We start from the raw sequence: 118,544 nt of genomic DNA on the forward strand, positions 1-118,544 counted from the left end.
GGTATCGCATTCAATTCATTTGTCATATGCAAATAATGTTATTGTATGCTCTGCTGATCTTATGGATTGAGTATTCTTCAGTTTAATCTCTGATGTTCTCTTTCTCATTACTGTATTACTCTCCCTGTTCCATGTCAGATCATGGGGTTCATGCATAAATTCCAAACACTGGAAATATTATACTCACAACAGCAAGTCTATATGTATGAATGTTAAGGATCTATACTATGTCTGAAGTTGTGGTATCTTGGGAGTATTCCCCTATTCCAAGATAGCGTGATCTAAGCATTAGTATATATAGTATGTGTTTGTGTATATATATATAAATGTATATATATATATATATATATATATATATATATATATATATATATATATATATATATATATATATACATCAGAACATCAGAGATTGGTGGGGTCATAGCCCACAATAGTGGGAGTAGTGGAGAGGCAAGATCTTTGCAAAATGCTTTAACTGTGTTATGGTGATTTGTAACTTTTGCCCCTTGCAAAACAAAAAAAAAAACTTATATTACTGTGAGTTTAACTGTTGATGTTATTTCTTTTACACTTGGAGTTTATTTTACAGAGTTGTGGGACTCACAAATGTGGGCCATGAACCTCTAAAGCGCAAAGCATGTAACATTAATTGCACATGGCTACTGTTTACCTATGTAAGTATATATCTAGAAACAGATCAAGTAACAATGTAACTCTACATTCTTACTGTTTGCCTGTGTAGGTATGTATATAGAGACCAAATCACGTAACTGTGTAACTGTGAATTCCTATATCTATGCAAGTACAAATCTAGAGATCAAATCATGCAACTGTGTAACTGTGTTGCTGCTAACATTTGTATGTATGTACCAAGACTCCAAATTGCATAACTATATAACTGCACACAGTTATTGCTTACCTAAATAAGTATGCATTTAGATCCCAAATTATGTAACTATGTAAGTAAACGTTGTTCCTGTTTACCTTTGCAGGTTATATATCTAGAGCCCAAAGCACACAGCTGTATAATTGTACATTGTTACAGTTTCCCTTTGTATGTATCTAGAGCCCAAATCATGCAAATATATAATTGCAGATTGTTACTGTTTATCTATGCAAGTGTGTATCTACATCCCAAATTACATAACTATGCAGCTGTAAATTTTATTGCTTACCTATGTAAGTATGTCTCTAGATGCCAAACCATGTACAGCTGTGCATTGTTACTGTGTACCTATACAAGTATGTATCTAGAGATCAAATCATATAAGTAACTTCAGACTGTTATTGTACTTCTGATGGGGAGCCCAAATCACATACCTATGCAATTGAATGTTATTACTGTTCATCTATGTAAGTATGTATCTAGAGCACAAATCTTGTAAATATATAACTTTAAATTGTTACTGTTTACCCATGTATTATGCAGCCACATAAATATGCATTGTTACTGTTTACCTGTGTAAGGTCCATAACGTCGTAGGCAGTTACTAGGCATGCAATCCAGGATTGCATTGTGCAGCCTAGCTCAATTTCCCAGTTGCCCCAAATGTATGGTTAAATGATTTGCTCAAGGTCACACAAGGTCACAAACAACAAATGAAAGCTGAGGGAATCAAACCCTGTATCACAAGTAGTAGCTTGTTAACAGTTTGTAGCCTTAATCCACTGAGCAAACTGTCAGTATGCATCTGGAACTCAAATTCCTGTAATTCCATTGAAAATGGATTCTCCCCATACAGAAAACCTGGTTAACAATATTAACTAAGTAACAAACAAACAAAATAGTTTGCATGACCTCTTATGTTATCCTGTCAATGATACACTATATTTCGGAAGGCAATAATCCATTGGGGTGTTCAGGTCACATAATATAAATAATTCTAAGTGCATATAGAATGTATTCTGGACCATGACTGCTCTGGTAGGGTGGGGAGAGAAGTGGTCCTAGGACAAATTGAGGAAGGAAAAGATCTCTTTGTTATAAGCACCCCAAGCCAATTCCTCTTGTGTGGTATGGTAAGAGCATGACAAAATAATAACAGAATAATGGGGTGCATTGCCAGAGGGCACACCTTAGAGACACAGATGCCACCCCCATTACATAAGAATGGTAGGAGGATCTCATCAACAATGCTGCTTTCACTTCTGAAATGCATACTGGGAAAGGACAATCAACCCATCTGAATGCATACAGTTGATGATTACCAGAATGATAAAGGAAATGGGGGACATGAAGCATGAGGAAAGGTCGCTACACTGGAAGCATATACACAGGATGGAATGCAAGTGGGAGATATGATACAATGTAAGCAGCCATGTCAGTGGTGCAGGTTAGTGGTGTACAACCAAATGAAAAATGAGGGGTAGGCAGAAGCATGCATGGCAACTGGAGAGCGAAGTTTAAAATGAATATCAAAAGTTATTACTTCACACAACGGCGGTGCAGCCATAGAATTCATCACTAGTGGGGGACATATAGAAGATCTATGGAGAGGTTTAAAAGTAATGAGGTTAGGGGTTTAAAATCAGTGAGGCTATGTGAAAAATTATAACAGGTAGTTGCAAAGGATAACTTGCAATAAATGGGTAACGTGTTCAAAAACAGAGAGAATAAGTAGAGGTTATGACAATCCAGTCTAGTTGTACAGGGCATAACCCATTTTCAGTATGTTACCCTAATCAGTTTACTATTTTATTGGCCTATTGCCTCAGAAGGGCATTTAAGTCATCTCTTGATATTCAGTAAAACATAAATGCTCTGAGCTACTCACAGCTTATCTTTCAATATGGTTAAATTATCCAAGTAGTATTCTCTGTGAAAATCTTGTAAGTCCAAACAGAAGACAAGGGTCAGTGGTCTAGTATTTACGTAGTGTCCCGTGAACAAAATCTAAACCATGAGATAATGCATTTTTGTCTCCTCGCTGTTTCCTTTCCAGACTCAGTTTTCAGTAGTAGCAAGTGCTCAGAGGCAGCTTTCATGTATGCACTCCTGGAAATGTGCATAAGTTTCAAAAATTAAAAGGTGAATAAATGATTTGTTCTCATTTTTACATCTGATTCATCTAGTCAGCTAATGTGAAACTTGAAGTGAGAATTTCTAGTGATGAATAGCAGTTAAAAGCAAGGAACAAACAAATATTATTTTCAAGATTATATAGAAAGTGACACTAGTCATAGCAAAATCCATTATATTCAGATTCCCAGGAAAGATCATAATACAAAAAATATTCTGTTTTCTAAAACTGCTATTTACAATTATTTTTTTCAGGTTCATGAAGTAAGCTAACCAACAGGATCTGAATGTATAGTTTCCACATTCATAGGTTCATAGGTAGGTACTAGGCTATCTGCCCGAGGGCATTTATAAGCCTAGCCAGAGTGTGTTGGCTTTCACCATCCCATTGATTAATTAACTGATCATCTGTCAAGCAGAGCCAATGAAGTGATCCCAGGGGTGTATTTTCTATTACCCATCCACTCATCAAGGTTTCAGTTACAGGTCTATATTAGACCACCAAACATTCAAAATATCGAGTGTTCTAATATCGAACCCTAGCAATCGAAAAAAAAACATCGAACATTCGGAACAGCAAATTTTTTCCTAGGGAAAATATTTGCTGTTCCAAAACACATACACACAACACAAGCACACCAAATAAACAGCAATCCACACACATACACCTAAACTCTTATACCTAACCCTACATTAAACTATATATACACCACAAACTATCCACTTACCTTAACCCAAACCCTAACCCTAAGGTCTGTCACTATTGCACAGTCACCTCACCCACGCCCTAACCCTAACTCACCTAACCCACCCTAACCCACACATCCACACAATCGCACACTTACCTGAACCCGACCCGTAACTTTCCACCACAGCGTTGAAAATACTGAAGCAACAGAAATGGGCAACCGAATTCTTTCCCTGGGAAAGAATTTGGTTTCCTGTTTCTTTGATATTTTCAGCATTCGCTGAAAACAGGTCAATATTAGAACACTCGACATTTCAAATGTTCGATGGTCTAATATAGACCCTTCAGTTACATTCTCCTATTCAGTTACATTTTCCTATCATCAAGGCTTACCTACAACTTGAAATTAAGTACACTATTCATAGCAAAATATAATATACAATTTTTATATATTTTGTTAAAACAGTGATTTCACTACATTATGTTACCACAAACATGAATGATGTGATGGACTAGTAAATAAGTGTTTCCTCTCTCTCGTTCTGTGTGTGTGTGTGTGTGTGTGTGTGTGTGTGTGTGTGTGTGTGTGTGTGTGTGTGTGTGTGTGTGAAAAAATATATGTTACAAATATATTATCAGTTTTCTGTAAACACTGTCACATTTTTTTTGGCACAGAACCAACCGTTTGCAATGCTAACACATATTTCTGAATGTTTGTAATACAGACATTTCTTTGGACACTGTTTACATCCAAACACTCCAAATGACAGAACCAGCTGCCTGCTCCATTAATGCTGTTTTTTCAGTTACATCAAAGGGAGCTTCATGTCTGGGCCACAGTTATTTCTTTTTCCTTGTAATAAAAGGAAACATATGATTTTATTTAGATTTCTGCAGTGACAAACTGCCACAATAGCCTTCTTCCGTCAGATGCTCGCAGTCAGCTAACATGGAGGTCTCTAATCCTAGGCCCAAGATGGCAGGAAAAACACTTAAACTACCTCTCCTGTGTTGCTGGTTCTGCTGCTGTGGGATCTCTGGCTTCCAATTTCTGCAATTTTCAAGAGCATCAGGGATGTGTGGATATAAACCATTACGATTTCATAGAGTCATAGATAAGTACTAGACAATCAATTTTCAGACTATTACTAGCACAGCTAATAACCCATAGCGTATCCAAATGTTCACTCCAGCATCTAGGGGAAGTACAAGGTAAACAGGAGGAGAATGACATGCATAGGTAAAGTTAATAGAAACAGGCACAGGAGTATAGTTTGAGTCTAAGCAATCCCTTTAGAATGACCATTATTTTCCTGTGAGTAAGAAATGTTCAGAGGATATAGCCTACTCTGTGTGCCTCTCTTCTTGCTACAGCATATAACTAGTTGTAAGGGAGGATTTAAAATAAATAAGTGGTTTGATGAACTGTATAATGCAGAGCCTACTTTAGCCCAAGATATGCATCATTTTTTTCAAGGACCATTGTTCCCTACTTATATTACTTCATAGTTTTTTATACTGAATTTCCAGCAACATCCAGTATTTCAAAAATGCCTCTGGAACTTTTGAAGTTATCTGTATTTCTGTTAGCCTTCTTTATTGTCTGTTCCTTCAGAAATCTGTGTTTCATTCACAGCTAGTCGCATCATTTTTCTACAAAAACATTTTTCTATAAAACACACACGCAAACAGACATGTGCGCGCGCGCGCGCGCACACACACACACACACACACACACACACACACACACACACACACACACACACACACTGTTGAATTTCTGTCTCTTAAACTACATGTTGTCTTGAGGCTGCATTAAAAAGTCATGTTCAACCTCAGAAGACAAAAGCTATGAGCTGTTTCTTTCTCTGCTACCAAGAAGTTATACAGACATAGTTCTTTTGGCACAATCTTATAGGAGAAGGAATTGTTCCGGTTAGGTCTGCTCTTAACAGGTTCTACTCCAGAATCTACTTGACTCCCTGTCCACACATAAGCCATCAGTTTCCTTGTTAGCAGTAAATTTATTTACATGCAAACACCAGTGTAGGAACTATATTAGTATATGCTGAATTCTGAAAGGCACAAATACAAATGCAGGTTTCCACCTTTGCGATTCATCCTTTCAAAGTGAATTTGCTATTAGGAAATCTTTCTTAGTTACAGAAAACACCAAGGGGATTACCTCAAGAAAAATATTCATATGATCTATGATCACAAGGCTTCTCCAGAAACAGATGAAGGAAAGTGCTGGAGAATTTTAAGAAGCGTAGAGACAACAGCACAGACATTTGCTGCCATTTTATGGTATGTGGAGCTTCCTTATAATGACTGTAATTACTGAGAATGCTTGCCTTAACTGTATGCTACTTAAGTGATACAAGGAATTATATTTACTGTATCAAATGAATAGTCCAGGCATTTATATTAAATTTAGTAGGAGCAATCTAGCAGCTAATACATGTGGATACATCATGAGTTTGGTATGTAAATGCAATTACTGTCTTATCTGCCATGGATATGTGGTCCATATCTTAATTTTCCTTTGACTATGCCAATACGTCACTCTTCTGCTCATATGACACATGTTTTTAACTCATTGTGGCTTTGGCATGTGTTGTATCATGCATAACAATACCTTCTTTTCTGTATATTTATTACATTTGCATTATTTTTACTGTATTTACTGTGGCTTGTGTCCCTAGGGTCCTCACTGAAAATGGATTATACCCAGTAGGGCTAACCAGGTCAATAAATCATACATAAATAAAAAAATGAATTAGGAAGTACAGTGTAGGGTAAAACATGTTTATTAATTTATTTATCTATCTATTTATTCTATGTTGACCTGGTTAGTTCCATTACTCTAATAGTCTTTTTTCAGGGAAGACCTGAAGTGGCATTTATACTACTTGGGGAAATCTGACCAGGGGATTTAGAAACTTCTACTCCTTTCAATAAGTGCCATACAATTTTTTACATCCACCTGAGCTACCGCCATCTAAACCAGATGGTATCTTAATTTAACATCTCATCTGAAGGACAAGACATTCAGGAGTGCAGGACGCCCTTGTGCTGCACTCAGCTATTGATTGACCTGGTGTGAGACTTGAACTCCACTTTCTGCACCAAAGGCAAGTGTGTCACCTGTTGCACCACTACCATGCAAACTTCATGCAAACTCTAGTAAGTCAGAACTCTTGTTATAATTTACATATTGTGTGCCCATGGTCATTTTCACTCCCTACTGTTACTAGGATATATTTATAACTAATTTTCACCATAATCTGCCTTTTATGACATAAAAATAAAATTCAAAATAAAAAAGAAATGTACTAGACATAAAATATTACAAGAAGACTTATTATAGCCAGAATAATAAACAGTATGACCAATGGTTACTTTTTATTCTCCTTTGCATTAACTGATGATTTCATATGAGTATGCCCCCGGCTTGTTTTCTGTAATATTTGTGCCACATTTTGTCTAGCCCTGTTGCACAATGCATGGTTAGAATGCTGAAGATGATACTTGTCTCTGTCTCATAGCCTATAGCCTGGCACACAGCTGACAGTACCATGCAAGTTAGCGGAGGGTGTCACTGTTCTCTACAACTGAGCTATATTGTTCTAGTTTCTTCCAACTCCTTGGACATCAATTCATGCAGGTTTAATAAATACTGAAGTATTCAGTAAGAATCTTAGTGCTTGATTGTCTACCCATTTTGCTTTCTTTTTTGTCCACCTAGTTACACAGGTAGCAATAACACACACAAAGCAGTGACCTATGTATTCTAGAAAATGGCATTCTCTGGTATGGCCATTTTCCATTAACCGAGTTGTTTCTTAGTCCAATTTGCTACAGTTTAAGCTATGAAAACTAAGTTTAAAAATGGCTTCTGTATCTTCCACTGCTGATCATCATCCTCATCAACTCCCTTTTTCCCATTTTTCATATGGGGTCAGGGTGTTATGTCAACTGTCACCATCTCTCTCGTTATTCAATGCCACTCTCCCAATCTTCCTCGACACTCATTCCTGACTGTCGCAGGTCTTCTCTCACACAGCCCATCCAACCTCTTTCCATATTTTCTCTTGCGTTCTTCCTGTCTGTCTCAAAGTTTCCTCAACAGATTAGCTTCTGCTTTTCTGCACATGTGCCTGAACCATTACAATCTGTTCTCTTTGACATTTTCTACAACTGGAGCTTCTTTAACATAAGTATCATCATTTCTTCATCTGTCCCACAGTGTGCATATTACCACCCATCTCAGGCACTTCATCTCCATCACCTCAAGCTTCTTCAATTGTTCTGCCTTTACTGACCAGCTTTCTGTACCATACAGTAGTACTGGTTGCACCACTGTTTTGTATACCTTACCTTTCAGCTTCTTTAACATTCTTGTGTCATGCAGTACCCCTGACACTCTGTGCCACTTGGCTGTGGCCCCTCTGATTCTAGCTTTGAGCTCTTTAACCACCCCTCTCATATACTTGAAGTTGTTAACCTGTTGCACTATTTTCTCTTCTATCTCAATTCTTAACTTCTTCTGATTTCCCCCATTTGGTACCATTACAACTGTCTTATCTGTATCGTTTCATCCCAAGTGGCTTCTGTTTAGCATTCCATCCCCCTTTGTTGACATTCTTGTTCAAAGTCTGCCTGTAATGCCACATCATCTGCATACAGCAACTTTGTTGATCTGTTCCTTTCAACCTGCTTGCTAATGTAGTCCATCATCAAAATGAACAGCAGTCGGCTCAGAGCTGAACCCTGACACATACCCACTACCACTGGGAAACTCTGTCGGAAACCAAGCACTGTTCGTACTTGAGTCAGTGGGTCCTTGTACATAGCCTGCACTAATTCTAGCACTGTTTCTGGGACTTCAAACTATTTATTTTATTTATTTATTTACATTTGTTTACCGGGAAATTCCAGCTGGATGCAGGTCCTTTTTCTGCGCATGCCCGAGGAGAAAAGCTTCACCTCATCTACATGATAGAGATACAAAGTTGCAGCAATAATAAACAACATTACAGGTTGTTGGCTTTAATACAATAACAAGATACTGATTATCAACAGTATATACAGTAAATGTTGCAAGTTAAGATAGTTTCTTGCCGTTTATATTAGTAACAAAGTTGTCAGACAAGATGTTAAAGTATGTAAAGACAACTAGCTATTTATGATTGTGGATAGTAGTGGCGGTAGTATAGTTGGGTTGAGTCTAGATGGGGGGGTAAGGTGAGTGTTAGTCTGGATTAGAACAAGGACAAAGGCAGTGCAAATTTAAGTGGAATTTGAGGGCAGTCTTGAAAAGGCTGCTGGAAGGTAGAGCAGTTATAGAGGGTGGAAGATTGTTCCAAAGTTTAGATATGGTACATGAAAATATGGCTTCTCCTGCTGCATTTTTGGGTTTGATAACAGTGAGTTGATTTTTGTTGCTTGATCTTATGGGCCTAGTGGTGTGATAGGGTTGGAGAAGGGTTTGAAGGGATGTTAAGGGGGTGGTTAATAGGTTTATGAGCGAGGGTGAGTTGATTAAAGTGAAGGCGTTGTGGGAGTTCTAGCCAGTTTAGTTCTTTAAGGGAGATAGAATGATGGCTGTGGTAGGAGGTTCCAGTGGCAAATTTAGCAATTTTGTTGTAACAAGCATCCAGCTTGTGTAGATCTGTCTGTCTAAGGTTGGTAAGTATGGGGAATGCATAGAGTAGGGTGGAGATTAGCTGCGAATTGGCTATGGAGATTCTAGCCGCCTTGGTTAGGAATTGGCAGCTTCGATATAATGCACCAAGTTTCTTGTGAACTTTTTTTTATTGTGAGAGATATGTGGGTGTCAAATCTAAGTTTGTTGTCTATTTCCACACTGAGTAAGTTTGTGTGTTCTGATAGAGAGATGATGGTATTGTCTTTGCTGAGAATGTTGAAGTGGGGGGTGTTTTGGGTGGCTTTGGAAGGTTAGAACAGGAGAAGTTGTGTCTTACTTGGGTTGAGTAGGAGCTGAGCATTGGATAGCCAGCTTTCTACAGAAGAGAATGATTCCTGTGTGATTTGTTGTAGTTCTGGTAGAGTGGGGGCAGAGCAGATGAGAGTAGAGTCATCTGCTTACTGTATAAGAGATGCTTGTGTGGTGGCAGTATGTAGGTTGTTAGTGAAAAGTGAGAATAGCAGAGGGCCAAGGATAGACCCTTGGGGAACTCCGAGAGTAACTGGGAGGTGAGGTAATAGGTTATTATTCCAGGTTACTGATTGCTGGCATCCATGTAGATAGCTGTGGAACCAGCTGCAGTCTGATTGTGAGAAGGAGAGGTTGGGGAGAGTAGAGAGTTGTAGCTCCTGAGATACCATGTCAAAGGCCTTTGAGAAATCTAGAAATACGGCAGTAGAGAAAAGACCATTCTTTTTGTGATGAAGTATAGCGTTGGTGAAGGAGAGCAGAGCGGAGGTAGTGCTGTGATATGGCCTGAAACCATTGCTGAAACTACTGCAGGACTGCCCAAATCAGGTTTCTCAGGACCTTGTCATGTGCTTTCTCCAAGTCTAGGAATGCCCATTTGGACTCTTTCCTCATCTCTAGCTTCTTTTCAAGTATCTGTCTGACTGCAAATGCTGGGTCATTTGTGCTGTGTCCTGATCTGAATCTGAACTGCTCGTCTCCCATCTTACTTCCTACTACTCTGCTTATTCATTTATCAAGCACCCTCTTCAAATATTTCATGCAGTGTGTGACATTTCTGTACTGCCCACAGTTGTGAATGACCCCTTTGTTCTTGAACACTGACACTAGTATGCTTATTCTCCAGTTATATGGGATATGACTTTCTCTCCATACTACTATGAGTACCCTCAGGAGCCATTTCTCCCATAGCTTACTCAACATCTTTATCTTGTCTGCTGTCACCTCATCTGAGCCTGCTGCTTTCCCTGACTTCATTTTCATTAGTGCTGTTCTTACTTCTTCTATGTTGGGTTCCTCCTCTTCTTTCATCATAGATTGTGGGGGTTTCTTCAGTCAGAAGCTGCCAGTAGTCTTTCCATCTGTCTTTGATGTCCTGTGAGCTGGTGAGCAGCTTGTGGCTGGCATCCCCTATGAAGGATGCCTGTCAACAATCTTCTTTATCTTTCTGTCTTTGCCTTGCAACCTGATAGATCTTCTTTGTCCCATCTACTGACTTACTTTGTAGAAGCTGGTAGAGTGCCTCTGATCCCCTGTTCTTTGATACTGCAACTCCTCTCTCCGCCTTTTGTTAGCCAACCAGTAGTCCTTCTTAGCCTGGCCTATCTTTTCTGTTTCCCACTTTTTCCTGCATTCCTTCTTTCTTTTGATGACTTCCTGGACTTCTGCATTTCACCACCAGCTTTCCTTAACAACCTTATTTCCATACCTGGCTCAGCTGCATACCTGTTCTGTAGTTCTCACACATGCTGCTTTGAGGCACTGCAATTATTCTTCAGTTCCACCTATTTCTTCTTCTTCTTCTTCTTGAGGTTCTAGAGCACTAAGTAATTCCTTGAACTCTTGCACTTTCTCTCCAGTCAATGTCTAGGTCTTCAGCCTGGTCTCTGTTGACCTTAGAGCCTTCTCTGACCACTGCTTGCAGCTGATTGTGGCAAGCAGTGGTTTATGCTGAGGGTTGCCTGTTTCAGGGATGACATTGCAATCGCTGATTCTACCTTACTGCCCATTCCTTACTAAGAAGAAGTCTATATCAGTTGCATACTGGCTACTCTTGTGTGTGATCTTGTGACTGTCTGCCTTGCTGACCCGTGTGATGGTGACCATCAAGCCATTTGCCACACAGAAAACTAGAATGGCCTCTCCTTCTTTATTCATGTTGCCCCACCAGTATGGACCCAGGCAGTCCTCATATTCTGTTCTGTCTGTGTGTCCCAATATGCACATTCAGGTCACCCATTATCAATACCAATTCATGTTGTCCTGCTTTTTATCTGTGAGGTCCTGCACCTGCTGTCTGAATCCATTCTTTTCATCACTATCACAACCCTGCTGTGGAGCATAGGCTGAGATTATAAATACTGCCCTATCATTACACAGGAGTTTGATTGCTATGAGTCTGTCACTAACTCTGATGATATCTCTCACTTTTTTCTGAAGCTTCTCCCTCACCACCATTCCCACACCATTTCTAGCCTGTCCTCCTTCTTAGATTCCAAACCAAGTGGCTTTGCTGCACTGCTCTTCCATCTTGTCTCCAGAATACAAATATCAAAAAACCACAGGAAAGTAGAATATAGAACACCAAAAAAAAAAAAAGTTAAACCGTGATATTAGAGACTTTAAAATGATTCAGTTTATTCTTGGCAACGTAAAAAAAGAAATGGTAGATCCCAAGGCGAGAATACGGAAGCAAGCTTTCATAGTGGGCGTGACTCTTCAGTTTCGTCATCAGATACCACCGCAAGCAAGAAGAGCGTGTCGTTTGAACGAGTGGATGTAATGGATGACTTAGAGGTGCAGTCGGAGATGGCGCAACATAGTAGATGGAATTTTCGCCAGAATAGTAGGCGCAAGTCGAGAGCAAGGGGTCGAAACAGAAGATATTAACTTTTTTCAATCAACAGTAGGTGCTGATTCAATTGACTTTAACTTTGTTGATCCAGCATTTGAACTTGCGCGTACTAATGTTGTTACCTTAAACACGCATATTGTAAATTTGAGTGATTTAAATATCACTAACGATATGTGTTGAGTTTTACAAAAAGGTAGCAAATTTGTTCCTGTTAAGATTCCTGCTCTTGCTGATATTGTGCTGGATATCAAACGTTTTTGTCGTAAATTACATTTGAAAGTTTTTTTTGAGGCACAAGATTCTATTAATGAATCCCTGCTGAATAACAATAGTAGTGTCAATAGTGAAAGTTCTCTTGTTTTTGATAATTCTTTAATGAATCTTTCTATCTATGAATATGAGTCAGATAATTCTATGGATGTTGATGTTCTTGAATTTTCTTGTGGTTCAGATATTAATGTGAATCGTTTTTTTTACTGGTTATGGTAGACTTGATGTTCCTTGCTTACCCACTTATAGTAATTTTCACCCACCCAAAAAATCAGCTATATTGAATAATTTTGAAAATACTCTTGTTAGGAAAGCTGAAACTGAATATGCTCATTTTAGAAAGCAATATATTGAATTCAACTTAACAAAATCTGAATGGCTAGCTGTTAAAGCTATGCAAAATGTTTAAGACAGATATGTTTTTTGTCAAGCTGATAAAGGGGGTAATTGGGTGATTATGAACAAACAACATTACCTAAAAATGGTTTTTGATTTATTATGTGATGAAAGTGTTTATCTCGAATTGTTTTACAATCCGATTTTGGAATTTAATGAAGCTTTGCTGGAATTGTTAGAACGGGGCGAAAGGTTAGGTTTTCTTACACAAAAAGATGTGAAGAAATTATATATAGAAAATCCTAGGGATGCGACTTTTTATGCTTTGCCTAAAATACATCATAATTACAATGATCCCCCTGGTCGCCCCATAGTTTCCAGCTGTGGTTGCTTTCTTGAAAATGTGGGAATTTTATTGGATAATTTACTGAAAAAGGAACTTAAGAATGTTATCTCTCATATTAAGAATACTAATGAACTTTGTACCTTGGTTAAAAATATGCGTTGGGACAAAGAATTCTATTGGGCTACTGTAGATATCAAGGCTTTGTATACAAGTATTTCTACTACATTTGGCCTTGAGGCTATTAGTCAGATTATGGGGGAAGGTCCTCGTACGTCCTTTATTATTCTATTGCTTGAATTTGCATTGACACATAATTATTTTTTATGTGAAGAAAAAATCTTTTTGCAAAAAGAAGGTACTGCAATGGGGGCTAATTTTGCCCCCACTTATGCAATCCTTTTTATGTCCTTCTTTGAGACTAGTTTTCTTTATACATTAGAGTTCTTTCATAAATCTGTGGTCCTATACCGTAGGTACATTGATGATTTGATATTCATTTGTAAGGGTAGCATTTCTGATTTCAGTGGATTTGTGGATGAACTTCACTCAAACAGGTTTGGTTTGAAATTTACTTATAAAGTGGATCCATGTAATATACAGTTCCTTGACATTTTGTTATATGTGGATACATATAATAATATTCAGTTTAGACCATATAGAAAGGTGACAGCAACAAATAATTTTTTACATGCTTCTAGTGCACATCCAATGCATTTAACTGAAGCCCTTCCTTTTGGAGAATTCAAACGTATATTTGAACATACATCTGAAAAATGTTTTTTGAAAGAAGAATTTCAGGATGTTAGAAATAGACTTTTAAGTAGGGGTTATTCTAAAGATAATGTTACAAATAGTGAATGCAGGGTTTTGGGTAATAAGAGTTTAAAGATTAATTCTGCACAAAGCTCTAATATTTGTAAAAATTCTGATTTAGTGAATAATGATAAATTGTTTTTTGTAACATAATATTCCCCTTTTTCTCACAAACTTAAATTCATTGTAGATTTTTTATGGCCTATTGTTTGTGACAATGATGAGATAGGATATCTGTTCCCTAAAAGGGTTAGTTTTTCTTATGGTAGATTTTCTAACCTTAAAGAGCTTTTGAGTTTGAAATATAATATAAAGAATTTGAATGAAGGTAATGGTATGTTCAAATGTGGCAGATGTAAAATTTGCCCTAGGGTTAAAAATCTTTCAGGCAGTGCTATCAATGGCATTAAATTTAATGCTACTGATAGATTTGACTGTAAATCATGTGGTGTTGTCTATATAGTGGGTTGTGGATGTGTTCCATCTAAGTATTATATTGGTCAGACTAAACGACAGGTAAAAATACATATAATGGAACATATTGGTGATGTTAGGCACTGTAGAACTGATAATCCCATTTCAGAACACTTTAATAATATTCATTCTGGTTGTCTGGACTCTTTATTTTTTTGTGTTCTTGGTAAACCAAGTGCCACAGGTCCTGGTAACTATTCACAAAAATTCTGAATTTAGAAAGTAGATTTATTCTTAACTTTGGTACTTTAATGCCTAAGGGTTTGAATTTAGAAATGAATATTACCTTTTAATATTCTTACAAATTAAAATATGAGTATTTTACTGTCATCCTACTTAATTCTTTTTTGAATTAGTAGTTAAAGTGTTTTTGCACTGATTAATTGATTAATTGTTTAATTATTCAATTTAGCAAAATGTATAAAAAGATGCAGCTGTATGTCTTTTATTATTCCTTTGAAGACTGTGTTCAGCCGAGGTACCAGAAGACATTAAAGTTTTTGCTGTATCCTGGCTCCTGTTTGGTGTTCTATACTCCAGAATACAAAGCAAGTCCAGCCTCCTCCTTAACATCATGTTATTCACTTCCAAGCTCCAGCCTGTCAGTGAATTTTTAGTTTATGGCTGGCAGGTTGATTGGTTTTATACTCAATTTTCACTCAATAAAGCTATGCCAGGTAACCCAAGCTAGGCAACTGGACACCAGTTGGTCAACAGAGGCCCATAACCCCACCACCACCACCATTAGCAAGGGTCCCTGGGACAGGTTAGACTAGGCTAGGTTCTCAACCCACTTATCAAATGTAAATACCCATGCCCATTTAGCAATATTAGTCAAAATGAATGAATCACCTAGAGCCATACTGTACACCGTTGACTGGCTAGCTCTGCCATGGCATGGGGTCCGTGGTTTGTGTTTGCTTATTTTGACAATACAGTACACAACAGTAGTTGCCCAAAGCTGCTGGTCTGTACAGCTCTTCCCCCTGTAAGGGCACCATCTAGAGACTGTGCTGCTGCCCACAACTCCATTCTTGAGTGAGTTTCATTTGGAAATACTTGTCATGTTTTTGGGAAGTAGGAGGAACCCCACAGAGACACAGGGAGAACATACAAGCTCCACACAGGTATTGGTCAGAGGTCAGGTTCGAACTTTGCACCTTGTGCATGCAGGTGAAGACCTAAACTATTCTGCCAACTTCCACTACTAATCAGATGATTAATTGTAATGTGGCATTGGACGAATACTCACATTACTTTTGGATTTCAAAACATTCCAACTCACACACACATTTATGTGTATATATATATATATATATATATATATATATATAGATAGATAGATATAGATATAAATATACATGCATATATAATATATATATATATATATATGTATATATTTATGTACATGTATACATATATACATATATATATATATATATATATATATAAAATATATATATATATATATATATATATATATATATATATATATATAAAATATATAAATATATATATATATATATATATATATCAAATGATATTGAAGTGCACTCGGTCAAATGATCGTATCATCAACTTACTTCTGTGAAAAGTCAATTGCCAAATTCCGATAATGCCGAAATACATACTGAATTCAACCTAGGAACAAGCACTAACATAGATCAAGATAGGATAATATTTGTACATTGGAAATCTCTGAGTTCAACATCAACGTTCGAGTTTCAGACTTCACGCAAAGTTCATAGGTTCATAGGTAGGTACTAGGCTATCGGCCCAAAAGCCTACGTAAGCCTAGCTAACAAGATTCCCTGGCTTACACCACCCAAAAAAGTTATTTTCCTATGCCACTGTCGAGCAGAGACACAGACGTGATCCCCAGGGTGTATTTCCTATTTCCCATCCACTCATCAAGATTTTTCTTGAAGAGTGCTAATGAAGAACTTTGCTTGACATAGATGGGCAGCCTGTTCCAGAGTATGGGAAGTCTCTGGGACAGGAATCTATCCCTCCAGTATGTCCTATTTATTGTGGTGACAAGGTTTAGGTCCCTAGAGCGTGTAGCTCAGAGGGATTGGGATTTCTTTAGGTGTAGCATGTCCAACAGCTCTGGGTTTGACATAGCTTTATATGTTAGGCAGAGATCACCTCGGAGTAGGCGATATGCTATGGAGTAAAGCTGGAGTTTTTTTGAGACGGTCAGTGTACAGCATTTGTTTGAGGCCAGTAATCCTCTTTGTGAGGTACTTCTGTGGCCTTTCCAGCTGCTGCAGATGTCTTGTGAGGTACATTCCAAAAGGGGCGTTGTACTCTATAAAGGGTCTAATGAGTGTCGAGTAGAGGGGAACAATGACCTCTTTTTTCCTGGATGAGAACCCTTTTATGATGCGCTGTGCCACGTATAAGGACGTGGCACACCGCATCATAAAAGGGTTCTCATCCAGGAAAAAAGACTACTGTGGTGATGTGACTATCAAAGGAGAGACTACTGTCCACCTGGGTCCCAAGGTCTCTTATCACACATTTGGTGTTAAGTAGATTGCTGCCTATGTGGTAGTTCATGGGTACAGAGTTTTTACCAAAGCGGATGACACTGCACTTTTTGGCATTGAGCTTGAGGCCATGACTCTGACACCAGGCATCTGTCTCAGCGAGGCCCTTCTGTAGGATGTCCACATCATTTGGGAACTTGACTATGGCTCCTAGTTTGCAGTCATCTGCGAACTTCATTAGCCACAGGCCTTCTGTGTTAGCCTGTACTTCAGAGAAGTAGATACCAAACAGGAGTGGTCCCAAGATGGAACCCTGTGGTACTCCACTTGTCACCTGCTTTGAGGTCAGACTTGGAGTCTGCAACTTTTACAGTGTGGGTTCTGTCAGTGCACCAGTTGGCAACCCATCTTGGGACATAGGGATTTATACCTAGTTTAGTGAGTTTAGCTATAATTCCAGAATGGGGGATGGTGTTGAAAGCCTTGGCGAGGTCAAGATAGGCTGTGTGAACCACCTTACACTCATCTACAGCTTTGGTGACTGCCTCAAAGACGTCAATCAGGTTCAAGAGGCATGATCTGCCTTTCACAAACCCAAACTGGATGGGATCCAGAGTTTGGAGGTTAACAATGTCTTTGTTTATGAGTTCCATGATGATACATTCCATGGCCTTGCAGACCAGGCTCATCAGGCTAATAGGTCGATAGTTCCCAGGATCAGTGGTGACTCTCCCGTTTTGGAGTGGGATAACTGTTGCTGTGCACCATTCAGTGGGCACAAAGCCTGATGCAAGGAAATTATTGAACATGGTGCTTAAGTGGGGAGCCAGTTTGTTCTGAAGTTCGTGTAAAACGCAGCCTAGGATGTTGTCCGGTCCCATGGATGCTGTGTTTTTGGCTTTAGAGAGTGCAGCTTTTACCTGTGTAGTTGTGATTACAGGAACTCTGCATTCTTCCTGTATAGATATGGGCCCTTTAGGGAGTGAGGGGGGTAAAGTTAGCACTAAACCTATCTGCCAGGATGTTGGCAATATCAGTTGGTTCTGTAATTTTCATGCTGTTGTGCTGTAACTCAGAGCAGATCTGGGTGTTGCCATCCAAATTCTTGACATAGCTATAGAATGCTTTGTGGTTGTCCTTAGAATTAGTGATGATTTTGTTTTCATAGCTAGCTTTGGAGGATCTTATAAGGGATCTCAGCTTCTTACTGAGGCTGACCACGGAGCTCCTCCACTCATGGGATTTTACTCTGTTTTGCAACAGTTTCTTTCTTCTGTTGTACAGTTTGTTTATGGCAGGGGACCACCAGATTGGCTTCCTTTTTTTGGAGGATAACGTCTTGGTTCTGTTTGGGATAGCACGATTCACCAACTCGTGTAAGTGCTTATAGAGTGCATTTGTGTAGGACTCAGCAATCGTAACTGTATTGTCCATCTGCATGGATGTCATGAAGTTCACCACTTCTGTCTTAAGAAGCATGAAGTTGGCTTTGGAGAAATTTTTTACCATGGTTTCCTTAATGGGGGATGGGGGCGGGATGTGGATATCAAGGGTGACTAGCTTATGGTTGGATTGGACCAAGGAGGAGTTGACTTCAGGTGTGGAACACCGGCCACTCATGTTGGTAATGACTGGGTCTAGGATATTGTTGCCCCTGGTGGGGGTGTGGATAAGTTCATCGAGGGCATTGGAGTTTATGAATTCCAGAAAGCGTTGAGCTAAAGAGTTGGTACACGAGTAGTTTTCCCAGTTAATGGTGGGGTAGTTGAAGTCGCCCATTATTAGGGTGTTTGGTTGCACCCTAATATTTTCCAGTACATCAAGAAAAGAAGAGTGGGAATCCTGGGGCATGGTGGGGGATTTGTAGCAAGCTACAATTTGGATTGCAGTTTTGCCCAGAGTTAGTTGCACTTGGATAACCTCGGATGCATGATGCTGAGCAACTAGCCTGGAGGTGTGGATATCCTTAATGAATATGGACACACCTCCGCCTTTGGTGTTTCGGTCCAGGTTACATGGCTGAAAAGTGTGGTATGAGTTATAGCCTGGCAGTGCAGGGGTGGTCTCCGCAGCCTTGAACCAGGTCTCAGTCACTGCACAGATATCGATGTTTTCCATTTTAAGGAGTGCCTCGTGTGAGTGCATTTTGAGATTTAGACTTCTAGCATTGAGTAGCATTACCCTCAGCTGTTGCTTGCCTGTTCCTGTTACGGTGGTGAATTTGTCATTTCAACCTTGCCTAAAAAAGACACTATAGGGGCAGCAAGAGCCTTAGCCAGTATCTAGAATCCCAGGGGTGACAGGTGCAGGCCATCTGTGGCAAAGCATCTTGGTCTGTCGACCATATCATCCCAAGCAGATAGATACTGGATCCCCTTAGAATGACACCAGAAGCTTAGCCAATTGTTGAAGTCAATGATTTTGTCTTTGTACTGCAGTATCATTCTGGGCGATGGCAGAATGCTACTCAGGGCTAGGGTCATACCTGCCTGGGCTACAAGATTGGAGAGCTCTTCCATGTCTCTTTTCATGTAGTCCAGGTAGGTGCATCTCAGGTCATTCACACCAACATGGACAATGACAGAGTCATATCTGTACTTGTTGTGGAGTGACCTGAGTGTGTGGGTTATGTGGCAGATCATGTCACCCGACAGGCAGCTGGCAGTAATGTTCTCCTTGTTTAGCCTGGTGAGTGGGACATCAGTGTGCCTGACCATAGAGTCACCTATGACTAGTGTGTTGGGTTACGGGTACGTTGTTTTGCCTTATTGGCTGTGGTTGAGTGACACACTGAGTCTGTGGGTTATGTGTCATTTGGGTTGTGTTGGGGGATGGAGGTTGCTTGTGTTTCTGCTTTGGAGGTCTCTGTTGCTTAGACAGATTATTATTGAGAGCCTCCGCGAATGTTTTTGTGTTACTATGTGTGGATTTTGGTGGTGTAGATTTAGTAAGACTATGTGATGAGTGTGGTGCAAATGTTTACTTTCTCCTCATGCCTGTCAAGTTCAGCCTTGGTTGAAGAGAGCTTTACCTCCAGTTTGGCTAGATAAGTGAATCTCTCACAGGTTATAGTGTTGGGTGGTAGGAGTAGAGGGTTGTCTGTGTACATGAGGCAATTTCTACATTGCCTCAAAATGCCCAGATTCATCAGATAGACAGGAGAGAACACTGGGAGCTGACCCTTGGACATGCCTGAATAAAAAACTATTTTCCTCTAGATAAGTGAGGAAAGTGAGTACAAGAGCTGTTTTTCTCTAAGGAAGTGGGAAAAGTAAGTACAAAAACTGTTTTCCTCTAGGTAATGAGGAAGATTGAGTGCTATAGTAATTAGTAGCTTATTTAGTGCTTACAAGTTCTGGACAAGTGCTGAGCACGAATAAGCAAATTTAAGTGCTAAAACTGAGAATCTGTATATGCACTAGATGAGTTACAGGACAGAAACAAGTGCAAATGCAGGCTTTCAAATCAGAAAGTTGAGAGAGATGGAAGAGATTGCCCAAACGGCCAATAACTACAATTTCTGGGCCAGAACCACTCCTTATGTGGTAGACAGGTTACCTAGTGCTTACCACTCCCACTGATAAGCTAGAAGGCTTCCCTCCAACACAGAAAGGCTTGGGGGGCTCAGAAGCTTACATACAGTCCTGGATACAGCAAATCTGTATCTGAAACACTAGTTACAGGAAAGGTAGGAAAGAGGCTTACAGTTTTTTTTTTACAGAAAAGTAGCTAAAACAGTAGTAAAAACAATTCACATGCAGTGCAAGCTAGCATAATTGAGTATGTAGCAATATTAGACCAAACACAGTTTAAAAAATGCAATTAAATTAAAAAGGACTAAAAGCAAGTGCAGAAAGAGTTTATTAGGTAGAATGTGGTAAAGAGATGGGACTAGAGGAGTGTCCTAGATCAAATCTACAGTGGGGTGGGCAACTGCAAAAGCCACCAAATTTAAACTACAAGCCAGAAATAGGGAGGGTGGGTGGAACAAAACAGTTTCAACAGAGATCTAAGCAACAATTAACAGTACAAACACTAAAACCAAAAAAATATATACTCAGTTCTGTATATTTGCAGTTTGGCTAGGCTTATATAGGCCCTAGGGCCAATAGCTTAGTACCTACCTATGAACCTATGAACCTATGCAGATAGATTAGAAGGCAGTCTCTCAGAACACAGGTTCCAGCAATTAAATGCAGGCTGTTACTAACAGGTCTAATTTTGAGAGAGGCAAACACATACATCCATGCCATCTTTCTTGACCTCTCTAAGGCTTTTGGCAGTCTCTCACCATAACACTCATCATTCTCATCTTAGTCTCTCAAACTGTTCCATCTCATGGTTCAACTCCCGCTACCGCTCCAACAGAATTCAAAGCGTTAAATGGTTACGTTCTAACTCCTCTCCTCATGCTGCTCCTTCATATTCAGTCCTGTCTTATTCAACATTTTTAGCAACAATCATCCTCTTCAGTCCTGCCAGTATTCAATACGCAAGCAACTTCACCATTATCTGCACTGACGAATCCATGCATGACTTCCATTCACTAAACTAACAATCCTTCTCCTCCATAGAATTCTGCCTAATGACTCTAACCTCATTCTTAACCCCAGAAATGTAATACTCATGCTGTTCATTCCCAAAGCCCACCAAAATTATGCAACCAGCTTCACCACCTTCTCTTCAGTGGGACCTCCACTGAACAGGTTAATCACAACAACCTACAAGGACTAACCAACAAATCACCAGAAAAGAAAGTCTTCAAAAACTGGGCTTGCTCTACTGAACCAGAACCTAGTTCATTGAACCCACCAGAAAACATATTGCAACTGTCTTACTTCTCCCTTCCCTCTTCTATGCTCCCTCACCTTCACCAACCATCAAGCCTTCCAGTTCTCTACACTGAAACAAACCAAGTTCACAACTTTCCCTCATACACCATTCACTGCAAACCTCTCAAACAGTTAAATTGGTTCAAACTCTGTAATCTCCTTAAGCTTTGGCAACTAAAACAAGCTCATAAAATAGTTTTCCCAAAAACTGTAAATCACCATCTTCACTCATGTCTTAGTACTGTCCTTCCAGAACCCGTAGATCCTCTGACAAATTTCTCTCTACCAACAGCTTCTCCAATAATTCTAACTAGAGCCACTAAGTAGCCAAACTGTGGAACTCTCTGCCATTGTTACCATGGGAAAATACAAACACTCCCAGTTTAAGTCACAAATACATCACCTTCTCACCAACTGGATTTGACACTATGCATATCCACCTGGTAATTCTCTCAACTCATCTCTAAAACTCATCACCTCACCTTTTCTGTACTTTATACAAAGTCACACACAAATAATCCCACACTTGACATAAATATTCATTTACAAACATCCCCATAGTCCTTTTAGTTCCTCCATTTCGGGTCTATATTATAGTCTCGAAAGCCGACAATGTTGAATCTGACATTGTTGACAAGAGACTATCGAACGCTCAGAATCTTGAGTGTGTAAACGGAAATCTCTGTAAGGGGAGATTTCCATTTACTGCAATGTACTGCAGTCTCGGAGTTGGTATATTTAAGTAGCGTGGGTTGTGGGGGGTGCAGGGGGGGGCTTGCCCCCCTGCTTAAACCCGTTAGGGTACTTTTTTCTTGTCTTTTTATAAGGTCGATGTTTGAAGACATCTACCACATGGTGTCGACCATATGTTGTTCGATGTTTTCAAATGTCAATCTTACAATATAGACCCTCCATTTCATACCTCTTCTCTGCTCAACTCTTTCTACCCTTCAACATGTTTCTGTATTCCTTTTTAAAATCCTCTTGTATATAAATCTATTCAATATTATTGTTAATCTATACTTGTACTCTCAGTTGGAGTTTTTCTCCCTGGGCTTCCTCTGGACCTACATATATATATATATATATATATATATATATATATATATATATATATATATATATATACACACACACACACACACACACACACACACACACATACGTGGATTAAAGTTAATCGAAACTTTAGTCGATCACTATGCAAAACACTGGAAAATAATAAAAAAAAAACTACAAAGGCCATGCACCAAGAAACAACTTTGAACCATGCAAAACAGAAATAGTTTTTGCTGGGTGGCAAGCTCTCTTGCATACCCCACACAACTTGCTACAAGTCAACTCCAAGGTAGTTTTGCTGTCTTTTCATTTTAGTGGTGGTCTTTCGGAATAAACTCATATTTACAAGTGTTCTTGTGCTGTGTGTTTCTTTTTGAACTTTTTACTTTATATACATGCACTAATAGTGTCAACATGCAACATGCACCTATTCTTTCGATGGTGTGTGTATGTATATATATATATATATATATATATATATATATATATATATATACACACACACACACACACATATATATAATATATATATATATATATATATATACATACACACACACACACACACACACACACACACACACACACATATATATATATATTATATATAGTGTGTGTGTGTGCGTGTGTGTACACACACACACACACACACAGACTTACATTTTATTTATTTATATGTATATATATATATATATATATATATATATATATATATATATATGTATATATAGACATATACACGCATGCATATATGGTTGCAGTCTAAACATCAAACGCTCATGCAAGCAAATGTTTTTACATGTTGTAAATAACAGCAAATGCTCATATGAGTGAGCATTGCTTTCAATGGAGTTTTTGCCACCAGCATTTTCTATAGGATTATGGTGCATCAGGTAAAGGAATTTACCCCACCATTGTGTGATCTTGGCATTGGTATGTATAATTAGCAGGGGCTGGCTCTTGAGGTGAGTCTATGATTGAACATGGTGCTTAGGTGGGGTGCCAGTTCATTCTGTAGTTCATGTAGAATGCAGCCTGGGATGTGTTCAGGTCTCATGGATGCTGTGTTCTTGGCTTTGGAGGGTATGGTTTTTACCTGTGTAGCCGTGATTACAGGAACTTTGCATTCTTCTGGTATAGATATGGGCCCTTTAGGCGGTGGGGGGGTAAAGTTAGCACTGAACCTATCTGCCAGGATGCTGGCAATATCATTTGGTTCTGTATATTTAGTGCCATTGTGCTGTAACTCAGAGCAGACCTGAGTGTTGCCATTGAGATTCTTGACATAGCTATAGAATACTTTGTGGATGTCTTTAGAATCAGTGGTGATTTTGTTTTCATAACTAGCTTTGGAGGATTTTACGAGGGATGTCAGCTTCTTACTGAGGCTGACCAGGGAGATCTTCCAGTCATGGGATTTTACTCTTTTTTGCAACAGTTTATTTCTTCTGTTGTAGAGTTGGTTTATGATAGGGGACCACCAGATTAGCTTCCTTTTTTTGGGAGGATAGCATCTTGGTTCTGTTAAGGATAGCACGATCCATGCACTCATGTAAGTGCTTATAAATTGCATTTGTGTGGGATTCAGCAGTCGTACCTCTATTGTCCGTCTGAATGGGTGTTGTGAAGTTTGCCACTTCTGTCTTAAGAAGTGTGAAGTTTGCTTTGAAGAAATTGTTTACGGTGGTTTCCCTAATGGGGTGGGGGCGGAATGTGGATGTCTAGGGTGATTAGCTTGTGGTCGGATCTGACCAATGAAGAATTGACCTCTGGTGTGGAACACTGGCCGTCCATGTTGGTAATGACCAGGTCTAGGATATTGCTGCCCCTGGTGGGGGTGTGGATAAGTTGATCCAAGGCGTTGGAATTTATGAATTCCACAAAATGTTCAGCAAAAGAGTTGGTACATGAGTAGTTTTCCCAGTTGGGTTGTACCTTAATATTTTGCAGTGACTCAAGAAATGAAGAGTGGAAATCCTGGGGCATGGTGGGGAATCTGTAGCAAGTTACAATTTGGATTGTGGTCTTCCCTGAGTTAGTTGCACTTGGATAATCTCGGGTGCATTAAGCTGAGCAACTAGCCTGCAGGTGTGGATATCCTTAATGAATACGGACACGCCTCCACCTTTAGTGTTTAGGTCCAGGTTAGGTAGCCGAAAGTTGTGGCATGAATTATAGCCTGGTAATGCAGGGGTGCTCTCTGGAGCCTTGAATCAGGTCTCTGTCACTGCATAGATGTCTATGTTCTCCATTTTAAGGAGTGCCTCGAGTGAATGCATATTGAGGTTTAGACGTCTAGCATTGAGTAGCATTACCCTCAAATTTTGCTTGCTTGTACCTGTTACAGTGGTGAATTTGTCATTTGAACCTTGCCTAAAAAAGGCACTATAGGGGTGGCAAGAGCCTTAGCCAGTATCCGGAATCCCAAGGGTGACAGGTGCAGGCCATCTCTGGCAAAGCATCGTGGTCTGTCGATCATGTCATCCCAGGCAAACAGATACTGGATCCCTTTAGAATGACACTAGAAGCTTAGCCAATTGTTGAATTCAATCATTTTGTCCTTGTACTGTGATATCATTCTGGGTGACGGCAGGATGCTACTCAGGGCTAGGGTCATACCTGTCTGGGCTACAAGATCGGAGAGCTCCTCCATGTCTCTTTTCATGTAGTCCAGGGAGGTACACCTCAGGTCATTCACACCAACATGGACAATGACAGAGTCATATTTGTACTTATTGTAGAATGACCTGAATGCGTGCGTTATGTGGCAGATCCTGGCACCTGACAGGCAGCTGACAGGAACTTTCTCCTTGTTTAGCCTGGTGAGTGGAACATCAGTGTGCCTGACTATAGAGTTACCTATGACTAGAGTGTTGGGTACGTTGTTATGCCTTATGGGCTGTGGTTGAGTGGCACACTGAGTTTGTGGGCTATGTGTCATTTGGGTTGTGTTTGGGGGTGGATGTTGCATGCGATTCTGCTTTGGAGGTCTCTGTTGCTTGAGCAGATTTTTATTGAGAGCCTCCACGAATGTAGGTGTGTGTTGCTATGTGTGTGTTTTGGTGGTGTAGGTTTTGAGGCACTATGTGATGAGTGTGGTGTGATGCAAGTGTTTACCTTCTCCTCTTGACTGTCTAGTCCAGTCTTGGGTGAAGAGAGCTTTGCTTCCAGTTTGGCTATATAAGTGCATCTCTCACAGGTTGTATTGTTGGGTGGTAGGAGGAGAGGGTTGTCTGTGTACATTAGGCAATTGCTGCATTTCCCCAAGATGCCCAGATTCATCAGGTAGACTGGAGAAAACACTGGGGGCTGACCCTTAGACATGCCTGGATAGGTGCTTATTTATTAAGTACTAAAACCTGTTTTCCTCTAGACAAGTGAGGAAAGTTGAGTGCTGTAGTAATTTGTAGCTTATTTAGTGCTTACGAGGTCTGAACAAGTGCTGAGCTCAAAGAAACAGATTTGAGTGCTAAAACTAAAAAACTGGCTAATTTTAAGGGAAATTTTGAAGAGCAAACATTATGACGCAATGAATAGTTTAACGCTAGCTAAGCAGCAATGCATCAAGTGTATTTTTTTTATATAACAGTAGCAAATGAGCAAACTGATTTGATCAAATTAACCAATAAAAAACTAAAAACTGAGCCCCGTTCCAGCAGTCTTCAATCAGACAAGTTCTAACTGCACATTCCTGCCACAAGGGTGCAGGGGAACCTTCTCCAAAAAAAAGATGGTCTGGATTAGTGCTTAAGTTATACAAACAAAGCTAGATTCAGCAGGTATGAATTTAGTCTAAGCTACAACAAACAAGGCATACCAAGTTCAGAAAGAAACAGTTCAGATAAGCAGGCACAGTAAGCCTTTAACCAGAAACTCCCAGCTCAGAAGGGCAGAATCTACCTTCTCCTCCCACAAGAGTGCAGACCACACCTTCTTACTGTAAAATAACTGGCCCGAACCCCAAGTGCTTAAACCGGAACTAATACACTCTTAGAATAACAGACACTAACACTTCAATCAGCAACTCCCAACTTAGAAGGATGTAAGCTACCTGTCCTGCCACAACAGTGCAGACCACAAACCTTCTTAATGTAAAGCAACTGGTCTGAAGCACAAGTGCTTCAACCAAAGGCTTAGAATAACAATTACAATTTAATCAGGCTACTAACAAGTAGTAATAAATGCAGCAGAATAAATGCAATAAAGTAGGAAGAAACACAAATACAGTAAAAGCAGATGAATAAAGTGCAATTTTTTTATATAACAATAGAAAATGAGCAAACTGATTTAAACAAATTACCCAATTAACCAGTAAAAAAGCTCAAAACTGAGCCCTGTTCCAGCAGTCTTCAATCAGACAAGTTCTAACTGCACACTGCTGCCACTAGGGTGCAGGGGAACCTTCTCCAAAAAAAGATGGCCTGGATTAGTGCTCATGTTATACAAACAAAGCTAGATTCAGCATGCCTGAATCTAGTCTATGCTACAGCAACCAAGGTGCACCAATTTCAGAAAGAAACAGTTCAAATTAATCAGCCACAATAATCCTTTAACCAGAAATTCCCAGTTCAAAAGGGAAGAATCTAACCTCTCCTCCCACAAGAGTGCAGACCATTAAGTCTTAGGCAGAACGTACATCTTCCTTGACATCCTAATGTTTTTTGTTCAAATTACCATTGGATTAAAAGTTTTGGAATATGCTCTAAAATGCATCCCAGAGCATCTAAAACTCTTTGGCTTCCTTAATTCAGTTATTTCCTAAACGGTTATTACTGTGCTGTCTTGGTCAGGAAAGATATGTTAAAAGGATGCAAGGAAAACTAAAGTTGAACAGCAACACTGAATTTCTTTCCTTAATCATAATTTCTGTCCAACCCATCACTGAATGAAAGGGTTGTGTAAGAAAAAAAAACTTTGAAATGGTCTTCGGGGTATATAGAAAGTCATAGCTTCTTGAAAAAACTGAAGAGTATGACAAAAATGAGAAAAGGAAGAAAACTGCAATGTGCATAATGTGGGGAACTTGGGACGGGGGGCAGAGGGGGGCCACTAAAGAATGTGTGTTTACTTGTGGAGGGGATGAAACAGTAGGCAGTGCCTAGGATACCTTTTCACGTAAGTCCATTCCTGTACATAGAGTTATTATGTATCACTGCTGCAACTAAATGCCAGTAACTGTGAATGCCCTCTGTGAGATGGGCCAGTACAGTGTAGTACACCAGCCAGTCTTAATGTAAGAGTATTGTAGCTACAGTTCACTCTGTGGAAATTACTCCTAGCAGCAAGAAATAAAATGTTCCTTAGAAGGGGTGGTGGTGGTAGGGTGATACTTAGATTTGAAATATCCAAGGGGCTCGTAACTTGATATTTGCTGGGGGCTTCCAAAATGCTAACACTGGCCCTGCTATAATAAGATAAGCAAAACAAGGCTCACACACTAAGAGTTCAGGTTCTGTATAAAACAAGCATTTCGAACAAATATATCATAGTGATTAAGAGTTTTTGTTGTTCATTGTTTCCTGTACTATGTGGAAATATCAATCTGCTTGAAGATTCTATCCAGAAGATCAGTAACTCTTTAAATATTTTATTATATTCAGTCTTTGAAATTAACTGAGAAAAATATATAAATAATTTAACTACTAATTACCTGACCACATAAGTGGGAAGTTTAAATTCAGTGTCTCACAGCAGCTTTGGCTGACAGTGGGGACATTTGGGGCTTTGATTCACACCATGGATTTTGACCATACAGTGCAGAGTTATGGTCTACTGGATTTTTAACAGGTTGTTTGAGGGACTTTACTGTGAGTTATTCATTTGACATTTATAATGGCATGCTTGAGGGAAGCAGCCATGGTGAACATAGATGAATATACTGAGACAACTATAAATGCATGGAGGATGTAACGAACATCAAAAATATTAAAGTAAGAGCCAAACAAAAACCATGGCTAAACAGCAAGTTGCACGAGCTGCTGAGGACAAGAAACACTGCTTTCAGGGCAAAAGGTAAGAAGGGTCTAAGTGTGGCAAGGTTTAATCTAAAAAAAGGTATCAAGGAGGCCAAGAGGGAGTACAGAAAGAGGACACAAGGATGCTTCTAGGATGCAAAAGACTCAAGAAGCCTGTGGCCTGGTATTCAACAGCTAACTGACTACAAGACCAAGTCAGCTCAGCGTGATAATAGCACTGAATTTCTGGACAATCTAAAGACATTTTATGGCAGGTTTGAAGAGAAAAACAACCTGGAGGCTGTAAAGCTTCTCAATGACCAAAAGGAGGCAGTATGCAACTTCAGTGCTGTGGATGTAAGGACCCAATTGAGGAAAGTGAAAGTACAGTTTTGTACCTACCATAAATGTAGATGTCCGATAGGAATGCATCTGCAGTCCTTACAAATGGGTTGTCCTGTCGTCAGGCAGCCCTTCGGTCGGCCGGATTCCAAAGTCTGGGTCTGGCCTCGGCTGGTGTCGCACTTCACCCGACGTCATAGCTGCAGTTATTCGGGTATAAAGGCATCAGCCGACGCCATTTTCCCCAGTGTTTCTTGCCCAAGATGCCAGGTGCCCTCTAGGAAGGCTAAAGTTGGATAAATGCAAATGATTCCAAATAGTAGAAAGCAAACAAAAAATAGGCATGTATGTACATATATACAAACAAATACACCATAATAGATTCCCCCAGCTAGCTACAAGATGGGCAAATACCCTAGGAGTACCACAGAGGGGAAGGAGGGTGGGTAATCCTGACTGCAGATGCATTCCTATCGGACATCTACATTTATGGTAGGTACAAAACTGTACTATGTCCTTCAAGGATGCATCTGCAGTCCTTACAAATGGGTAGAATACCATAGCCAAACTGGGGGAGGAGGAGAAATAAAATTATGGTGTAGTTAAGATCCCTTGCAAAACAGCAGTGGCAAAACCTGCTCGGGATCTGGAGTATAAAGGTAAATTATAATGCTTGGCAAATGTATGCACGGAGCTCCAAGTAGCAGCCTCTAAAATGTCTTTGGTAGCCACTCCTCGTAGAAAAGCTGTGGTAGTGGCTGTAGCCCTTGTAGAGTGAGGCCTGATGTTTTCTGGAGTTTTCTTTCCATGGTAGGTGTAACAAAATCTAATGCAATTTCCTATCCACGTAGAGATTGTCTGTTTTGAAATTGCTTTTCCTTCCATTCCTGTTGCATATGCTACCAGTAGCTGGTCAGTTTTCCTATTGCCCTTGGTCCTGTCCAGGTAGTAGCGTAATTGTCTATGCACATCCAAGGTATGCAACAGCCTTTCTCCCCTGTTCTGTGGGTTGGGGAAGAATGTAGGTAGGTGGATAGCCTGATTCAAAGATACTCTGGAGACCACCTTAGGCATAAAAGTAGGATTAGTTCTCATGGATACTCTATCTTGATGGAAGTTCAGGAAGGGCTGTACTGCCATTAGTGCCTGTATCTCAGATACCCTTCTTGCTGAAGTGATTGCCAACAGGAAAGCAGTTTTCCATGATAAGTATTGTAATTCTGCTGTTGCTGCTGGTTCGAAAGGAGGAAGTGTCAATTTTTCTAGCACAAAGTTCAAGTCCCATGCTGGCAATGGTGGCTTCCTAGGCGGTTTTACATTTTTAATTCCTCTCAGAAACTGCCTGAGCAGAGGATGTGAGAAGACTGGAGGATCCAAGTCGTATTCTGCTGAAATAGCTGATGCATGAATCTTGATGGAAGAATAGGACAGGCCTTTGTGGAAGAGCTCTGCCAAGTATTCCAGGATGTTGGCTATGTTTACCAGTGACACATTTTCTCCTTTTGCAGTACTCCAAATGAAATATCTTTTCCATTTTGCTGAATAATTTTTTCTTGTTGAGGGTCTGCGAGCCTCCAAGATAATGTCTTTAACCCTTTGGGATAAATTTGGGTTATTTGTTCTTATGCAATGTTCCAGGCAGTCAGCTGCAGTGTTTTCAGGTTTGGGTGCAGGGTGTTGTAGTTGTTCTGTGTTAACAGCAAGGGAACAAAGGGTAGAGGCCATATTTGTTCCCGAGACATGCTCCTCAGTAATGGGTACCAATGTTGTCTTGGCCAGTCTGGAGCTATCAGAATGATCCTTGGATGGTCCTCTTTGATCTTCAATAGCACCTTGTGCATCAAAGGAAGTGGTGGGAATGCATATGCTGTCAGGTTTTTCCAGCTGAAGGATAGGGAGTCCACCTTCCAAGCAAGTGGGTGGTATGTCCTTGTGCAGAATTTCTTTAGTTGGTGATTGCGTGGGGATGCAAATAAGTCTATTTGTGGGAGCCCCCATTTTCTTGTAATTGTTTTGAAGATGTCCGGATGCAGCATCCATTCGTGGGCATCCGTGGTAGTTCTGCTTAGTATGTCTGCTAGAATGTTTTCTTTTCCTGGTACAAAAATTGCTTGTAACTGAATGTTGTAGCTCAGTGCCACATTCCAGAGGTCCATTGCCATCCGGCATAGAGGGTACGAATGTGTGCCTCCCTGTTTGTTGATATACCACATAACTGTGGTGTTGTCTGTCCTTATCAACAGTTGACCTTGTCGAAGAAATGGTCTGAATGCCTGAATTGCCAGTTTTACTGCCAGCATTTCCTTTTGATTTATGTGTAAGTGCAGCTGGTCTTGAGTCCATAAACCTTGAATGCACTTGTCCAGCATGTGGGCCCCCCAACCGAGGTCTGAGGCATCCGTTGTGATGGTTTGGCTTGGTTGAGTGTTGTGGAAAGGCAATCCTTTGTTTGATTGACAGGCCTGAGCCCACCATTGGAATTCTTGCTTCAGGCATGGAATTATTGGAATTTGGGTTTCTAGGCTGTGCTTGTGCTGAGACCATAAATTCCTTAGGTACCACTGTAACTTTCTCATATGTAGTCTGGCATGTGGAACCAATATTATGCAGGATGCCATGAAACCCAAGGCTTGCAGGACTTTTCTTGCTGTTAGATGATTCTGCTTTGTTAATGCCAAGAAGTAGAGAGGGAGTTGCTCCTATTTTTCTACTGTTAGGAATGCCATTTGTTTCATTGTGTCCAGCTCTGCACCCAAAAAAGTTATCCTTTGGGATGGTATCAGTCTTGACTTTTTTATATTGACTGTGTATCCCAGAGCTTGTAGCAGGTAAATGACCCTTTTCAAGTCTTCTGCTAGCTTGTTTTGGTTGTCCGCTTGTATCAGGCAGTCGTCCAGGTAAGGGTAGATTTGGATTCCCTGAAGCCTGCAATGAGCAATTACTGATGCCAGGCATTTCGTGAACACTCTGGGCGCAGTAGATAAGCCAAAGGGCAATGCTGAGAATTGATAATGCTCTGATCCTGCAAGAAATCTGAGGTATCTTCTGCAATTTGGTCATATGGGGACGTGCAGGTATGCCTCCTTGAGATCTAGAGTTACCAGCCAAGACTCCTTGCCCAGCAGGGGAAGAAGCTGCTGTAGTGTCAGCATTTTGAATTTTGGAACAATGAGGAATGTGTTTAAAGCGGACAGGTTGAGAACAGGTCTCCAATTGCTTTCTTTTCTTGGTACCAGGAAGAGCCTGGAGTAAAATCCCTGTCCTTGCTCCATAGATGGTACCTTTTCCACAGCTCTCATCCTTAATAATTGAGCTATTTGTTTTAGAGCTTCTGCCTTTTGATTTGGAGGTAGGTTTGGCATTCCTCTCTTCCCTGGTAGAGTATGGAAGTGAAACCTGTAACCTTGGTCTATTGTCTGCAAAATCCACTTGTCTCTTGTGATATAATGCCAGTTTACTGAAAATAAAGCTAGCTTTCCGCCCAAGGGTGCTTCTAATTGTTCCCTGGTAGGCGGTGCTAGAGCCAAGTCACTGTGATTGTCCTGTAGCAGTGGTGGTGGCTGTGTCTGTGGCTGCTCCTCGCTGGTTGTTACCCTGCCACTGGCGTCCCCTGTAGGCACCCCTGGATTGGCTTCTGCCTCTTGAACGCCTATTCCTGCCTCTCTGAGCTCTGGTGGAGTCTGGAAAGGACCAATTCTTGGAGGGCCAATTCCTGCTAAACCTTGGAGGTTGGACCTGTAAGAAATCTTTCACTGTTTGGACAGATTTTGCCTTCTCTTCCATCTTCTTCAGCACCTGTTGTGCAGGAGAGCCAAACAAATTGATCTTGTCCATGGGAGCATCTAGTAGTTTTGATTTGACATGGTCTGGTAAGGCCTGCTCTTTTAACCACACATGCCTTCTGATCACTGTGCCAGTCATGGCTGATCTAAAGGAAGCCTCCAGTGCATCATAGCCGCATTTTGAGGAATGGTTACTGACTTGCTGAATGTTATGTACCATTTCCTGAACAGATTTTTTGTCTAATGGTTCATCCGAGGACAGTTTTTTGGTTAACTGGTCTAGCATAAATTCTTGATACTGGATCATGTGGAATTGACAGTTCAAGGCCCTAGCTGAAAGAGTAGCAGAAGTGTAAACTTTTTACCCCATCTCTAAGGACCTGGATTCCCTTTCAGAGGGGAGGGTTTTGGCAGAGGTAGCTGCTACAGCCTTAGGGCCCTGGGAGATAGTCTCGGGATCTGCAAAGGAGCCTTATACAAATGGTAATGTGTCCGGGACCCTGTAGTACCTATCGGGCTTAGCAGGGGCCGGAGGTAGAGAATCAGGAGCAGTACAAGCATCATTAAATGCATCATCTACAACAGAAAGAACTGGAGGTATGGCTAAAGGCCTATGTTGTGGTAAATGCAGAAAGGTTCTAAGCCTTCTTCTGGAGTCTGAAAAATCCTGGCCCTGCCACTGAAATTGTTCCCTCATAGCATGCAAGGTTTCCCCAAAGGAAAATTCCTCAGGCGGAGAGGCAGAAGGAATGGACTCTTCAGCATCAGAGTCTTCATAAGGGGAGAAAGGAGCCTCTGGAGGGTTTGTGTTATCTGAATCATCAGAGGAATCATCTGTTGAAACAGGTTCAGGGGGCTCTGCTCTAGGCCTCTTCTCTGGAGGTGGGTGAGAGGCCCTGTCAGGTTGAGGTTGGGATCCCCGGATTAAAGAAATGAGGTCCTCTGCTAAACTAAGCATTTGTGAACTAGAGCTAGGCCTGTGAGAGGGGATCTTAGCAGGCACAGTTTTAGTAGTTTTAGCTGCTTTGGCCCTGGCAAAGGCCTTAATGGACATGGATGCAGGTGGCCTAGCAGCTCCACGTGCAGGGGTAGAAATATCCAAGGGGATAGTGTCAGATAATTCCTGAGAAACTGTAAGAGCAGGAGTGATTTCAGAAGCCGATTCCACCAGGTTGGAAGAGGCCTCGGTAAGAGGTAAGTTTTCGGCTGAAGGAAGAACCGCTTGCTCGGTTTCAGCCGAAACCGAGACACTCGCGGTTGGCTTAACCGCGAGTGTCGGTCCTTTTCCTTGCACTTTTTAGATATTTGCGTAGTCGGAGGATCCGACGGCATAATGTAAGCAAAATCGGAGCCGAAAAACTCCTCAGCAAATTCCGACCGACGTCTAAGCGTCCGTCGGTTAAAAGAAGCACAGGCTAGACAAGCTGCTACGTCGTGGTCTGGGCCTAAACAAGGTAAGCAGTAAGAGTGGAAATCTTTATGAGGTATTTGTTTCCCACAAGTTAAACAGTTATTCACTTTTTCTGACATCGGCTGAGGCAAGAAAGAGTCCCCAACGGGGTACTTAGCTTTTTAGAAGTCTTCGGTAGTAGTAGACGTATTCGGTAGTAGTAATCTCTGGTTCTGACCGACCGGCACTTGGCGAACAGCTTCTGCTTCGGGCACCACGCGGCAAGAAAGACTGAGGAAAATGGCGTTGGCTGATGCCTTTATACCCAAATAACTGCAGCTATGACGTCGGGTGAAGTGCGACACCAGCCGAGGCCAGACCCAGACTTTGGAATCTGGCCGACCGAAGGGCTGCCTGACGACAGGACAACCCATTTGTAAGGACTGCAGATGCATCCTTGAAGGACATCCCCAGGAAGGCTGCTGGCCCTGAAAACATTCTGGGGAAAGTACTGAAAGTTTGTGCAGACCAACTGAGCATAGTCCTGATGGATATCTTCAATACCTCGCTTGTCCAGAAAAAAGTACCAGCATGCTTCAAAGTTACTAACATAATCCCTCTGGCCAAAAAAGCCAACCTCACCTGCCTAAATGATTACAGGCCAGTGGCCCTTACATCAAATGTAATGAAATGCTTTGAAAGCCTGATTAAAAGGCATTTGACTACAGTACTACCCCAATCCTTTGACCCACTGCAGTTTGCTTACTGGGCAAACAGATCAACTGCTGATGCCATTTCAGTCGCACTTCACCTCACATTGGAGCATCTTGAAGAGAAGAACAACTATGCCAGGCTGTTGTTTATAGATTTCATCTGGGCATTCAATACGGTGATTCCACTGCAACTTATAGAAAAGGTAATCAACCTTGGCATAAATAAAGGGCTGTGCAACTGGAGTCTCGATTTCCTGACTAGAAGACCACAAAGGACCTGTGCTGGTAACAACACTTCAGGGAGTATTACAATCAACACCAGAGTACCCCAGGGCTGTGTGCTGAGTCCTCTACTGTTCACAATCCTTACCCATGACTGCTCTGTGAAAGCTAGCAACAACCACATCATCAAATTTGCAGATGACACCACAGTGGTAGGACTCATAAGTGGTGATGATGAGTGGGTATAGGAATGAGATCAACTCCCTGACTGAATGGTGCAATAATGACAATTTGGGCCTAAACATCAATAAAACAAAAGAAATTATTATTGACTTCAGAAATAGCTCTGCCATGCACCTGCCCCTCAAGATCAATGCTGAAGAAGTGGAGAGAATCCAAACTACAAAGTTCCTTGGGGTACATATATCAGAGGATCTTTCTTGGAGTATAAACACAGGCCAGCTAATTAAAAAAGCCCACCAGCAACTACACTTCCTAAGAAGGCTGAGAAAAGCAAAGCTCTCTATGAATGTTCTAATTACCTTCTCTAGAGGAGCCATTGAGAGCATCATCACCAGCAACTGCACTGTATGGTTCGGTAACGGCACAATGGCCGAAAAGAAGAAGCTGCAAAGAATAATAAGAACAGCAGAAAAGATCGTGGGCACTCGTCTTCCTACCTTACAGGAGCTGTTTGAAATGAGATGTAAAAAGAGGTCCCGCAAAATACTGAGTGACACTTCTCATCCAGCGTATGGTTGGTTCACTAAACTTGCTTCTGGTAGAAGGTTACAGAGCATCTGCAGCAGGACCTCCAGATTCATGAACAGTTTTTATCCAACTGCAATAAGACTCATTAATGCAGACATAAATCTGGATGTTTTGGACAACGAGATGGAAGCAACGCCAATAAGGAGACAGTGCAGCTAAACAAGACAAACCTTCACTAAAAGGCAATACTGCTATAACTTGCTGTAACTTGCTGAAACACCACCACAACGTACCAAACGATAAATCCTTTATTTACCTAGGTTTCGTTTGTTCCTACGAACTTCATCAGAATACAATCAACAGTTTATCCACCACAGTTTTATACTGTTTTACATTTTCTAAATTGATTGATTAATATCAATTCCCTTCATTAATTATATAATGACTTTGTTGCTTAAAGGGATATCACATTAACCATATAAAATGGTGGTTTGCAATAAAATCTGCTCCATACATCCAGTGTATATAACTATTTACATTTAAAAACTATAACAACCTAAAAACATTAGAAAAATGTATGTATATATATAGCAGCCCATAACCTATGTATGATAATTGTGCAACTTGTAAATACAAATTAAAATTATAACATATAATAAGTAACCAATCATAATATAACTATACTGTATATTTAAAAACTATAGTTAACTAAATATAACCAATTACTAAATATATAACTATCAATTACTAATCAATTGTAATCCTAATAACTTTATTGTAAATATTATAAATATTATAAATTTGATATACCATATATGCATAAGTATTTACACATATTATGGTCATATACAATACTAACAATAATAAGTGTTGTTGTAATATCTTATGTACATATAACCATATGACACAAGACATATAATTAACACATGTCAATAATAATTTGCTTCAATAAACCCTCATATATTTACTACATACCATTTATTTTATTAATCCTTAATAATGGCATGATCGTAAAATATTCATTCAATCCTGGACAATTATATGAATTCAATTGAAGTTGCCATCTTAATTCTTCCATGTCTAAATGGTATTTTGTAATCTTCCCTTGCTGATCATATTGTATTTGACTAATAACACAAAATTTGAATTTATGATGAACATTATCCATAACGTGTCTGGCTAAAGCATTCGTAGTTTTATGATGTTGTATATCCAAAAGATGTTCTCTTACTCGATCCCTAAAATACCTATTAGTTTTTCCTACATAAAAAGCTTTGCACTGTTGACATAAGGCCAAATACACAACATTCATTGTATAACAATCATAGTGTCCTTTTATATTGATTCTGCAACCATTTACAATCACCTCATTACCTGTACAGTTTATGTGGCTACATATAGTACATTTCCCACATTTATAATTTCCTTTAATCCTACTCATACCTTTGTCCTTCCTTCCTTTATATTCCAATAAATTCTTAAATGATGGACTTTTTTTATAAACAAATTTTAATGGTCCCTGAAAAAGTTGCTTCCAAGTTCTATCATTTGCCAACATATTCCAATTTTTTCTTACTATTGATTCTATATTTTTATAAGAATCATTATAAGTAGTTATATATAAAGGAACATTATTATATTTGTTTTCAATATTGGGTGTATTAATACTTATCAATTGATTAGAAATACCAGATAATAATATCGATGTATATATACCATTTTTCCTTTTTTCTTTAACTTCATTATATATATTCTCACACAACTGTTTAGGATAACCTCTATTTGTGAACAATGTTATTATATATTGTAATTCAATTTGAAAATCCTGCTCATTACTTACCATCCTGGCAGCCCTGACCATCTGCCCTTTAACAATGGCTTTTTTCTGATGGTCAGGGTGCCAGCTATTGAAATGTAAATACGCATTTGAAAATGTGGATTTCCTATGAATTTTCGTTTTCAAACTTTTTGTTTCTTCATTGTATAATATGTTCACATCTAAATAGGTTATATCATCCTTGCTAATCTGATAGGTAAATTTTAAAAATCTAACCGTTGTGTTAATATATTCTAAAAAGGACTCTAACATTTTTCTGTCATGGATCCAAATAATAAAAATATCATCAATATACCTGGTATACATCCTAATATGCTGATAATATTCTGATTGAAACAAGTAGTTATTTTCCCAATAACTCATGATTAAGTTAGCGTACATGGGGGCACATGGTGCCCCCATTGCTATTCCACTTGTTTGCTGATAATAACACCCTTCAAAATACAGAAAATTATTATTTAGAACAATTTCCATCAAATTAATCAATGTGTTAATTTTTTCTTGTTCATATAAATGTGTCTCGAACAATTGTTCTTCAAGCCATATTAAACCGATGTCATTTGGAATACATGTAAAAAGGTTGCAGACATCAATAGTTACAAAAATGTATTCATCTTCCATTTTAATATTATTAAGTCTATTTAGAAAATCCCATGAATCTTTGGTGATATATTTAAATTTTGTCATACTTTCCTTAAAATAATAGTCTAAATAATGACTTATATAACATGTTTTACTTCTTTTCCCATCCACTATGGGTCGAAACTGGAGATTGTTGAGGCCTTTGGTATCTTTGGTATACCAAAGATACCACTTATTATTGGGTGTTCATTATGTAAATACTCATGTTCTTTTTCTGATATTTCACCTTGATATAACATATCATCCAATAACATATCTATTCTTTTAAAGGCTATATTAACTTGATTTTTACTCACTTCCACATAAGTATCACCCAATAACATGTTGGTCATATATGTACTATAATCATTACTATCAATTATGACCATACCATTACTTTTGGTTATGGTCTTATGGTTGGTTCACTAAACTTGCTTCTGGTAGAAGGTTACAGAGCATCTGCAGCAGGACCTCCAGATTCATGAACAGTTTTTATCCAACTGCAATAAGACTCATTAATGCAGACATAAATCTGGATGTATCAAAACTATAATAGAGTGTTGCGCTCTCATTTTTTTCCATACAGTAATTCTATTTATTTATTGCATACTAAAATGAATATATTCTCATTTAAGTGCAATTCCAGCCATTTCCTTATGTGCAATATCACCCATTCTCACCTCTGTGTATAGTGTATTTTCTTTTCATGTGTTAATTACCTAGTAGTCAGTGTTGTCCAATGCAATAAATAGTGTACAAGCATGTGCGACAGCTACTTAGATATTTAGTTTTGTACTATAGTTGGTAATCTACCAGTGTAGTGCCCCACACTGAGTTCTGTGCATCTTTGGGCGTGCCGTCAGTGATTGGCATGCCAAATGGATGGGGATATCAAGGAAGACTGACAGGCATGCTAATTTGCATGTTACGTCATGTAAATTGCTAAATATTCATGCACACAACGAACTCTATCTTCGTAGAAATTATAACTTTTTCTCCTTTTTCAGGTGGGGCAAGCCCCCCAGAACCACCTTGTGGGGGAGCTGCACCCCCCCACACCCCCCGCTTCTGTACAGATGTGGATGCCTTAAGGCCAGCTGACCAGTTCAGCACTGAAGAAGTGTTGTGCAACAGTGCTGCTACCCTCTTCGGGAAACATTTTCAGCCATTAAAATGTAACGGTATTCTATCTAAATAAACAGTCTTGTTGCAGTTTTACATAGCAAATGGTTGATGAATTTCTTAATTCAGAGTGTTGGAGTTACGCAGGTTCTGTAAGTCTGTAATAATAACTGTCTTTTAATAATTTTATAAGCATAGCTTCTTGTGTTTCTACAGGTACTCAATATTAATGACATCCCCTACTGTCCACAAATGAATATTCATATGGCTGCTGCTTAGTCCGGCCTGGAGGCTTGTTTGGGGTGGGATTTGCTACTGCGCATCCTGGGAGGTACTACACTGGTAGATTACCATATAGTTATTGTTTATTCTCTAATATCTATCATGTCTGTCTGTTTTCTCCTGTAAAAGAGCTGACACTTGAAATTTCTTTTAGGTAGCACTTGTGTTTCCTAAATGACAATAAAGTTTCTTTGAATCTTTTGAATCTTGATCTTTGTAGGCCGTATTCAGCCATGACATGGAAGAATATTACAAAACAGTTAAAGCACAACTAAATATGAAGTCAGTCACCTAATACAAAAAAATAAATATGACATTATAATTTTTATTTTATTTCTTAATCTGTTACGCCTAATACACTCAAGCACTTTGACTTTACAGGAAAGAGCATGGAGCATAATCTGGTTATGACTTAATTTAGAATAAAACAGCTTGCTTGCCTGATTTTCAGCTGCTACTATGAAGATTGCTGCAAGGAAAATGATGCAAAATGTAAAGTGACTAATAAATGAGAAAAGCACACTGTAGAATGGAACTCACAAAGTAAAAAATAAATAATAGAATCCAGGCCACCGATGAAGGCAAAATCTCTTTTATGAAAATACACAGATACAGATTAGCGCTTTCGTCTTGAGGCAAGACTTCTTCAGATAAAAACACAAGTGCTACACATTGCTTTTAAAACCCTCACAATTACAAACAATTAACATTTAAAAGGTCCACACACAAATACATGAATGTGAGAAGTATAAGGTATGAATAATAAAAAATATCACGTATCTTTGTATAACTCTTAATACAGATACAAAAATTGTAATATGTATATAAAAATACATTAAATATAAAATGTAAGAATATATATGTACCCTCACTATACATCAATAAGGATAAAAAACATCAAATTCTGACTGCCTTAGCAACCAAAACTGGCTTAATAGTGACATATTCATTGAGACCAGGTGGGAAATGAGACTTCAGCCTAAGCTGCCACTTCAACTCTCTATTCAACAATACATTTTTAATGTCCACACCCCTAGAATTATTTTTTATTACATCAATAATGCCAAATTTAAAACCAACAAAAGAAGGGCATAATACTGAGTGTTTGAACAAGGCACTAGTTTCTTTAGATAAGTTGGATTCTTTTTCTGAGCAAGATGAACATTTTTTAGTACCAAGAAGGTCAGAATGGCTGGCCAACAAAACCAAATATCCATCAGACCCAGCTCATCCATCCGGTCATTATGGAACGAATTACGGATGGAAGAAGGTGGGGAAGAAGGGGAAATAGTAGTAATTGATGGCACGGAAGGTATTGTGAGTACAAAGGATTTAAGATTTTCAATTATACATCACATACCCTGGGTAAACAACATTTCAGCCTTTTTTCCAAAGGATATAAATCTGTTAAATCGTATTATGGCGACATAGCCAACCTTTTGGTTGATTTTAAATTATATCTCAGGAAGTTAAATTTAAATATGATTTTCAAAAAAAAACAGAAAATGATAATCCTAGCAGTTACAAGGGCTTAGTTAGAAGTAGTATTTTTAACCCACCCCTACACCCTGCTTTAATGATGTTTGAAAAAATGGTCACAGATGAAATATATGAAGCATATATAAATAAATAGATGGACAGTAGGTCATTACAATCTTAGTGAGGAGGAGGAGGAGAAATTACATTATGACTTGCAGTCGCAGAGAGAATATCGTATAATGCAGCCTGACAAGGGAGGGGGGGGTTGTGCTATATGGCATTGAAGAATACAATAATGCAATCACGAACATTTTGCTTGATACTACTACTTATTATCTGGTTTCTATTAATGAAATTCATATAGCATACAGGAGAATTGATTCACTTCTTGAAGAATATTTATTGGAAAATGGGATTGATAGTAAAACACATCACTATTTGAGGCAACACAATCCGATTATTCCCAATTTTTTTGGGGTGCCCAAAGTACATAAATCCATTAAAGAACCACCTTTTAGGCCTATTGTATCAGCTAGAAATTCTAAGACTCATCCCTTAGCAGTATATGTGGATCAGTGCACCAAGGAAATAGTAGTTAAAACTAAACATCTTATAAAGGATTCTTGGGACTTCCTTAGTAAATTAACTAAGAATATGTGGAGTAATAGTTGTAGTTTCCTTACCATTGATGTCAGGATCTTTTTACATGTATTCCACGATGTGAAGGGTATGAGTATTTCAGTGATTGTCTTAACAAATATTCCTCCTTATCTAAAGATCATTTTTCATTAACTTTAGAGCTTTTGGAAGTCATCCTTGACCATAATTACATAAGCTTTCAGGGGGAATACTTTCAACAGGTGAGTGGGGTAGCTATGGGGGTAGCTTGTGCCCCCGTCTATGCCAATTTAATGATGTTAGAATGGGAGAACAGGTATGTTTTCAACAGTCCCTTCCATGAAAACATACGGCTGTATTTGAGAATTCTTGACAATATTTTTGTTTTATGGGAGAGGACAAGGTATACTCTTGATGCGTTTATGCAATATTTAAACACTTGTACCACATGTCTCTCTTTCACACATACATGGAATGATGTAAGTATTAACTCTCTTGACATCACTATTTTTAAGACTACTAATGGATTTAAATCCAGGATTTATCGTAAAAGTACTTGGTGTAATAGTTACCTGCATTATACTAGCCATCATCCACAGTTTCAGAAAAGAAGTCTCATTAAAGGACAAGCAGTAAGAATTGCAAGGATGACTTCTGATCAAAATGATTTAGTTGGTAAATTTATTTTTCTTGGTAAGAAATTTATAGAAAGAGGGTATCCTGTGGATGTGGTGTATGAAGTACTGGATGAAATCTATAGGGGATGGGGTACGAAATATAAGGCCCTATTAGGTGAACCCTTAACTACTGTTGTTAAACAAAATGAAGGTATGGGGCTTGTGTTGTGGAATTTAATGTATTTTCCGATACATTCACCCAAATAGAGCTAATTGGAGTGTGCTTAAAACTAACAAAGATTTATTTGAAGCTGTTGGTTCAAAACCTATTTTTACTTTTAAAACTGGAAAAAATTTAAAAGAATTTTTGAACAGGTGGACAGTAATGTTAGAACAGTAAAAATTGTAGTCAGTGTTCTTTCATTATAAGGGATGACTGGATTTATTTGAACAATGGTCTAAACAGTATTGTAAGATTTTGTAAAGGTAATTGCAATACTAGGATGTTAGTATATTTGGCTATATGTGAGGGGTGCCCTGCATTCTATATAGGAAAGACAGAAAGAGCATTTAAAGATAGAATGTATGAGCACCTATATGACATATGGACTGGTAAAGAAAAGTACAGTTTTGTACTTACCATAAATGTAGATGTTCGAGTGTTCACACTGCTGCAGTCATCACACTTGGGTTATCCTGCCATCAGGCGGTCCCGCAGTCGGCCAGAGTTCCAAAGTCTTGGTCCAGCGTCAGTTGCTGTCACTTCTTCCCTGATGTCAGTGCGCCAGGGGTATATAAGATGCATCCGACGCCATTTTCTTCAGTTTTTTTTGCCCCAGATGTCAGGTGCCCCCAATAGGTAGGCAATACATATTGCTACTAAAAATATATATATATATATATATATAAAAATAAAACAATTCCTTCAGTTACAAGCAAATACACCACAAAGGTTGTATAGGATAGAAAGGTATAGATAACTCCAGCTAGTTCAGAGGGGATGGAGGGAGGGTAACCTGGACTGCAGCAGTGTGAACACTCGAACATCTACATTTATGGTAGGTACAAAACTGTACTATGTTCACCATGTTACACTGCTGCAGTAATCACACTTGGGTTGAATCCCAAAGCTAAGGATGGGTGGTGGAACTAAACAGGGTTTGTTGAGGCTATTAGGCCCTGCAGAACTGCAGTGGCAAAGCCAGCTCTGGTTTTAGAGTATAGGGGTAAGTGATAGTGCTTGGTGAAGGTGTGCATTAAACTCCAAGTTGCAGCCTCCAAAATATCCTTGGTTGATATCCCTCTGAGGAAGGCTGTTGATGTTGCTGTAGCCCTGGTGAAATGGGGCCTGATGTTACCAGGCACAGATTTCCCATGATGTGTGTAGCAGAAACGGATGCAATGTCCTATCCATTTTGAAATGGTCTGTTTTGAGATAGCTTTTCCTTGTGATCCTGCAGCATAGGATACAAAGAGCTGGCCAGATTTTCTGAAAGCCTTAGTTTTATCCAATAGTAACGTAATTGCCTGTGAATGTCCAAAGAGTGGAGGAGCCTTTCCCCTTTGTTCTGGGGGTTTGGGTAAAAGGTGGGCAAATGAATGGTTTGGTTTAGGGCTACACTGGAAACCACCTTTGGCATAAAGGAAGGGTTGGTTCATAAAGAGACTCTGTCTTGATGAAAAATGATGAAAGGCTCCACTGCCATTAGAGACTGTAGTTCTGAGACTCTTCGTACTGAAGTTATTGCTAGCAGCAGGGCAGTTTTCCATGATAGGAAGTGTAGATCAGCTGTGAAAGCTGGTTCAAAGGGCGGTAGTGTAAGTTTTTCCAAAACAAAGTTGAGATCCCAAGTTGGTGTTGGTGCTCTCCGGGGCGGTCTTATGTTCTTAGCCCCTCTGAGCAACTGTCTTAGTAATGGATGTGAAAATATAGGAGGGTCCGTGTTGTATTGAGCTGAAATAGCTGAGGCGTGGATCTTAATAGATGAGAAGGAAAGTCCTTTGTGCAACATCTCAGTTAAATATTGAAGAATCTGAGGAATATTTGGTACCAGGGGATTTTGGCCTTTAGCGTGGTTCCAGGTGCAGAATCTTTTCCATTTGTCTGAATAGACTTTCCTGGTGCTGGGCCTCCTGGCCTCCAGAATGACATCCATCACAGCTTTAGAGAGAAGTGTTGACTGGTTGTTTAGGCAATTTGCCATGCAGCCAGATTTAAAGTCTTGAGCTGGCTGTGTAGAATCTGATTGTTTTGCTGAGTGAGCAGGTGAGGAATTGTAGGTAAAATCCATGGTGGGCCTTGAGCCATGTTCCTTAGTATTGGATACCAGTGTTGGCGTGGCCAGTCTGGAGCAAAGAGTATCATTTGTGGCCTCTCTAATCTGGTTTTCAGCAGCACCTTTGCCAGAAGAGGCAGTGGAGGAAAGGCATACACTGCCAATGTTTTCCAACTGAATGAGAGGGCATCCACTTTCCAAGCTAGTGTGTGGTATGTCTTTGTGCAGAATTTCCGTAGTTGGTAGTTTTGGGGGGAAGCAAATAGATCTATGTCTGGGCTCCCCCATTTTTGAGTTATCATTGCAAATACTTGTGGATCTAGTTTCCACTCGTGAGGATCTATGATGTTTCTGCTTAGATTGTCTGCCAATGTGCTTTTCTTTCCTGGCAGAAATTGTGCTTGTAGTTGAACTTGGTAGGTCAGTGCTGTGTTCCACAAGGTCATTGCTTGTCTGCATAGGGGGTAGGAGTGTGTGCCCCCTTGCTTGTTGATGTACCACATCACTGTGGTGTTGTCCGTCTTTATTAGGAGTTGTCCTGGATGTAGGAGGTCCTTGAAAACTGTTAGGGCATTTTGTAGAGCTAGCATCTCTTTGTGATTGATATGTAGATGCCTTTGGTCTGCAGACCATTTGCCCTGAATACACTGTCCTGCCATGTGCACTCCCCAGGCATAATCTGATGCATCTGTTGTTATAGTTTGCCTGGCTGTGGGTAAGGTAAAAGGCTGACCCTTGTTGAGGTGACATGCCTGAGCCCACCATAGAAACTCCTGTTGAAGGCAGGGTATGAGTGGAATTATTGTTTCCAAGCTGTGGCTGTGTTGAGTCCATATGCTTTTCAGATACCATTGTAATTTCCTCATATGCAGTTTTGCAAATGGTATTAGTAGTATGCAAGATGCCATGAATCCCAAGGCCTGCAGAATTTTTCTTGCAGGGAGTTGGGTCTTTGTTGCCATCATTTTGAAGTATTGAGTCAGTTGTTCTTGCTTGTCTGGTGTAAGATAAGCCATCTGGGCCATTGTATTTAAGCTGGCACCCAGGAATATTATGTCTTGTGAGAGCACTAGTTTTGACTTCTTTTCATTTACTGTGTACCCTAGGCAACTTAGTAGGTTTTTGACAAACGCCAGATGTTTTAATAGAATGTCCTTGCTTTCTGCTTGAATAAGGCAGCCGTCCAGGTATGGATATATTTGAATCCCTCTTTGTCTGCTGTATGCAATTACTCATGCCAGGCATTTTGTGAAGACCCTGCGCACAGTAGATAAGCCAAAGGGCAGTGCAGAGAACTGGTAATGGGTTGAACCTGCTATAAATCGGAGGTATCTTCTGCAATTTTGTCTGATAGGGACATGCAGGTATGCATCCTTGAGGTCCAACGTTACTAGCCAAGCCTTCTTGCCCAGCATGGGAAGAAGTTGCTGTAGTGTTAGCATCTTGAATTTGGGTACTTCCAGGTATGTGTTTAGAATTGAGAGGTCCAGAATGGGTCTCCAGGCTTTGTCCTTTCAGGGAACTAGAAACAGTCTTAAGTAAAATCCTTGTCCTTGCTCCTGTGTAGGAACCTGTTGAATGGCTCTCATGTCCATGAGAGCTGAAATTTGCTTTTGAGCCTCTGCCCATTGATTTGGTGGCAGGTTTGGCATTCCTTTTATCCTTGGTAAAGTGTGAAAGTGGAATCTGTATCATTGAGATACAATATTTAGGATCCATTTGTCTTTTGTGATGATGTGCAAATTGTCTGCAAAAAGTGCTAGTTTTCCCCCCAAGGGAGCTGCCAAGAGGGTTTTGCTTGGAAGTCTGAGGGATAAGTCATTGTGTTTTTCTGGTAGTTTGAGATCTGTCTTGTCCTCCTTTTTGGGTTGTGGCACCCCATTGTCGAGGCTGGTAAGAGCCTTGTGACTGGCCTCTGCCCCTTGGGCGTGTGTATCTGCCCCTCTGTGGTCTGGCAGAAGCTGGAAAGGACTAGTTTTTGGTTGCCCAATTTCTGCTGAAACGAGGGGTTGAACCTGTAAAAAATCCTTGACCGACTGCATAGATTTTGCCTTATCCTCCATTTTCTTTAAAACTTCTTCTGCTTCTACACCAAATAAAGCATCCTGCTGTAAAGGTACATCCAATAACTTTGCTTTAACATGATCAGGTAAAGTTTGTTCTTTTAACCAAGCATGCCTATGTATGACAGACCCTGTCACTGCTGCTCTACAAGAAGCTTGCAATGAATCAAATCCACTTTGTAAAGTATGTTTTCCCACTTGTTCAGCTGCATGCAACAAATCTTGCATTTCCTTGTAATCAGGCTGTTCTGTATGTGTGAGCATTTTTGTTTTAATTGAGACATCAAATATTGTTGATATTTCAGCATGTGAAACTGACAATTTAAGGCCCTCATAGCTAGAGTAGCTGAGGTATATACTTTCTTTCCCCATCTGTCTAGTGCTCTAGAATCCCTTTCAGAGGGCACAGGATTTTTAGCAATAGAGGCCTTAACCCCTTTGGGACCCTGGGAAATGGTTTCTGGGTCAGCAACAGGGCTTTTATACAGGAATTTGTGTGAGTCAGGAACTCTGTAGTATCTGTCTGGTTTGGCTGGTGCAGGAGGTAGTGAATCTGGGTTAAGACTAGATTCTGAGTAAACATAATCCACAATGTCTAACACAGGTGGAATAGTAAGTGGTCTGTGGTGGGGTAGTAAAAGGAACTCTCGGAGCCTTTTCTTAGAATGAGAATAATCCTGGCCTTCCCAGTGGAAATGTTCCCTCATGGTATGTAAGGTTTCCCCAAAAGAGTAGTCTTCTGGGGGAGATGCAGAAGGGATAGACTCTTCAGCATCAGAGTCTTCATAAGGGAGAAAGGAATATTCCTGTTCCTCAGAAGAGTCTGAGGAAATTGAAACCTGGTCAGAGGAAGCGTAGGCCTCCTCCTGTCTTGGCCTTTTATCAGGAGGGGGATGGGAACCTCTTATTAGGGTAATTAAGTCTTCAGTCATCTCAAGCATCTGTTTCTTAGGCATGGGGCCTTGTACTGGAGACTGCTGTACAGTCTTCTTTGTTTTTAAAGGATTTAATAGTGAGTGTAGAAGGTCTGAAGACGCCTTCTGCAACTGAAGGCGTTTCAACTGCACTGGAATCTCCTTCAGGCATGGAGTCGGATGGGCCTAAGGTTAAAGGTTGTGGAGGCCTAGCAATCTCTGCTTGTGAATCGGATGTCGCCTGGGGTTCTAAATCAGCGGTCGTCAGGGGCTGCGTAGGCGCCTCACTGAAAACCGGAGAACAGGCGACTGGCCTAGCAGAGGCCTCGGAGTCTGGTTTGGGTCTCGGCTGCCTGTCCTTATCTTTGCGTTTTTTATGCATTCCAGTCGTCAGTTGCTCCGACGGCATGGTATAATTAAATTTCCTACCAAAATAATGTCGGGTGAAATCAAACCGACATTTAATAGTTTGTTTATTAAACCTAGCACAAAACCGACAACCTGTGACATCGTGGTCTGGGTCTAGGCAAGGACTACAATAAGAATGAAAGTCCTTATGAGGTATTTGCTTCCCACAAGAAATGCAATTGTTAACTTTTTCTGACATCAGACTGAGGCAAGAAAAGGTTCCCCAACGGGGTACTTAGCTTTATTGAAGACTTCGGTCTGAAATTCGATTTGAAAATCTCAGGAGTCGGCCTACCAGCACTTGCGAACTGCTTCTGCTTCGGGCACCACGCGGCAAGAAAGACTGAAGTAAATGGCGTCGGATGCATCTTATATACCCCTGGTGCACTGACATCAGAGAAGAAGTGACAGCAACCGACGCCGGACCAAGACTTTGGAACTCTGGCCGACTGCGGGACCACCTGACAGCAGGATAACCCAAGTGTGATGACTGCAGCAGTGTAACACGATTAACATCTAGTGCCTTGTTCAAACACTCAGTATTATGCCCTTCTTTTGTTGGTTTTAAATTTGGCATTATTGATGTAATAAAAAATAATTCTAGGGGTGGGGACATTAAAAATGTATTGTTGAATAGAGAGTTGAAGTGGCAGCTTAGGCTGAAGTCTCATTTCCCACCTGGTCTCAACGAATATGTCACTATTAAGCCAGTTTTGGTTGCTAAGGCAGTCAGAATTTTATGTTTTTTATCCTTATTGATGTATAGTGAGGGTACATATATATTCTTACATTTTATATTTAATGTATTTTTTATATACATATTACAATTTTTGTATCTGTATTAAGAGTTATACAAAGATACGTGATATTTTTTATTATTCATACCTTATACTTCTCACATTCATGTATTTGTGTGTGGACCTTTTAAATGTTAATTGTTTGTAATTGTGAGGGTTTTAAAAGCAATGTGTAGCACTTGTGTTTTTATCTGAAGAAGTCTTGCCTCAAGACAAAAGCGCTAATCTGTATCTGTGTGTTTTCATAAAATAGATTTTGCCTTCATCGGTGGCCTGGATTCTATTATTTATTTTTTTTTTTTTTATTTAATAAATGAGAAAAATAAAAGTGGTAAGTAATGAGATCAGGGAGGATTGCAAAAACAGCAGCAAGAGCTTGATATGAGAATTATTTTGCAGCAGTAAAGAAAGACACATTTTTTCTGAAGAATACCTAACAAATGTAGACGTAACAACAAACAGAACATTGTGAACACTTATCTGAAATTAGTATTTTATGCAGGGGGAAAGCTCCTGTAACCCACTACTACATATTATTACTAAAGTTGAGGTTATCGTTACTCAGGAAAAATGTAGCCTTCCTTTTTTTCACAAAAACAAGTATTTGCTTTTCTTGTTTTCTTCAGAAATTTTGGAAGAGGACAGCTATAGCTCAAAACATGCTGTACTCAAATTTTTGTGTTTCATGCACTTAAGTTTCATAGAAAAGGAATACCTTACAAACTTACATTTTCTAAATATAACATACAAGAAGAGACTGTTTTACATGAGAAAGCGTCGGTGGTGGTTTTAAGCTTACGTGATGGTTCAACAATGGAATTTGAAAAGATGAAGAATTTCAGAATGCTGCACTGAATATCATGAAGTGATACAGCATATGAAAACAATTAGATAAAATGAAATCACTTGAAAATTAAAACATAGAAGAGTGCTTTACTCTATCAGACAGAGATATCCAACCAGCTTGATTAAAAGGATGTTGTATGTGTGGCAAAAGGAAAATGATCCCCAGATTACACTTAGTCAGTTCTATAGATGTTAGGTATCACTTGCTGTAGCAATAACAGGTAAAGGTAATCTGTATTCTGAGTGAGATAAATGCCTTTTCTTAGCATAAAAAATGCTTAGGTGAGAAGCAAACTGAGATAATACAAACCAGTTTCAATTCTTTATTGCATTTTGTTTGTGATGAATTCAAATAAGCAAAAATGTCAGCAAGGGATCAAGTCTTATCTCAAGTTATTTTCCTAAGGCAATTGAATGAAGAGATTATGTTAGTGGGTTTGTCATTGGATCACAGGAGATTACTAGGCTATCAACCCAGAGGTCATTTTAAGACTAGCCGTTTCAACCCAATGCAGTACCGTAGAGGCAATAGTCAATACCCAAGACTGCATTTAGTAATGACTGCCCATATCCCGGAGGGTTGCGAGCTCTATCCCTGGTAAGAATTTATGGTGCCCCATCCACACATCCAGGTTCCTCTTGAACAGTGATTGCCCCTAGTATGCAGTTGTCTGCAAACTTGGTCACCCACAACCCTTTAGTTTTGACCTGAACGTCTGAGAAATATATACCAAACAGTAGGAGGCCCAGCACTGACCCCTGTAGCACCACTGGTAACACATCTGCTGGTTGATGTGAGTCACCCCCTTTGATAATGTGTGTCTGGTTTGTGAGACAGTTGGCAACCCATCTTACAAAGAAGAGGTTTATGTTCAGTTTGCTAAGTTTATCGGTAATGCCTGAATGTGGGATTGTGTTGAAAATCTTTGCCAAGTCGAGGTATGCTGTGTGCACACATTTGTCCTCATCAATGGCCTTGGTGACACTTTCAAAGAAATCCACCAGCTTTAACAGTCAGGATCTGTACTTCACAAAGCCAAATTGGGTAGGATTCAGGGTTTGGAGGTCATCTATGTCTTTATTTATGAGGTCCATAATGATACGTTCCATGGCCTTACAGATGAGGCTGGTCAGACTCATGGGTCTGTAATTCCCTGGGTCTGTTGCTAGGCCACCTTTGCAGAGGGGAATAACTGTAGCTGTTCTCCATTGTGCAGGAACAAAGCTTGTGGTTAGGCTATGATTGAAAAGGGTACTTAGTGGTGATGCTAGTTCATGTTTTAGCCTGTTTAGAAGACAGCCTGGGATGTCATCTGGTCCTATACAGGCTGGTTCTTTGTCTTGGACAGGGCATTGAGGAACTGCTCTTCAGATATGTAAGGTGGCAGGGGGGAGTTTGGGGAAGGGTTTGTTGTAAGTTAGGAGGGGATAAGGGAGTGAAATTTTCACCAAACCTATCTACTAGCAGGTTTACTATCTCTGTGGGGTCAGTATGTGTGATACCGTTGGCCACCAGTTCTGCACATGCTTGGGTCCTACCTATTAGGTTATGTACATATATGTAAAAGGCCTAATGGTTATCTTTAGCAGTACTTGCTAGGTTTCTCTCAAGGGAGCTCTTGGAGGATTTGACAAGTTGTCTTATTTACCTGTTATGGCTGAGGAGGGTGTGTTTCCATTGTTGGGTCCTTGTCTTTTTTTTTCTACAGCAACTTTTTGCATTTATTGTAGAGTTTGTTGATGCTGGAAGTCCACCATGGCAACTTTGATTCTGTCTGGTACAGCCGAGTTTATACACTTATGCAAGTGATTGTACAGGGCTTTAGTGTAAGCTTCGGCATAGTTACCACTTTCAGCTTGAGGTGGACCTTGGAATGCATTTATACCTTCACCTAGGAGAGTACAGTTTGCCTTGGTGAAGTTTTTTTAGTCTGATTTCACCCCTTGTGAGTTCTGGTGTTAGTGTCAGTTCAAAGGTGGCTGATTTGTAGTGAGTTTAACTAACAAGGGTCCAACAGTTGCAGCAGTGCACCTGTTTGACATGTTGGTGAGGACCAGATCTAGAATGTTTGTTCCTCTTGGGGTATGGACAGTTTGCTCCTGGGCATTCACAAAGTCAAGGAACTTTTATGCTAATGAGTTTGGGCTAAAGTAGGTTTCCCATTTGATCCTTGTATAATTGAAACCCCCAATAACCAGTGTGTTCGGTAAAATTTGGATTGCGTTCAGTTTGGTTAAATAGGCTTCACTGATGTCGTGACCCATGCAGGGAGATCTATAACCAGCTAGGGCTTGAATGGGGGTCTTACACACTGTAACCTAGACTTGGGGTAACTCCATGGAGTTGTCCAGTCTAACTAGACGTGAGGTGAATTTATCTCTAATATAGATTGAAACACTGCCTCCTTTGGTTTTCACATGTTCATTTTGCAGTCTAAAGCTGTGGAAGGCATTGTAGTCTTGCAGGGCAAGGTTACTCTCTGAGGCCTTAAACCAGGTTTCTGTGACTGCACAGACATCTACATCTTCTAGTGATAGATGTGCTACCAGGGAGTGCACTTTTTGGTTTAAGCTCCTAGCATTTAGCAGCATGACCCTTATTTTTTTCTGACCTTTTAATTTCATGTTGACTTTGCCTAAAAAAGGCACTATGGGGGAGGCAAGAGCCTTTGCCAGCAGCCAAAAGCCTAGGGGTGCCAGGTGCAAACCATCTCTGGCAAAGCAGCATGGTTTGTTGACCATGGCTTCCCAGGCAGACAGGAACTGGATCCCCTTGGAATGACACCAAAAACTAAGCCAATTATTGAAATCAATAATTTTTTGTTTATACTGTGGCATCATTCTAGGTTTGGGTAGTTTGCTGCATAAGGCTAAAAACATATCTGCCTGGGATACATACTCAGAGAACTTGACCATGTCTCTCTTCATATAGTTCAGTGAGGTATATCTCAAGTCATTCATACCAGCATGAACTATGACACAGTCATAATGGTATAATGGTACTTGCTGCTGAGAGACCAGAGTGCATGCATGATTTGGTTAATCTTGGCACCAGACAGGCAGCTGAACGTGACTTTCTCCTTGTCCAGCCTGGTGAGTGGGACATCCTGTGTCTCATTATTGAGTCTCCAATGAGAGGAAAACTTATTTTTTGAGTGCTTTTCCTTACGGGCTTTGTGGGTTAGACACTGGTGTTGCTATGTGTCATGGATGCTGTGGAGACTGTGTTAGCTGTAGCAGACTTGTATTTTGGAGATCTCTGGTGTTTCAGTAAGTTTTTTGAGAGAACCTCCATGTATATGGATTTACATGTTTGATGCATACTATGTGTATGAGTAGTGGTACTATGTGAATATGTAGTGGTGGGTGAGTTGACAACCTTCTCCGTGTTACTGTTTTGAGTGAGAGAGAGCATGGATTCTAGATTTTTGGTGTAAATACATCTCACTCTCTGTACTAGACTGTGTTATTAGTAGAGGGTTGTCTGTGTACAAGAGGCAATTGCTACACTGCCTCAAGAGACCCAAGTCAACAAGGCTGGCAGGAGAACCAAGGGTTGTCAAACTATCCATAATGCTAGGTTGGAGACTGTTGTCATTGGGAGTGGCTTTCTAGAAACAATCACAAAGGAGCTCAGTGAATGGATATTTCTGCCTGGTTTTTAATGAAAATTTGTTAAATGTAACTGTCCGGCTTTGAGGGAACAATTGCTCGGCAGTGTGTGGTGCTGTGTGAGGCGCAAGCAAGCAGAAACCTGCTCAGATGCAGGGTTTAAATACCAGGAGCTAAAACTTGAAAACAACTCTAACAAAATTCAAAAGGGCCAATGAGGATGCTTATTCCAAGCCCTAGACTGGTATCTCTTTACCAGTCAGGTGCCAATCAAACACAATTCTCTCACAAAAGTGCAGATAGGCAGACCTCTTCCAATCCAAGATGGCCTGGAAAATGTGCTCAGAAAAAAACAAACCACTACAAACAGTTCCAGAAGCAACAGACCTGGATCTGGACTATGCTACAGCTACTAGCTACCCTAGTTTCAGTGGGAAACACTAGAGAATATTTAGCACAGCAGAAAAATAGCAGTGAGACACTGAAACATGTTTTAAACAGCAAAAAATCATCCAGGAGTCTCTAAAGAATGATGTTAACAGTTAACAGATCAGTTAATTAAGTACTGCTTGGTGGTTAAACCAGAGCAGGCAGAACAGATAGATTTAAAACAGTGAAAAAATACCAGTAAATACTTAACAAACAGTGGAAACAACAAAAAGTTTGCTAAACGGTGAAAACAGCAATAAACTTCAATTTACAGGCACAGTGTAGCAGGCAATTGCAGTATAACAGTGTGATTTAGTACACAGTAAATAAATACAGTATAAAAGTAAGTGGCAGGCAATAAAAAAGTGCTGTAGAAAGTTTACTGTTGTCACTGATAATGCAATACATACCTGCTAGCAGGCTTTTGCACAGCCTTGGGCAAATGCCAAATAACAAGGCCTTTGTTTTAGAACAATATAAGACTATCTGCTTTGATACAAGACACTTCTTTCATGAAAAAGATTAATACATTGAATGTCTTTAAAAAATAAATAAATAATAAGCAAGACAATGGTGTCAATACAGGTGGAGGTTAAGCACCTTAGTGTGGGAGGGGTTTAGGAAAAGGGGCAGAGAGGGCCTTATGATACACCAATCAGAATGTGGAGTGGGGGTGAAAATGACTTGCTGATTTTTAAATTGGAGATAGCGATGGTGCCCTATATTAGAAGTGATATCTATGTGTTAGATTCAGTGTTTTATATTTCCATTTGCAAACAAATTTTTAACTGTGAAACTTAGTAATAAAAGCATTGTAAATTTACTGTTGGATGTGTTGTGCACCTCTGTCATGGTAGCAGCAGGTTAACAAACGCACATATGTAAATGCCAAGAGGGATAACTTGGCTAGTAAGAAGAGAGTAAGAAAAAGTCAAATATCTTGATAAATCAAGGGTAAAGGTACACTTGAGCTTGCTAAGCTCAATGTTGCAATTAATAGTTTAATTGATAAAGGTCTTGTTTGCTATGATCTTCCATAAATCATGTTGTTCTGTGCAGATATGGTCATATTTATTTAAATTTGATAAAAATGACAGATCAAGGCCAAGATATTGAGTAACTACAGCCCTTCAAAAACCATGCATCTTGGACATGCCTTAGTGTGTTTCGATCCTAAAGACGTAAAACAGGAAGGAGGCTACCCAATAGGAGTGGCAGTGAGTGAGTAAGAAGTGGAAAGTGTGTGTGAAGTGATTAACAATCAAAAAAGTGAAACAAAGTAAGTAGCAAAGCTAATGCCAAGGTAAGCAAATCACTGCACAATGTGTTTGCCCAACTGATGGCAAATGTGTTACAAGAGCTGTTTCTTCCATAAATCCTGGTACAGTTTATTTTGTTGATTTATTTTGAGTTTGTTAACTAGGTTCATAGGTTCATAGGAGGTTACTAGGCTAATGGCCTTAAGGTCTTTACAAGCCTAGCTGTGTAAAAAAATCCATAAGTACTTTGACAATGAGACAGATACAAGATTTGGGAGATGGAGATGAACAGGACTAAAACCAGTAACTTAGAAATTGATATATATGGGATTATAAAGCAGTAATTATATTTGTGAAACATAACAGAACAGGAAAATCTGGAAATATTGCACATTTTGGACTTTGTTGGACTTGTGGGTAATTCTAAAGCATATGCCCTACTTCATGTCATTAATGTTCAGAAAAATGCTTAAGGGAGGGGAAACGGAGGGAGAAAGTTAACTGTAAGTTAACTATAAAGTAACGTTTTCTCAGTTATTTTTAAGTATAATGAGTATACTATTATAAACAGGTGCTTCTGTTTTTTCCCTTCTTCTCTCTTTCTCCTTTTTCCATTTTAAGAAATGCAGGCACAGCAGTGTCAAAAAAAGAAGAAGAAAAAAGTCTGGTTAAAAGAGCATGTCAAAAGAAAAAATAGTGTGCTTTTTCTCATTCTTGCAGGGGGGAATAACTGGATTAAGGCCCTTAGCTTAATCTAGTAACAAGTTTTAAGATAAAGCAAGTAAATGCAAAAGAATATTGAATGTATGCTTAGTAGCAGTTCTGTATCTGGACCTCATGTCTCCACGGAGACAATCTGATAAAGAAAGATCGGCTAGAAAAAAAAGAGAAATTGGCTAGGAAATAATATTCACAGAAAGCATTCAGGTGTTTTCTGGAAGAGCTATAATGATTTGACAAAACTGGATAGCACTTAGTAGAAGCACAGGCTGCACTATGCATCTTAGCATGTACAACATTTCTTTTAGGTTAATTCAAGTCTGTCAGTGTGGTTGTCAGTTTGGGGCATTTGTTATTATTAGGAGGGTTGTTGTTGTATCTTTCGGCTTTTCCCAGTTAGGGGTCACCACAGCGGAACTCCAGTCCGCTAATGATTGGCAGTAGATTTTTATGTACCGACTTGCTAGGCCTGACGCACAACCTTCAACGAAGGTACGCCCATTCACGCATGTCTCCACACAGAAGACGCTTTAGCTGAGAATCGAACAAACTTCAGTATTTGAAGATGTACATAGTTTGTGTGTGTTAATATTAAGTTAGCAGGTTTAAGGGGGGTATTGGGGTTGGGTTTTTCTTTGAGGGCTTTCAATAAAACAAAAAGTTTTGTAAGATGTGACATAGGCTCAAATGGATATGACAAGAAACAACTGCATAAATGTTCAACCTGCCAAACAGTGTATGCATGTAACACAAAAGCTGGAACTAGACATTTAACAAAAAAGCTGTTATACATAAAAGGTGGGAATAATAACTTTTTTAAAACACAATGATGCTTTCTGTAATGTCTTTAAATGTCAACAGTCTCACAGATAAATACAAAAATGTAGTAATCTATACTAAAAATGTAGAGTGCAAATATCTATGCCACAGGAGACACACTTGGAAAGAAATGAACATGTGAATTTGATAAAGAAAGGTATTCAGGATGGTTATTCAGCAGAATACTTGGAACAAAAGAAAACAAAAGAGTAGTTATATTAATTGCAAGAGGAGCTCCAATAGTGATAGAACAGGATAAAAGAGATAATAATTGTAGAGTTGTAGTACTAAGTGGCTACTGGCATGCATTTATATTCCACCTAAAACTGCTGTAATGGAGTTTAAGAAAATTCTGGGAAAAATAATCAGCTTTCAGCAAGGACTATTACTTACAGGTAGGGAGTGGAACTTGATTTGCAGCAGTGAATATGTGTCTGGGAGCCCAGAAGGGAAAGTATAACAAAGGAGAGTAGACCTTTGAATAAATTTATGAAACTATTTGGCAAGGAAGATGTGAATTCAGTAATAGGAGTGAATTTACATATTATTCCCCAAGATAAAAAACTGGGCTAGGCTAGACAAAATTTACATTTAACAAGAACTTGTACATTTAACTGAAAGTCTTGATATTCACTCAATAACTATTTTAGATAATGCACCAATAATAACTAAAATAAAAACACAGGGTAATGAAATAAAAATGAGACAAAAGTGCTTTTCCACCTATCTGTTTAAAAGAGAGGAATTTAAGGAATGGGTAGTGGGAATTATTCAGAAGCTATCAGGAAAGACAGAATAATTCTGAAAATATAGTTAGGGAGTGGGATAAAGTTAAAATGGAGTTTAAAAACAGGGTGGAAATGAAAGGGAGATATAACTAAGAAGTAACAAGAATTATTTAGAGGGAATGACAAATGTTAAAAGTATTACAGAATAGGGAAATCTCACAGAACAAGAAGAGAAGCAAATATAAAATGCTAAACAGTAAATAAGGGTTTACATCAAAAACATGCATGAGATTAGAAGGATTGCTGTTAAGGAACTGTTTTTAATACTAACTCTAGAGCACAAACACTTTTAACAGAAAGATTTAAGCAGCAGAAAGTAGAAAGGGCTGTTGCCAAGCTTAGGGAGCCTATAACCTCACAGCAAGAGGTTCTCCGGTTCGATTCTCGGCTGGGGTGCCTTCTGTGCGGAGTTTGCATGTTCTCCCTGCGTTCGCATGGGTTTCCTCCGGGTACTCCGGTTTCCTCCCACATTCTAAAAACATGCTTCTGGAGCATTTCTCCCCTGGCCTCCGCTGAAAACAGGATCTGTGGAACCTAGTCAGACTTTCCCGGTCAACAAATGTTAAATAAAAAATAAATAAATAAATAAATAACAAGGAAGGCAACACGAGATGCTGTAGAGGTATTAGAAATATTTTGAAAATTCTATGAAAGTCTGCAGAAAGCAGAGAAATATGGAAATCAAGAAAAGATACAAATGGAAATGTTTATGGAAGAATTAAATAAGCCAAGGTTAGAGGTAGATGAGGCTTAATTTCTAACAGTTAGGATAGGAGGAAATGAGATAAAAATGATGATGTATAACCAAGCTATAGGAAAGTCCTCAGAAATAGAAGTTATTCCTATGGAAGTTTGGAAACCAGGATGGAAACAACGAATAAAGATCTGGAAGATTTTAACAGTATTTTAAGAGAAGTATCAACATTATGCAAGAAAGCAGTGGTAGCTGTAAAAGAGGGTAAAGATCCATCTAATACAGCTTCATGCAGGCCCATTTCAATACTAAACCATGATTATAAGGTGTTTATGTCTACAACAGATAAAAGAATGGTGAACGTTATGCCAAAATTGATTGCTTTGAATCAGTGTGGTTTTGTGGAGGGGTGGCAAACATCACTGATGATCCAGAAGGAAGCAGAATGTAAGAAAATATCACTGTTGTTGGTGGATCTTGATGTAGAGAAAGCATTTGACAGAGTAAGCTGGGATTTTATGAGCAGGGAAATGGAACTACATTCCTGATAAAATTATAAGAGTGATTAGGAGGATATATGAGGGATTGGATTTGAAAATTAAAGTGGGTAAGGTCCTCTCTGATAATTTCTTCATGAGCAGAGGAACCAGGCAGGGTATAGTGCCTTTTTGGGCAATGTCTCAAGGACAAAATTCCTACCATGAAACCTCCATCGAAAAACAACCTCAAGGCTATGCTGCTAAATGCTAGGAGTCTCAACATGAGTCTGCACTCACTGGAAGCTGTCCTCACTTTGGAAGATGCAGACATTTGTACAGTCACGGAGACTTGGTTCAAGGCTGTGGAAAGCACTCCAGCCATACTGGTTTACACTTCCTTCCACACTTTCAGACCTCAAACCGAAGTCATGAAAAGTAAAGGAGGTGGTGTACCAATATTCATTAAAGATAAATACACCTCCAGACTGGTTAAACAGTATGATTCCCTGGAGACACTTCAGGTACAACTAACTGTTAGTAGGACACCTATTCAAGTCATTGCCAGCTACAGGACCCTCACCATAAATCAAGACACCCACTCTGCTTATTTGGATCTACTTGAGTCTATCAAGATACAGCCAAACACCATGGTTTTGGGTGACTTTAACTACGCATCCATTGACTGGGTAAATTACTCATGCTCAAACTCACTTGCCCAAAGGTTCCTCAACTTCATTAACTCCAATGCCCTAGACCAGCTGGTTGACACCCTCACAAGGGGTGCTGACAACCTGGAACTGGTGCTTAGCAATATGGGAGACCATTGTAGCACCCCCACTGTGAGGTCCTCCCTGGTGAGATCTGACCACAAATTGGTCTTATTCAAAATAACTATCACACCTAACCCCACCAGCAGCAACTAAACTAAAAAACTTCTCCAAAGCAGATTCTAACCTCTTATGGGATGGTATAAATAGCTTCACCGCACCTCCTCCCTCAAATGGAAGTGGCAACTATATCAAGCTCGACACCAATGCTTTATGCAAACACTTGTATATCTGCACTGATTCGGCCGTACCTGATAGGACCAAAATAAGCTCCTCAAGGAACAGCAAAGCAGCCTGGTGGACAACTGCCATTAACAGGCTTTACAATAAGAGGAAGAAATTGCTGTCTAAGAGTAAGACAAAGTGAGCCCTTCTAAACTAGAAACACTCCCTCTCTCTCCTCAGCTTAAACAAGAAAATAAAACTTATTGTGAAGTCCTCCAAAGCAAACTACGAGTCCAAATTAACTTCTTCAACAAAGAACAACCACAAGGTATTCTATAGTTACATTTTCTAAACTTAAAGGAAAGGCTCAGATTTGTGCAGAACTGGTAGTTAATGATACCACATATACTGAGCCTGTGGACATAGCTAACCTGTTGGCCAACAGCTTCTATGAAAACTTTGGTCCCCTATTCCTGCCACAAGTACCCCATGACATCCCTACCACCTTTCCCCTACCTTATATCTCTAAAGAGCAGGTCATAAATGCCCTCCCTAAGGCCAAAAACACAGCATCTATGGGACTTGATAACATCTCAGTCTCCATCCTACATGGGCTCCAACATGAATTAGCCACACTACTCTTTTCAATCATAGTCTACGCACAGGCTTTGTATAAGCTTAATGGAAAAGAGCTACCATTATTCCCTTGCACAAAGCTGGTGCTTCCACTGACCCTGGGAACTATAAACCTATTAGCCCGACTAGCCTTATCTGCAAGGACATGGAGAGAATCATCATGGGCCTTATCAACAAAGATATAGATAACCTCCAAACACTTGACCCTACTCATTGGATTTGTCAAAGGAGATCATGCCTGTTAAACCTGGTGGACTTCTTCGAGACAGTCACCCAAGGTCCTGGACAAGGGGAAATCTGTGCATACAGCCTACCTGGATCTACCCAAGGCATTTCACACTATCCTCCACAAAGGGATCAATGACAAACTCACCCAACTAGGCATCAACCCTTATATCATTAGATAGTTCACTGATAGAACTCATATAGTCAAAATAGGGGAATCTACCTCCAACAGCTGACCTGTAACCAGTGGTGTTCCACAGGGCTCTGTCCTGGGACCTCTACTGTTTGGAATCTATTTCTCCAAAGTACAAGCAAAAACTAAATGTCTGTAGCTGACAAAGTTTGCTGATGACTGCAAACTGAGAGTGGTCATAGAATCTCCAAATGATGTCATCATCCTACAAGAGGGTCTTACATAAACAAATGATTGGTGCCAAAGTCGTGGCCTTAAACTCAGTGCAAAAATGTATGTATTATCATTCCTTTCAGTAAAAGCAATGTTCCTGCTAACTACCACATTAATATCAACACCTTAAGTTGGGCAGCGCAGTGGTGCAGCGGTTAATGCTGTCGCCTCACAGCAAGAGGATCTCTGGTTCGATTCTCGGCCGGGGTGCCTTCTGTGCGGAGTTTGCATGTTCTCCCTGCATTCGCGTGGGTTTCCTCCAGGTACTCCAGTTTCCTCCCACATTCTAAAGACGTGCATCTGGAGCATTTCTCCCTGGGCCTCCACTGAAAACAGGATCTGTGGAACCTAGTTGGACTTTCCCAGTCAACAAATGTTAAATAAATAAATAAATAAATAAATAAATATGCAATCAGTGGTGAGAGACCTGGGCACACAGGTTGATAGCAACCTTACCTTTGACCACCATGTCTCCACAGTGACAAGAAGGGCATTCTATATTGCTCATCTCATAAGTAAGGGCATTGCCTCCAGAAAAAAAGAAGTTATAACCTCCCTGTACTCTTCCCTCATCAGGCCAATACCCCTTTTGGTATGTACCTTTCTAAGCACCTGCATCAATTGGAGAAACCACAAAGTTTCCTCACAAGAAAAATTCAAGGTCTTCAGCATCTGACCTATGGGGATCGTCTGAAATCACTGTCACTTTATTCTGTTTCAAATAGACTACTCAGAGGTGATCTCTGCCTTGCATATAAGGCAATCTCTGCCCTGCATAACTGGAAATGCTGCATATCTGTAAGTCAAATGGTACACAGGTTACTCGCTCTAAAGACCTTATCCTGGTATGTGACATTAATAAAACCTACTGGAGGGACAGATTTATCTCCCAGAGGTTACCACACCTTTGGAACAGACTCCCATTTCATGTCAAACAGAGCACCTCATTGGCCCTCTTCAAATGCAATCTGGACAATTGGATGGGTGACAGTAAATTCACCCCAGGGGTTCTACCTGTATCCCTCTTGGACAGGGGCAATAGGTGCTGATCATGGAAATAAGGGTAAGAACTTGGCTAGGCTTGTAAGGGCCCTAGGGCCATTAGCCTAATAACTTCCTATGATCATCTTTCCTCTTTGTTATTTACATTATATTTAGAACCATTAGCAAAGAAAATAAGGGATATAAATGGTATGCTAGGCAAGAAAAGCTGGCTCTGTTTGCAGATGATATTATTTTATAACTGACAAAACCAGAAAGGACATTACAGTGTTGTGGAATATTTTGAAACATCTTTTCAGGATACAAAATTAATGAAGCTAAAACAAATTCAATAGCAGCAAATTATGTACCCACACATGAATTAGTTCAGCAATATCCATATTTTTGGGGACAAGATAAAATTAAGTATTTAGGAGTATGGATTAAAAATTATTCCAGTGTGGCAGCTGAGAATATTTGGGAAGACTAAATAAAAGATAATACAAAAACTGAGAAAATTGGAGCTCTGTTATAGGGATATGGAAAGTAAGATACAGCCAGTTAAAATGTTTTTAGTCCCTTTAGTCTTATAAATAGGTCTGGTGTATTTTTATCAACCAGAGGAGAAGTTGTGGATAGCAATTAATAAAGAGCTGAAGGATTTTATCTGGGCGAGGAAGACAGCAAGAATCAAGTGAGGTAAACTGATTCTTCCAACAGAACAAGGCAGATTGGGGTTACTCGATTTGAAGTGGTATTTCAGCAACACAGTTAAGGCTCCTATACATAGCACAAGCAGAAAACTATAATTCAAAGTGGAAAGGAGTTATAATGACTCAGGGGGGGGAGCTCAAGAAACAAGGAGATACTGGGATTTTGGATGCAGGCCTTTTAAGGAGAATAGCAATAATTATACAGAATATTGTATTCATAAAGTAGCAGAAAGTATTCTAAGAACTAAGCCAACATGGGAATGGAGAAAGGAGATTCTGCCAGTAGAGATGACTGCAATTAGTGCTACAGATGATAGACAAAAGGGGGCAGAAATTTATTGGTGAAAACTGGCAAAGGAACCAAGATATTGGGAGCAAATAACTAGAGATGGAAATATTGAAAGAAAGAAGAGAAGCTTTAGAGTTTTCTTTCAGGAGTCAGAAAAGATGGGAGCCAAGCAGTGGATTGCCTCATTGCTGAACAAGCAGCCAGTTGGATTTCGCTAGTGTAAGACAGTGGCATTCCTACTCTGGGGAAACAGTAATGAAATGGCAGATGGAGATGGAGATTGTTTGGATGGCAGTATTGTTTAATTTGGAAACAGATGCTACAAGAGGTAGGCAACACTCAAGTTGAGCTAGAAGAATCCCTTTGCCAATAGCATTTCTTGTTGGGTGAGAGAAGAAAGAGGAGATTTTGTTGGTCCAGAAAAGTAGGGAGTTTCTTTTCCATGTGTTTTCGAGTTGAGCCAGACTCCTGGTTATCTGAAGGGGTTAACCTACTCAATAACATTGTTAAGGTGGTCAAAAATAGGTGATTTTTTTTTGCCTTTTAGTGGACACTCTGAAGAACATACCTTTCATTTTTGAGGAGTGAAGTAATTTCTTTTTCTATTTAGCCAGTTAGTGAGTGAGAGGATGATAGTCATTTCACTGATGTATGGTAAGATTGGAAGTTGGGGAAGGTTGAATGTAAGTTTATTTATAAAACTGAAGAAAACAAGAGGTGCCAGTATGGAGCCTTGAGGGACTTCTTTAAGTAAGGGAGTGGTTAATGATGTACTGTTGATAATTAACAAGAAAACATTGGTTGGGTAGGTAATTTTGAAACCAGTGAATAGTGTCAGGACAGATCCCAATGTCAATGAGGTGATTAAATATAGGACTGAGTGGTCAACCATATTAAAGGTTCTGGTAATGTCTGTAATTTGTTAGTACGTCAAAGCAAGCAATCTTTGTGTGCAAGATGTTTTGGTTAACTGAAAATATAGATTTGCATCAAGTCCGGCTACTGATGAGAAAGACTGGGGCCCCCAAGAAAGTGAGATATAGGCATTGTATGTATGTTTGTAGGTAGTACACTACAGAGATTACTTAGCTAACTGACAGAGAAAACAGTGTTATCAGTGTAAGGTCCTGGCAGATAACATCTGAACAACAGCAATACTGGACAAAGTTTAATTGTCTGAACATGAATGTCTTGCTAACTGTTCAGTTGTGGTTACAACTGTTCTGATGAGACTTACCTTATATGAAAATAACTATTCTCTTGTTATGAATAAAACACTGGTACTATAACACAAACCCAAATAATCTAAAGTTAGTTTAAATGTTCTGAGATGGTCAGCAGTCTAGATTCAGTGTAAATTCATTGTAAATAAAAGTAATGCATTACCAGAGAAAAAGAAATGTTTGCTGCGCTTCAATACACCTTATTTGTGCCCTTGACCTTGAAAGAAGCAGTAGCGGTAATTATATCAAAGGACGGGAAAGAGCCTCTTGATCCAAAGTCATACAGACCTATTTGGATTCCGAATCATACTACAATGTCTTTATCATGATTTTAACAAAAAGAATGCAACTATTTTGCCAAGAATAATAGATCTAGATCAGTATGGGTTTACACAGGATAGGTAAACATTTGACATCATTAACAGAACCCTTATGCTTCAAAAGAATGCACTAGATAATACTAATGAATTCATATTAATAGGCCTGGATACCAAAATGCATTTGACAAAGTGAGTATGGAATGTACTGAGATCTTTTCAGACATTTGGGTTTCTACAAATATGGATAACATTAATAGTTAATATCTGCAAAGGAGCTCAGGCTATTGTAAAGTGTGATGTGAGCTCTCTAAAGCATTTAGTCTTACAAGAGGAACTAGGCAGGGGTCCACTTTCACCATTACTATTTACTTTATATTCAGAGCCATTAGCCAGAGACATATGACAATAAAATATAATTGGATATAAATGATGAAAAACTAATGACAAAATAGCGCTTTTTGTGAATGGTATCATATTATATGTTAGCAAACCAATATATTTTATAATATTATACTTGAGATACTGAAACATTCTACTTGTACAGCAGGATATAATGTAAATGAAGAAAAACAAAGGCTATACTAATAAACTATGCCTCAGCAGCTGACTTGACACAGAAACTCTCCCCACCCATGTGAAGCAGGGTTCCTCCCTAACCCAATTTAAGTGCAACTTGGACAACTGGATGGGAAACCAGAAAGTAATCCCTGGTCTGGCACCTATGTCTCTAATGCAAACAGGTAACCTGTAAATGGTTCATCTCCCAGGCCCATGCTTACACTTATCAAGGGTGTCATAACTTGTCAGAGATTCAAGATACATGGCTAGGCTTAAAAAGGCCCTTGTGGTCGTTAGCCTAGTAAACACCTATGACCCTATAAACTTATGAACCTTTCTGTGGGATCATGTCAATATGAGATATTTGGGAATTTGGCTGAAACAGGATGTTGAGCAAGCAGCTAAGGAATTTCTTTTCTTTATAAAAAACACCTTTACTGAATTATCACTTGTGAGTTATACAAACTTACATTTTTATAAAAGTAATCAAACCATATGAACAAGTTCACATTGGCAAACATTATACATTACATATAATAAGGTGGCTGCAGTGGTGCGCGGTTAGCATTGTTGCCTAACAGCAAGACATTCTCTGGTTCGATTCTCGGCTGCAGTGCCTTCTGTGAAAGAGTCTGCATGTCCTCCCTATGGTCAAATGAGTTTTAAAGACATGCAGGTAGGGGTGTGTGTGTGTGTGTGTGTGTGTGTGTGTGTGTGTGTGTGTGTGTGTGTGTGTGTGTCTGTGCACCTTCTGTGAAGGTTGGGGTAAAAACTTCACTGCCAATCAATCTGTGGACTACTGATCTGCTGCGGCAACCCCTAACCAAGAAAAGACGAAAGACATTGCTATACATTACATATCATAGGATCATACAAGTTTACTAGGTTATCAACCTGGAGGTCATTTCAAGCCTAGCCGTTTCATCCCAATGTAATACCATAGATACTCTAGTCAATACCCAGAATTGTATTTAGTAATGACTGCCCACGTCCAAGATGATTGTGGACATTATCCCTGATAAGAATTTATGGTGCCCCATCCATTCATCCAGGTTCTTTTTGAACAATGTTGTAGAAGTGCTCTGTTTCACATGAATTGGTAGCCTATTTCAAAGACATGGCAATCGCTGGGAGACAAATCTGTCCCTCCAACATGTCCTATTCAAGTTGCAGGCCATATTTAGGTCCCTGGAATGGGTAGCTCTAGTCCCGTTTGATTTATGGATGTGCAGGAAATTCATTAGGTTTGGGTCTGAGATTGCTCTGTAAGCCAGACATGTCTCCCCCTAAGAAGTCTATATGATACAGAGTATAGTGGCAGGGACTTTAGTCGGTCTATGTAAGGCATTTGCTGAAGTCCCTTGATCTTCTTTGTTAGAAACCTCTGAGGTCTCTTCAATTACTGCAGTTGCTTTCTAGAGTACATGCCAAAAGGGGACATCATACTCAACTATGGGCCTGAATAGTGATGAGTATAGAAAGGTTATAACCTCCTTTGCTCTAGAGGTGATGTCTTTACTAATCAAGTGTTTTACATAGAAAGCCTTCCCTACTACAGTAGACACAGGGTGGTCAAAGTTATGGTCGCAGTCAACTTGTGATCCCAGATCCCTTACCACTTCGTAGGTACTTAGGGTATTGTTGTTGATTTGACAGTGTGAAGGGAAATTGTTTTTATTGAAGGGAATGATGGTGCATTTCTTTGCATTCAGTTTGAGACTGTGACTAAGACACCAGTTGCTAGTCGGTGTAAGACCATTCTGAAGCATACTTACATCATTTGGGGTTTCAATAATTGCACCTAGTTTGCAGTCGTCTGCAAACTTGATCAGCCACAACCCCTTAGCTTTGGTCTGAACGTCTGAGTAGTATACACCAAACAGTAGGAGGCCCATCACTGACACTTGTGGCACCCTACTGGTGATATGTCTGCTGGTTGATGTAGAATCACCCACTCTGATAGTGTGTCTCCAGTTTGTGAGCCAGTTGGCAACCCATCTTACAACAAAGGGGTTTACAATCAGTTTGCTAAATTTATCGGTAATGCCTGAGTGTGGGATTGTGTCTAAAGCATTTGCCAAGTCAAGATATGCTATGTGCACAGATTTGCTCTCGTCAATGGCCCTAGTCACATTTTTGAAGAAATCCACCAGGTTTAACAGGCATGATCTGCCCTTGAAGAAACTGAATTGAGTCAGATCTAGGATTTGGATGTCGCCTATGTCTTTATTAATAAGGTCCATAATGATACGTTCCATGGTCTTACAGATGAAGCTGGTCAGACTTATGGGTATATTCTCCACGTCCATTGCTAGGCCACCCTAGTACCAACCTATGAACCTATCACGTCAGTCGCCCTGCTAGACAGGGGTCCAGGAAAGTAAATAATGTGGGAAGAAATAGCCAGGGAATTGTTATGGCTAGGCTTGTATAGGCCCTAGGGCTGATAGCCTAGTACCAACCTATGAACCTATGAACCTTTGTGGAGGGGAATAACTGTTGCTGTTCTCCATTCCGCAGGAACAAAGCCTATGGTTAGGCCATGATTGAATAGGGGACTTAATGGTGATGGCTAGTTCATGTTTTAGCTTTAGAAGACAGCCTGGGATGCAGCCTGGTCCCATAGAGACTGTGTTTTTTTGCAGTGGACAAGGTCTTTAGATATGTAGGGTGGGTGTGGGGGGGAGTTTGGGGCAAGGTTTGTGATACGTTTGGTGGATAGCTTGCTTTTACTTTGGGCTCTAGCTTTGATTCTCTCTGGAACAGCTGAGTCTATACATTTATGCAAGTGACTGTGCAGTGCTCTAGTGTACGCTTCGGTGTAGTTACCACTTCCCACTGGGGTTGGGGCTTGAAATGCTTTTATACCCAACCCTAGGAGGATATAGTTTGCCTTGGTGAAGTTTTTTAGTCTGACTTCACCCTTTGTGAGTTATAGTATTAGTGCCAGCTCGAAGGTGACTGATTTGTGGTCATATTTAACTAATGAGGGTTCAGCAGTTGTGTCAGTGCATCTGTTTGACATGTTAATGAGGACCAGATCTAATATGTTTGTTCCTCTTGTCGGGGTTTGAGCAATTTGTTCCAGGACATTTGAGTTAAGAAAGTCAAGGAACTTTTGTGCTAGTGAGTTAGGGCAAGAGTAGGTTTCCCAGTTGATGGTGGGATAATTGAAATCCCCCATAATCAGAGAGAGTGTTCAGCAATATTTGGATGGACTCCAGTTTGGTCAAGTAGGCTTTGTCCTCATCATGATCCATGGGGGCGGATCTATAACTAGCTATGACCCACAGTAACCTGAATTTGGAGTAACTCCATAGAGCTGTCCAGTCTAACTAGACCGGAAGTGAATTTATCTCTAATATAGATAGAAACACTGCCTCCTTTGATTCGCACGTTTGTTTTGCGGTCTGAAGGTGTGGAAGGCATTGTAGCCTTGAAAGGTTGGGGTACTGTCTGAGGCCTTGAACCAGGTTTCTGTGACTGCACAGACATCTACATCTTCCAGTTATAGAAATGCTTCCAGGATGTGCAGCTTTTGGGTTAAGCTCCTAGCATTTAGCAGCAAAACCCTTATTTTGTTATGATTCCCAAATTTCACATTGGTAAGTTTGTTTTCAAGACCTTGTCTTAAAAAGGCACTAAGAGGAGGCAACAGCCTTTTCCAGCAGCCGAAAGCCTAGTAGTGCCAGGTGCAAACCATCTCTGGCAAAGCAGCGAGGTTTGTCGACCATGACCTCCCAGGCTGTCAGAAACTGGATCCCCTTTGAATCCCCTTTGAACACCAAAAACTAAGCCAGTTATTGAAATCAATCATATTTTGTTTATACTGTGGCATCATTATAGGTGAGGGTAGTATGTTGCTGAAGGCTAGGGGACATACCTGCCTGAAACATATACTCAGAGAGCTCAATCATGTCTCTCTTCATGTGGTCCAGTGAGGTGCATCTCAGGTCGCTCACTCCAACATGAACTATGACAGAGTCATGCTGAGAGACCTGAGTGCATGCATGATCTGACAAATCCTGGCACCGAACAGGCAGCTGACCGTGACTTTCTCCTTGTCCAACCTGGTGAGTAAGACATCCATGTGTCTTACTATGGAGTCTATAATTACAAGAAAATTTGTTTTTTGAGTGTTACACCTTAAATATAATCCAACGTTACATAAATTGTTCATTTCTGCATGTATTGTTCCCACAATTTCTATTTTTTTCTGTAGATCACGCTTCCTGTTCTTTTATCTCTGTTACAATTTTCACTATTTCAAGTATGGTTGGTTTAAATTTTGATTTCCATTTTCTGAGTAATTGCTTTTTTGGTAGCCACCAGAATTATAGTTAACAAAGCCTTACTATGTCTGAGCAATTCAGATCTTGTATCCCAGTTAAAAAAAAATAATTTTCTTACTTACACTTCTGCTCGCCCAGGACTCCCAACAGAGTACTCTGTCTAAAATTTTTATAGTCTGCCAACTGATTACACTCCAAAAATATGTTCTTCGAGGTACCTCTTTCATCCCCATTACACTTGCAGCATTTGCCATCTACCTGAGAAAAATTCATTGGAGTCTCATTGGGGTATAAAAGTACCTCTGCAAAGATTTCCCAGATAAAAACCCTAAATCTTCTACACTTTATTGCATACTTGGAAGCCACACATAAGTCCTTCCATTGTTTCTTTCTGAACTGCTTATCTAATCTCCCTTCCTATTTTTTTCTGACCTCCTCTGATTAATGGCTATACTTAATTGTTCAATATTTTATACACCCTACTAATGATCCCTTTTTAACAGCAGCTTCTATTCTAGATTCAACTAAAAGCTCAGCCAGTACAGGTCTTTCACTTAGGACTTCCCTTTCACTTTGCCTATACTCTGATATCAATTCCTGACAGGGAAGGTAATCAGTAGCCTGTAGTTCAAATGTCTTCTTGACCTCTCCCATTCTATTACATTTCCCTCTCCAATTATTTGTTCCCAATACATTGGTTCCTTTGCCAAATTCCTCCAGTAAATTCTAGCATCCTCTTGTCTAGTCTGTGTACCTTTAATTGCAGTCATCCCAATCAGCAGACTCTCCTTTCTCAATTTCTATGTTCACTTAGTTCTTAGTATACTTTCCGTTTCTTTATAAATACAATATTCTTTATGACTGTTGTTATTCTCCCTAGGAATCAACATCCAAAATTCCACTCTTTCCTTATTTCTTGAATTTCCCCGTTTCATCATCATTCCTTTCCACTTTAAATTATATCTTTCTGCTTGTGTTATGAATAAGTGCCTTAACTGCTGCTGTGTCTTTCGGCTTTTCCTGGTTAGGGGTCGCCACAGCTGAACTCCGGTCCGCTAATGATTGGCAGTTGATTTTTACGTGCCGAGTTGCCAGCCCTGATGCACAACCTTCAATGAAGGTACTCCCATTCATGCATGTCTCCACGCAGAAGATGCTCTAGCTGAGAATCAAACCGGACAGCGTCTTACTGTGAGGCGACAATGCTACCGCAGCACCACCACCGCGGATCCTTAACTGTGTGGCTCTAAAATATCCCTTCAAATCAGGTAATCCTAAACCTCCTTGTTCTATTGGATGTTTAAACTTACCCAACTTGACTCTTGCCCTCCTTCCCACCCAGATAAAATCATTCAACTGTTTATTAATTACTATCCACAACTTCTCATATGGTTCATAAAAATATGCCTGACCTGTGTATAAAACTAAAGGGACTAAAAACATTTTACTGATTGTATCTTCCTATCTATATCCATAGGCAAGAGCTTCCAGTTTCTCAGTTTTTGTATTATCTTTTTAGTCTCTTCCTGCATATCTTTAGCTGCCGTAACAGCTTCCTGTTTAACCCATACTTCTAAATACTTCATTTTATCATGTCCCCATAAATATGGGTATTGCTGAACTAATTAATCTGTGGGTACATAGTTTACATCTATAGTCTTTGTTTTATCTTCATTAATTTTATATTCCCTAAAAACCTGGAACTGTCTCAGAATGTAGTTCTGTCAGGTACAAAATAATATCATCTGCAAATAAAACCAACTTTTCTTGAATACCACACAAATTAAATTCTTGAATTTCTGAGTCCCTTATTTTCTTTCCCAATGGTTATAAATATAGTGCAAATAAAGGGGAAACAGAACACCCCTGCCTGGTTCCTCTATTCAGACACAGCTTATCAAAGTGGAAACCTCCTACTTTGATTTTTGCTTCCAATCTATGTTAAAAGACCTACTTTTTAAAGAGTCAAATTTCACATGATCGAATTCATATGGTTGACTATTTAAAAAGTCAAATGTATCCCTATTCACTTAAACAATGACTTGTTCTGAGATTGCAGTATAATGGAAATTGGAAAATATACTTCTCAAACTCTTAGTGCAAGAAATCTGGACAAAACCAAAAATAACTGGGGATAAATGCCCCAAAACAGGGACATATTTTAAATATTGTTCTTATAAACTTAGAATGTTGCTAAAATTACACAATTTATGTTAGTGTGCATTTTTTAAAATATATGAAGTCTCATATTCAGATGTATTCCATTATTTAATGGCTTCAATCATCAGTAATTTTCCAGAAAACCATAATTTTATGAGGAACAGACCAAAAATATGAGGCAAAAATCTGGACATTCTGTGAAAATCTGGACAGTTGACAGGTATGTCAGGAAACATACCCTTTTCTGCATTACAGTGTGATCTCAGAGTTGGTAAATATATATAGCAGGGAGTGTAGTGGTTGCAGGGGGGGGGCTTGCTCTCCTGCTAAAACACTGTTTTCGAGTCTTTACTTATGTTCAGCTTTTTAAATAGTCAATCATATGAGTCTGATCATATGAAATTCGACAATTTAAAAAAATCACTCTTTTAACAAAGACCCAATTGGAGGCAAAAATCAAAATGGGAAGGTTCCTCTCTGATAAGTTGTGTCTGAATAGAGGAATCAGACAGGGTGTCCTCTATCCCCTTTGCTATTTGTGCTATGTTTAGAACCATTGGCAAAGAAAAGTTGATCATATGATACAGGTACCCTCCTAATTAACCTTGTTGTATCAGGAGATCCAAATTCTTCCATTGCCCTAATCATAAAAAGAAATCCCAGCTTACTCTGTCGAATGCTTTGTGCACATCAAGACCCATCAATAACAGTGGTATTTTTCTTACATTCAGCTTCCTTCTCATCATTTTTTCTGTTAATGTTGTCAGATGTTTGCTTCCCTTCCACAAAACAACATTGATCCATACCTATCAATTTTGGCAACACCTTTGCAATTCTATTAGCCATTATAGATATAAGCCCTTTATAGTAATGGTTTAAAATTAAAATGGGCCTATATGAAGCTAGATCTGATGGGTCTTTACCATATTTAGGTATTATAGCCACCATATCATTTTTCCAGTATATTGGTGCTTCCCTTCCTTTTAAAATACAGTTAAACAAAACCTTCAAGATCTTTATTACTTTCTTCCCTCCAGCTTCCAAACTTGCACCAGAATATGATCTATGCCTGGGGACTTTCCTGCAGATTGATTATACATCACCATTTTTATCTCATTTCCTTCTATCTTAACTAAGTGTTGAGTTTCATCTACCTCTAACCATAGCATATTTAAGTCTTCCATAAATATTTCCATTTGTGATTTTTCTTGATTTCCCATCTCTCGGCTTTTCACAAGTTTTCATAACATTTCCAACATATCTCTAGTACCTCTACAGCCTTTCTGGTTATTTTCTTGTTACAGGTTCCCTAAGTTTAGAAACAACACTTTCTACTTTCTGTTGCCTAAGTCATTGTTCCAAAAATTTTTGGATCTGAAGTTGCTATCAAAATATAGTTGCGTAACAGCAATCTTTCTAAACTTATGCATATTATCCAAGTACTCCCTTATTGTCTGTATAGCACTATACAATTGTACATCTTCTTGTTCTGTGAGATCCCCCTTATTATGTAATACTTTAACCACTGTCCGCACATTTAATTAGTTCTTATTGCTTCCTAACCATATCTCTTTTTATTTTATTTCTACCCTATTTTTAAACTCCATTTTCATTTTATCTCACTCACTATCTAGCTATAACTTCTGGAGTACTTTCTGTATTTTCTAATAATTCCCAAATAATTTCCACTACCCATTCTTTAAATGTCTCTTTTTTAAAAGTAAGTAGAGTAGCACCAGTGTCTCATCATTACTTCATTACCCTGCCTTTTTATCTTAGTAATTATTGGGAAATGATCTAAAATACAATTTCTGTGTAGTCTAGCCTAGTTATTGTACCTTGGGGAGTAATATATAAATTCTCTCCAAGTTCCTACTACTGAATTCACATCTTACATACCAAATATTTTCATTAATTTCTTCAGAAATCTACCCTGTTATGTTATATTTTCCCTTCTACACCCCGATACATACTCATTGTTGAAAATCAAATTCCATTCCCCACATATAAGTAGTATTCACTGCTGGAAGCTTATTATTTCTCCCACAGTTTTCTTTAAGCTCCTTAATACCAGTTTTGAGTGGAATATAAATACATGCCAGCATAATCCTCATCCTTTTCTAGTAGAGTCTTACTACCACAAATCTGCCATTATTATTATTTTTTCATCTTCTGTTACTATTGGAGCTCATCTAGCACTTATTATAAGTACTCCTAATTCTTTTGTCCCTGATATTCTGCTGGATAATCATCCTGAAATTTTTTTTATGAAATTCACATGCTCAGTTCTTTCCAAATGTGTCTCCTGTAGCATTGCTATTTGCACTCTGAATTTCTTAAAATAAATATTCTTTTCTTTCTGTCTATACTTGTGAGACCATTCACATTTCAAGATAATATAGAAAGTATTGCCATTTTGATAAGTCATTATTCCCACTTTATTTCAGTTTTTTTTAAATGGCTATTTCCAGCTTTTATGATACATACACCCATTAATGTTTGGCAGGATAACTGTTTATAGTTTTTTTCTTATCATCAATGCTGGAACCTATGCCACATTTTACAAGACTTTTTGTTTTAATGAAAACCCTCAAACAAACAAAAAAAAATGCCCCCAGAACACCCCCTTCTACTTGATGTCTCACTTTTTGTTGCATAAACTTTTACATCAAAAAATGACTTTGATCTTCCCGGAAAAAAAATCTGAAGACAGCTAGATACAACAGCTTGAATCTCACACCTGCCTCTTGACATTCTATGGTTGTTGGAATAAATGTGTTTTTCTTCTGCCTGGTGTACAGTGAATAATCATTTTCCACAAACACTCTACTGGCTCCAACTTTTAATATATCAGCCTTTTGCCACAGTTATGCCAGGATCAACTCTTTCTGTTGGTAGGTTTACATCTTTACTAGTGCAGTTCTTGGCTGCTTTCTCATGGCCAGGTTTGGAGCATACACACAATGTGCCCTTTCAATTAACAGATCCTGTTGTGTACTAGCAGTCCAGTTGCTTATTTGTGCCTTCATAAAATAGTCTGTTGCTTCTAGTTTCTCGGGTACATTAAGAAATCTCACTTTTTCTCTATGTGCTCTGTCCTCTAATACTGCCATATTTTGAAACATCTCCTCTTGTGCAGTCTCACACTCAGCCAGCTTTTCATTATTTCGACCGTTGATTTTTGACATTTTATCAGCTCATCTGAATATCTTTTAAAGCTTCTTCCATTTTTTTTTCTAGTCTTTTGATATTTGAGTTCATATACTCCTTTGGAGTTTCATTTATTTTAATTAGCTCTGAGCACATGTGACCTGTTTTTTCCTCTGGATCACTGGAAGTCATGTCTAGCACCAAAGCTGGAGCTTGAACTGCTTTTTGCTGAAATGCTGCAGGATTCTTCCCAGTCAGTGTTTTCTCTTCACCTTTTCCAGTTGATTTTCTTTTAGACTCTCTTAGTGTCTTCTTTGATGGCATCTAAGAAGTGTACTTATTAGCCAGTAACTGAAGTTACTGAAAGTAACAGAATATCTGTCCCTTGTCCTTCAACTTTTTTATAGTGGGATAGCTGAAGTTAAGTTGTTGATCAGTGTGCTGCAATCTTGGAAATGCTGCAGCTAAAGAAATTTGAGAAGAAATTACTCATAAGATTATAAGTAAGAAGTGATTATGGAATGTGTTATTTATGGACATTGCCAATAAGACAGACATGATTAAGATGATTTTGGTCTTGCATATTCTTTATGTAGGTGAAACATATATGTAGCAATTAATTGAACAGATATGGAATAAAATGAAAAAAAGAAATTGAGTTTTCTGGGGGGATAACAAAATAGAGTGAAATAGGAAAAAACTAATACTAACAAAGAAATGAGGTAGCTTGGGATTATGATATTTGGATGAATACTAGGAGTGTCCTTAGAGTATTTGGATGAATGCTATAAGGACACTTATTTTAGGCTAACATATTTGATTCAGGACTCAGAATATATGTGCAAATTCAAAGACATGATAGACATACTGCCGAAAGAGGCAACTACAGGATCTCACATTGGTTTTTGGGCAGATTTAGAAAAGAAAATAAAGAGCATTACATGCAGCTTTACATACTACAGCTAGTAACATGCTTTGTAAAGAAAGTTAGACCTTGGAAAAACAGAGCAGCACTAATTGACTATACTGCTAATAGTATTAAAAAGACAAAGAAGAAAATACAATGAGCATTTTCAAAAGAAAGAATAAGTAAGGACAACTTTGAGAGGAGATGATAAAGATGGGGTAATAAAATGAGATAAAGCTAGACAATCTTTTGGATTATTGAACTCAGATCACCTTGCATATACAGGTCTAATGTAATGTGGATTATTTTGAAAAACTATTATGCATGCATTATGTTTATGTGCTAGTTTATGAATGCATGGTTGCACATTTGTGGCAAATGTCTACATGCCATCACAGCTGTAAAGGAATTAAAATCATTACATAAATACATTTTTGATGGCAAACGTATTTGTAGTATTCATAACTTTCTTAATGTCTAGCAAAAGAAATAACATTAATATTATTTTTACATGAATATGAGTAGATGTAACCATTCTGATATAATGGACAATTTTGCAATTGTCTAAGACATTTTGGGCATAAATGTTTGGCTAAAAGAATTTGTCCATGGAAACATCATCTGCTGGCAAAATTTGAAAAATAAGCAAAACTAATAACTTTATTTTTTATTAGCACAGTGATATATATATATATATATATATATATATATATATATATATACACACACACACACACACACACACACACTTATAAGCAGTGTAAGGTAGCAGTATGTCTCCAATTTGCTACAGTAATCAGTGCTATATTTATTTGGTATGGCACTGGACTGAACAGACTGACACACTTAATTGTTTCTGTCTTCTCAACAACATAGTCTGTTCTCTATGAAATAAGTCTTCCTTGGCACTTCCAGTATGAACATATCTTTTCACACTGTCTTTTTTTTCTAATCTTTTCTGTCTTTTTTCTCCATCTGTTGTCTCCTAGAGGTCTGGTCATATGAAGTATCTTGTTCCTAAAAATGTGCATAAATAGTAAGTTTGCTGGTATAGCTCAAATTCTGGGGTGCACACATGTTCTATAGGCTTCAAGCATGCTTTTTAGTATTTTTCCCAGGAAAACTCTTGGACTTGATAGCCCTTGCTTTTTTGTTGCCATTATGAATAAAGTGTTCCACAATAGTCCATTGACTTGCTTCTAGCCAAAATATAGCTAACGTCCTGCAGATAATGAGCTGGCACTCATAGAGTTCTTTAAAATATAGCAGTAAAATGCTGTCCCATTATCAATCCCCAGTGTCTTTTTATATGAAATATTTTGTCACAGTTGCTTCTATTACATGCACAGATGTGCAAAATACTTGTAGTATAACTGTAAATCTTAATTATCAATAACAACTATTAGGTATTCTTTGTCATACAATGGCCCATAAAAGTAATTTCTCAAATCAGTTACTCCATTGTTGCTTTATTGTTGGTCTGGAAACTTTAAGCAAACTTTCTTCAGTCTCAGAAATTGTTTTCCATTGAATTTTCAGGCCTTCTAGTGTTTCCACATCAGCAATCTTGTGCTTGTAGCCTCATTACTGTTATACTGCTATTTTATTTTTTTGTGAAGCTGCGTCTTGTCCAGTTGCAATTGCATTGTGCAATAATGATAATGTCTTAGGCAGAGTGTATTCAGCAAACATCTTCGTGTAATTATCATGTCCTCTAGCATGTCTCTGCCTTTTCTTTTAAACTAAAAAATGCCTGCACAAATAATCAGAGATAGTGTCTTTTTCTTTAGTAAATTGTCCTGTAAACTGGTATGGCCTACGTTCTTAAAAACTATCTTTCATTTATACTTAGCAGTTTTGATTTGGATGTATTAAATAACATTTATAATGGTTTGTGATCCATGACTAATGCAAAATATTTTGAAAATTATTCATATGAAAATGGGTACATGTCCAGGCAATCCAAGAGCTTCTCTCTCAGTTTGGCTAACAACTCTTTTTAGTATCAGTGAGCTGCTGCTATATGCTATGGCTCTCCAGTTCCCATTTTTTATTTGATATAATATTGCAACAAGTCCTACTGAGCTTGCTTCTACTTCTTGCAATATAGGTGTGCTTTTATCAAAATATGACATTGTGCCTGAATTCATCCCCTTCTTCAGCTTTGTCTTGTGCTTCTTGTTTTTCTGCTCAAAAAAGTAGAATATCTTTCCTTATCAACTCACTTAGTAGAAGGGCACTTGTACGTAAGCCTTTAATAAGCATAGAACTGTAGTTGGCCATACTCAAAACAACTTCAAACCACAGGTAATTATTTTACATTCTCTTGGTATGGCGATGTGCTATTCTCTGAAAATAGGAAGCCATTAATAATATTGTTATACTTGTCAATCTTACATTTTATTTAGTTTAAGCCCTCTTTTCTTTTAGTTTGCCTTACACTTTCCTGAGAATCAAATCATGGTCTTTTTATCTTTTCAGAAAGCCTTTGTATTTTTAATTTTCTGCATTACATGTTAAAAGATTTCAGCAACAGATGTCACTCCAGATGTTAGTATTTTACCTCTCCAAGCCTATTTTGGTGGAGAAGGTTGCATTGCATTCATTACCCAGGTGAAGTTTAAGCTGTTGATTGTCTGATCTGAGGAATAAAGTATACACATCTTTTACAGACTCATTTCACTAATTATGTCATCGACTGCTGACACCAGGTGTCTTTCCCTCTGTACACCTCTATTTGCAACATTTATGTTTACACAAATCATGGCTCCATCTGGACTCTGATGGTGTCACTATAGGTGAAGGTCTACAGTGTAGCCCCTGAAAAGTTCTCTATTATATCCAATTTCTGCAGTGTCCTTAGGTCTTTTTTAAGTGAACAGGAATCCTGATGCTGTGCAATAGGAGTTACCATCAAGTTTATGTGCATATTAACCTGACGGCTCTCTATCTTTCCAGTGTTATTAGAATAGGATTCATTGAACAAAGTAGTTAATCCATGTCACTTCTATTCATTTTCATCTGTAGTGTTGGATGTTTACTCCACACCCAATGGAGTAATGTAACACCTTAGTTCTTTTGCCTTGTAACATACTGAAAGGGGATTTTGTCACATACTGTTTTACTTTAATGTTTGCACTGAAACAACATTTCAGCTGAACTGGTTTAACAAAACTATATTTATATATTTTGGTGACAGACTTCCTCCTCTCTTCCTTTGACCTCAACTTATAGTCTTCTTCTGAAATTATCTTCACTAGGACTTCTGTGACTATCAAAAGTTTTATCTATTGTACCTGTATTTCTGGTAGATACCCTTGTGCCATTGTTACTACTGATATTTTCACTATCTGCTCCTAATAAAGGTCTTCCTGTTTTGCTTCACTAGCTGTCTATAAATCAGTGGCTTACAGTCTTTATGATGTGCCTTGTTACTTGTGTTTCTGCTTCTGCATACTTTAGTAAAGTGGTTATGTTTTCTGTATTTTGAACACACTGTAGCTAAGGCTGGACAAAGTGCCTTATGAGGACTGTCCAAGCACAGCACTTGCATTATAACCTCTACTTTATCTGTAGCATTTATGTTTTTTTTTTTTCCCATTTGCTTCTCTCATTTCACTTTGTCTTTATTAAGTTTCTCTCTTTACTTCTGTTTTATCAATGTCTCAGTCCATCCTTGTCTGAATTTCTGAGGTAAAGGGATCTAGCAATGTTCATCAGCCTGACTAAGGTGGGATTGTGTTGTTTCATTGGAGTACATCTCACTAAAACCACCATCACAAATAAAAAGCACTGAAAGTAATTTTCACTAAAAATATACAAAAAGAAATTCTGTATCCCCATACATCCTGTGTGTTTTTTAATTCAGTTTTATTGGAATTCATGTTAAGATGCACACAGATGTCTTACTTTATTGTATATATTAGGTTTTGTTGCAGAAGAATACTGCAGTAGTGGTGTGAGATTGTTTTTTTTTACTTGTAAGACACTTGTTCATTCCCCATGGCTGTGCAGCTGTGGATTCAATATATTTAATTAAGGAAGGAGTGCATTTGGCTTGTCTCGATACAATGCAATGAAAGTGTTTTTCACTGTTGTTTATGAAAGTAGCTTGTTTGATGAAAGCATCTTCACTGAAAAGACCTCAGTCATTCTATATTATGTTTGATTTAGTTACTGCTTTTCTCCTTACCTTTGCACTGATGGCTGAATGGATGATCTCTTTTGTATTGTCTGTAATGGTCCAGGTTCTAGCTAATGCCCTCATCCTAGTACAGTACATTTATCTGGACTCAAATTGTTGCCTTGCATGCCTGAATTTGATTATATTAAACTCTACATTATTTTTGGCCTCAAAGTGATATTTAACTTGACTAATACATCTATGAATCTGCCATCTAGTTCTCCTATGAGTTCATATACATGATATAGATATTTCCCCTAACGTGTAATAGTAAACTTTTTAATTTATCATCTTTTGTAATTCTTAAAGCTATTATAAAATTTTGGAATATGGCTACCCACTTTAGTCAGTGTGCACTTTTTTATGCATGTCACAGTTAGTTTCAGATGTTGCCAATGGCAGTTTGAACATGGAGAAGCTCAAGTGCATCATCCTGTTTGACCAGCATTGATGTAAATTGAAACACCTCCAGTTTTGGTCCCAGCCTGTGCAGTAGCTGGTCTAATGATGTGGAATGCATTGTAGCCCTACATTCCTGTGGTGTTCCAAAGCAGCATGGTCTGTTGACCATATCCTCCCATGCTGACAAATACTCTAACCCCTTGGAGTGACAACAAAAATTAAGCCAATTGGTAAAGTCAATTATCTTATGTTCATACTGTGCCATCATCCTCACAGAAGGTAGAATGCTGTTCTGTCAAGCTCAAACCTGCCTGACATATAATCTAAGATCTCTATCATGCCTCTGTTCATATAGTCCAGAAAGATACATCTCAGGTCATTTGGACCCATGTGAACTATGACCAAGTCATACTGCTACCTGGAATTCAATGATATGAGTGCATGTGTGATTTAGCAGATCCTGGCCCCTGATAGGCAACTGATGGTAACTTTCTCCTTACTCAGCCTGGTGAGACATCAGTGTGTCTCACAATGGGGTCTCCTATGACCAAAACAATGGGGTGTGTGGTGGCTTGCTTTAAGGGCTTAGAAGCTGAAGGTTTTTGAGATGAGGCTGTATGGGTTGTGGTGGGTGTTTTGGTGGAGTGCATTTTGGGCTGCTCAGATTATTACTTGTAGGTACAATGTCTGGGAGGTATTTGAGGTTTATGAAGATTACATAAGATCCTCATCTTATTAGTCATCAGGCTAATTATTCATTAGATGATGTCATTAGACATCACTCTGTTCCATACTGCATGTGGTGGGTGTAGTGTGTGGATTACTGATAACTTGATTGGCATTATGAATGCTTTTATGTGACAGTTTTGCCTCTAGTGGTATTGTATAAATATATCTCTCAGATACCTTGTTAGTGTGCTTAATAATTAGTTGGTTGTCAGCAAATATGAGTCAATTGTTACACTGCCTTAGGATTCTCATATCCACCAAGCTGAGCATGGAGATACCAACAGAGTTCATATCCATGGTTACAAGCATTTTTTTTACTTGATCAGAAGATTGCTGAAGGAATATAAAGGAAAACAGCAGTATCTAATACAAAACTCAAGGGGCAATCCTTGTCATGGGCTTATAGGGAAGTGCTAGGCTAGCTGTGAGCCATTTTAAGCCTAGCCATTTTCCTTTTTGGTGTTCAAATTAACATACCCCATTTAGTGTTAGACTGGCCTTACCCATCCCTTGGCTGATAATTATACATCACCCCTAGTAAGAATAACTAGGATCATGCCATAAATACCTTCAGTGGACCCATACATGGGATAAAGCATTAGGAGCTGCCTATGTACATTAGTTGTACAGGGGTCGGTCCTGGGGTAAATTTTCTCTTCAATACTGGTTAGAGAGGGCGAATCTCTACACACCTGGGTTTAACACATTATTGATCTGCATGTCGGAACATGTACTCAACAAAAATGTTCTTTATTTTCAAGGCCAGTGTTATTGGCAGTTGCAAGGGACAGCTATGGGAGCATCATTTGCTCCCATTTATGCCGATCTTTTCATGGCCTATGTTGAGGAATACATGATATATGATACCCTACATAACATCTATCAGGTGGAGATGGACGTCTGGCGACGTTATCTGGACGACTGCTGGCTAGTGTGGCGTGCAGATGTGGGTTACTTGCATGAATTTGTGCAATACCTAAATGACAATGTATGGGGACTTGAATTCTCTGTGACTCATGATAAAAATACTATTAATTTTTTGGATGTCACGGTATTTAGGAATTCTGATCACACCTTATCTACGAAGGTGTTTCGTAAGTACCCACAATATAATACTTTGCTTCATGCCTCTAGCTTACATCCCCGTCATACTATTAGAAGTATTCCTGTGTCTCAATTTATCCGTATTAAACGTCTTAGTTCTAATGATAAGGAATACCAACTAGCCAGCATGGATCTCAGTCAGAGGTTTGCCAGTAGAGGTTATGATCAATATGATATTACTTCAGCCAGATGTAGGGCAAATTGTACAGATAGGGAACAACTATTGCAATACAAAAATAAAAACAAGAATACATCTTGTAACCAGGTTAGGTTCATTACGACTTATGGAAGAAACATCAATATGATCAGGAATATCATCAACAAACATTGGAATATTCTACTGGCTAATGACAGGTTACGAACAATGTTGGGTCCACAATGTCGATTTTCATACAAGCGGGGCAAAACTTTGGGCTCTTACTTGTCACACTATAAACATATGGCTAGTGGAGGTACTATTCATAAACAACTTACATTACATGGTGATGAGCTTTTTGGCTCTTTTCCCTGCGGTCATTGTGGCTCCTGTTCATATATGCCCAAATCTAAAGAATTTTCTAGTCGTAACACCAGTAAGATATTCAACATCAAAATTTTTGGTAATTGCAGTAGCGATTGGGTGGTGTACCTTGCATCTTGTTATTGTGGTGCATTTTATGTGGGCCAAACCTCCAGAGCATTAAGATCCAGAATGAACGAACATCGTAGTGACATCAGAAATCACAAGGAGACTAGTGCTTTATACCAACATACACTCAAACATCCACAGGCCAGATTCGATTTCATGATCATTGATCGAATTTCTGGTGATAGAACCAACAAACAAGGCTGGCATGGCCTATTAGATCACAAAGAGAAATATTGGATAACAACATTGGGGGGTTTGTTTTACCCAGGTCTTAATGATCACCTTTAGGGGTTCCAGGTGCTATAGCTATTACATCCTAACCTACATATCCAATATGTCAGAAGCTTTGGACTTATGTTGGCAGGAAGACTTTTGATATATGTGTCACATTTACTTGTCCCTAGGTGTCTTGTTTTGAGTGAGTAATCATTTATACCCAATAATGGGCAATCATGCTCATTTATGGTAATATGGATATTTACTATATGGAGGTTGATGCTATTATTGTTGTATATTCCATTCTAGGTGATTGTTTCATTATATACAGTATTAAAGCTTTTTATGCTTTTTCTGTATGGGAACTGTTCTATATTTTGATCACATTTTTATCTCATTTGTATTTATTTTGTATACTTTCCACATTTTTCATGATATTTAGATTTTTTGTCATTTTTGTCATTTTTTTATATTTTTTATTATTATTTAATGTTTTTTGGTATATGTTTACACATTTTTCATATTTGTCAGCCTGTGTTGCTCTGATGATTTACTCTTTGGTCTCACAATAACTGTAATTTTGACTATTATTAAGAATATGCTGTCATGATTTTAAACATACTTTTTTCTTTTCATATCATTAATATTTATGAACCTGCTTGCCCTATTGGTTGTTGGCTTATATATAATGATTGATGGATGGGACCTGTTTGTCTTGTCCTACACTGAAGAAGGCAACATTTGCCGAAACCGGTCTGTTTTTGTACGTCTAATAAAGGATATTTTTACTCCATACTGCTCATGCTGGTCTATTTGGTGGTTTGGTGCATTTGGTTTGGACCGTGCATTTCCCCCTTGCATGGGACTCGGTTGGTTCGTAAATTTTCTGTTTCTCATCCACAGATTCAAGTTACACTTCAATATGGACATGGATAAGCTTTGTTTTACATGGATGTTGACTCTTCACCTGAGCAGGGGTATCCAATGTAAGATATGCCTGACCCTCAAAACTGTTCTGTTGATGTTACAGAAGAGATTTATATCCTTAGATTGAATATTTCTGATGCCATTTCACTTGCCAATGTGTGTGTAATAAAGCCATCAATATTGGGTAGAAAAATGCATGTATGTCAGACACAGGTCACCTCTTAGCAGTCTGCAGGATACTGAGTATAGTTACAGGGCATCATGTCAATCCATGTAGGGCATATTGTTTCGGCATTTTTAGCAAGGTATATCTGTTAGTATTCCAGTTGCTGCATGTGTCTGGACAAATACATGCCAAAGAAGGTATTATACTCAATAACTGGCTTAATGTGGACTGACTACACACATAAATTAGCCTTTTTACCAATCAGAGGGTCACACTCAAAGTTATTTCTCTGTGATTTCTAGCTCAGAACTGGCCGGGTTACCCTCTACTGCCACTAGGACAGTCCTACATCTTCTTAGTATAAAATCATAAAGATAAATCTGAAATGTGAACAACTAGGTTACAAGCAACTGACTAAACCAATAAACAATCTAATAAAAATTACTCAAAAATTGCAGGAGCAACCAATGAGGTCAGTGAAATGCAAAGGCATTTTACAATGAGAAAATGCAACAAAATAACAAATAATATGAAAACGTATAACTTAATTTTGACTGTGCTGTCAGAAGTGCAAAAATGACCAGAAGTATTTATCCTGTGCATGTATTGCACTGGATTCAAGCATCCCTGAAGTCCAGGGTGACCAATAGTTTTCATAAAATTAAAGAGAGAAGAACCTGCAAGGAAAGTATTTGAAACTAGTTGCTTTAAGTAATTTCTTTAGCCATGATAAAGAGAGAATGATGTCCAGGCACAATCTTTTTTTGGAGAAGCCTTGAATAAAAATCCCTTCCTTTATTCCTATAGAGAAACACTTTATTGCCACACATCTCAGCAGCTGGATAAGGTTATGTTTTACAAATTCCTCCTGGTGAAGGGGCATGGGAAGCATACCCAGAAGATGAGAAAAGGCTTTGAATTCTAGTCTTCAAACTGAAGACGCAGTCTATCTGGCCCATTTGTTCACTGTTTCATAATGCCGACTAGCTGCCACAATCATCTGCTAGCAGTGGTCAGAGAAAGCTGAAGACCTGGAAGTTAACTACAGAGAAAGCACGAGTTCAAGGAATTACTCAGGGCTCTAGCACCTCAGGAAGTGAAAGAAACAAGTGAAGTTGAAGAATGGCAGCACCTCAAAACAGCAAGCATGAGGACTACTGAACAGATATGCAACTGAGCCAGGTATGGAAGCAAGGTACGTAATGAAAGCTGGTGGACAAATGCAGAAGTCCAGGAAGCCATCAAAAGAGGAAATGCAGGAAAAAGCAGAAGCTAGAAAAGACAGAACAGGTTAAAAAGGAATAATAGTTAACTAACAGCGAGGCTAAGAGGGGAGTTGCAATAATAACAATTGGGGCATCAAAAACACTCTACCAGCTTCTGGAAAGTGACTTTGTAGATGCCACAAAGAAATTCTTATCAGGTTGCAAAGCAAAGGCAAAAAGATAAAGAAGACAGGCACCCTTCATAAGGGATGCAGCAACACCCTGCTCACCAGTCCACGTGGCATCAAAGGCAAATGGAAGTACTTCCAGCCCTTTGAATGTAGAGTTGTACTGCCCAAAGCCTATGATGATGAAGAAGAGGGGAGGAGGAACCCACCCTACAAGAAGTAAGAACATCACTAACGAAAATGAAATCAAGGAAAGCAGCAGGCTCAAATGAGGTCACAGTAGATACGATCAAGATGTTTGGTGAGACAGGGGATGAATGACTCCAGAGGGTACTCATAGCAGTATGGAAAGGCATATCCTGGACAACTGAAGAATAATCATACTAGTCCCAGTGTACAAGAAAGTAAAATCGTACCATAACAGTAAATGTCCTTCTCTTCACTGTTACATATTCTTTACAAAAGAGATCTCCTGCCAAGGATTGCCTAATGTCTGGCCAGTATACGAAAACTTTTAAATTTTGTAGGCACTGTACATCACATGTATGCTCCCCATGTAAGGGGTAGGGACTAGAGGTGACACAGACACAAACACTCAGAACTGAATTGTCCCAGGAGGAAAAAAAATACCCTCAGGGACAAAGGAGAACATGTGCACCCAGAAGGAAAGAGGAAGCAATGATCCTGAGTTAATTTTTCAGGTACAAAATTGAGGTCCAAAAAAGGGAGAGCAGGATTTCTGGAAGGTAAGATATGAAGGACACCATTAAGAAACTGCTTGACCTCAAAATGAGAAGAAAAAAAAGGAGCATTTAAGGGCAGTCAAGCAGAAACTGCTGAAGGATGAGCTTTAACTGAAGAATCTGCCAACCCACCATGGAGCAGATCACACAAATAAGACAAAACCAGAGGAACTTCTACCAATAAGAGGTCCTGACGGTGAGAGAGGCACCAGACAGAAAATCTCTTCCATTTGGACATGTATGATCTTCTGATAGTGGGCTTCCTGGACCCCTGCAATACATGGAGCATGTCCTCAGAAAAAAAGGTGCCAAAAAGGAATCAAAACCCTACCACCCACAGCGTCACTTTAAGAGTTGAGGATGGATAACAGCTCTCATGCCTTGTATGAGAATATCCATCCAGTGAAGTAACTTGTGGTGATGGCCCCTGGCCAAGTCCAGGTAATAAAGAAGGGGAAACTATGCTGTCTGGGCCAAAAGGGGATTACCAGCAAGATTTTGGGAGAATCCTGTCCTGCCTGATTTAGTGCAGAACTCAAGGTAAAAGATGAAGGGAGGAAAGGCATATAGAAACATTCCCACCCAAAGAAAAGACATGGCAGCCAATTTCCAAGTCAGATGACTTGGTACTTTGCAACAGAAAACTGGAAGTTACCTGTTCAGACAGGAGGCAAAAAGATCTACCTGAAGCATACCCCACAGACGGACTATGTCCAGAAACACATCTCTATGAAGCATCCATTATTGAGCTTGTGTGCTGGACCTGCTCAATAAGTCTGCCACTAGACTGTGCTCTGAAGAAATATAGACCACCTGAAGAGTCACTTAATACTGGATAGCTAGATCTCATGCCTGAAGAGCTAATCTGCAAAGAAGTTTGGATGTCACACAACCCCACCTCCCCACCCCCGCTTGTTGATGTACTGCATCACAGTGGTGTTGTCCATGAAGATTTTGAGGGGGAGGGGAAGTAGAAAGCTTACAGAGCCAGAAGCTGAGCTCTTATCTCTTTTGTTAATATATTCTGACCTCTGATAAGGAGGGCAGACACCCTGGGTATTTAGAAGGGCACAAGGGGCCCCCACCCCAAGTCTAACGCATTTGTGTACAGTTCTTGAGACAAAAATAGAGCCTGGAATGGAAGCCCTAGATTGAGAGAGAGCTGTTGAATCCACTACTGAAACTTGAGTTTAAGAAAAGGAATAACAGGAACAGGGGACTCCAGAGAGTGGCAATGTTGAAGCCACACTGATCTGAAGAACCACTGCAGCTTCCTCATATGGAGCCTGTTGAGAGGATGCATGGGAATAGTGGAGGCCATAAACCCCAGTACGTGGAGAAACTCCCTACCGTAAAAAAGGGAAAAGAATGAGAGAATAGAAAAACATCAGAAACAAAACCTTTGGAGCAGGAAGAGAAGCCAACATGAGAAGAGTCTGAAGCTGGCACCCTAGGAAAATATTATCCTGGGAGTGTGTCAGAATAGATTTCTTGAGGTTTATGGTGAATCCTAGACTTTGCAAAAGACAAGTGGTGAAGTGGGAACCATGCAACAGACTGTTGGGAGAGAGAACCTGAATGAGTAGGTCATTCAAATAGGGAACAGTCTGTATCCCTTTAAGTCTGCCAAATGCAATGACAGGAGCAAAGCATTTGGTGAATACCTTTGGGGCAGGAGAAATGCCGAAGGGAAAAGCAGGGAACTGAAAATGAGAGAAAGAAACAGAAACATAAAAACTACCTGAACAGAGAATGAATGTGGATCCAAACACAGGCATCTTTAAAGTCCAGGGAAACCAAGAAGACCTGGGGAAGTTGAAGAGGAAACAAGACAGAAGGGACCTTGAGAAAGGTACTGAGTAGAGAAAAATCAAGAATGGGTCTCCACATAACTCTCCTTTCAAGGAATCAAAAATATTCTGGATTAAAATCCCATGCCCATTTGGGAGGGTGGAACAGGCTGAATGGTGCCCTGATCCAGAAGGGACTGCAAAACCTCTGGAAGCTGTTCCCAAGGAGGCTGTGGAATGTCTGAGAAGGGAGGAAGGGATTTCTGAACCATGAAATACTCCCTGACAAAAGACAGACAGCACCCAGGAGTCTAAAGTGATCTGAAACAAATTTAGAAGGGACAGAGAAAGGCAGAGAGACGGGAACCTGGCTGAGGGGAAGAGCAGGCCAAATGTCAAGTGGAAACAAGCTTGTCCTGAAAGGAAGGCTTCTGAGAAGTCTGAGTGGAATTAACAGGCGGAATATGCCTATATCCCTTCCTACCCTTGTCAGGTGGGTGAGTCTGTCTGCAGACAAAGGCGGGCTTAGAAGGATAATTCCTCTGGAATTTGGGGCTAAGAGAGACAAAACTATGTTTGAGTTCCTGCAAGGCCTTATCGTTAACGTGAAGGGACTTAGGTCAGCAGCAGCTGTCCCAAAGAGATTTTTATTATCCAGAGGGGCATCCAAAAGCTTGGCTTCAATATCATAAGGAAAAGCCTGTAGACATAGCCAAGAATAATGCCTCATCACAGAACCAAAAACAGTAGTCCTAGAAAAGGCATCAGCAGCATCACAGCTGCATTTTATGAAGTGATGGGTGACCTGGGAAGTGGATCCAAGAAGAGAAACAGTTCCTTGGAATAAGGAAGGCCAGAGACCAGCAAAGCTACCTGAGAAATAAAGGCAAAACATACCTGGTCATGTGGGTTTGGTAGTCAACAGCCCTAAAAGACAAACAGGCTGCAGTATATAATTTTTTACCCAATCTCCATTGATTAACTATCCCCTATCTGAGGGAAGGAGTTTAGTAGATGACATGAGCTTAGACCGTTTGCCAGAGGAAACTGAAACCACTGAAGGATCCGCAGAAGGGCATTTATACAAAAATTTGCAATCCTCAGGCAGCTTGTAGAATCTGTCAGGTTTCTTAAAAGCTGGGGGTAGAAAATCAGGAGTCACAGAGGCAGCAAAAAAGATGTCCAAAGGGGCTGCTAAAACAGGAGAAACAGCAGATGACTTACGAAACTCCATCTGTAAAAGCTCATAATATAGTTGTTGAATGTCAGAGACCTGGGAGCAATCCCATTTGAAGTACTCCATCATATGAAGAATAGTATCCCCAAAAGATAATTCTTCCAAAGTGGAGTCTGGGCTAAAATAATCCTCTTCCTCCAAACTGCAGTCTAGAGGGAAGGAATTTGACAGAAGTAAACTAGGGATTCCTCCCCAGAGTCTAAGTCCTCTTTTGAGGAATCCAATTACCTAGGCCTCTTGACAGAGGTGGAAGACCAGGGAAGTAGCAGATACAGACACCTTTTGAGGAGGCTTCAAGGCCATTAAAGCACTGAATAGACTCTTAGTAAAATCTTGCCATTCATACTGGGGATCTTTAACAACAGGGGCAATGTTTTTTTTCTTGAGTGGGATGTCCATCTGAAAGACTCTCTGTGGTTCAGATCCTTGGTGAGATTTAATAACATTAGTTGGAATCTCTTCCTTATCAAAATCTGAGGAATGTCCCTTGGCCCAGCAGAAATAATCAGCCCAGTTCCCTCTTAATGGACTTCAGAAAAGCCTCTAAAGACATGGAAGAAATCGGATCCATCCTGGCCTCCAACCAGGTCACAGCACAGGAATCCATGGTAAACACCAGATGATCTTCAGAGCCTTCACTAGCTTCTCGAGAGATGTCAGAGGAGGTTGGATAGCAACCAGATCAGGCCTAGCCTTTTGAGCCTTCTTCTTGACAGATGGCTGACCCTTGGGATGGCAGGATTCCTCATAGCGCTCTGAGCCAACAGCTTAAGTCATTGGTTCTCAAGGTATATGGATAAGAAACACAAGTGATTAAGAAGGGTCTAAACACTTGACAGATGGAGCACTGCATCTGGTCATGGGAAGTATCTAAGCAAAAGAGACAGCGATCGTGATAGTCTTTATTGGGAGTCTGTCTCCTACACTAACATTTTCCCTTCCTGGATAACATGAACCCAGCACAGCATAAAGGCGTTCAGGCTGGTGGCAAAAAAGTTCTGAATATTTGCAACTGTACATCACCTTTATGCCTTATGCAGGGAGCAAATGTGTGATGTATGGTGCTTATAGAATCTAAAGACTTTGGCATACTGACCAAATTTTGGGCTATGCTTGGCAGGAAATCCCTTATGTAAAGAATACTGCAACAGTGACATGGAAGGACATCAAAGGGGACATTCACAACTCTGGGCGGTACAGGGGTATTTAACTGCTGTTACATTGCATGAAAGGTCTGGAGAGGGTGGCTGAAAAAAACTAAAATGGGAGATAGGCAGTTGGAAATTGGATCAGGATGTTGTACTACCAACCTGTTTGCAGTGAGACAGATAGTTAAGAAGAAAATGCAGATGAGGAAAAAGTCCGACTGGTTCTTCCTTGACGAGGGAAAAGCATAACATGACAAGATCCCAAGAAAGCTATTTGGGCAGTCCTGCTGTAGTTTGAAGTTTCAGAAAAATTGGTATAATAATTAGCATAGGCACTGTATAAGGACCCAATGACTCAAGTATCAACAGAGATTGATCTCACAAGACGGGTTCCCAGTGGGAATGGGTGTGACTCAGGGTCCAGCACTAATAACACTGTTGTTCATACTGGTGAACTACATTAGCAAACAAGTCGGACAGAACAGATCAACAAAGCTGCTGTATGCAGATAATGTGGCATTACAGACAGACTAAGCAAGAACATCAACAAAGGACAGGGGGATGGAATGCAAAACGGAAGGCAGATGGGATGAAACTGAGTACAGACAAGACAGTTGTAATGACAGCAAATAGGAGAAATAGAAGAAATTGAGCTAGAATGGAAAATTGTGGAAGAGGTTAACAGCTTCATGCATCTGGGAGTGGTGGTTAAGGGGAAGAGAAGTCTGAATGAGGAGGTCAAAGCTAGAATTAGAAGGGCTGCAGCCAACTGATGCAGACTGTCAGGGTAATGCATGACAGAAAAATGCCAAATAAGCTGAAAAGTAAGGTGTACAAAACAGTGGTGCAAGCAGTACTATGTGTAGGACAGCAACCTGAGTGATAAAGGCAGAGCAGTTGCAGAAGCTAAAGATGGAGATGAAGTGCCTGAGATGAGAGGTAGGATGCACATCATAATACAGACAAAAATTAGGACATTAGAGCAGAAGATGAAGTAGCTCCAATTGCAAAGAAGGTCAACGAGAACAGATTATGGTGGTTCAGGCACATGTGCAGAAGACAATATGGTGAAGAAGATTTGGGACAGTCAGGAAAAAGGCAAGAGTAAACAAATGTGTCCAGCAAAGACATGGATAGATTGTGTGAGAGAAGATGTGCAATAGTCAGACTGCTGAAGAAGACAGGAGAGGCACTGACTCAAGATGGTGACAGTTGACAACACCCTGACCTCATCTAGAAAAACAAGATAACGTGTTTACAGTCCCTAGTCAAAGTTCCGTCATAGGGGAGGGACAAATTTCCATTCCACTACCCAAGGGTTAATGTTCTAAAAAGATCTTAAGTTTTGGGGCACAATGCAGTAATGTTTTGTTAAATGTGGTGTAATGCCCACAAAAAGAAATGCTGCAGTTCTTAAAAAAAAATACACTGCATAAGGTAGTCCTTGGACAGAATTTGTCTTCCACAGGCACACTTTTTTGTAATCTTTTCTGTGGATGTCATAGAACTCAGAATTACCAACAAATAATTCAAAAATTGAAAAGCAGTAGGTCTTCCAACACACACTCACACATGCACACACAAACATGTGCGCACATACTACTGAATGCCTGTATTGTGTTGCTTACTAAAACTCTAGAGAATAAACATTGTGTTGTCTAGTATTCCGATTTATTAATGAAAAGTTAAAACAATTTTTGATTGATCTGTTTCAGGGAACCATGGACATCGAATTTGTCACTGCTCTCCTTAGTGGCACTAGCTCCTACTCATCTCCCCTCAGCAGGGTCACACTCTCCTGTGCATTTGTCATGCGGCTGACAGCACTGCTTACTGAGTCAAAGGTCTTCAAGAAAGAGCAAGACTTTGCCTGCAATTCAACTCAACGTGGATGTCAGACTGTGTGCTTTAACACCCTTTCTCCTTACTCTGCAGTCAACCTGTTTGCTTTACAACTTTTATTCATTTTTTCTTATGCTCTAGCAGTTGCAGTCCACTTCCGAGAAAGCACTCTGGAAAAAAGTGCTACATGGTTTAGAGGACCACTGAAAACCAAGTATGGAAAATTCAGGTTTCATATCCTAAGCCTCTTTGCTAAATGTCTCATAGAAGGGATTTTTCTTGTTACATTTTACCAACTCTCAGATACTTTACTGAACTCAGGAACAATGAACTGCAACTTATATCCATGTGAACAACTAGTTATGTGTGCAGTTTTGAATGTAACAGAACAAGTACTTTTCAGTTACTTTATGTATGGGCTATCTCTAGCATGTGCACTTATATGTATAGTTGAGATTCATTTTGCATTCAAGGATTTCCAGAATCAAACATTTCATGACTATCCTGTACAAAGGAACCCTTAAGGAAAACATCAATTTAAGGGTATACTCAAAAGATTAACACAAAAGTAAAAATATCAGAAAAAAATACTTATTAAAACCACACATTTTCAAAAAGCAAAAATGTTCAGATGAATTTGTGACCTTTTCACAGAAAATGAAAAATGTCAAGAGTTCTGTAGACAAGCTGCATATCACCTCTTCTACATAATACACAAGTTGCCATATTCCACATTTGTGGTACTAAGGAAATTTCAGTCTCAGTAAAGCAATGTTATCATTTTGATGGTGAATATCTTGTTTTGAAAATAAACATGAAATGGTATACTGAAATTGCATCTGTCTATGCCTTTGGATAAGGAGCACTGAAGGGAACTTTTATGTTTGCTTTATTAATCTATTGTGGCAGTTTGTATTAAAGGATACAAAGATTCCTTATGTTATCATTAACTTCCATTCACTAAAAAACTAAATATTCTTTCTTGCTACCCATTCGAAATAAACTATGACAGAGGGCCAAATCAATATCACTGCACCCAGGAAACTCGATCTATAGTGTTTACAAAGCAATACAGGGACATGTAGTTGCCTAATCACCTTAAAATAAAGCATCATAGTAGCCAGAATGTCTCAAATAGCCTGATAGGTATTTTTTAACTGACTCAGCAATTCACATGTCTCCATCTACATTTTCAGAGACTGTAGCTGTTTTCTACTGAACTTCCACTCCAGTCCTATATCAGTTTTTCACCTCTCTCTCCCTCTGTCATATACCCTGCAATTCACTATCCCAACCCATCTCCTATATTTATTTTCACCATTCCCTATTTTTACCATTAACAAATTGCAATTCCAAAGTCTTCCTCTTTCCACTTCCTTTCATTTCCTACTTTTCTGACAGACTTCCTTCTTACTACTCTTTCTAAAAATATACTAGATATTATACTAGGTGACTCCGGATTCTTATGCTTTGCCTTTTTCTTAACAAGAAACATCTTTATTAAATTATCACATACAACATAGGCAAGCTTACGTTTATATAAAAACAAACCATACTGACACAATTCTAATTGCAAACATTACAAACCACACTGACGTAATTGTATTGACAAACATTATATATCACTTAAAATCTATCCAGTCATTGTCAATCAAAACATTACATAGCTCATTCAAATCCTGCCCCCTTTTCTAAAGATCCCAATTCCAGTTGCTTTATCTCTATTACTATATTTGCTACTCCTAGTAAAGTTGGTTTAGACTTTGATTTCCATTTTCTAATAATAGTTTTTTGGGAACTACCATAATTAGACTCACCAAGGCCTTACTCTGTCTAGGCAATTCTGATTCTGTATTGTAGCGCAAAAAAAGCATGTCCTTAGTTACACCAATTTGCTCACCCAGTACCTCTGAAAAGCAGTCTGCAGCGAATCTTTAAAGTCTTTTTGGAGATTGCTGTATTTTGGCCATGCACCTGTTCTGTACTTGCACAGGCTGGTTGTTTATAATCTTTAAAGTCTGCCAACTCATTACACTCCCAAAGATATGTTCCCAGTTACCACTTTCTTCCCCATCAAACCTCCCAACATTTGCTGTCTACCTGAGGAAAACTTCTTTGGTATCTACTTGGGGTATAAAAATACCTATGTAAACACTTACAAGCAAATATTCTAAACGTTGTTGCATATTTGGGAAACATTCATATATGCTCCATTGTTTCTTTGTGAATTGCAAATCCTCCGATTGATTCTTTTAGTTATCATGAAATATTTTATATGCTCTATTAATTATTCTTCTTTTAATGGCAGCATCTTTTCTACATTCTACTACAAACTATACCAGTACTCTTTTCTCCATTCCATGTTGGCTTAGTTCTTTCAATATTTTCTGCTACTTCATGAATGTAATATTCTATATGATGATTGCTATCCTCCTTAAATGTCTGCATCAAAAACCAGTCTCTCCTCATTTCTTGAGCTTCTCTCATTTCATCATCATCCCTTTCCACTTTGAATTATAGTTTTCTGTTTGTGCTACATATAGGAGCCTTAAATGTGTTGCTCTGAAATACCCCTTCAAATTTGGTAATCCCAATCTGTCTTGTTCAATTGGATGAATCAGCTTGTCCCACTTGACTCTTGCTGTCTTCCCCTTCCAGATGAAATCTTTATTAATTGCGATCCACAATTTTTTTTTTTCTGGTTGAAAAAATATGCCTGACCTCTGTGTAAGATTAAGGGGACTAAAAACATTTTAACTGCTTGTATATTACTACTGATATCCATATAACAAAGCTTCCATTTTCTCAGTTTTTCTGTTATCTTTTTAGTCCCTTCCCACATTATCCTTAGCTGCCACACCTGCATCATTTTTAATTCATATGGCCAAATAATTTATCATGTCCCCATAAATATGGATTTGCTGAACCAATTCAAGTCAGAGTACAAAATTTGCTGTTATTGCCTTTGTTTTAGCTTAATTTTGTATCCCAAAAAGATCTGAAACTGTCCCAAAATGCTCCACAACACTGTAATGTCCCTTTCTAATTTTGTCAGGTATAAAACAATATCTGGAAATATAGCCACCTGACTACCAAACCAATTATATCCTTGAATTTCTCAGTCCCTTATTTTCATTGCCAATGGTTCTAACTGTAATGCAAATAAAGGGGAAGAGAGGACACCCCTGCCTGGTTCCTCTCCTCAAGCAGAAATTATCAGAGAAGACCCCACCCATTTTAATTTTTGCCTCCAATCCCTCATATATCCTCCTAATCAACCATATACTTTTATTTGGGAATGCAAATACTTCCCATTGCCCTGCTCATAAAGTCTGATGTATCTTTGCCCTCTTTAGGTATTACAGCTACCACTGCTTTCTTCCAGGATGTTGGTACTTCTCCTACTTTTAAAATACTGTTAAACAATCCTTCCAGATCTTTATCAGTTTTTCCCTCCTAGCTTCCAAACTTTTACAGGAATATCCTCTATTCCTGGGGACTTTCCTGTTGATTGGTTATACGTCACCATTTTTATCTCTGCTCCTCCTATCCTGTTAGTAATTGAGCCTCATCTACCTCAAATCTTGGCATATTTAATTCTTTCATAAACATTTCCATTTGTACCATTTCTTGATTTCCATATTTCTATGCTTTATACAGACTTTCATAAAATTTCTGAAAATATTACTAACACTTCTTACAGGATCTTTTGTTCTCTTCCATGTTATAGGCTTCCTAAGCTTGGCAACAGCCCTTTACTTTCTGTTGCCTGAGTCATTGTGCTAAAACTTTTTGTGCTCTAGAGTTATCAAAAAAACAGTTTAACAGCAATCTTTTTAAACTCATGCATATTATCGAGGTAATCCCTTATTTTCTGTTTATCATTCTGCAGTTGCTCCTATTCTTCTTCTGTGGGATTCCCCCTATTTTGCAATACTTTAACATTTGTCAGTCCATCTAAATAATTATTGTTACTTTTTAAACATATCTCCCTTTCTTTTATTTCCACCCTATTTTTAAACTCCACTTTAATTTTTTTCCCACTCCCTAGCTATATTTTCTCTAATAGTGCTGAATAATTTCCACTAACCATTCCTTAAAATTCCTCTCTTTTCAACAAATAGGTGAGAAAGCACCAGTGTCTCATTTTCATTTCATTACCCTGTGTTTTGCTTTTAGCTATTACTGGCACATGATCTGAAATAGTTATAAGGTGCTTATCAAGACCTTTAATTAAATGCAAATCCTGTGAAACGTAAATTCTGTCCAGGGCATTGGAATTTATGAATTCCAGAAAGCATTGAGCAAAGGAGTTAGTACAAGAGTAATTTTCCTAGTTAATGGTGGGGTAGTTGAAATCGCCCATTATTAGGGTGTTTGGTGAACCCTAACGTTTTCCAGTATATCAAGAAAAGAGGAGTGGGAATCCTGGGGCACGGTGGCGGATCTGTAGCAAGCTACAATTTGGATTGCAGTTTTGCCCAGAGTTAGTTCCACTTGGATAACCTCAGATGCATTATGCTGAGCAACTAGCCTGGAGGTGTGGATATCCTTAATGAATATGGACACACCTCCACCTTTGGTGTTCCGGTCCAGGTTAGGTGGCCGAAAAGTGTGGTATGAGTTATTAGCCTGGTAATGCAGGGGTGCTGTCTGGCGTCTTGAACCAGGTCTCAGTCACTGCACAGATATCAATGTTCACCATTTTTAAGGAGTGCCTCAAGGGAGTGCATTTTGAGATTTAGACTTCTAGCATAGAGTAGCATTACCATCAGTTTTTGCTTGCCTGCTCCTGTTATGGTAGTGAATTTGTCATTTCAACCTTGCCTAAAAAAGGCACTACAGGGGCAGAAAGAGCCTTAGCCAGTATCTGGAATCCCAGGAGTGACAGGTGGAGGCCATCTCTGGCAAAGCATCGTGGTCTGTCAATCATGTCGTCCCAGGCAGACAGATAATGGATCTCCCTAGAATGAGAGCAGAAGCTTAGCCAATTGTTGAAGTCAATCATTTTGTCCTTGTACTGCAGTATCAATCTGGGCAACGGCAGGATGCTACTCAGAGGTAGGGTTATACCTGCCTGGCCTACAAGATCGGAGAGCTCTTCCATGTCTCTTTTAATGTAGTCCAGGGAGGTACGTCTCAGGTCATTCACACCAACATGGACAATGACAGAGTCATATTTGTAGAGTGACCTGAGTGCGTGTGTTATGTGGCGGATCCTGGCACCTGACAGGCAGCTGACAGTAACCTTCTCCTTGCTTAGCCTGGTAAGTGGGATAGTGTGCCTGACTATAGAGTCACCTATGACTAGTGTGTGTTGGGTACGTTGTTTTGCCTTATGGGCTGTGGTTGAGTGGCACACAGTCTGTGGGCTGTGTGTCATTTGGGTTGTTGTCGGGGGGTGGAGTTTGCTTGCATTTCTGCTTTGGAGGTCTCTGTTGCTCAAGCAGATTATTGAGAGCCTCCGCAAATGTTTTTGCGCTTTTATGTATGGATTTTGGTGGTGAAGGTTTAGTGGGACTATGTGATGAGTGTGGTGTGGCGCAAGTGTTTACCTTCTCCTCTTGACTGTCAAGTTCAGTCTAGGTTGGAGACAGCTTTACCTCCAGTTTGGCTAGATAAGTGCATCTCTCACAGGTTGTGGTGTTGGGTGGTAGGAGGAGAAGGTTGCCTGTGTACAAGAGGCAATTGCTACATTGCCCCAAGATGACCAGATTCATCAGATAGACAGCAGAACACTGGGAGCTGACCCTTGGACATGCCTGAATAAAAAAATACTTTCCTCTAGCCAAGTGAGGAAAGTGAGTAGAAGAGCTGTTTTTCTCTAAGCAAGTGAGGAAAGTAAGTACAAAAACTGTTTTCCTCTAGGTAAAGAGGAAGGTTGAGTGCTGTAGTAATTTGCAGCTTATTTAGTGCTAACAAGTCCTGAGCAAGTGCTGAGCATGAATAAGAAAATTCAAGTGCTAAAACTAAGAATCTGTACCTGGATCTTGTGGTAGATCGGCTACTTAGTGTTTACCACTCCCACTGATAAGCTAGAATGCTTCCCTCCAACACAGAAAGGCTTGGGGGGGGCTCAGAAGCTTATAAACAGTCCTGGATACAGCAAATCTGTACCTGGACTAGTTACAGGAAAGGTGGGAAACAAGCACAAATGCAGGCTTTTAAACCAGAAAGTTGAAAAGAGATGGAAAAACTGCCCAAATGGCCAATAAACTACAATTTCTGGGCCAGAAACCACTCTTGTAATCCCAGACTTGTCCATTTCAAAGTTACTAGTTTTATTCTTGTTCATCTCCCTTTCCCAAATCCTGTCACTGCTTCATTTCCAACATACTCTTGATTTTTTTAGTCGACTCTTCGGCTTTTTTCCTTCTGTCATGCATTTTCCATTGAAACACTGGGAAAAGGTTTCACTAGCACAGCCTCTCGGAATCTTCATCTGTTTCACAGCTTACTTTTTGTTGGCCAAACTTATGTACTTAATCAAAAAATGAATTTGTCCCTCAAGGAAAAATATTCTGAAGATAGCCAGGTATAGCAGTTTGAATCTCATGCCTACTTCTCAACATTCCCTGAATAATGGAAAACATTAACTCCTTTTTTGCCTAGTGTACAATGAGTAGTCATTCTCCACAAACACTCTGCTGTCTCCCACTTTTAGTACACTGTCTTTCTGCCAGTCTTGTCAAAATGAACTCCTTCTGCTGGTAAGCTTGCATCTTTACTATTAAAGTTCTATAGGTTGTTTTCTCTTCTTTCATAGCCAGGTTTAGAGTATACAAATGATGTGCCCTTTCAATTAACAATTCCTGTTGTGGAATACCCATCTAGTTGTTTAAGTGTGCTTTCCCTTCTAGCATCTCTGGCACAGCAGAAAATCTCAGATCTTTCCTATGTGCTCCGTCCTCTGTTACTTTTTTGAACCACCTGTTCTTGTGCAGTCTCATATTCAGCCAACCTTTTCATTTTAACCTCTGCATTTTGTTATGCAGTTTTATGACCTCATCTCAATATCTGTTTTAAGCTTCATCCATTTTCCAGCCTTTTATTGCTCGAGTTGATACACTCCATTAGGGTTTTATCAGGGTGTTTATTTTAATCAGGTATGTGTGCAGTTGCCTTATACTATCCTCTAGGTTACTGGAAGTCATGTCTGGAGCTTAAACTGCTTTTTGCTTAACACCTGCAGTACTTTTCCCAGTGTTTCTTCATCACCTTTTGTAGCTGATTTTCCTTCAGGTCTTCTGCGTTTCTTTTTTTCTGGCATCCAGACAGTGCACTTACTAGCTAGTTACTGAAATTTATCCAGAAATTTTGGTTCACTGGTCTTCTCTGCTAAGTTTCTGTTTTAACACTTGGAAAGCTAGAATTAAAATGTTACTCAATATGCGGCCATCTTGGAAGTCCCTTCTATCTTGCTCTTTATGTAAAGAAATCAAATTTAGCAACCATGCATACCATATTAATAACCCCTGCTTGATATACACTACCAACTATCCCCTTACATTACTTGATTATTACTAGGCATACTTTGTATAGTTGCATTTTTCTTATGGGCTGGATTCCAAAATGCTTTGTACAGTGCAATGGCAAACATCTGCCATCTTGCAATAATATTGGTTATTTCTGACCATTCCCATGGTGTGGCATCTACTGGGGTTGAGTCTACCTTGGAAAATATTGACACTATCCCAAATTTAACTAGCTGCAGAAGGAATGCAAAAAAAATGCTTTGATGAGATTCAGAAAAATATAATGAATCCGTAAGGTATGCATTGTCTAGTCTAACTCTTGACTGAAAACATAGCATTGTCTCAAATGAGAAATGAAATAGAAGACCCTAGAGAGTCACGCATATGTTACAAGTCATAAAGACAGACTGTCTGCAGTACCAATTATACAGGTGCAGTTGGCAGTCCTGAAAGCGAGTTGCCATCACAGCATCATCCATATATTGGCCACAACATTGCCTGCATGACAGGATTTACTCCCTAAAATACAAGGATGATGAGCTGTGTGACAGCACTACAAAACAGTAGTGAGAGTATCTTTAAAAACTGAAGTCTGAAACCATTCCTTGTATAGGAATGTATCCATTACCACTTTGAATTGTAGCGGTCTGCTTTTGTTATATTAAAGAATCTTAACCGAGTAGCTCTAATATCCACTCAAATCAGGAGATCCTAAACCTCATCTTTCTACTGGAAGAATGAACTTGTCCCAATTGACTCTTGCCCTCTTCTCTCCCTAATAAAATCATTCAACTCCTTATTGCTATCCACAACTTCTCCTCTGGCTTATAAAAAATGCCAGACCACTGTACAATTAAAGTGACTAAAAACATTTCTAATGCTTGCATCTTGCTATCCATATCCATAGGCAAAAGCTTCCAGCATATTGTTTTTTTAGTTTAGTCTCTTCCCACACATCTTTCAGCTGCCAAAAAATCTTTTTTAATCCATACTCCCAAATATTTCACTTTATCGTGTCCCTCCCAAAATGGGTATTACTGAATCAATTCATGACTGGGTACATAGTTTATAGCTACAGCCTTTATCTTCATTAATTTCATCCTACAGAAACTCTTTTTCCACTATCACTACAGGAGCTCCTCTTGCAATTAATACGTAGTCTATCCCTTTCTGCCTGATATTCTGCACAATATCCATCCAGAAGTCCTTTATCAAATGTACACTCAGTTCCTTCCAAATAGGTCTCGTATCATTGTTTTTGCACTGTGCATTTAAGTATTTTCATTTTTGTCTATACTTCAGTCCATTCACATTCCAAGACAATATGGAAAGTACTGCCATTATGGTAAGGCATCATTCCCACCAATTATATATGGCAGCTTTTTTTAAATGTCTAGTTCCAGCTTTTTCAATACATGCACCCATTAATGTTTGACAGAAAAAAAAACATATAAAGGATTAACCTTATCAACATTGGAACGGGTCACATTTTACAAGACTTGTTTTAATAAAACACACACAATTATGTACACCTTCAAATAATGAAGTTTAACCCCCATAATAAGAAATTATGTACCTACCATAACGTTCCATGTTAGTTGTCTTCTTCTCGCCTTCTTTCTTGCTGGATGGGTTCGGAGCGGAGCCGATCCTCAGCTCCGACTCGACCAATATTAAAGCTCGAGAGCTAAGTCCACCGGCTCGAAGCTCCCCTATATCCCACAATGCTAGGCGGTAACTACTCAGATCTCATTTGATAGTTATACCAAGCAATCCTAATCTCCATAGAATGGAGTAGGGAAACCCACCTCAAAACAATCTGCGTAAAAAGTATCGCAGACCTCAGAAAGGATAAAAGAGGTGGAAAAACATGTGGGAATGACTACTTCCAGAGGAAGAACACAAACTGAATTCCTGTCTGTCCAGGCTTGGGGGAAGGAGGGTGGGACGCAAGAAAGAAGGCGAGAAGACAACATGGAACGTTATGGTAGGTACATAACTTCTTAATGTTAAGTTGTCACTCACCTTCATTCTTGCTGGATGGGACCACGTCCCTAGCACCTTATCCCGGGTGGCCTATCGGAACAGACTCTTGAGAACAGTGGAACCAAAATTAGCACGGCTTCTGGAAACCATGTCCAATTTGTAATGTGAAATGAATGTATGAGAAGCCCAGGTGGCTGCTGCACAAATGGAATCTATTGGCAGCCTATCCTGAAAAGCTACGGATGTAGCTAATGCCCTAGTTGAATGAGCTCTAGGTCTTGAGGGTAGTTTTTGATGTCTGATCTCATAGATGAAGGTAATTGAAGAGGTGAGCCATCTAGAAAGGGATACTTTAGTAACTGGAAGGCCCAATTTCCCTTCCGCATATGACAAACAATTGATTAGATTTCCTGAATTGTTTAGTCCTGTCTAAGTAATATCTAAGTTGGCAATGAACATCCAAAAAGTGTAGCTTTTGTTCCGACCTGTTTGAATAGTTAGGGAAAAAGACGGGGAGATCAATAATTTGGTTTAGGGTTATTTGAAAGGAAACTTTAGGCAAAAAGGATGGATTAGTACGGAGGGATACCCTGTCTTTGTGAAACACTAAGTAAGGAGGACGACTGCACAGAGCATGGAGTTCAGATACCCTTCTCGCTGAAGTTATAGCTACCAGAAAAAGTGTCTTCCAAGAAAGCAACTTCAGAGAACATGAAGCCGCCGGTTCGAAGGGGGGAAGAATTAAAGATGACAGCACTAAGTTCAAATCCCATTGAGGCGGGGGATCTTTGATTGGTGGTTTGAGAAGAAATACGCCCCTTAAAAAGGCTTTACAGAGTTTGTGAGCCATGATGCTAGACTCCGAGACACCAACATGAAAATTACATGTGTCAGCCAATTGAACTCTAATGGTAGATGCAGATGATCCTAAATGAAAGAGTTCTGCTAAAAAATCTAGAATAGACTGGATAGGTGCTGTAAAGGGATCTATGTTTTTTGACGTTGCCCAAAAGGAGAAGCGTTTCCATTTGCTACTATAAATCTTCCGGGTAGAAGATTTATGAGAGGCTATCAAGATATCTCAGACCGAGCGAGATATTGAGGGAAGCCTGGCTAAGGTTGGAATCGGAGAAACCACTCTGTGAGGTTTAGAGAGGGCAGAGATTGGTTCAGCTGACCCGATTGGTGGGTTATCAGATCTGGTACTGGGTCCAGATGCCAAGGCTGCTCCAAAAGGTAACTATGAAGAAAGGGGAACCATATTTGCCGAGGCCAGTAAGGGGCAATGAGGATCATTGTCACTCTCAAGGCGATGGCTTTCTGAATTAGTTGAGATATCAGTGGAAAGGGGGGAAAAGGCATATAGAAGTCCCCGGGGCCAATCGTGGACTAGAGCGTCTCTGGTGGGATGGCCGGGAATGTGCGTTGCTATCAGAAAACACTGAGAAGAGATCGCCCATTGCCAAAGTCTGAGTGCCTCTCGACATAAAGGGTATGATCTGGTTCCGCCTTGTTTGTTGATGTACCACACTACAGACATGTTGTCCGTTTGAATTGCAATAGTCCCAGTGGGAAGAGAGTCGTGAAGGGCTTGCAACGCTAAAAGAACTGCTCTCATCTCTAAGACGTTTATGTGCAAGTGGCACTCGAAAGGTTGCCACGTGCCTTGGACTGTCCTGCCCTGATAATGCCCCCCCCACACCCGATCAGGGAGGCATCTGTTAACGTGGCGACTGGGAGGGGAAGAGTGAAGGGTCTTCCTCGGAGAAGTTGATGTGATGTGATCCACCAAGACAGTTGATTCTTGCATGATTGAGTTATCAATATGGTATGGGACATCGGGAGCTGTTGAAAGGACCATTGAGTAAACCGCATCCATTGGAGGATCCTCATGTGAAAGCGAGCTAAGGGAAGAAGGGGAATAGCTGCTGCCATGAGTTCCAACACCTTCAAAACTAGTCTGGCTTTGACTTTGTTGCATTGTAAGAGAAGGGAAACTTGGTTCCGAATGTCTGACACACACTGCTCTGTGAGTCTGGCTGAAAGATTGAGTGTGTCTAAGGTGGCGCCTATAAAGGTAATAGATTGACAAGGCGACAAGGCAGATTTTTCGAAATTTATCGAAATGCCTAGAGCTTGGCAAGATTGGATGGTGAAGTCCCTGGATAGAAGCAGCTGATGTCTGGTGGTGGCGGTAAGGAGCCAGTCGTCCAGATATGGAAACACCTGAAATCCTTGACGTCTCAAGTGAGCCGCGACCACTGCCATGCATTTGGTGAACACATGGGGGGCTGTAGTGAGACCAAAGGGCAGGGCCCTGAACTGGTAGTGACTGGCTCCCAGCCTGAAGCGGAGATATCTCCTGGAGCGTCTGTTCATTTTGATGTGGTAGTACACGTCCTGAAGATCTATCGAGCACATCCAACTGTCCTGACCCAAGAAGGGTAGAACGGACTGTAGTGTGACCATCCGGAATTTTGTTTTCCTGACATACTTGTTTAAGTAGCTGAGATCCAGTATGGGTCTCCAGTCCCCTGTTTTCTTTGGTACCAAAAAGAATTTGGAGTAGATTCCAGATCCTTGCTGGTCTGCCGGGACTGATTGGATAGCTCTTTTTGATAGCAGCTTTGAAATTTCTAATGCTGCTTGTTCCCTTAGACCGGGTGGAACATCTGGAAGGGATCTTTTGGGTTGGGTTGGGATGTGAATTTTGTAACCCTCGGATATGATTGACTGTACCCATTTGTCTTGAGTAAGGGAAAGCCAGGCTTTTGGGTACAGGGATAACCTTCCCCAGACTGCCTCCGAAGGTGGACAGCCGGGCAGCCCCTCAGGGATGTTGAAAGGGTTTGTCAGAGAACATTTCTCTGCTACCCTGGTTTTGCGGACCTCCTTTGCCTCTAGGGCAGCGTCTATTATTATTCCCCCCTCTGCCTCTAGAGGGGAATCGGCCTTGTGCGTCAGATGAGACTCCCTGGGATTGTTTGCGGAACCACATCTTTCCTCCCCTCTGACCTTTGGGATAGGGTCTAGAAGGGGTAAAAAAACAGACTCCTACAGCAGAGAGAGTGTCTTACCTTCTACCTCGCACCTGGTCAATGTATCCTTCACCTGTGGACCAAACAAGGATGATCCATCAAAGGGAGAATTGGTGAAGGGCGCCTTGAAATGGTCCGCAAAGTTGCATAGCCGCATCCAGGCGTGACGTCGTAAGGCAACACCTGTGCCTGCGGCTCTACTCGCCCCATCTGCTGCATATGAGACCAGCCGCATGGGGGAGTTAACTATGGAATTCAGGGTTGCCAACTGGGAGTTCATTGCGTCTTTGAACCCCTCAGCTGTAGGATTCTTTATCAGTTCACCCATATCCTTGAGTAAATCTCTCTGGAGACGAGTGAAGTGGCATAAGTAGTTCAGCGACCACATTGAAAAGGTCGCTGATGAGAACATCCGCTTGCCGTACCCGCCCATGGTCCTAGATTCCTTATTAGGAGGATGGCCAGGAACCGAAGGATCAGCTAACTCCTTCCTAGTGGCCGCAGCCACCACCATGGCATCAACAGGGACACCTTTGGATAAAAAATCTTTATCTCTAGGGACAGTAATAAATTTAGATGGACTCCTCGGGGTGGGTTCCACTGAGTCAGGAGCCGTCCAAGCCTTCCTTGCCACCACTTCCATAAGGGGGTCAAAGGGAGGGGACACCCAGGAGGTAGAAGGGCGAGAGCCAAACGCCTCAAGATACACTGACTCATCCTCCAAAGGGTTAAGGGCTGGCCAGTTCCCCCTCTGTTTCAGGATCTCAAGGATGTCAGCAAAGGAGACATCCTCAGAGGGGGATCGAGGGGAACCTTCGGATTCCTCTAAGTCAGTGTCAGAGGTGATAGACTCAGGGGAGTCAATGTGCTTCCTGTTGCACTGCCTCTTCCTTGGGGGATCTCCTGCCGGGTCAGGAGAGGCCTCGGAAGAGGAGGAAATTCCCAATGGGGAAACTTGAGGAGTTGGCTCTCTGCAGTCTAAGAGAAGGGGGTGAGTAGAAATCACCGCAGGCACTGTAGATGGAGGGGCCGAAGGAGTAGACTGTGGGGCAGAACCTGGTTCTAGCACGCTCCGCATGACCTCGAAGGCACCCCCGTCAGGCAAGGCCAGAGGCCCCCGCTCCGAAGAGACAAGGACCTCCCCCAGCACTGACAGGGATGGCTCCGAAGCCGATGTCAGAGCCGAACTCACCAACGCCGAAGCCCCGAGAAGGAGAGCGGGGTCGGACAAGGGTCCGATGCCACTCGCCCCCTCGGAGCAGACGAGGGAAGCCCGGCACCGAGATCCCTCCAAGGAGGAGATTGGAGCAGACGGAGCCGAAAGGGAAGGTATCGGATCCGACACACCGGCAGTCATGGCTCCGACAAGCCCTGGCTCCGAACTCAAAGGAGTCGGAGGAGGAATGTATTGGGAAATGGAAATAGCCACCGACTGGTGAGTCGGGCTATGCAGCATTTGGGCCAGTGCCTTGGACTTGAGAAGTCTACTCACTACCCTTTGCAAATCATGGTCAGATAACCTGGAAGACCGTGAGGAATGAGTTTTATGGCTTCATTCAGAAAGAGGGGATCCTGGTGCCGAATGCACGGAGCTGATAGAGGGGGATCTGGACCTCTTCCTAGACTGTGGCTCCGATAAAAGTATCGGAGCCAATGGAGTTTTATCAGCCTCGGCTCCAGCCGGAGCAGAGGTAACCGTATGAGGCTTGGAAACATCGTCTCCAGCCGGAGCCGATGTCGAAGCAGACAGTCTTTCCAGCAGTCGACTCTGGAACTGGAGCAGACTGTTTGGAAGTTTTGGAAGGCTTCCCCGACACAGACTGAGTCGGGAGGCCTTCAGGCTTTAATAAGCCCTGCAAGATTAGTTTATTCTTGCGTTCCTGCAGGACTCTAGGGCTAAACCCATGACAAACAGCACAAGAGTCCTGCAGGTGCAAAGGCCCCAGGCAATACACACAAGTGTGACCGTCTGTCAGAGACATTTTCTGACAGCACGAGTCACACTTCATTAAGCCTGAGACCTTGTCTTTTGACATAGTAAAAAGGAGTGCCTGACAACACAAACACACTACAGACACACCATTTACAGAAAAAATTATTAAATTAAGGCTAAAGCAAGCCACAAACACACACAAGCCCTTAACAGAAAAAAGGACAACTAAATTAGTCACTAATGGACTGGGGGAAGGGTAGGGGCTGAAGGCCTACAAGATAAGGGAAAAAAGACTCGACAAACAGGGGTCGATTTATCTAAAATACTTAAACTAAAAGGTTATGGTATGACAACAAAAAAGGGGGTTTAAGAAGTACCTAATAAGGTAAAACTCTAACTCACCTGCCTGAGCCGGTAGAAAAGCACCTAGTCAGCTATAGCGGCAAACGAGATCTGAGTAGTTACCGCCTAGCATTGTGGGATATAGGGGAGCCTCGAGCCGGTGGAATTAGCTCTCGAGCTTTAATATTGGCCGAACCCATCCAGCAAGAATGAAGGCGAGATTGACAACTTAGCATGAATATTTATGCCAAATCCACAGCTGCAAGCATAGACCCTAATTAACCTGAAATTGAGGTTATCCATGCCAAGATGCATGTTTCTGCCTGCATTTCTACTCAACACTAACTGATCTTATTTTTTTTTTACCTTTATCCCACATATTTGAAAACTTGCATGCTTTTGGAGAGAATTACTTTTAGCCTTGTGTTCTGTCATTTAATGCTTTATCATCATCTTGTCCCCATGGAAACAAGAAAAATAAAACGTAGCCCTCTGCTTCAGCCTAAAAGACATGCTAAAACTTTTATTGTTAAAGGAAAACTTTTCATTATATTTGGTGTTTTCATAATTGCTTCCATTTAAAATTTACTAGATTAAGCCAAGGGTTTTAACCCTGACATCCACATTTGCAAAAGTAAAAAAAAAAAAACCCTCTGTACTATAAATATATACGTACACACGATCTGGGTACTTTTACACCACATCCACCCACCTTCAACAAGTCAAGATTAGGACTTGAGTCAGTACTAGGCAGCTGCCTAGGGCCCCAGCCACATTAAATTTAAAAAAAAAAAAAAACACAACTTTTTTTTCTTTTGCAACCAGTTAGTTTCCTTCTTTGCCCACATCCACGTTCTGCTGCTTTCAACCAATGAAACAGAAGCAAGCATGGGCATGAAATTTCAAAGAAGCAAAACTGTGTTGTGTGTATATAAAATGTCCCACTTGGCTATTGGGGCTTGTCAGTAAGAACACCTTAATCCAACTGCCAGACCCATTCTGCTAACTTTTTAATTGATTTAGAGTAGTTGGTCAGAGAAGACCTAGGCTGGTCAAAATGAGATGAAAGATTCATTCAAACATACAACTCCCACCCAAAAAAACAACTGTATGGTATATACACTGCCATTTCTGATCTGGGAGTTAGAGGTTGCTGAACAAAAGCTACTGTTACAGCTTTTATAATGTCTGCAATTGTTTTGCTTAATTCACTAACCTAAGGAATAGCTGTGCATTTCCTATAGCACTGCTATTTGCACTATTCATTTCTTCAATATAACGAAGTATTCTTGAATTTGTCTATACCCATAATGCCATTCACATACCATGATATGTTAAGTGTCACCATTAGGCTAAGATGTCATTATTGCCACCTATTTTTATATATAGAGAGCAGGTTTCAGCTTTTGTGATACATGCATCCATCAACACTAGACAGGTTTAGTCCTTTATACAATTATCAATATTGAAATATTTTACAAGATTTTGTGTTTTAATAAAACCCTCAAACATACCATATCCTGTTAACTTAATACAAGCACATACCATCTACATCTTTAAATAACACAGTTTTTAACCCTTCTAATAGGAACATTTGTGCCAAAGAGAGCTAACACAGGTCCTATATAACTTAAAATTGAGGTTATCCATGCTAAGATGTATGCTTTTGTCTGTACTTCTACTTACACTAATTGAAATCTGTTTTATGTAGTCTTATCCTTGATGTGAAAGTGTACATGCTTTCAAAAATCATTAGCTTTCAACCTTGTGCTTTTATTTCATCAGCTTGTCTCCATGGAAATGGGAGAAAAAAGAAAAATGTAGTTCTCTACTGCAGCCTAAAAGGCAAGCTGAAACATTTGCTGCTAAAGAGAAATTGTTTATTGTATTCAGTGCTCTCATACTTACATTTTTTATGACTACATCAAGTAGTTTCCTGCTTTGCCCACATCCTGCTGCTTTCAGCCAGTGAAACAGGAGCAAGTGTGGGTGCAAAATGTCAGAGTAAAAGCAAAACTGTGCATGTGAAATGCCCCACTTTGTTATTGGGGCTTGCCAGTCAAGTGTCATTTAACTCCTAGACCCATTCTGGTAACAAGTGATTTACCGTGATCTGCCAGAGTAGATCTAGGCAGGTCAAAAATGAGATGCAAGTGCCCTTTAAGATAACCCGCCCCCCCCCCCCAAAAAAAAAAAAAAACTGCTAAAAACATTACTAATTTATATTTGTGTGCAACATGTGGGATGTTGAACAAAAGCTACATTTACATTGTATGCAATTGTTTTGCTTTATTCAATGCACTAATGAATAATTCCTTAATAGGCTTGGATTGTACAATCCAGTCTAAGCATGTTGCATTTTAGTAACATTTTTTGACATTTTCTTCAAAGCCTCCAGCAAATTCCAAGGGCTTAAGTTTCTCTGCATTATTTCATGATTATTAAAACTACTTTATCTTTAGCATCCCTTGTGTAGACATTGTTGAAAGTTACTGTGGTAGTCTTCTCAACAAGACTGGATTGTAAAGCATTTCTAAATTTAAACTGTTAGTCTGACAGTTAAGAGGATTAAAGTTCAAACTAGTTAATCAGTTGTTTCTTGTGGAAAGGGTTCAGGATTTTAATTTTTCTGCATTCAATTACCTCCATGTGACACTAAGCAAGTCATTTAAGACAATACTTTGGAACAATTGGGAATTTGTGCTAGGCTCCTTGATTATCCCAACACTGCATGCCCAATAACCACACACCTGCTGTCATTCTTTGCCACCCATTTCCTACTACGGCATAGCTAATTTATTTCAGGAAATGTTTGGTCAACATCACCAGCACACTACTTTTTAACGCAACACAAGGAACTTATCCTTCAAGGGCAGCAAACGCTGCATTTATCATTATCTCTGAAACACCCAAATGCAAAGTTATTTGCCAGCTGAAACCTCTGCATTCTCTTTTTAATGTGGTATTCTTCAGATGACTTACTTCTGCAGAGATCGTGCATACAGACTCGGCACAATCAGGTGGTTGATTGTGCTTTTATAAATGCTCCTCTCTTTAAAATGTGCTACACATGACTGAATCTTATGGTATGAAGCTAGAGATCGTTTGTATAAACTTTGGATGATCTCCACAAAGTACATACAACTAATTTCTTCATAACAATGGGTGTACACAGTCATAGTAGTTATAACTGCTGGAGTGGAGCTCTCTGTGGATCAAAGTACCTTATACTCCTATCTGGTCATTTTTTAAAACAGTCAAACTGCCTTTGCAGCACTACTGTGTGTGTGTGTGTGTGTGTGTGTGTGTGTGTATTAAGATGGAATATTTTGGCTACTGTGCATTTCGTGACACAAATTTGAAACGAGACAGTGGTCATTGTTAATTTTAACAGACATCTGGGAAAGATATAGTCAATGTAGCTATAATTGCTGGGTTTGGGAGATGTCACTGGGTGTAAATGTACACAATCCACCACTGGCCAGATGCATTTTCAATGAATGAGTGTTTCAAAAGAAGTGTATTACTGTTCATGTTCAGTCTGGTTTCAATGTGAGAATATGGTTTCATTTTTACCAGGAAAGTCAGGGTTTGTGCTACAAAACTTGAAATAAAAAAGGTTTTAAATCAAATGTCTGTAAGCACTGTAAAAGTAAAGAAAATTAGTATGCACAGATTTGAACAGTTTATGGCAACTGGGAGGAGACCGCCAAGTAATGGAATACTGGAATGGTTGTATGGGGTGGGGGCTGGTCCATCACTTCACCTAGGACCCCATTTGACAGACTGCTGTGCCCGGGCGTCTGTTTACTTTAGTAACCATCACATACAATAAATATTTTACTATAAAATATGCAATTTATATTGTGAAAAGTTTCACAGAAATTCTGTTAAAAAAACAAACATTTTACGCGGTTAACTTTTCCTTCCTCTCCAATCAGTCCTTCCAAATATTAATGACGTAATGAGGCACATGCTTTATTTGCTTGAAAGCTTACAGTCAAAAATCTGCTCTTGCTACTTATTCTTATACAGCCATATTTCACAAATTTGATGATTTGCAGTCTCACATTTATTCAATGTCCATGTTGCTGCTTTCTGTTCATGTCAGTCTCCCAATTCTGGTTCATTTCCAAGGTACACTCGATTCTTCTGGTCAGTTCATGTGTTCTTCTCAGTCTTAACAAGCATGATCCTGTGGAACTATGGAAAAAGCTTCACTGGCAAAAATCTGTGTGCTTTGTCATCAAAAGAATGAGAACTGGCGTTTATTTTTGCTTGATGGCTCACTTTTTGTTGGACAAACGTTTACATTTCCTCCAGAGCCATTTCTGCATCAAAAATTATTGATCCTCCAGGGGAAAAATATTCTGAAGACAGCTGGATAGAGCAGCTTGAATCTCACACTTGTCTCTTGACATTCTCTGATCACTAGAATAAGTGCGTTGCTCTTCTGCCTGGTGTACAGTGAATAATTTTTCAAACACAGTCTCAAACTTTTACTACTTTGCCAGTTTTGTCAGGATCAACTTTCTGCCGAGACATCTGCATCTTTACTAATAAAGGTCTTGGCTGTTTTCTCATGGCTAGATTTGGAGCATGCACACAATGTGCCCCTTCAAACAGCAGCTCCTGCTGTGGAATACCAGTCCAGTTGTTTATTTGTGCCTTCATAAAATTAATACAGTCGGTTTCTCTGGTTCAGCAGAAAATCTCAGGATATTCCTTTCATGCTCCATCCCCTAAATTCTACCATATTTTAAACATTTCTTGCACAGTCTCCTACTCAGCCAGCCTTTCATTATTTCCTCAGATTTTTCCAGTTTTAGCGGCTTATCTAAATATGTTGAAAACATTCAATTTCTTCCAGCCTTTGATATACTCCTTCAGTGCTTTATTTTATTTTTCTTTTAATCAGCTCCAAGCACGTTTGACTCAAGGATCTATATTATTGACTTGGACCACTGGCAGCGTTAATTGTCCTTGAGGTGAAGGTAGGATGCTGCTCAGGTGGATCTTATCTTATCCACAGGGGCTCATGGTCAGGGTCAGGCTAATCCTGGGCTGGCTCTTGTAGTCCAGGATATCATTCGTACCAGTGGTCAAGAGTGACAATGGTTTTGCGTCATGTGTCATTTCTGCTGTTGATGAGCAATGACTGCTCCATTTGTTGACAGTTAGTGAGCTTTCGGTCAGCACACTACTGGCTGGCCCTGACTCCAGTCACTCTTTGAAATCACAAGGACAGACTATCCTGACGCATTATGTGTGTCTGACTAAGCGTTCTGGCTGACTAGTGTGCCTGAGTGATGTTCTCCTTCTGACTCTACTGAGCGTTGTGACTGGTTGCAAGAGCTGTGTGTGTTGGGTTCTTTGCAATGCTCTGGTGGTGGGGTGGTGGGTTGTTGCTTAGATTTTTTGTTTGGGTCTGGTGTTTTGCAGGTCATTGTTTCTGTAGATTTGTGTTTATATGTGTATGTATGTGTATTGTGGGTGTTGTGAGACTGGGTCTATTCCGAAAAAGTATGTCTCCTGTGGTCTTCCTTCTGACAGCACCAGTTTGTCCATCAGAGACTCCAGTCCTCGTGTTTACTTTGCCTCAGTTGGTTTGCATTTTGTAGGAGATTGTGGGAGGAGGATGTTGGAGGTTTGGTAACGTGCAATTGTGGTTTTAACTGTGTAAAGCTAGGTTCAGGAGCTGACTGTCGACAGGACGTCAGCATGTAACATTGCCCCACTTAAGAAGGAATAGGGAAAAACTTTGAAGATTCCGGGGAGAGGGGGGGTTTTGGTAGAAATGGGGTTATTTTTGAGTGGTACTATCTATGACAAGAGTGGGAGCAAGATGTAGGCTGGGGAGAACAGATAGGGGTTGCACAGATGACAAGAAGTCAGATCTTAGTATAAAGTAGAGAGAAGTTGATGTTATTAGTTAAAGGGATAGAGAATAGCTTAGTTGAGGGGAAGTATTTTTAAGGAAAATTTGAGAATGTATCAGTAGTATTATTAATCCAGGCCTTTTTAAAACTGGTTGTGTGCAGTAGTTTAGGTAGCCAGCGCCGGCTTTCAGCAAGCAGCGTTTAGCGCTGTTTTTTATGTGGGGCTGAAAGAAGCTAGGAACTGAATAAACTAGAACCAATATCACACAAAAAGCACAAGAAAACTGGAAAAAACCTCACAAAACTGGACCAACTGGCTTCCCACTCCACTCACTCCAAAAGGAAACAGGTTCTTTTTAAAGCCTCCCAAAGAATCAGTAACAGGAGGAACAAACAAAGTCCAGGGATCCAAAAGGATCAGTGACTACTGAATCAAACAAAAACAAGAGGACAAAAGCAATTTTTTTTTTTTTTTTTTTTTTTTTTTTCAAGAGACAAGCAGAAAACACAGTTAGTAAACATAAATAAATGCTATAAATCGGCTATCACAGCAAACACAAACAATTGGTTACATTACAAAATATTTAAAACAAACTGAGAAGAAAGCAGAATATCAGAAGAATAAAACAAGAAAAAAAGTAGCAATGTATCAGCAAACAGAATAAAAAAATAGATAAGAGAAAAAGAAAAGCACAAAAATACTTAAAATAAATATATAAAGTAGTATTTTCAGCTTGACTCTCTGAAGGGCTTAGATTACTGGCTGCCCACGAGGATCTTGTGCTGAGTAGGTACCTCCTTGCTTCCTTTAGATTACTGGAAGCAATATCTGGTACCATAGGTGAAGCCTGAACTGCTTTTTGCTGAATAGTTGCACAATTTTTCCCAGTGTTCTTTCACCTTTTCTAGTTGATTTTCTTAGTTTCTTCTTTGATGGCATCCAGGCAGTGTACTTCCTAGCCAGTAACTGAAGCCAACACCATCACAGGCCTTTGTTTCTCAGTTTGGCTTCACACAGGGGGAGTTTAAGTTAAGCTGCTGCTCAGCGTGCGGTCATCTTGGTAACTGCCACCAAAAACAAATTCTTTCCAGGGGAGAAACTTAAATTGCTCTGCTAAAGCCAGATCAAAGGGCCTTGCTTAACATTTTTAATACCAAATAAGAGTCTTGTGGCAGTAGCGGGTCTTTGACAGAAAAGACTACTTACCCAAAACAGAGAACTGTTAATTTACAAACGATCACACTTCTTTAACAGGGTAAAATATACACTTGGCTAACACTGAACAAAAACATACTGCAGTGTCAAACTCACACAGGTGGGGAGATGCACCTCCACAACCCCCTAACCAAATATACCAACTCTGGCATTGCACTACAGTGAGGAAAAGGGCAATTTCTCTCATGTTGGCTTAGTGCTTGCTTAACCAGGTTTTAAAAAAAATGGTAATATGACTGTTCAGTAAATTAACAGTTTGGTGTCATCTTGGTAAAAGTCATCTTCAAGTAAGTGGTATTTCAATTAGAAGTAAACTTGTCAAAGGCTAAGGAATGGTCCTTGGACCCTACATGAAAACTAGAATAGCTACTAGCTGTACTCTATAGTGAGAAAAAAAATAGTATTTGCTTGAAAAAGACTGGGGGAAAAAAGTCAGGTAGCGATGCACAAAAGGGATCAAAGTCTTGACTATTAGCACACACAGCAAAATATGTTTAGTCACTGTGATAGATTTTCCATGTGCAATCCTGCTTGGAAACCAAAAGAATCTTTACTACTTCAGTGAGGTGATCTCTGGCCATCACTGGAACTAGAGAAACAGAGGTCATCTTTAAACCAGATGAGACCTGAACAGGTGAATGACCACATCCAGAAGTTAGGGTAGCTTCAGAAGAGGAAAACGGATTTGCCTGTGCCAGAAAGGGGCTATAAGGATGACACTACCATGCACCTTTACTCCTTTCTGGATGAATACAGGAATTTAAGGGAAGCAGGGACAGGCACAGAGTATCCTTACAGGCTACTGCTGAGACACACTGTCCATGGGGGTGGATCAAAGAAAAACTCCACTTGGCATTCTGGGGATAGGTGAAAAGAACGTAGTAGGGAGTGACCCAACAATGAAAAATCTGCCTGGCTATCACTGGACTGAAGGCTGGCTTATGAGGAGTGAGTAGTGACCTGTTGGGAACATCTGCTAGACAACTCACCCCTGGGATGTGTGCTACCTCAGGAAAACAGATGGAGGGCATCATCCACTGCCATACCCTCAATACTTACAGTGGATACAATCTTTTTCATCCTTATTTGTACCAAACTACGGTCATGCTGCCTGGATAGAGCTCATACCCTATGGAAGGTAATCCTGAAGTTTCTAAAAACACCAACAGGACTGCCCTCAATTCCAGCACATTTGTGAAGAGAAGCCAAAGTAAGAACACTAAACAAGGACTAGCCTTCCTCTCATAATGGTCCATCTGCTCCACTGAGGATACATCCATGGTCATCAATGCCGCAGGAACAGGAGCTATAAAGCATTTCCCCTATAATACAACAGAAGACTCTCGCCTTCTCAGATTAGATCAAGAATTTATGATGAGGTTTTGGAAAAAGACGATGACACCACTGAGGTTTTAACAACTGTAGGATTCTCATGTGAAAATGAGAGAGAATAAACCACAGACCCAGTGCCCTTGGAACTAAAACCACATGAGATGTGGTCAAGAAGGGACTGAACAGTTATTCTCAGCACATCCACTGCCGACTACAGGCTGACTATACATAGAGTAGTATTAAGACTGTAGCCTATGAATGTGATCACCTGAGATGGGGTCATATTTGATTTCTGTGTCTTGGCTTCAATCATGGACTCCACTGAATGGGAAGTGAGGAGCCAACTGTCCAAGTATGGGAGAAATCTTGTACCCTACAAGTGTATCCACCATAAGATTCTTGGCAAGATTGTGTTATTTTGCCCGACTGAATAACGGCAGACAGAAAATGGACCATCGAGTTGTGAGTGTTCACTGAAGAATTCTCATATGGTACCTTGCCAACAGAAGAATTGCCTCTGACGTGGATCTCAAGGGTTGGAAAATCAGTCAAGCCAACAAAGATTTTGAATGATCTGACCTGGAAATGAATAGACAACTCTGGACAGAGGGCGAGAAGCCATTTGAGTGACTGTATTGTGTAAGGCACTGAGGAATTCCAGTATCAGTATTAGTTCATGAGATTTGTGGTGATTGACAAATCTTTAGGAGAGACCATAACTGGAGTACATAGTCTAGCTTGAAATCAGATGATGCCTGGTTGGAGTGGCTATGAACCAATCTCCCAAATATGGAAACGCCTGGAATCCCTGTGGTCTGATCTAGCTAGAGTTACTGCTACAGGGGTTCCGTTTAGGTTTTTTTGATCGGATAATTTGGGCACAAGAACAAGCCAAACAGCCAGTATTTAAACCAGTTTGTGCTAGTTTGCTCAAAGCTGTAGTGGGTTAGGCCTTCTGCCCTCGCTCTGCTGTTTACCAAAACCCTGCTGCGAGACTACAAAAGGCAAGTGCTTTATTTTCAACTGTTTTCTGCACTTCCAATTAAGTATTTGCTGGGCATCTGTTTAAACCATGCAACTGTATTTTAGGCTGAGTGAATTGAATCCCTGCCTCTGCTCTGCTCTTGTATCCGCACCAAACTGTTGCTGTGGTCTTGAAGCTTGGTGGCTTTGAGCTGCCCACCTCTACTATAAATTTGACAGACTCCTCCCAGTCCCACTGCATCAGCTCATACTACAGATTACAGCGAGATCAGCTTTGAAGGCCCACTGACTGCATCAGCTCATTCTACAGAGGACAGAGTAATCAGTTGTGAAGGATCACCCCTTCAGCTTCTTAAAGGACATCAAAGGCTCAACTTCTCTGTCCTTTTTCTTCCTTACTGTCCCTGCTATGACTAAAAAATACAACATGTAAAATATTTTATAGATTTTTTTTTTCTCCATTAGAACAGTAACTTACTGTACTGTGGTGGTTCCACTTTAAAAAACTAAAGCAGTAAAGCCTGCAGCAGTCTCTATTTCACTGATGTTAACACCACCTATGAATACATGTAGTTTTCTGGTAAATTCCTTCCCCAAACTGACATTTCCATAACCTTCCTAAAAACCCACACATGCTACGATGTCACATCTGCCTGGTCCTTTCCCTACCCATACAGAAAGTAAAGGCTAGAACAAGAGCTGTGGGCTGTTGATCACAGGTAACAGCTCAAATTACCCTTAGAACTTTGACAGCTAGGTAAGGTAGGTGTGAAGGGGATGGGAGACTGAAACTGCAGTTTAGCCACTCTAAAAAGCAGCAGCAGTAAAAAGCACTTCTGAGTCTGTTCTGTGGCATTTGCACAGTTTGTGTTTTAAGTAGTCACTGAATGGCATAAAATGTCACTTGCACACACTGCTTGTCTTTGTTAGTTTTATGTAGTCAGTGCAGTGACAGGAGCTTCAGGAAGAAATAGGGATTCATGACCAACACACACAAGAACTGCATGACGGGACAGACTAAACAATCAGTTATTTCAAGATTCCAGACCCCATGTGGTCAGACTCAAATTGCGTATAAAAATATTTAAAAACCTGTAAATAGTCCCAGGGCAGTGTTAAAATGTAGGAAATGCCAAACCACGATTAAATAAACATGTTTGAGTCTGTGGGTGCGGTTCTCCTTTAACCTTGAATTATCTTGTCTCCTCACTTTCTACTTAAATTAGTGCCTCGTCCTGCTCCATTTTCCTTGTGCTTAGGTGCTCAACTGAATATAGTTTTGTCGCATGTGTTACTTCTTGTCAGCAGCCTGATTAAACGGATTACAGTATTCTACTGAATTACTGCTTTGAGCTGTTTTTAACTGTTCTGATTGTGAGTTAATTTATCACATTTGCATAGTTTTAAAGCAATTCACTGATTATTTTTTCATACTGTGCACTCTGGTTTTAAGTGGTTAATCTGTGCTTTTAGTTTTATGGTGTTCTTAACCCTAAAATTGAGCAGCAGTCTGGATGCAGGTTTACTGCATCCAGAGCAGTTTGTTTTTTGCCTTCTTAGTTTCTGGCAGCCATCTTGTGTTGGTAGAGGTCTATCTTCTCTGCTAATGAGATTAGCAGCACTACCTGGACCTTGTCTGGCACAGACTGATTGATTGGTAAAGCAAGCAGGGGCTAGCAGGATTGGCTAGATTTCTGTGTTACTAGGATCTTCTATTTTTTATGGTACTTAAACCAAACGTTTCAGCTGGTTTGGGCTTGTTTGCACATCACACACTATAGCTACACTGTTTTTAAACACATTGCAAGGTAATCCAGCTACAAATTTTCTCTTAGTAGCACTTGTGTGAGGACTTAGTAGTACTCCTCTTACACCTTCCACCCACTGAGACACAGATGATCCCTTTACCAGGCTGGATAAAGAGAAACTCACTGCTAGTTGTCAGGTGCCAGAATCCAACCATGCATAGCCTCCTGAACCTTAAACACACGCCATCCAGTCCTTCCAGCACAAGTGTTGCTATTAGAAAACAGGTAGCAGCGTTTCCCCCCACTGTGACAAGGGCCCAGACATGCAATTTTCTTGATCTTAAAAAAGACCACTGAATAAACTGCGTGAAATGCATGCCGGACTGCATTCTTTTACTACAATTTGTTGATTCAAAATTCAAGAATGATCAACAATGTGCATGTCAGGCACAATCAAGATAAGAATTTACTCTAGAACAAATGCTATACAGAAGTTCCCAAATTTATGTCTAGCTCCACAAAATGTGTGACCACACCCTTACTGCAACCATAACCCAACATCCACTTTTAGTTCATTCAACTTCTTGACTT

At 39.8% G+C, this 118,544-nt stretch overlaps 1 protein-coding gene across 1 annotated transcript; it reads left to right on the top strand.

Moving 5' to 3' along the window:
- Positions 1-5,777: 5,777 nt before the first annotated feature.
- LOC122788340 (gap junction beta-2 protein-like) lies at positions 5,778-92,849 on the top strand. The gene is made up of 2 exons (XM_044055417.1): positions 5,778-6,017; positions 91,894-92,849. Exons 1-2 carry the CDS (start codon positions 6,015-6,017, stop codon positions 92,542-92,544), a joined length of 654 nt encoding a protein of 217 aa, XP_043911352.1. The 5' UTR covers positions 5,778-6,014; the 3' UTR covers positions 92,545-92,849.
- Positions 92,850-118,544: the final 25,695 nt, after the last annotated feature.

This window comes from Protopterus annectens, chromosome 13.part0 (assembly GCF_019279795.1).
Source record: "Protopterus annectens isolate FY-2018-M chromosome 13.part0, PAN1.0, whole genome shotgun sequence".
Classification (NCBI taxonomy): domain Eukaryota; kingdom Metazoa; phylum Chordata; order Ceratodontiformes; family Protopteridae; genus Protopterus; species Protopterus annectens.